The 127,358-nt window shown below is 33.2% G+C and overlaps 2 protein-coding genes across 2 annotated transcripts; both read left to right on the forward strand.

Annotated features, from left to right (window-relative positions):
* Positions 1–9,245: 9,245 nt before the first annotated feature.
* LOC111045056 (glucose dehydrogenase [FAD, quinone]) lies at positions 9,246–34,314 on the forward strand. Its single transcript, XM_022330362.2, has 4 exons — positions 9,246–9,391; positions 24,072–24,296; positions 29,415–29,648; positions 30,966–34,314. Exons 1-4 carry the CDS (start codon positions 9,286–9,288, stop codon positions 32,405–32,407), a joined length of 2,007 nt encoding a protein of 668 aa, XP_022186054.2. The 5' UTR covers positions 9,246–9,285; the 3' UTR covers positions 32,408–34,314.
* Positions 34,315–36,932: 2,618 nt separating this feature from the next.
* LOC111045053 (glucose dehydrogenase [FAD, quinone]-like) lies at positions 36,933–116,557 on the forward strand. Its single transcript, XM_022330356.2, has 9 exons — positions 36,933–37,064; positions 61,930–62,619; positions 69,483–69,738; positions 71,906–71,995; positions 101,660–101,787; positions 104,968–105,288; positions 106,392–106,570; positions 107,662–107,927; positions 115,823–116,557. Exons 2-9 carry the CDS (start codon positions 62,050–62,052, stop codon positions 116,221–116,223), a joined length of 2,211 nt encoding a protein of 736 aa, XP_022186048.2. The 5' UTR covers positions 36,933–37,064; positions 61,930–62,049; the 3' UTR covers positions 116,224–116,557.
* Positions 116,558–127,358: the final 10,801 nt, after the last annotated feature.

Below are 127,358 nucleotides of genomic sequence, written 5' to 3' on the forward strand. Positions count from 1 at the left end.
CTATCTTTTAGTAAATAACAATGATCATCCATCCATCTATCATCTTCTATCTATATATATAAAAGCAAAATGGCACTCTCACTGACTGACTGACTGACTGACTGACTCACTCACTCACTCACTCAGTCGCAGAACTAAAAATCTACCAGACCAAAATCGTTCAAATTTGGTGGGTATGTTCAGTTGGCCCTTTAGAGGCGCACTAAGAACGGATTTGGAAAAATTTCCAAAGATGCGTCAAAAATCTGCGTTTTTCCAGCGTTTTTAGCGTTTTCTTAGCTTTATCGAGAACAAATAAACAGAAAATGTTCAAATTTAGTACAGAAGCTCAGCTGGGGTGTAATAATGTTGTGTTAGAAGGAATTTGAAATAACGCCAAAGATACGCCCAAAATTAACGATTTTTTGCGTTTTCTCAGTTCTTTCATCAAGTAATAGACAGAAAATGTTTACATTATGCAGGCGAGCGAAACGAGCCCGCTGATCTCATTTTTGGACGATCCAGTCGGGGGTCCAGGGGGCGGAGCCCCCTGGCCAGACGGATATGGCGAGCGATACGAGCCTGACGGCTAGTACTATAATAAAGGAAAGAACTGGATTATACACGTATACAGGTGTAAAGTATAGGAAAAATTATATTTGACGCATCATCACGTCTGAACTACTGGACTGAGTAACTTGAAATTTTGCATATATATTCTTGCTTATCCGAGGATAGTTATAGACCTACTTCAAATTCTTCAAGATTTGATTACATACAGTTTTCAGACTGTCAAGTTTTCAATTATTTGTCATGCTTCCAGTTGTTGTATGGAAGCAGCAGAACATTCCTCTTGAAAGGGAAATTAGAAGATAGGTATGATTGGGTATCCTTTTCGAATGATAAAAACAGATTTTCCGTCGCACCCAAATTTTTTCCGCCATTTTGGAACCTCCATTTTGAATCCAACTTTTTTTTTTTTTATTGGAATGCGGTCATATTCCGATACAGGATTTCCAGAGAAAAGGTATGGTCAAAACCGTACATCGATATCTCAAACCTTTCAAAATTAATTCTCATTCATTTCCTTTATTATAGTATAAAAGATGATAGATAGATGAAAAATGAAAAAATTCTTTATTAGGCCGAGTTAGGACTTTTAAGTCCTCTCTACCACTCAACCTCAAAATATATATAAAATGATATATCATCCATCTATCTATAATCTTCTATACTATAATAAAGGAAATAGCTGGCTTAAACACGTATACACGTGTAAAGGATAGAAAAATTATGTTTGACGCATCATCACGTCTGAACTACTGGACTGATTTACTTGAAATGCTGCATATAAATTCTTAATTAACCGAGGTTCCTTTAAGCCTTTTTTCAATTCTTCTAGATTTCATTGCGTCAAGTTTTTAAATAGACCCTTGCGAAGCACGGGTTACCTGCTAGTGCAATAATATAATAGTTTATTCATAGAATTGTGTTGTAACGCAACCTTGATATCACATAATAAAAATAAAATTATTATTCAATTCAAAATTTATTTATTTTGCACATCAATACAGAAATAATGCCAAAAAATAATTGTTTGTTTACACTTTTTTATAATATTATATAATATCGTAATTATTACCACATCAAAACATCAATTTACAGCCAGAGCTGTCTAATCAATGAACGTACAAAAATCAGTGTTAGTGAATTATTTTTGTATCCTCAGCCAAAAATGATCATAATTCCGATATAGGAAAATGTACCAATTTTGGATGCAAGTGAAATATTATCTACTGTGATGTTTTGCAACCTAAAAGTATTAGCCAAGGAAAAAGTGAGGACTCCAACGGATTTGCTTGGGTGTGCTGCTGATTTCGACCAAACATGAAATTCGGCAAAAATGTCCTTTGAATTACGCAACGACATATAAGTGTTATTTCCCATTTTGATGACAGCACAAAAGGAGAGAGAAAAATATTAATCCATTATCATTTTGAGGTTTATTTGGCCCAGCAATAAATACACGTGTCTATAGATTTTATGAAACAGGACTTCATAAATTGAAAAGCAAAAGGACCTGTGGAGTTTGAACAATGTAAATGCTTTCTCTTTCATTTTACTAATGCAAGTGTGATCATGAAAAATGAAAAGGTAAACGACCCTCTGCTAGGATCAAGGCTGGAATTAATTAAGCGCTGGAAGAACAATACTAAGTTCTACTTATTACTCACTATAATCTCAAAATCATGTTACAACGTTTATGACTCACGTAACTGTAGTTGAACTTCTTATTCTATACTCACTTTTCATTCAAGTGAAATACATTGTAATTTATTAAGTATCCTTTCAGTTTATTTCACTTCATTCATTTTATTTAGTGATGTGATAAAATGAAAGGGAACTTGATAACTTTTATCGTATTTCAATACTCACTAACTTGTAGATAATCAAATATATTTTGTGATAAGTGACAATGTCAAGACAAATCATTTCAAGTTACTAGTTAATGAAAGGGCAAGTAAAAGAAGGAGTTCTCAAATTAATATCCTATTAAATACATTTTTCTATCCACTAAATGAAAAATATAGTTAAAATAATAATTAATCTCAAGTAAATAAGTAAGTGTAGAATTCATAGGACTCAATATTCATAGGAGCCTGAAGAACTGATATCCTCCATTATTTTATATCAGAGTTTCCCAAACTCAAGAATACGGCGGACCACAAACCTAAGTTTAATAGCTTTCTATTTACAGTACTTTAGATAATCATTCATAAAAATTTAAATCTTTGACGATTTATGAATTGTAGTGACATTGTAAAAATGTAACATGATGCTTAATCTATGAAAGTGCCAAACCATTTTAGAAATGCTGTAATTTTTTAGATTTTCCGGAAAATACGTACAGGTCCAGCTCAAAATGTATGGATGAAATCCAAATCATGAAATATTTCCATTATTGGAAGGATTTATAGTATCTCTAGAAATAACATTCCTCTCCTATATTGGTGGATGGAATTTCTCTTTTTTCATCGTTTCAAATGTTTCCACAATAGTTTATGTTATTTCGTCTACATTTTCAGACAAAAGATGACACCTGAAGTTTGAAGGTCACCAGCATGACAAGGCCTGATTCATTTTAGTATGTTTGTGTAATTGGGACATTCAATACATGTTAATCGAATTCATCTTGCACTTGAATGATGTCACATTATCTGGGTCAAATGCTAATCGTTTTCGACTTTATTGATGAAAACAAAGACTGCACAATGAAGTGGTAGCCCTCTTTTACCGTTTGCTAATGGGAACATGCAGGTAGTCCCACTTTATCCTAGCACTATGTGTTGTTAGATTTTTAGAAGGCTACGTGATTGAAATCACATGACTTATGCAGATACATTGTTACATACGTGCTCTCTAAGCACTAGCACTATCCGAACGAAATATGGTTCTAGAGCGTTTACAAACTTGAATTAATGAGATTTTATTTATTATTATATGTTAGTCGGGATGATAAGGATCCATCATGTCTACTTTCCTAAATCTATATTTCTACTGAATCTTTATACTTTCTACTGCACGAAAAATATTATACACTAATTTCAGTAACAATATAGTATTACAATTCAAGCGTAAAATAATGTATTGTGAACTACTAAACAATAGACAATTTGTAGAGTATTCATCTCCAAAACCATTCATTCATTTGTAATAATGTTAAAATAATCTGAAGCTATTCCAATTCCATTTTGAATCCTCCGTCTCTCCGCCGTCGCTCCCGACTACCTAAAAAGTAGTCTTCATCTCTCATCATCATCCCTCTCACTCATTACCCACGCACAAGCCTGAGAGCTTATGTGGGCATCACCCTCAGTATTATTATTATTTTTGAACTCTGCGTTTTTTCTATGAGTTTCATTATTTTCAAGAGCTTTCAACATTCAGCATTCAACCTCGAATTGATTCGCTATTATCAAAGTTCATGGGCATTTTGAACAATTCCTTCGCAACTTAATGTGCATTTCCTAGTCTCTTCTGTTCTCTATGAGTTTGACTATAAATACGGGATTCATACGATACCATACGATAGTCTCATCTTCAACGAACATTGAAAAGATGATCAATTCAAAAAACAATAAAAATTTAGGATTCAGGATGAAGGATTTAGGATTTAGTTATCATCTTCAAAGAACATTGGAATAATTGGATAGATGACCAATAAAAAAAATTTCAACTCTTCTCTTGTTATCCTACAGAGTAATTAAATAACACAAGCCTTCTTTTGGTTAATTTCAACAATACTATAAATTCAGTCTCATGAAAGATGATAGATATCGGCATCAATATTGAGGATTACTCGAGAATTAGATTAGAAAATAAACATAAATTTGATGATTGAACGATTGATTGTTTCGAAAATGATAATCATGACTCTCAGTGCCGGTTGGACAAAATCTGGTTAAATTTGAACCGTGATTAATTCACGATAACCAATCAGAGAAGCCTTCTTTTCAAAAACTCCTTCTCTGATTGGTTCTCTTAATGTTAATCACGGTTAAAACTCAACCGGCTTTAGTGCAACCTGTGTGCGCCTCAGATATTGTGCGGGCCTCAGACTGTCAGACTCTCATAGTCTTAGGCTATCGTGGCTCTCAAGACAATAATTATTAGACAATCATATTCATGTTCTCTTGATATTGAGTTTTTTACTATTCTACAATAGTGACAATCAACCTAAAATCAGAATCAATCTAAGTCTATTCCAATACTGCAAATCATCAATAACTAGTGCGATAGTTTTGTGGTTCTTTTGCATTTTATTTTTCCTTTCCTGAATTTGATTCTGAGATTTGTAAGGATTCTGAGAGTTTTTCCTACGGAATAAATTCACATGTGTAAAGGCCAAATATAATTTATTGATCTGACAAAGCTCTATTGAAAGCAGCATTGTATCAACAGAGAAAGATAGTCTGAATAGGTGCTTACATACTAGGTATCAACACTCAGGCTATATCGATCACGAAATTTTTTTTTATCTATTTATCAGGTTAAATGGAATTGGCGAATAGGCCATAATATATTGTATACGTTCATATATTCTTTAGACATTCTTCAAACGGTATAGATAGAAAGTGAGTCAGCCAGTTCAAGGTTCTCCAATCAATTCAATATTGATTTCAATCATGAGTAAAATGAGAATGACACAAATGGATTACAAATAATCGTAGATAGATTTCATTACATGAATGTAATTTCATTACATGTATGTTCAGAATAATTATGCATAATCGATTAGAGCATTAATCTACAGACCTTGTTTTCGAAGAAAGTATATCCACCGACCTTATTCTTATTAAATGTCAACTGAGAGTATTCTGTTGAAAATGTTACTTTATTGTCTTCAGTCTACATTCTTTTCCTGAGAACATTGTTACGAATGAAATATATAGGGCGTGTTACCGACTGTCATTCAAAATTAGATATGGTCTATTGGTTTGATCTTGGATTTATCACCATCAATGATTCTTGAGCAATAGTTGCCGAATTTAATCAGGATGCAGTACACAACTTCTCCAATGGACAAAGAAATTTATGTCCGAACATGATAGTTTTCATTTTTGGAATGTTATGCAATTATTTTGCCAATCTTGTAATATTCTGGTTATCTTCTCAGCAACATTTTTATAACTGAAGCCTATAGACAACAAAGTCCATATTCAGTTCTTGAAAAGTTGAACAATATGTAGTTTATAGTTCAAGCAATAGATAAAATCATATTTATGCATAGCTTATTACAATATTTCTAGCATTGTCGTACTTTACCTTTTGTGCAATTCTCTCAACAAGACAAGATAATAATTTATTAGAAATATGAAGGAAGGTTGTCAACACAAACAATAGGCTACTAATAAGAGCCTCGTCGACCTCAAAATTACGGAAATGAGAAGATTTTTGTCGAAGGTAGTGAATATATGCAATTTTATTGATAAACCTTCTTCTTTATTCAAATCAGAGTTGTATTTCTACATGATTTGGCTAAAGCGCTCGAGCTGGGAGCTTCAGTACAGTGTTCAATAGATGTTTCTTATACTTGATTATTCTTGTTATTATTTATTGACTTATACGTGTCATGTTTTCTATTGTAGGTTAATTTACCGAAAAATTTATCATAAATCTCACTCTTTCTCTCCCGGTCGTGTGTTGATGGGAAAGGATATTATTTCATATCCTTTTCAGAGAATCGACAATTATTTGTTGAAACACCGCCGAATTATGGAGTTACACAATATTACTATTACAGTATCGTTATTCTAATTGCATTCAATCTTTATTCTCATTGATTAATTTTTCATAATTTGTAATTTTTTTTAATAAATTAGCAATACTGTCATTTAATGTGAATCAGTGTATAAGCCAGTACATATTGTAGCATTCATAAATAGAGAACTCTGATCTAATCTTACACTCTCTCTCTCTCTCTCTCTCTCTCTCTCTCTCTCTCTACTATCATTCCAACTCCATTCCAATTTTCATTCCAACTACCATCTCTTTGCTGATAATTCAAATATATATTCCCATTTTCCTGTGCAACACTTCCATCAAACCATAGATCACATGAATTCGGATATTGCTAGACTGGTAGCGTAGTCTGGTGCACACAGGTTGAGATTGAATCCAATGAGAACCAAATGTATGATTGTTGTTCATCCCAATGAGTAGAGTTCTTCCCAATGATAGTTCTCTAGCCAATGGTAGAGTAGTCTGGTGCACACTTGTTGAGATTAAATCCAATGAAAACCAAATGTATGATTGTTGTTCATCCCAATGAGTAGAGTTCTTCCCAATGATAGTTCTCTAGCCAATGGTAGAGTGAGTAGTCTGGTGCACACGTGTTGAGATTAAATCCAATGAAAACAAAATGTATGATTGTTGGTAATCCCAGATTTACGAATAACTTGGATCTAGTCAACTCTCCAGCTGTGATCATCAGTGGTATAGATATGCCATATTCTCAGTGTCTTAAAGTTTTGGTCATCTTGATCGATGGTTCTCTGAGTTGGCATGAGCAAATCACGCATGTTTGCAATAGAGTCTTTAGTGAAATACATCAGCTTAAAAGAAACTATATTACCCTGTAAGCGATCTTTTAATGAATTCATAGTACTAACTGTTCGACAAAAACTAAACTAAGTACTAACTGTACGAAAAAACCTGATAATATATATTAAAGAGAATAAAAATAAATTCCTTCTTCGTGAAAGCAACTTGAATTTAAATTTACGTCCCACTAGAGAAACATTCCATCAAGACAAGATGGATTTGAATGTATGTAGAAGACAATTCACTTACTTATCACAGAGGCTGATAAATCTTGTTCCTACTTATTTTGTTGCCAATATGAGCTGGAGCAAACAGCTAAATTGCGAGATTAAGGAATGAATAAGATCAAATAAAAGTGAAGAAAAAATCTTCTAGGCACCTACTGTTTCTTGTTTTAAGTTCTATTTTTATCATAGAATATTGTGTGTTACTTACTTTGTCTAATTTCATCATTATTTACTAATCTACAAATTTATATTTTGTGTGTAAATTCCATTAATCCTTGTTCTTGATTTGGTTGTAATTTCTTAGTTTATATTCAATAAATATATTACTGCAACTTAGGTCTACGCACAGGTTTTACCTTATAGGCTACTCCAACATACATGGACATAAAAAAATATACTGCAGTTTCGGGAGTATTTTAATAGTATTTTTCTTGTATTATTTTTAGATGTTATAATATTATATTATTATAATTGTGTATGTTTTTGAGAAATAAATTTTTATTTGAATTTGAATTTACCGAAATCTGTGAGAGTCACATTGGTGAACGCTTTGATCCTTGCATTTCGTTTCTATTGTCCAATTGTCTACGGTGTACGATGATCTATCCGATGAACTGAAAGATCGATTGCAGAGGTCCATGAATTTTGCTGTGAGGGTTCATATCTATGATGCCAAAAGGAATGCACATATTACTCCTTTCTTCATCGATCTTAACTGGCTCAAATTGAAGGAACGCAGAAAATTCTTCATTCAATGTTTAACACATAAATCATTGGTTCTAAATGAGGTTCCAGAGTATCTTCGGGAGGCTTTTATTTTCATGACTGATGTGAATTCACAACGTCGAACAAGAGCTCATCGCTATAAGTTACAGATACCTCTGCATCGTACAGTATTTTTTAATAACTCTTTTGTTGTTGAAGCCTCAAGAGAGTGGAATGATCTGCCTGATCATATCATTCTTTGTAGTTCGTTTTATCTTTTTAAAAACAAGTTGTATAAGCATCTTGGTAAATTATACAGTTTGAGGGGGAATAATTTGAATTGTAGGTGTGAGCTTTTCAATAATTTAATCATAAATTATTGAAAAGTACATATTAATACCGGTAGCATAAATTGATCAGTTTGGTAAAATATTTGTTATTCCCAGTTTTATTTTTTCTCTATTTTCTATTTCATCTATATCTGTCTTTGCTTGGGAAATCAAATCATGTTTTTGTAATGCATTAATAAATTTTCATTCATTCAACCACATTTTAATAATCATATTTATTAAATTGGCACAGAAGCTGGTGTAAACAAGAGTTGAATTGATTCACATTTACATCATTTCTTCAATTCTTCAGAAAGAGATTATAATAATTGAAAATTCATACACTATTTGAGAACTTCGAACACCATACAACATGGCGAATCGTGCGTCACGCCTAAAAAGATGATCAATTATTATATACTTTTTAAAGCTCAATCATCAATCAATTGATGTTATTATTTATTAGGTTTTATATTATATTATATCAATTGATGTTATTATTTATTAGGTTTTATATTATATTATTAAGGTTTATTGATGTTATTCGGATTGAGACTTCTTGTATATGGATTAATTTTAATTAATTATCAGCACCATTAATCATCATTAATTAAAGTTAATTTATTAACTTTAATTATCAGCACCAAAATCAACAATCAACAGAAGTTCATCATGAATTTTACTCTCCTCTACTTGTTCAAACTATTTTCAGTTCTTTCGCACTATTGCCTTTGAACCTACTCACGTTTTGCGCCAACCGCCAACTTATTGATTATGAATCACTTTCATCAATTACCACCTCCATAACAGCACAGTAGTTGATCATGGATATTTTGAATGGACCAAATTCGTGTGACTGGAGGGGGAACATGAAGAAGAAGAGCTGCAAAAAGAGATGATCGGCTAGACAAGGATGAAGAAGAGGCAGCTGGTTATTAGTAATGAGCCGAGCATCTAAGCCAGTGTACTCTACATCTCTGCTTAAGTGTGCATCAAAGACTCAGGAGGCTCTTCATTCAAGCAACTTGGTAGCCTCTGACTGGGAAGGTAACTCATTAACTCTTCAGAACTTATTAACTCTTGAAAACTCATCCCAAACCCTGTTTTCTCTATTCAACTTTTCAAATTTTTTCCAACTATCTTCCCCTTTTTATTTTCTTGACCATATTTTTTACAACTTTTGAAACTTGTATCCTTGATCTATCTCAAGCCAATTTCCTCTACACATCCATTATTTTTTTTAATTCTTCACTTTTGCATCTTCATTATTTTTTCACGTCTTTATTCCACTACTATTCTCAATTCTAAATAATTTTATCCTTGTTCCTCAAGATTTTCAATCTCTTGTGTTTTCTATTCCTTGTCCTTTCTATATTCGATTCAAAACATGAACTTTGTGTTTAATTCTTATCATCACTATCAACCCTTAACTCTGTGGGTCAACCCTTAACCTTAGGTTTACGTAATCTTTCGCAAAATACTAATTTATTTTCTAGCTTGCAATTTGTAACAATTTTCAATGTGTGTTGAGGAAAATAAAAATGCTTGATTCTAGATTTTTATTGCCTCGAATTCACTCACAACACATGAGTTGTAATTTCATGTAATGTGTGTGAATGGAGAAATTTCATCTTTCTATCTAACTCGCACTTTTATTTACGTTATTTTATTATCTGTCTTCAATCAACTTCTCTGGCATACCTCTATATTCTTTCAACATTAAATTTTTTGTTTTACTTATTTTACTCTTTTAAGAGTATGTTTCACATTTGATTCAAATCGTTTTACTCTTCGCATCTTTCTTCAACATCTTCATCTTTCGTCAAGACCCAACAGTTTTCAACATCTTCCTAGGTTTGTCCTCAATGAAAAACCCTATATTTTTAATTCTCCTTCTTTTTAACGGCTTCAGTCATTACTATCGTTTCTGCTTTATTCTTTATTCTTTTCACTATTATGCTGCAATAGAAGTAATGAGATTAATTTAGTATTCACCAAAGTTCTAATTTTTGTAACAATGTTATTCCTTTCAAATAAGTTTCCTTGAGTGAATAAATAAATACGTCGACGAAATTGTCTTCCTCTCATGTTGGTAACTCAGGAATTCTTCAACTAATGTCCATTGAATTGACAATTAAACACTTTTGATTTTTTTATTCTCCAGAGTTTCAAAATTATGTTTTTGTTTTATGATACCCTAGAAAGTGTTCAGGTGATTCTTGAAACTTCCCCCACCAAACGGGTTCGCTGATTCTACTCATTTATTCCTATCAAATATCTGTCCACTCTTCTTTACCGTCATACCTACTTCCAATCATTCAAATTTTGCTTTCTATCTATAATTATTCTTTACTCTCTATCCCTATGATATTCCTTATTGATTTAACATTCATTCAATCTTCAATACTTAACTCTTAATTTTCATGATCATAATTTCTTTACATTCAATTTCTCTGCTCATTATCGATTTCAGGGTTGTTGTAGAGCTGATGTGGAAGATATCCGTATCAAATTAAAAATATTTGGAATGGTCAAAACTACTAATTAATTAGACAAGTTCATTTTTGGATACTAGGCTCGGTTACTGAACAAGCATCAATTTCTAGGAAAAAATTGCTCATTGGGCTTTGACTAGATTGCAATAAAAATTCTTGTAAACTATACTAGAAATTGCTAGGGTGTCTACTTAAGACAAAAATCATTGACTTCAGAATAGCTCCCATTGTGGGGTGAACACTTAAAGACCCAAATATCATTCATGAGTTCAAAAATCACTTCCCAGTGGTTCGTAAGTTCGTAACCCACCTTAAGCTGTAGGTGTACTCATCTCACATCAACATCAACATCCTTTTCATTGTCAATACAATTTATGAGCCTGGAGCTCATGTGGACATATCATACTCAGCAAACAAAACAAAACATTGATATTTCCCTGTGGCTTGGATCCCACACTAGAATGTAGTAAATTCACCTCTAATCATAATATTATCACCTATTATCCACACAAAATGTTGAAGATTATTTGAGTAGTAGCATGCTCAGCAAGACAACTCGACTTAATTATTTACAACTGAAATTTCAATTAGGAATGGCAATAGAGAAATTCTATCACAGTAATCAATTACAGAAAGAAAACTCCATAGAAGCCAGCATTATCTACTTGAAACCATGTTCACTTCAAAATCTCAATTGCAAAATAGTAACTATTAGAAATTGAAATTTGAAATAAAAAAATCTTGCAATGATGTTGGAATGCCCATCTATCAGGATGCTATATTCTCAAGAACTTTATGTAAAAGTTTTTCACATTCATTACAAAGATCCAAAAGCCGAAATACAAGATCCATTAATTCCAATCTATCATTTTTTATTCTCAATATTCAATAACGTCCTGTCAATAGTAGATTAATTTTATGATATTAGACTGGCCACAAACGGTAGAACATGCATGATACATAGTCGTCATAGATTGTTATGTCATCACAGTGAAACGCTCATAGCAAAAGTTTTCGAAGTTAGGTTTTTGTTTCTCCGTTTTTTCTTCTCTGCTTTGTTTGAGGTTGAATTATTCTTCTATAATTGTGACTTGTAATTTTCCAGTGGCTTATTTATTGTTATTGGTTGTTTATTTTATGTTACGAGCCTCTCGCCGATGATGAACATGCATGATGAACATTTGTATGTGCATGATAAACATGCATGATGAAAATGTGTATGTGCATTATAAACATGCATGATAATATGTTCTACCGTCAGTGGCCAGCCTACGGAGACATGAATTTTTAAGATGCTTTGTTGAAATAAATCATACGGATAAAGGGACAGGGATAAGCGTTCCATACGTGTTACAACATAGAATAGAGAGTTTAAGTCTAAATTGTGGTACAGTATAAATTCATGTCCTAGTATCTTGTAGGAGATTGGATATAGAGAATATGTACGAGAATTGGGTGACAAGCTCATGAGCTTTAAACAGAAGAGAATCTTTTCAATTGATTCTCTTCTTTGCTTCGCATATCATTGATTTCCAATTGATGTAAAACCATAACCACTCAAAGCCATATTTATTATTATATTATTCCATTATTAGACATTTAAAAATGAATACTGTGATTTCATCGCGACACATCCACTCTAGATCAGTCTCCAGACTCGAATTTGACTGATCGAAACATCATCGATCGTGTATGATCTTGAAGATCGCATCAGATTCTTCCGCATCTGTAAAAAAGTAGCTTACCATATGCAACAAGAAAACCTTTTTCATTCTTATTCAGGAAGAGGAAGAAGCAAATTTACCTCAAGTCCAAGTTCTTCATCTTCGATCTTGTCTCACTCTTCCTATGTTTTAATACTTCTGCCATCTTTCCAACCTTCAATTTGATATCTGGCTAGTGTTGGAAATTTGTAGTAGCCTAGTGTATCACGATATGAGTAACTTGAGTAAATTGAACTATTTCAAACCAAAAATCCTAAAAAAACAGGAAGAACCAAGAAGAGAGGAACAATAATTTCTTTTTTACACTCTCTTAAGTGTACTCAACTACTAAGATATGATCCAGTCGCTGACCTTATTTCTTCTTCAGTTTCTTGTTTCCCCTTTTCTTCATTACTTCCTCTCTCTCTCTCTCTCTCTCTCTCTCTCTCTCTCTCTCTCTCTCTCTCTCTCTCTCTCTCTCTCTCTATCTCTCTCTCTCTCTCTCTCTCTCTCTCTCTCTCACACACACACACACACACTCTCTCTCACTCTTTCTCTCTCTCTCCAATATTGTTTCCAATTGTATTAATAATTAAATTTAAAATTCTCTTTTATTATATGTAATTGTATTGTGATTAAGAGTTTTTATTACTTATATTAATCTTATGTAATCTTATTACATAATATGTAATCTATTTTTTCTGTTTTCTTATGTGAATTCTTCTTCTATTGTAAAGGGTTTTGTGGTAGAGAGGACCAGGAGTCCTAACTCCGCCCTAATAAAGGCATATAATCAATCAATCAATCTCTCTCTCTCTTTCTTTATCTCTCTCTTAGCCTAATAAAGCCAAATAATCAATCAATCAATCTCTCTCTTTCTCTCTTTTTTTTCTCTCTCTCTCTCTCTCTCTCTCTCTCTCTCTCTCTCTCTCTCTCTCTCTCTTTCAAAGGTAGAGAGTTAGTGGGGAGGATATTTTTAATATTCTTTCCGAAGAATGGACATTGATACGTCCAAAGCTCCGCCAATTTATGTAGATGCATAACAATATAATTATCTATAGTTATTATATTACAAATTGCTTTTTCATATCATATACAGTTCAATAATTATTTTCTTAGTCTATATTATGTAAATTCATCTATAATTTTGCTGTATTGTAAGCTATTGTATATAAGTGTATAAGCCAATATATATTGTAATCTACATAAATGAAGTACTCAATCAATCAATCAATCACTCTCTCTCTCTCTTATTTTTGTAAAGAGTTATTGGGAAGGATATTCTGAGTATTTTATCCAAAGAATGGACATTATATTCAAAGCTCCGCTAATTTATCTGGATGAAACACAATATTATCTATCAATAGTAATTCAAATTACTTTTTCTCATAAATCATAGACAGTTCAATAATATTATTTTAGTTTATGTAAATTTATCGAGAACTTTGCTTTATTAGAAGCTAGTATATTAATATATAAGCCAGTATATATTGTAATCTACATAAATAAATCAATCAATCAATCAATCTCTATCTCACAAGAGATTACAAAGAAAGAGTTCTTTTCATTTTCACATATTTCCTCCGTTTCTTAATAAATCGCTATGACTTCATCACTAAATCAGCATCTACTTTTCCCCACACATGGATTAATAAGTCTAAGTGGGGATTATATTTCCATGATTTGTTCTTGTTTAACTATTATTGAATATGTATATGATTTTTTGTGGAAATAAATAAATTGAATTGAATTTAATATTATTGAAATTGATAGAAGGTGGATAATATCTATCTAATTACTCAATTACCCCACAAAAATCAAAAACTGGATACTTCATTAAACATCATTTAGCCCAGTTTTTTAATCATAATTAATTAGAGTAAAGTTGAACAAAAAAATTTCATAAATTTGGATATCTTCAGTCTTACTCAACAGTGTTTATGGTGAACAAGGAGGATTAACTAAAAAATACCATTTCGTATTCCGATTTCTCAAAAAGGATGCTTCTGAAAAAGCTTCAACGTTTCCATGTTTAAAAAGACAAAGTTTTGTCGTTATGATAACTAATTAGTTGAAAAATCAACCTCTAACACATAAGAGCCTCTTGATAAAACCTATATTACATCCTGTTAATAAACGTAAAATAGCACGAATTACCTTGGAAACATTGTATCACAATATTTGCCGCATTAAAACATTTTAGAATTTCATGAATATAAGTTGTTGATACGGTTATAACAAGGACACTTCATTATTTATGACTTAGAAGAAACCTCTTATACACTTCTAGCTTGATGATTTGATTTTTCGATACTGAGAAGACTGAGAGCTGGGCACTCCAAACTTGTGAGCATTATGAATATCCAGATTTCAAACATTCAACTATGAAATTCATTCATTGGGAAATGAGTTGTTGCATTCATAGCTTAGATGGTGGATTCATAAATTATCACACATCATCTATGTTGGAGACAAGATATGTTTCAATTTCAAATTTTTTCATGTAAAATGTAATAATTATTTTGTTAAAAATCAAATATTGTTATGTTATGCCAAGTGGAAATAAACGAATTGAAATTGAATTAACTGAAATCTTATCCAGTAAACTTGTGAAAATAAGATACATACTGTAAGTGATCATTATATTATTAATTTCCCATCCATCTATTCTAATAAAAGTTTCTCCTACAGTAATAAATTATTCGAAGAAGGGAATGTAGGTTATATTTAATATACAGCGTATCTGATTCAATGCAGGACTAGACTACTTGAATAATCCCATGGCACTGTAAGTTACCATCCATAGAACTCTATTATCTATCATGAATAAAATTCATCTACTCCACCTGAATAACTTCTATGTTCTCTTAATAGAGTTAACCTCACACATGATCATCAATGAAATTTTGTAATGTGCTTCCAGTACATTTTATGTTGTGTGATGGGAAAGTGCTGAAGAGTGATGGTAATTTAATGGACGCTCTAGACATTTTCAGACTCCAAACACTTATAAGGTTTTTATAGAAATATACAGACTTGGACCATTGACTGAATATAAACTCAGAATAGATTATTCAGTGGAGAGATAATTCTTTTTTCTCATTCTCAGTAACAAAAGATAATCATCATTGGGCATTGTAATTATATTATGTGCAAAATTAAATTTAAATTTCATGGTCATTCCATTGCATTGGTAATTCCCCGCACTCTTTTTCCCGTCAAGATTGTCCGAGCTATTTCAGAAGTACATTAAACGTTTCATTTTATTGTTTCTATTGACGATGTTTCGAAAAGATGAAGTATACTGTACTTTAGGAATAAGAGATGGTTGATTTGAACCTAGCAATAACATCGTTAATAATTCCACGGCCGCGTGGATTTTAAGGTAATGAGGTAATAGTGGTATCTATTGTCTTCTTGTTCATTGTAATATCTGAAATCCCAATGTTCTAGCAACGGTAATTCGATTTTCATTCTAAAACTTCCATATAATAGAACTATGAAAATCTGATGAAAATCATCACGGTTGTCAATAGCGTCATTCTCGAGTGAAATCATTGAAACATAAGTGAATGAATTTATGATTCTTCTTGGAAAAAGGTATTAAAATCGGTTCCACTGATTCTTTACATCAGGATCATGAATCACTCTTGTTTATTTACCGTTCTAATAGCAGAGGATGATTAATTCGTTCAAAAACCCAATCTGAACTTTTTTCATTGCCTTATGACAACTAATAATAAGTATGTAGTGGAGTAAGCAGTTGAAAAACAACGCTTATGAAAATTTAGCATTTACATTAATTATATATTTACTAATAAGTGGATAATTTGAATAATTATATATATATATATATATATATATATATATAATATATATATATATATATATATATGAACTTTGAATGTATTTGAATGAATTATCAGTATCATTCAAATTTTTAGTGAATAAGTACGTTTTCTGCAAGTATATGCTCTCAATTCTGAGTGTTAGACCTTCCAAAGTTGAGCTCCAGTTCATCAATGATCAATCAATTTCATAAAAACAGCATGAATTATTGAATGCCAGTTTGCACCCTGAATGAGGTTGTCACTCATATGCAGAATATGCTCATCTTAAATCAATATTGCGAATTCTTGAAGCTTCCATGAACGAGAAAAAATTGTAATATCAATCAACTAACTACACTGAACTAAGCTTCAAAGCAAACTAAAAATGTATAGAATCTGAGGATAAGAGGATAGGAGGATAAGAGATATATCCTTATAAGAGAGATCAATCAATACTTACCTCTATACTAGTGTTGACTATTGTTTGTAACTTGTCATAGGTGGTAATGTAGCGACTCACAGAATTTGAAAGTTCAAAAAAAAATCAAGAACCAGTTACATCAATTAAATCAGTGCTAGCGTCAACAAGATATCACATAAAAAGTTTTTCAATAAAAATTATAGTGTGTGGCTCAAGCAACATTAAGGCTGTCTTAAGACTAAAAAACTTTCGACTGGTGATATTTTTCAAAGTTTATGACAAATTCACACTCAGGTTAGCAGATAACTGAGAAAAACAGAGAGAGAGTAAAAATGTTCTCCCTCTAGTCACATGAATTTGGTCCATTTAAAATATGCATAATCAACTACTGTGCTAAGCTGTGAATTGTTATGGAGGTGGTAATTAATAGAAGTAATTCATCTATATAATAAGAGAGAGTGAGGTTGTGTTTGTTCGTTTGTTCGTGTGTTCGTGTGTTCGTTTGTTCGCATCAAAACATGTCAACTTGTGGATTTCATACCGGAAAAACGGGAATGATTTAGATCTCCAAATTTTGCACATAGATTCTAAAAATATCAATCTCGTGCACCTGGAAGCCCAAATTTCAATTTTTCTTCTAGATTTTTCAGAATTAATGTTCAAATTTCATTATGGTACATACGATTTCATAAAAAGATAAATAAATCACCAAATCATGTGGTCAAAATTAAAAATGGAACATCTGTTTCTATTATTGCTTTCTACCTGATATCACTTAAACTCAATAATATTATTGTTTTGATAATTGATAAATATTTTAATAATATTTTTATTATAAATATAATAATAGTATTGTTTTGATAATTAATGAATATTCCCATTTTCACAAACTCTGTATAATAATATGGTGAATGTGAAACAGCTGCATCAAAGAAATTATTTCAAAAACATCTGTTTAGAAAAAACATAGTTTTGAAACTTCGTTTTCCTGATGCAATGTTTAGGCCTACACGTGGCATGAATTATTAATTTTTCAGCTAGAACAGTTTTTTGAGACAAAGTGCTAAATAAACGTCTACAGTTTTTATCAATGCTGTATCGGCAATATGAATAAACTTGCAGTTAATATGGCTTTGAATAAAGGTGTTGATATTTTTACATAAATAAATTATTCTCTTCCATTTTTATTCAATTACAATCCCAAAATTATTCGATCCCTGATAGAAACTCACTGTACAGTCAGTCGGAAATTTTAATATTGAAATGAGGGATATTTTGGCAAGCTGAACAAAAAATAAGGTCCTATGCACCTTTTCGATATTTCTTCTAATGAAGAATGAGTTTTGTGGGTTGTCAAAACTCCCCCTGAAAGGGAAACTATTCAACTTATCCTATCTTTTATTAAAATAACAATGATTTTTTTCGTTGAATAACATGTTTCTTGCCAAAAACAATTGAACTCTTTGTGAATTTATGTCCTACACTGTAGATTTATATAATTCTATCAATTAAATACATGGGAATTGAAGTATTTATTTCAGTCAGTTCATGGTTAGTTGATGGAATTGATTATCAATAAAAAAAATTATTATAATTTTATTAGTTGTACAGAATCAGTTGAATGAATTGTCGTTGTACTGAGTTCTTGGTGATCAATATTTTAATATTGGTATTTATCCATTCATTATTTTTTCAGAAGTTATTTTATTTGAATTAGAAAATATTTATCAGGTCCTATCAATTTATCATTCGTAACAATGAATTGTTCAAAACATGAATTCAATCAAATAAAAAACGGCCCATATATTTCTGTATTCATGTCCGCAAACATGTTCGCATGTTTACACTTGTGATGGATAGCCAAAATTGTAGAGCAAACTGCACGGCGAATTGTAATGGAGGACTCTGATTGGCTGAAAAATTCAGCGTTCGGAGTACGGTACGGCGAACAGTTGAAACAGAGGCGAGCAGCACGGCGAAAGGTTCTAAGTAAGTTGAACAGCTGAAGTATGTTGAACAGAAAGAACTGGCTTATACACGTATACACGTGTAAAGGATAGGAAAACTGTTTGACGCATCATCACGTCTGAACTACTGGACTGATTTACTTGAAATGTTGCATATAAATTCTTAATTAACCGAGGATTCTTATAGGCCTATTTTCAATTCTTCTAGATTTTATTACGTCAAGTTTTCAGGTTGTTAAGTTTTAAAATAGACCCTTGCGAAGCACGGGTTACCTGCTAGTGATCAATAAGTTGGCGGTTGGCGCAAAACGTGAGAAGAGTGTGAGAGAGCTGAAAAGAGTTAACCTAGTAGAAGAGAGTAATTCAATTCAGTTGAATAATTCAATTGCTATTTATACAATAGAAAGATAGAAAAGTATCACATAGATGAATGAATATACTTGAAATTATTCAATAATTCATCAACAATTCTATTGATTCAATGAATGTATGAATCGCTAATAGTTTTAGGGAGTTTCACAAAATCGAAAAGTTGTGTAGGGAAAGTTATGTAGTTGAATATATATCTCCCAACAGATAGCGCTACGGCATTTATAGCAAATAAAGGAACTTCATTCAAAACTTGGAGTTCACTATTCTAGTATGTATGTAGTCATTTTGAACTCATTCACCCACACTCGAGTTCTCAAATGGTCAGTGCCTAGAGGTGTCACGTCCAAAAGGCGACAAAAAAGCAGGGGTGGATTAATATTGGAAAGACTTGACCATAGAGAAAAACCTGTCAAACCATAGAGAAACATTGCTATTGTTTCTCTATAGGCTATGGTTAAACTCAGCAAAAATTGGACACGTCCCGAGAGAACGTGTAAGATTTAATCATTCATAAGTAATTTTCATTGAACAAGAGGCATAGAAATGATTCTTTTTCTTCACTGTTGGGGACATAAAACTGCTTATCTATTCATGTGCATGTATGTAGGGGATCTCAAACAGCTCTCATATTTTTTGAATTTATATGGATTTGGGAGCAAAATATCGTGTGATCCTGAGTGCTAAAGTGAGATCCTCTTTGTAATGGCAGTTAAAAATATGAGAGAAGAGCGTAGCCGATTCTCTACCTTGCCACTGCCTTCTATAGAAGATAGCTGATGCCAGTAGTTCTGATGAAACATTAACTTTTCATTCTTGCTTTAAATGATAAATTATATTCTATTCGTAAAGAACATATATGATCATAAATTTTCATAATTGAGATTGAATATTTTGTTAATTTATAATATTTTTTCATTATTAATAATCTGGCAGCGTTGCGCAGTTAGAAAAGGATAGCGTTATCTGATTTGTCGAATGATAGACAAGGATAGCAACAACAATGTTAATCGAATTCTTTCATTATAACGTCGACCTCACTATGGATGACATACAAACGTCAGTAAAAATAAAAATTTGGGAAAGTAAAAGTCGAAATCAGCTTCATTGGAATCTTCGGTAAAGATTCTTCACGGAACTCCATCGAAATCTTTCGAAGTGCGTGATCAGTGGAGGGGTATATAAAACATATTATTGTTGATGCTTGTAACTACGTTCTTGACAATCAATAGAAATTGAGTAAGAGATCATTAAATCACTCACAAGCTCACCAAAAAGAGAGCAGTAATTCAGTTCCAAAAAGCTTTACAACACTTTTTTTGAGGGTTTGAAAAAGTTTTCTCGGGGGTTGACTCCCCTCTAAATCATCCTATGAAGTAGCCCCCCCCCCCTTTAACACAGAATATCGCGTACCGGAACCTATGTTTTCATAGAAATAGCACTGCATATAGGGATGATGTGGGCAAGATTTTACTGTACTTGTACAACGCCTGAGGGATGTTAAAGTTCAATACTCCTTGGGATTGAAAATTCATAAAAAAATGGAAACATGGTCAGGATTATAGGACAAACCATAGAATCGAATAGTCTGACGTGATGGTCTGCATACTTCTATAGTCCTATACATCTCCAATGACGTTCTCTAATAGTATTGTCTTTGCTATCCTATTCGTTAATCGTTCCTATTACTCTTATAGAGTATAGCAAGTATTATGTTGTCAAGTGCAGATCATTTAGAAATCAGTTTTGGAGAGTGAAAGTTAAATACTTTGATTGAAAGTAAGTTTGTGTTGTCAATATTGATAAGTCATACAAATCATCTCGTCCTCTGTCCTTTGCTTATTCATTATCTTTCCTACACTATGCTATACTATATGATACAATGTCCAGTGGAAAGGTCAAGTAAAGCTCAAAAATGTTATCCATTATTTGGAAGCATTCTGAATTTATAAGTTCCATAAAGAAGTTATATTCCATGTTTACTATATAACAGCTGTTATAATCTTTTTTACTCACTCACACTCTCTGTAAGCAAAACACCTTAATAGCAGCAACCGCTAATGAGGAAATACACCACGGAGGACGCGTACACAAACTACATCTGTCTCGTTTTCAACATACTATGGAAAAATCTCTTTCGATCAGCAGCTATATAAGAGACGAATAAATCTTTTCACGGACTCCAGCGAGTTTTTCCAGAGTTGAGAACTGTTCCAAAAGAATTTTGGTATCACGAACTCATTATATTCCCAATTTCATAAAAGCCGTTTCCGAGGGAAGCGAATTATACGAACATTTGCTTGCTTGATAAAATAGATTATCATAAACTGTGGTAACTTGAATCTTTGAGGATCTAAAATTTTAGAAACACCTATCATTCCTACTGACTTAGAAACGTGTATCTCACTATAGATTCGATAACTCGGTCGAGTTGGAAATTCATTTATGAAATCTGAGTAATTGAGTTGCCAAAATATCAATGAGGATATTAATTATTTCCAGCAGAGCAATTTGTGCGTCAAACGAGGTATCACAGAATAGCCAATAGCGAGCCATGCTGCTTAGTGAACCAGCGATGATGTCGATTCAATGCACCGTGCTGCTATAAGCATGGCGCTCATCCAGAAACGAAAAGGCCCGTTTTCGCAATAGGTGACGGAGACAGCTTCTGAACGAAATTGGTGAAATAATGGCATACTAGGAGTTTGTTTGTTCCAGTTTTGATTGGCGGATGTAGAAACTGAAACTGGAATAGTTGTCGCGCCGAGCAAGCAGCAAAGAAGCCGTTGTTTTGACAATGACCGTGGTAAACGCGAGGTATCCAGTCTAGCCACCATCCGTTCGATTGATTGCCAAACAAAGGCTGTCATTTGTCTATGGTGATACTGGTGGCTATCATAGAAAAATCATCTTAGTGTCATCTGACATGTAATCTTTCATTGTCATGTTCATAATAATTCATATTCAGAGCTCAAATAATTTCTAATATTCAGATAAGATATTGAATACTAACCATGAAAATAAAGTGTTACTGCTATTATTCGAAGCCAATGTCCAACTGGGTACCTCTCTATGCATTCCGAAAAATAAGTTGGAAAACCGGGAAAACTATATTTTCTCTGTAAGTTGAAGTATAACAGAGACGTACAAACAATATTCTTATCATTATCAAACGTCCTTGATCTTGATCAAGAATCATTGATACAGATATTTCATATGTGGGCGTACAAAAGATATTAATGATTTCTGCTTGATTATTGTGTATGTAGATAGCAATCCAGTGATCCCTCTTTCTGCTACATGAAACGCATTGGATTAGAAGCAAAACATTTTCATAAACACTGCAAAGTATATTGTCTACCTCTTCTATGAAGATAATTTCACAACTAACAAAAACGTTTACAATCTTAGAGGCAAATTAGAGACAATTATTGAGCTGCTGAGTCTGACGTGCTCCCAAATTTAATCAGCCTTAGTTTTAGACACAGTTTTTGGAATCAGTTTTCTGAGGTCTAACACTTTACAGGGAAACAAGATCAGCATACTTAAACATACTAAGGCTTTACAGGGAAACAAAATCAGCATACTTAAACATACTCAAACTAAGGCTTTACAGGGAAACAAGATCAGCATACTTAAACATACTTAAACCAAGGCTTTACAGGGTAACAAGATCAGCATACTTAAATATTAACAGTTTTAGACTCGTTATCACATCTATCCAAAATTCAATTATGAAAAAAAAGATTTTAAGCATCACCTTTTCTATAATCTATACAATGAGTAACTTAAAATTTGTAGATAGATTCGCAGATACGCAGTAGAGAGTATAGATTCATAGAAAAATCTAATAAAACATTTATAATAATAGCATGATGGCTCTTTAGACATTAAGCCTCTTTGATAGGATGTACATACTCTCTGATTTGCCGCCTGTAGTTCTTTGTAGCCTGCAAAATTCTTCCAATAGGAGGAGTCTGGAAGCCTCGATGCATTTCGCATCCACTTGGCTGGAATGTTAAAAACGAGCCGGTAAAAAGGATGCAGTCGATTATGAAACGCTATGTCATCGAGATGCTCATTCTTGTGAGACTGCTTCGGTTTTTACAAGATTCACTTTCAGTAACCACACTGAGATTCACTTGAATCAGTCAGCATTCTTTATCCAGTCTTTTCTTTCCATCCAATGCTGATATTTCAAAGTAAATCTCACTATAGTTCGTAATTCCCTTGTCCTCGATTTCACCTTCACGTACGATTTTCTTTATCTATCCAATGTGCCAAAACAATTTAATCCTATTTCATTTTGTTCTTATGTTCTCCCACCTCATGAGTCGGTTAACCAGCCCTCTTATGGCAACAATGCAGTAACAATAATTGTTTCTACATCTTGTAATCCATCTAATAATACCATCATCCTTACTAAAACATTTTTCTTCCATTTTCCCAATTGTTCAATACATACAATAATACAAAGTTTAATAAAACTTCTGCAGAAACAAGTACTATGAACAGGTTTTAGTTAAAGTTTTAGCATACAGTAAAGATACCATTAAATTTAATTAATACTTGTCTTATTAAATGGTTTTAGTCAGTAGTCACTAGAAACAAAATACTGATAAAAACAATTGTTTCTAAAATTTTTGAATCTACAGATGATTCTGACCACTACTAGAAAATTGGGATCACTTTTCGGAGTAAGATGAAATTCTATCAATTATCATGTCTACTTAGTTTCATTATTCACACCAATAGATAAAAATTTACTAAAAAGCAATTCCACATATCTATTCTACACATCTACTCATCAATTATACGTATCCATTCTACATCAATTATAAATATTAATTCTTCAGTAATTCCACATTATATAATTCTGCATATATAACAGTGCTCAGAAAGTCATCAGAATTAAGGTAATAAGTGATTTGTTCTATTATAGGTGAATCTTGGGAGATGGAGTCCAGCTGCCAATGTCAGTTCGACGACTCATCACACCTGGCCAATTCTTGCGGCATTGCCAGCAATGTGACACTGATCATGTCACTTGTCGATCTCCTTATTAGATCCAACTGCAAAATGGCCGATCCTTGCCGGAGGGCTTCACGCAACCTGGAAATGAATGAAAATAAATTTGACTTCATTGTGGTTGGAGCAGGTGTAGCAGGTAGGCTATCATCAAATGTCAGCATTCCTTAAAAATAATATCAATGCCAACAGTTTCAATTGATTATAATTATTTAACGAAAATCCGAATTAAATGCTGTAATTCACCCCGAAGAGTTCTGCTACTGCAAATATTGACAACAGGGTTAACAGCTAGATGGAAATTCGATGAGCGCTACTATTCCCGGGAAAATAATAATAGTAATAGCCCGGTAAATAATCTTTCAATAGTAGCGCTCATCGAGTTTCCATCTAGCTGTTTACCCCTCTTGTCGATATTTGCAATAGCAGAAGTCTTCGGGGTGAATTACAGCATTTAATTTAGATTTTCGTTTAATAATAATAATTAATTCATTAGCATTTGAATAATTACAATATATCAGTAATTTCCAACTGCAGTTTCAATTGAATCTTGCAAGAAGGCTTGATAACTGAAAAATTTGGAAAAACTTGGACAATTTTCTAGTTTTTAGCGTAAACTAGTGATCTGGATTTTTAGCAGTATTTCATTGTTGCACCGGTCATCATTGCTACGATTTCGTTTGACATTGTAACATCTTATTAGGAAGCTCACGCACAATTCATACATGTTTGTGGGCATCATCAGCAAATGGAAAAACACTTCCATTATCTAAAAGCCTGTCTCTATCAGTTTATAATTTTATTGTTGAATTATCATTTAAAAAGATTCTGTCCCATCCCATTTTTTGTTCAATGTAATTGCATCAGACTGAAACTCAACTTATGCATTTGTGCTTTATTCTTAACTATTCTATATTTATTGTAATAGAAAATCTGTTCTCCTATTTCCGCTGAACGCATGGTAGTCTAGATGCTCTTGTTTTATTCGGAAAATAGCAATAAATTTCCTAAATAGATTATCTCCGGATCTCTAATCCAGTCAAATCTAAGACTTATTTCTAGTCTCTAGCAGACAAAATTATAGTTTCGACAAAAGTAAGATCAAAGCTCATATAAAATTGCAAATTGTATTATTCTCTTTATCTTATAATATATAGTATATTAAGATTTATTCTAGGTAAATAATTAATAGCATTATTGTTCATTATTCTACTATGCATTCCTGTATTAGTTTAAAGGGTGAATATAGGCGCTCTCTTATTATGAGAAACGTAAGGAGACATTGTACTCATATTATAAAATCAAGTACTTGATCACCACAGCTGGTGGTGATTTCCATTTTCTTTTTTTATTCAGTTTTGTTAAAATATCACTATGTTGTATTTGTTCGAAAATGGAATGATAAATTTGATTCGAATTATATCGTTCATAAAAATTATAATCATAAACAATATTGTTAGTTGACTATCACTTGTTATAGCTATCATTATTGAACTATGATAACATCAAATATTATGTGGTTGGTTTCCTGAAAATTCATTTCACAATGATTTACTATTCAAATTCAGCTGGTAAATCTTCTGACTAGAAACTAGTCCACCTGCACACTCTCCTCATTTAAATTTCAAATGAAAAACAGCACAATTTCAACTTTCAAAACCTTTCACGCTTCTAATTTAAGCATTCGATTTGAAGTGATCACTCATGGTGGCCTCCAATTATTTAAAGTCTACGTAAACTTTATCCTCTAATAACTTGAACTCTAAAACTTCATTCACTGGTGAAAAATTATGTGTAAATCCTTTTTCATGAACATTCAGTTCTTTATTGGTTTACATGAAATATCTCTAAAACAGGCGTAAAAATAGGAATGTTTGAACAACTGTTTAAACTCGAGTTGTCAATCTACTCATTTACGAGTTAGATCGAGTTATGAAATTGTATGTTATTTATTATTTTATGTATCAGGATGGGTTAGCGGAATATATGGATTAGCCCTACATATTTTTTCTATTTTAAACTTGGCAATAATTGAATTAGTCAATACATTTAATGTCTAGAAAAGTATAAGTGGAAGGGAACTATCCGTTGAAAAAACTGAGTAGCCCTAGAAGATACCGTACATTAAGAAAAATATAGAACAATGTATTCCAAATACGTAGTTTGAGCTTGAAATAACTTATTCAGAGCCCTCACCCCACACCTTGTCTTAAAATAAGGTCTTTGTCCGTATCCTCTATGATACATCGCAAACGATGTATTCCATTATCATCAAAACCATTCACCATATACATTACCTTACAGAGTAACTCTGTAGCTGATTTTAAGTATTTTGTATGTGTGTTCGTGTGCATGTGTGTATTGGTGTGCACAAAACTGCCATATTTGATCTATTATATATTCATTAATTATGTTCATTATTATATGGTATTGAATTTATATAACAATGTTATTTAACTATGTTATGTTATTCAAGTGCCCCCACACAGGATAGCCTTAGTAGCATAGGAACATAAATATTAGAAATTGGAAAACAATATTATAATAATTGCTTTTTTGAAATGTATTTGTTTGTTAGCTTATTTATTCAAATGAAGAATAAAGAACTCATTGATCCATCATGCTTTCATACTTAACTGAGATATCATAAGTTACGAGGACTTGGAGGATATGTCCTCTTATTTCCAGTTGAGTGATTTGAAAAACTTATTTGGAATCCTAGTGGAAATGTATCCTCAGATATATCCCTACACTATATCTTCCACTAAATTATCCACGCTCAAGGCTTTGATGTGTGGGAAGTGCGAATCCTCACAATCAACCAACTGGAATCGAATTAAATCTTCACCTATGATTCAGCTTCCTCCTCAGATTTGATCGATTCCGACTCAATTTTCTGAGGAAATCCGTGTGCGAAACGATGATACTGGATGCGTTGCCATCGATTTTTCTTCAGCTATTTTTGTCGATGTAACGCGCGGATCTCGTGGAGATATATAAAGTGAGCGTATAAAATGTGAATGCCATGATCGCCCAAACTGTAATAGCCGAGTAAAGCTTTCGTATTGTGTTAACACGCGCGAGATCCGATAGAGCACGTAACTGAAGGAGTTACAACAGTTGAGCGCAAACTGACTTGCACAGGCGGTTTTTATTGTTGTATTGAAGGAAATGACAGTCGTGTGAACGTACGTATTTCCGCGGAATGGCTTAAAATTACTCCTGAAATTGCCGCTCTTTGTACTCCTCTCGGTTCTGTTATGAATTCGTCCACAAATGTCCGACTTGAAACGTTTTCGACAGGTTCATAACAAGGTGCTCATTCAAAGAATTTCAGAGCTCTTTTATTATGGTTGTCCCTCATAATTTATGTATAAATACAACTATGAGAATACTGTAGTGAAGCATACAACAAACACTGAGAAATATGTAAAGATGAAGGTGACACAACAGACACTGAGATACATATAGAATAATATTCACACTCTAAAATGGAGTAAGCCTATTAAAATAATACAGTCTGACACAGCAGTCACTGAGGTAGACTCAGTGACTCAGCAGTCTCTGGGTCAAATATCCATATGTGAGTATATGAACTGTGACTGTAACCAAATCAACAAGAAATGTATAGTCTGTTTAGTTCTATGTGTATGGAGAGTTTAAAAGGTTGATAAAACACTTATCATCACATGAATAGAGTGGAAATTTATTGTAAAAAATCGACTATAACAATGTGCCTCAACCTACATTACTCCATCCCACTCTTAGCATGAGCGTTTTGTATCTGTTCTATCCTAAGAGAATGTTGGATCTGCATGGATTTACTCTTAACCTGACTGCATCTCTAAACAATTAAAACCAGTTAAGCTTCGTTTACACTATGTAGCTGGAGAGCTATATAGCAGAGCTACATAAAATTTGAGCTACATTTAGCTCTGTCAGCTACATATAGCTCTGCTATACATAGCTATATAGAGCTCTACATATAGCTCTGCTAGATGTAGCTCTTCTATAAGTAGATTTTGACGCTAATTTTATCTAGCAGAGCTATATGTAGCTCTGCAAGATATTTGGAATAAATTTCACTGTTCAGTTCCCAGCCAGATGGCGAAGAAGAAGGTAGTTCTTGCAGCAGTCGCTGCTTTCGCTGCAGCTACTGTGATATTTTCAGCACAGAGAGGAGAAAGAAGATTTTGAATAAGACCCTCCCTTCAGGCTAGAAAACTATACAGTAGTAGTGACCTTTTGAAAGACCGAAATGAGAATGATAGAGACGATTTGACTCATGAAATTCGTTGTGATGGTAATTTCAAGAACTTTCTTCTAATATTGTCTTTATTCCAGTCAAATTCACTCTCCATTTTTGCACAATAATATAATTACAAATCAGAAAGAAATGCTTGTAATGCGCAGTAGCCTACTATCACTCTGACAACAAATGATATCAGGTGATCAGGTGTAAATCCAGGAGGCACTAAACAGTTGCAAACAGCAGTAAACAGTTGCGGCAGCCTTCCTTCAAGGACAGAGCAGCTACATCTAGCTCTGCTATAAACAAAAACTGGCATATAGCAGAGCCACATGTAACTCTGATTCTCTTTGATGTTACCGAAAACTTTGGCTAGCTCAATTTCTGCTATATAGCTGAGAAAATAGGATTCAAACTGTTATAAAACTGCTATATAGCCGGGCTAGACTATATAGCAGATTTCCAGTGTCACTTTTTGAGCATGTAGCAGAGCTATATAGCTCTGCTACATAGTGTAAACCTAGCTTTACACACACATCGATTTTTGGGCGCACGATTATTTTCCGTCCTTATGAATTCTATTACATTGAACAGATGATGTCAAACAGATGATTTTTGTCAAGTTCCGTTCAATCTGGTAGAATTCATGAGGTCAGCAAAATACCGAACGTCCAAAAATCGATATGAGTGTAACTGGCATGATTGTCCAAGACACTCTTAATAGAATAATTATTTTTGTTTTGTATTAGATACAATTGGGATAATATTCAAGTTAGCCCTTAATTTTTTTATTTCTGGACTGAAAAGTGGACTCAAATCGATTCAAGTGGAAGACATAACCCATCATCTTTATTCATTCATAACTCTACCTTCATTGTATTATCATTCATCCCATCATCATCACCTAGGCTTAAAATACTTCTAGGAAGCCGCCTTTGTAAAATAATGAATGAATGAATGAATGTCGAAATGATAATACAATTCAAACAATTCTGTGTGATTTTTCAGGATCAGTTGTAGCTTCGAGACTCAGTGAAATGGGCAAATGGAGAGTACTTTTACTGGAGGCAGGACCTGAGGAACCAACCACCACATCCGTTCCGGCCTTCGCAGTTTCTGCCATTGGCACGCAGCTCGACTGGAAGTACAGGACTCAGCCTCAGTCATCAGCATGCCAAGCCAATGGTGGAGTTTGCAAATGGCCCAGGGGGAAAATGGTTGCTGGTACTGGTGCTATGACAGGTGTGTTCTCAGAATACTTCCCTATAACATCATAAATAATATAAATGCATATAAAATCAATTTTAAGTACAGATACGAACAAATTGGTTGTCTGTGGTTTGAATTGGATCAAACTCAATACAATTGATAGTTCATACATTCTTTAAAATGATAATTTTTTCATAAATACATATTATCTTATAACAATAACGAATATTTTTACATAGAATAGAAGAATATCAGTTCTTTCGTTATTAGATAATTTTTATGATTGGAATGTTTAAATTTAATAATGTAGGAAGATGAATTCAGACAAGTCATTTGCAAATTACTCAGAGAATGCATACCATTAATTTGCATGGAATAAAATTGAATTATGAACCCAAGTTGCAATAATAATTTGATACTTATATTGAAGTTCTTAAAAATGTGATCTTCATTTACTCAGATTCTTCTGAAATACGTTTTAATGGTTTTGGTTGGGACATCGATTTCCATAAACTCCTAGCAATACTTGAATATGAAATAGACCTACATTAAATTCGAATTCCAGTTGATTTATAAACATAATCTTAAGTGATGCTCTATCGAGGCAGTTCACTCGAGATTTATTCAATTTTAAATGAGAATTGAATTACTTTTTGTGTAGTTGAGAAGTTGATATTGTGGTAATTATTCATATTGAATGAAAAAGACTAAGAAATTGTCAAAAAACCACTGATTTATTGATAATTAGAAAGACCGGTTTCGGTTATTACACCATTGTCAATCTCTGATTCTCTGATGACAATGGTGTAATAACCGAAACCGGTCTTTCTAATTATCAATAAATCAGTGGTTTTTTGACAATTTCTTAGTCTTTTTCATTCAATAAGAATTGAATTACAAATCAATTGGCCAAGGAACATATTTAAAAGTTCAGATCATTTATCAAACTATTGAACAAGAGTATAGAGTTTATTCATTTACATCATTCATTGACAATCACAAGTTATAATATAGAATAATATGATTAAGACAAAACAACAGGCATAGCTCAAAACTGTCTCCCTCCCGAATTTAAAAAAAAGTTTCGAAAAAAATTGATTTTTTTAATCATATTATTGAGAATTCTAATTCTACACAGAATGAAACAAGATCAGTTAGTTGGATTGATTAATAAAATATACTCTAGTTTTGAGAATAGAGTTTCAATATTTAGAGAATTCTTACTATTAGTTTCTTGTAAAACAGTTTTTCAAAATAAGTAAACTGAAATAAATATTTGTTTCACTCTAAACACTCTAGGAAGCAAGAAAACATTTATTTATTTCAAAACTGTATTATTATTGTTTGCAGGAATGATGTACACTAGAGGACATAAAGACGTATTTGACAACTGGGCTAGTGACGGAAATACTGGCTGGAGCTATGAAGAATGTCTACCCTACTTCAAAAAATCCGAAACAAATTTGAACCCTGACAGTATTGACAAAGATTTCCATGGAAAATCGGGTCCAATGACAGTGCAGCGGTTTCCCTACCAGCCACCATTGATACGTGACATGATCAAAGCTGGTGATAGTATGGGATATGGGGAGAAGGATCTCAATGGAAGAAATCAGACAGGATTTGCCATAGCTCAAGTGATGGTCAAGGATGGTATGAGAGCAAGCTCTGCCAGAATGTATTTGCGTCCTGCTATGAAAAGAAACAATCTATTCGTGAAAATCAACTCTCATGTTACGAGGGTTATCATTGACAGATGGACTCGCAGAGCTACAGGGGTGGAGTACCGTGATGCTGAAGGAAACACCCATAAGGCTACAGCACTGAAGGAGGTCATTCTATCAGGAGGAGCAATTGGCTCACCTCATGTTCTGTTACTTTCTGGAGTAGGTCCAAGGAGTGACTTGAAGAAGCTTGGGATTCCAGTGGTCAAGGACTTGAAAGTTGGACACAACCTTCATAACCATGTTTCCATAGGTTTCAGCTTCTTCATCAACGATCCCAATAAACGAATGCTAACAATGGATGCTGTCCATCAATATATCAACTCCAGAAGTGGTCCTCTTTCAAGCACGGGTCTTACACAGATGACAGCATTCTTGAAATCCAAGTATGTCAAGGACAACATTCCTGATCTTCAGTTGTTTTTTGATGGCTATTCTGCAAGCTGTTCACACAGTGGGAGATCAGATGAATGTGGGGATGGGAAAATTGGATCGTGTGGAAGGAGAGCAATTAATGCTCGTCCTACAAACATCATGACGAAAAGCAAAGGTCATCTGTCATTGAAGAGCACAGATCCACTTGAACACCCAGCTATCTACCCCAACTACCTCACAGAACAAGATGATGTCAATGTTTTGATTGATGGTATCAAGTTTATGATACAAATGACAAAATCTGAGAGTCTCAAGAAATGGGGGTTTGAACTTAATGAGAAACCAGCAAAAGGATGTGAACATATCAAGTTTGCATCGAATAAATATTGGGAGTGTCTGATTCGTAATCATACCAGCCCTGAAAACCATCAAGCTGGAACTTGTAAAATGGGACCAGTAGGAGATCCAACGGCTGTTGTTGATCCTGAGCTTCGTGTTCATGGGATAACTAACCTACGAGTCATAGATGCTTCTATTTTCCCACTTGTACCAAATGCTAATCCAATAGCAAGTATAATTATGGTGGCTGAAAAGGGATCCGATATGATTAAAGCAGCCTGGGCTCTCAACCCAAAAGATAATAACTTTGATCAGAATGAAACAGAAGAAGACAATCCTACACCAGAATCTTGACTTCCATGATGAGAACCCTTAAAACAATTCAATCGTATTAATTACTGAGGATATTCATTGTATCAATGAGTCATCCATAGATAGTCGTCATAATTAATCATCGGTTTCCCCTCACAATAAATTGATTAAATCCATCAAACATGTCACTTTTTAAAATAAATTAACCTCCCAGATCCATGAAAGCACAGTGCATTCATTGATCCATTAATAGGAACTGATGAAGTCTTTTATGACGTGTAATATGAATAAAGAAGAGAAAAATATGAAAATGCGAAGTTTTTAAAAATTGCTAATAATACAACGGATAATGCAGAGCTACAGTGAAATAGAGGAGAATTAAAAACATTTCAAATTGATGTATGTATTCGACAATTATTTATTTTAATGAGAGAACTATTCATTTTCACGAAAGTCATTTTAGTCTATTTATATTTAAAATCAGTATTTATCTCCAATCCGATCCTTGATCATTTATTCTCATCCTTTTATTTCACTTTCATTAGTCATCATTCAATAAAAAGATCAAACTGGAATTAATAAAAATTGAGGAGTTTCATAAAGAAGCTGTAAGAAAATGGAAACTAAACTCAATTATCTTAGAGGAACATTAAGCTATTAACCCTTTTAAACGTTATCTATGTCTTATTAGCTCTTTGAATGCAACTATGATACATATGTACATACATATATGATAACGTAAGACCTACTCACATTTATAACGTCTATTCACTTCACTTCACATTTATGAAGCCTATTCACTTCACTTTCCACTAAATATTTTTTATAAGCTTCCAATGCATGTTCTACACTGCATGAAGTATTACAACATAGAACCAATACATTCACTTCACACTCCATTTGATATATGGCTTTAATGAGAAGTGAAATAAAAGAACATTTTTGTAGAACAAGTAGAATTTCACGCTTCATTGCAACAGATAAATTTGAAATGTATTTCTATAAATCCATATCACCATTAATGTCAACTTGTCTATGATAGGTACTTAGCAAGTGATCAATAAGGATGGAGGTTATCAACGCAAATCAATTTGATCATTAACTGTCATCGAACACCAAGAGTTTGTTTTTTATGTATTTGTACCAAACACCATTCATAGATTCTAGCTTATTGGTGAATTGGACTAGAGCTTCATTATTTTTTATATCAACTAAAATAGTTTTCTAATCTTGGATAAATATTTTAATTTATTGTATTAGAATAAAACTCATTGTGAAAACATATACGTGCGTACAAGTTTATTATTAGTGAAGTTAGTACCAGCGTCCAGCTTATGTAGCGTAGTCTACTGTTCATAGTGTACTGACTGATTTTCATAGTGGTTCTAACTTGATAGGAATCTAACACATTTCATTGAATTTGAATTTCAAATACAATTTACTCCGAAAAGCATAACTTACAATGATTCAAGCTAGGTCTGATGTTGATCATTCAAATTATTTGAAATCTTTATTGAATTTATGCAACCTCGATTTTCATGAATGAACCTTGATTGATGATTTAACAGGAAAATGTTAATGGATTTTTTCATATTGAACTCATCAAGTGAATCATGGAGTGAGTATATTTCTATGCTAGATCTAGAGGCTTCTGACAACCTATCGAGGAAGAAAAGAGGAAGATGAATATTTTCAAGAAAATTTGAATTGTTAACGATAGAATCTAATTGAAGAACACATTAGAAGGTAAAAAAGATAGAAACATTCTATAAACCATGATATCAAAAATATATAGTTTCATTGAAAGTATATTCATTCAAAATCAGTAGCTTTTGATATGATGTAATCAAGTATATAATTCAACATTACTTTACTATTGTAGCTCTGATCCAAAATTATTGTAAAGTTATTGAAAATTGAATCTGTACAGAATTAAATAATTATTTAGGTATCTATGCTTGTCACTCACAATAATTCCCTCAATACAGGAATCTGCTTTTCCAATTATTCAATTGCTTCTACCTTTCCAGTGTTATGAAACCGTTCCATAATTGATTAAACTGGGTCTCGTCAATTCTTCTCAATTCATTAGAGTTACAAAACCATGACCTCTTGACATTATTCTGTCTGTCTGTACCGATGTCTGCATAACAAGATACAATGAACATGTTTTTTGCAATAATTCATTAATATTTGTGAAAAATTTATCGCCGCTTCAAATCTATTCGCTTGCTGGTGAAAAGCGATTATCAGATTGCTTCTATTTTTTTTTATCATTTTAGAAATTTCGTCAAGGGTGCAAAGGAAATACTAAGTATAGCAATTCTTAGCGTACTTTTTTACGTATTTTAGAATGTGATCTTCAATCAATTATACAAAGAAATGAGGATAACCCCTATTTCTCATATCATATTTCTCAATTATTTGACAAAAACAATATCCAATTTCATTATACAAAAGCATTGTTACAATGGGTCGATTGAAGAAAATCTTGAATATAGTGACTACCAACTATTCATCAGTTCTAACTGTTCTGATAAGATTATACAGCTGACTTGAATCCCAGCATTTGCTTGAGAAGGAAATTAATTATATTACCTTTTTACAGCATTTGCTTGAGAAGGAAATTAATTATATTACCTTTTTACATTAAAAGGAAATATTATACGTTTACTTCCTATTACAATAAAGTATTAGAAAATATTTTATTATTAAAAGCATTGAAAGTCACATCTTAACACGCAGATTACGGATATTATGTGAAGAATTCTTATTATTCTAATGTCATTATTGAGTTTATAGTTTACAGAGAAAACTTTCTCAATATAAGATCAAGATGTAGGGAAATTTCAATAGGAAGCTGAGTATTCTTTACACTCAATTGCATTCTGCGGTAAGGTGGAAAGGTGCATGCTATTATTTTTCTAAGTAAAATCAATAGAACTTCCGTCGATTGAATATTGTCAGTCCACGGAACAATACTAGTGGTTCGGAAATCAGTAAATGAGACTAAAAGACATTAGAGATTTCAGAATAAAGAAGACTGCAATATTGTATTTTGATGAACACATCATAGATTTGCCTTGATTCAGAGTTTTTGCTGAAATTATAAGATTCAATTTAAAGACTTGTCAATTGATGATAATTAATAATTCTATTGATATCGATTCAAAATTGCACTATATGCAAGGCTGGGTCTCTTCCCTGCCCACAATAATTTATTCTATAATCACTTAATTCTTCATTCGTTCCTTCAAATTGTCACCATTGTTTGAATAGATATCATTGATCTTATTCATGAGGATTGCTGATAGATTGGAGTAAATCTCGCTATGAATGCTTCAAAACTATCTGTCCTCAGAAAATTACTAACTTACCACTGTAAAAATGAAGATTTATACCAATTTTGAGAAAATAAAAGCAAAAGTGAAAAGAAGACACATCTGAAAAAGAACATTGTATTTGGATATTTTATCAGTATCAATGTGAAGAAATTGAAACTGGAGCTAGCAAAGATTGAGCTTTAGAGTGAAAAAGTAGTTACCGTATGTAAGTAGGGCCTAGTCCATATCCATAGGTATAGGCCTAACTATAAGATACAAAGGATGGGCTATGAATCTGATATAATTTCACATTATTTCTCAACACTGAATGCCCTGATTGGATGTAAAACATGTCTTACATTGTAATGTAAGACATGGAGTAAAATTTATCGCCTTTATTGTTTGAATAAGGTCATCGCCTTTATTGTTTGGTTTCTCTTATTTCTGCTGAACTGAAACAGAGTGACAGAGCAGCAGATATAAGTGAGTGAACGATCTAATTGGTAGATGAATTACCTATCAAGCTGATCGTCTGTCATTGGTCTAGACAAGCCACTCCCACAATTAGCGATCAGCGATCAATTCTAACATTAAAATTCAATTTTCACAGCAATGGTGATTCATACGGTAAATATTGACCTACTTATAGAAATGGATAGAAATTTACGAGTGAAAAATTGATGGATTTAAATGCCACTGTGGAGAACAGGGGAACAATAAAATTCATCAAGGTAACCGGTGTTAAAACTAGTTTGTTGGTATGCTAATATCATTTTTTTGTAATTGCATCACCTATTTGGCTCTGGAACTCACTTTGAAGAGAATTTTTAGGGGATTATGGTTCTACCATCAAATTTTTAATTAATTTCAGTCCAATCAATTCTTCTAGTAACGTGACATTTTTCCTAATGACAAAAGTATGTACCTAATATTTTTATTGCAATTTGAATTTAAACTGAACTATTATAGTTTCTGAATCATTCAATCACATCTGAACTATTCAACTTACTTCGTTTCACAGTCACTGTCATTTGTTTCTCAAAATGTATTAGATTTGTACCTTCTTTTATTCCTTTTACACATGGATGTATCTGCGATATGGAGGTTCTTTAAAAACTATTTTACTTTTCAATTGTGAACAGGGAGGTGGAGCTGAACTGTAATAATGCAGTGTTCCCCTCTACAAGAATAGGAGAAAGGTGTTGGTGGCTGGAAGAAAAGTATACGGAGTGCAATGGATCGCATCAGTTGTCCGCGCTATTCTATTCGGTTAACTGCAAATCGATTTCTGCCGTCATCTAGTCAAGTCAGTGTAATTGATATCAGTTTTACCACTAGTTCGTTGGGACATAGACTATTTCTCAGGATAATAAGAGGTAAAGAGCATTTTACAAGATTTTAATAGTTGTTTTTAATAATTGAAAATCAACTACCCATGTTGGTTTTCTTTATGTTTTTTTTAATTTCTCAAATAGTTTTTCAAAGTTCCGTTTTCCAATTCATATTCAGTCAAGCTAGAAAAGCATTTATTGTGTTTTAATCTTGAAATGTTTGTCCCAAACATATCTTATGGTTTTTTATATTTTCTCATTTTTCATTCACTTTTATTTTAGAGTGTTTATAATTATTACGTATCATATTACTCTGTAATTGCACAATAATTCCGAGTTTTTATGACTAAAAATTACAATAATAATAATTTTCCGAATATATGCATTGATTATTCCAATTTCATATGTTGAAAGATAGAGATTGATAAGACATTATTGGAATTTTTAATCAAAAATGTTAAAATTAGGATGAAAAATACTCGAGAATAATCTATTTCTTTTTTATTCACAGCCTACAATCACAAAAAAATCATAGCAATAACAATAACAATAATTAGAAGTGAAACAATAGGCTCAGCTCATCAGATCGGTTATTTTATTTATTGTCCCGACGTTTTGATGGAATAATAGTGGGCTATTGTTGGAAATTAGGGTTTCTTCATAATCACAATATTTTCCAGTTACTAACCTTTTATAATGTAGGCCTCTAAAAATCATTAATTTAGAGGTTCCAGATTATAAATATAAATATATAAAATTCACATTTTAATTTATTTGACAAATTTCAAGTATCGAATAAACTTGGACTAGTTTCAAATAATATTGGGAAATAGATGAACACAGATTGTATGAATGAATCCAGTTTGATTGAAATAGGCTTTTCTTACGAAAATTCCTTCACACTATCAAATATTTATAAATGTCATACCTATCATTATACTCGTACTTATAATCGAACCTATTACTTGGATCTTGGATACTTGTATTATCTCCTTGAATTTGCACTTGAAAGAGATTCCATTTCTAAAGCTAGAAATTCCATTGATGAATCGTGACAATTCATATGTTTTATATCTTCTGGGATTATTTATCATAATTCAAAGTGATGGTCAATTTTATAGTAATAAATAAAATGAAAAACGGAAATCTGAACATTTAATACTAACATAAGCTACTTAAGTAACCATTGACATACCAGAAACCAATTGTCGAAAATTATAAAAGTATATCAATGATTGTGATGAACAATACTAGGTAGCCTAATTATTATGGAATTATTCATAACATCATCATATTATAGCGATGTAATTGAAACGTGAGAGCAGTATCAGGACGTGATAACAGTAATTCAAACGTAAGAGAGTCTTAAATTAATTTCCAATTACTCGTATTTTCAAAACTGAATAGGTCTAAACTGAATCCCATTAAATGAAGCAGGTTTGAACATGGTTTTCAAACAATAATATAAAATCATAATATTGAATTACTTTCTGGCTAAGAGAGCATTGATTGGTACACGAGTGTTAACCGCTAACCCTTGTAAAGGTATACATTGTAATTTCTCTGCATGAGATTAGCTCTTTGTTCTACAGGGATGAATATTCCCCAGACCGCACTTGAGCCAACATTTACAACTTGAAGTCAATGTTGTTGCACAGGTTTTACTGCCTGGTTGACAATCAGTTGTTGAGTTATGACCACTGTTGCAGATCTTTTACAAATGTAATGTATACTCTTTGCGTAACTTATTTGCGTGGTGTATTATTTCACTTTTCTATCTCTTACAAGGCATACATTATCATTTGGCTCGTGATTATAACGTATTATTATCTTATCCAGGACAGTGCTTACCTGAGATTTTTCGAATTCAACAAAATGCTGCTCACTCTAAAATTTACATATTTCTAAATGAAGGATTCACATCATTCCTGCAGTATTGTAGATACAACTCAGGAGAGTTGAATTTATGATACTACTCTATGATGATATTATCATATATACCGGTGTATCATATACGGTAATACTAGTATCTGTATCACATATTAATCTCTCATGGACATTATTTATCTGAAAGTCAAGAAACAGGAGTTAATTAAATACAATTTCCAATTGGCTATTAATTAAGAGCCATCTGAATATTGCCAATAAATTAATGTTGACTTGTTCAATCGAGCGGATCATGGAGTCAAATTCAATTTAATGTACTCGTTCTCTCTCAACCTTGCATATCTCCACATCATCACTTCCTTTTCATAGCTACCTTTCTTAATAGTTTATTCTTTATATCCTATTCGGATATCAATACGGATATTTTTCAAACTTCATTTAAACTGTATTGTATGATTTAATGATTAGATTCATCTCCTTTACATTCTTAATATTCCTTGACAAGATTAGTTCTTTGTATAATTATTACTTGAAACATTCAAATTTAATTACAGAATCAAATTGTGTGCTACATTATGAGATATTATATCAATTTGACGCAAATTCTTCATAGGGTATTATTTCCCTGATTATGCCTCAATACTCAATATTGTTGAGCCAATGAATAGTTCATATTATTTTTCAAGCAAAATATTGATTAATAATTATACTTATGATATTTTTTGTGGATTGGAAATCATCAATTCCTCAACTTTTTTCCATCATAGTCGAATGATCTATGTGAGATAATACCATCTTTGTATCATTTCCAATTCAATCAAATACATAATTTTGCGTAGTATTGTTAATCTGGAGCATAGCATTTTATAATAACTGACGGCTCAATTTGGTGCTGAATTGTAATTGATATTACATCACAAAATATTATATTATATATGAAATCATGAACAATCAAATTTTTAGTTACTGAAAATGTATTATATTAAGTTTATTCAGAACTGTTCTTCATTAAATTCAAATCTATTCGAACATTCCACTTATTATTCAATTAATTTTAAACTTCTCAAACATTCATTTGTCGTGAACATTTAACTATCTCAGAACTACAAGATCTTCAAGTCTAGAACAATGCAGGTAATCTTTGCTATTCAACGGATCAACGCATCTGAAAAGCATCAGAGAAATTGATTGAATAGTTCCTGATTATCTCGTGCTTTATTCTACAGTTCAATGAGCCTATCACAAATAATGTAACGATCATCTCTCCACTGTTAATCAGCTACTTCTCTGTCTGTATCTCTCTCTTTCTCTCACTGTTTTTCTCTCTCACACCCTTTCACTCTCTCATCCTCTCTCCCACACTCTCTCTCTCGCTCTCTCACACACTCTCTCTCGTTCTCTCTTGCGCGCGCTCTCTCTCTCTCTCTCTCTATCGTTCTCTCTGTCACGGTCTCTCTGACTCTCTGTCCGTCACTCTCTCTCTCTCTCTCTCTCTCTCTATTTTACTCTCTTAGTGTTCAGGGGAAGGATTACCCTTTCTGAGAATGTACAACTAAAGCCAGTTACACACACATTGATTTTTGTTCGTACGATATTTTGCCGTCCTTATGAATTCTATCAGATTAAACGGAACTTGACAAACATCATCTGTTCGAAATCATCTGTTTAATCTAAAAGGAATAAGGGCGACAAAAAATCGTACGAACAAAAATCAATGTGTGTGTAACTAACTGACTTAAAGGTCCAAAGATCACAATTATTTCATGTGAAAACATTACTGTAAGTTATACCTCAATTTTCACGTACTTCATCACCTATCTTTCCTCTACATTACTATTAAACTCTCCAGTGTATGGGTTAATATGATTCATTATTTCACTCTCACTCTTAATTATTGTTAACGCTAGAACGCAAGTTTATTTTGTTTTGTTGACCACTTGAATAAGTAATCCGAATATGAATCTTTCTCACCCTCTATAAGGTATCTCTTCTCTATAAGCTATCAAACAGAATTTGAACAAGATTACATTTCAACTTGAATTCGAAAATATCCTTTTAGTTTAAGATAAGATCAATTTGCCATAAACAATATACAATCAGTGATTATATGAGTAATCTGATTACTCAATTATTATAAATAATACATGAATAATATTAAATGATAGTTAATACATGATAATATAGAAAATTCACTACTGACATAAGTGAAACCACTTGTTTACCACCAGTGAGTGCAATTCAAATACACAAAAATATTCTAAGATTAAGCAAAACCAAAAGATTTTATCAAATACATGAAACGAATCGTAACATAATATCAAGTAAGGAATGTATGACAACGTGCAGACAGATCTTAGACTATGTACTAAATGTTATTAGGCTACAATCATGAATTTCTTACACTAAAATATTTTGGATAAATTCTAGCTCTTACACATTCATCTATTACATTACTGAGTTTCATTGACATCCTATTGTTCATACTTTGATACTGTAACTGAAAAATTATGCGATATGACACAAGTAGTGCGATATTTTGATAGAAGAGCACATTATAATATAACTTATCTGATTAAATCTAGTTGAATGATCTTAAAATGGTTCTTAGCTATTATGAATGAAGAAATACTTTTTAAGAAATACACATTCCTTACTTAGGCTTTTTCTGAGTTCTCTTCACTATATTGACTCCAAGTAGGGGGAAAAAGTATTACTTTCAACCATCTTGTGAAGAACAGTAGCACGTTCGTTCTGTTAGAACAATATATAATAGGTTTTGGAGAAAAGTGACAGAATAGATTTATTCAAGTTTTTAATCGAAGCGATTTTGTAATTATTCACGCTAATATTTCAAATTTGGAAGTTATTTCAAAAATTAGTTGGTTGAGAATCGTTTAAGTGTGTGGTTGTCATTCCAAGGCTTGCATAGATCCTAGAGTATGTGGAAATATAATTTACGTACTTATTATATAAATGTATATTAGACAGAAATGAAGCCCCAAGTGAATCCTGAAAACGTATCCAAATTGGATGCTAATTGAAATTCGTAAAATAGGCCTACCTCTATGATCTATGAGAGTCTTTATCCAACCTTGTATGAGCTTGAAAGAGAGGAAATGAATTTTAGACTTCTCTAAACTGGCTCCTACGTTACAGAAAACAAGAAAATTTAATTTTCTATATGGACTTCCCCTCTTGATTTGTTTAGGAAATATAAAATGCTATGACTAAATTATTTATTTCATATGAAATCTAGGCCTATACAACTGTTACATTTGAGAGCGAAGAAAGATGGTTTGTACTGCAGTAACTGAAAGTCCAGAGAGTGAAAGTGAAATGTTGTGAAGGAAAATGAACAAGAGAAACAAGATAAAATATATATATCCCAGAGATAAAGGTGATTACGGAAACGTAATGAGAAGATAAATCTGTAATGGGATTGTAAGGTAACTACTGTACGGTATAAGAACAGCAGAAAAAATTAATGGTGTTGATGGAGGAGGAAGTTAACAAGATATAAGGAGAGTGAGAAGCAGCAGCTGCATTAGATCAAAATATTTATTCGAATTATCAAATTTTATTTGTAATATTTATATTCAAAATGAAAATGAGGGAGAACCGAATTAGTAAAATGAAAATCGGGAAAAAGAAAGGTGAACATATATGAAAAAAAATAAAACATAGGAAGAGAAACCACAAAAAAAGGAATAGAAATCATCAGGAGAGGAAGTAGAAGAAGAAGAAAAAGATGAAGAAGAAAAATATGAAAATGATGAGGAAAAAGAAGGAGAAGAATAACAACAACAAGAAAAAGAGGAAGAAAATAACAAAAAAAAGAAAAAAGAAGAGAATAGACTTGTTGCTAGAGGATGAGAATAGATGATGCTAGTGGAGGAACAGAATAAGTGGCTAAGAAACTGGTGAGCATGATAAACGTAGGATCGTTCATTTCAAATTGTAATCTTCCACAGTGTTATGTGAATATATTGACATGGTTGAGTGACATATAAAACACTCTGCTGTCTTGTCATCGAGCATCGATAATAAATCAATCTCCTCAAGCCCCCCCCCCCACCCACACGGGGCCTCGGCTCAATTGTGTCACACATTTTACGCTTTATAGTTGTGAATTCTATTTTTTGTTTATTCCAATAACATACGCATTCTCCGCTTATTGCATACTGATCGACCAATACAATTACAATTTTGGAAGTCACTGCAAGTGATTTCAAAATTGTATCAGAGCTACAGTGATAATATTTTCAAAGTGAATCAATGTTTCTCTTTTTTACATTCTAGGATCAAAACCTTCATCATTGATAATTATTTATGAGATTTTTCAACCTACGCCCACACAGCACAAAACCTCCCTGGGACATTCTATTTTGGTTCCCTACATTCTGTAAACGTCCCAGGTCATATGGGACGTTCAGAAGACCTACATAGAATATTCTCAGAAATACATTTCAACAGACAAATTTTTTTCTGATATGAGATATTATATTAGATGAATGTTAAACATATTTATATAGCACTATATAAGTCAAATTTTACAAGAAATCTCACATAAGTTCCTCATGCTCTGTAAACATCACAGTATACCTAAGGAATGTGCAGATCATGTTCTCGGGAGGTACCACAGAAAGTCATTGTCAAAGTTGATTCGAGATATTTGCACATATGCTGAGAATGTTCGAGGGACATATCATGAGCATGTCTTAGGATATGTGGGATGTTCTGAGGAACTACAATGGATATTCACATAGAAGAATTTCAACACAAAATTTAAGTTTTTATTATTATATTGCATGTTTATGTAAAACAAAATAAGAAACACTGTGAAATTTTACAAAAAACTCATATAAATTTCTCATTTTCTGTAAACATCCCAGAACTTGTAGAATGTGCAGATCATGTTCTCAGAAGGTACCACAGAATTTCATTGCCAAAATAAATTTAAGATATTTGCATATTTATGCTAGGGACGTGTCATGGACCTTCTCTGTTGTGGTGAAGTTGATTGACTTATTTAAAAACTGAGATAGGTACCAGTTTTGGTTATTTACCATTATCAGTTGAGCTATTTGCATGAATATGCTGAGAACGTTCCAGGGACATACTGTAGATACAAAATAAAAATTTTCTGAGTTGAGTCAAGGGATCAAGCTAGAAATATGAAATTCACATCATTCATACAATTTCTATTGTAAAACACAATGGCATTCACAGAATTGATCAATTTGACATTGTTGTTGAGAGATGAATAGAAGTGGAATTATCCATATTTATATTGTAATAGTTTGTGAAGTTCTTGACAACTTTAAAAAGTTATCCACGTATATTTCCGTCAAACATAATAATTTCATTGCTGAAATAGATTTGAGATATTTGCATATTTGCTGAGAATGTTCTGGGGACGTATCATGGACATATATATATATAGGAACCTTCTCTGTATAGTATAGTGATGTTGATGTTATTGTGGTAGATATCTAGCCTATTAGATAAAAAGACTATAGAGGTCATCATTACAACATAAATGTTTATTAGAAAAAATAAGATACCAGGAGATTTCTGCTTGACACAGAGAGATGAACAGATATTCTTCCAATAATATTCTTCATTATTTCGTTGGGCGCTCGTAACTCTTCAACCCCTCAACTGATCAAAGCGAAACTTGGCACACATATAAACCTATATGACATCTAATATGTCTGTAAAGCACGCTCTTATATTCCACCCCTGGTCGTCACTACGGTCCTTCAAAATTTAGCGAAAATATACTTCCAACTTGTGATATAAGCTGGGGTTTGGGCTGAAATTGACATATATGAACTATATTTGAGTGTTATTCTATTTTTAGGACGAGGGGAAGCTAGATTCTAAATATTTGAGGAGTAATGAATTTTTAAATCTCTTATCACTAACAACTTGGAAAATTTAGCCATCACAATTTTTAAATAAGAAAAAATCAAGGCGAAATTATGTGTACTAGATGTAGAATTGCATTGCAAACATTTTTTAATCAGTACATATTTTTGATTAGAGCCATAGTTTTTGAGTAAAAAGCATTTTTGCCTTTTTTGTACATTATTCAATCGAATCAAACAAAAACCATTAAAATTCCATATAGCTTACTTGACTTTCGGTGTACAAAATTGTACTTCTCACTTTTCTACTTAATTCTCTCAATTTGGAAACTTGCCATCCAATATTTTCGAAGTATTCGTCATCAATCAACTGTACAGAGTGATCAAATACCGGTATTTCACTTTTCAAGAAAAAAAAGTTGTATAAATTGAAAACATTGGTTTTGAAAGTCGCGCTACTCGTCTGCGTATGACATCCGACATCAAGTACCAACTGATAAAAATGTTTGTAATTACATTCTTCTAATGTAACTTGATAATAGATAAAACTCAAATTTGGTCAATATTCTTGATTAATGTTCAGATGCTGATCTATTATTTATCTAATCAGTGTTTTTATAATATGAAACGAGTTTGAGTTAGACTTCTGGTTCTGATTTTAATTTTCAATCCTGCTAAATCATGCTACTCTACTGCCATCTACTGCCAGCCACACCAAACACGAACAAATGATCAAACACTACGTGTATTGTGTTTACGGTTGTGTTTTCAAGGTAAGTTTATAATAATTATAATAATATCTATGTTGAATAGTCATTATATTCGAGTAAATAGGCCTATAGGTATTCTATTAAAGCTGATACAATTATATTAAAACGTAATTAAGTACTTTAATCTAAGTACATAGGTAATTTAATTTATTGGTCTTGTACGTTTGAACATAAGATCTTTCTAAGAAAGGATTATTATTTAGAACCTTTTCTAAATTGTTGCCTCATTTTTTTATTACTTTAATAATAGGCTACCATACTCAAATAGTTTAGTTATTCAACAGTTGATTGGCCTCAGCTTCAATATCTTTTATTATAAAGAAATGTGTCAGGTTAGGCATAATAATTATGGTTAAATAGAATCAATTTCAGTGTTAGGAAGTGATATTTATCTTAGTAATCAGAATTTGAATAAGTTTTATCCTCCGGTGAAGTTGGGCTAAAAGTTACTTGAATAGTCACTTCAGAAAAACCTTTAATTATCAATATTATTGGGGAAAAGCATAAGGTTATGTTGTTAGAAAAAGCCAAGGTAAGCTAAAGGTTAAGTTTAGTATTAGTTGGGTACCGTATTTTGAATATTAGTTGAGTCGAATTAATTCTCAACTCATCCTTCAGCTTAACATAACCTTACGCATTTTTGCAATAATTTATTGTTGATTTAAGGTTAATATCACTTTTTGACACTCAAATTGATCAACAAGTGAATCAACAATTATTGTAAAAATGTGCAATGTTATGTTATTAGGATAAGCTGAAGGATGAGTTTAGAATTAATTCGACTCAACTAATATTCAAAATACGGTATACCCCTATAAATCTGTTCTTTATTAGGCGTTAGTTTATTTGACAGGGTGACTTACTTCAGTCCGGGAATTGTTCGGGATTTTTATACTGGCGTGAAATCAATTGGAAATTCAGAAGTAGTGTCGAACATTTTAGGGTATTGTTCCTGGATGATAGGATACTACAAATGTTGTATTTGAAGTGGCCATTTGAAGATGAAAGTGTATTTGAAGATGAAATGTTGTATTGATCTGAAATTGGGCATGAATATTTATGCTATGAAGATTAAGGGTTATGAAGACTATGCTATGAACAGGCAGTTTTGGACACTTCAAATACGACATTTGTAGTCTCCTATCATCCAGGAACAATACCCTAAAATGTTTGACACTACTTCTGAAACACTCTGTATAGTGAGGTTTTTGAGAGAGAAATGTTACTGTACTTATTACACCAACAATTGGAAGTCAAAAATTTTCTGGGCTTGTATACTTATTCTCTTTTTTTTTTGATTATTATAAAATATCCTGGGCTTGAATACTTATTCTGATTTGTCCATTATATATTATGTACTTTTCTAAGCAATGAACAGTAGACTGCTGAGAAGTGGGCTCTGTTTCTAGGCTCCCAATAGGTGGTCCCAACAGCCAAGCCGAAGGGGCCCGCAATATTTTAGAATAAAGATTTATTTTACAGTTGTTACTCTTATTTTGACTTTTGGGCTCTTGGCATTATGATTATGGTAAAGTACCAATCATATATTTGTATCACATCAGCTTAGGATTCTTAACTTATTAGGGGCAAGCTAACAAGAAAATGTTCAAGTTCAGGTCTAGGAATAAGTGGGGGTTTCAGTTGGGCTGAAAGAACTGAAGAAGGTAGGGGGACATGATATGAAATCGATAATATATCATATGCTACCAGTTCTCCTAAAAAACAATATCGCTTTCCGGATGGGAAAAGAAAAAGAGAATTTTCGAAATTGCACCAAGTTATCTTTGCTAAGAAAAACTTTCTATCTAAAAGGTAAATTAACCTTGATAAGGTGTCATAATTTAATGTTCACTTTATAAGATGCCTAAAACGGTCTTCATTACCTCACAGTGATCGAAGCAGAAAAATATTATGCTATTATAGTGAGGTCCATGTTATAGTGGCAATAGATAAAGATAGGACAGCGTTGCTGTTTGTCTGCCTTGATTAATTATATTTCTACATTGTTAAAAACGGATTTGTCAACGTTGCGGAACTAGGAAAGGATAGTTTTATCTGTTTTGTCGAATAATAGACAAGGATAGCAGCACCTTTGCTAATCAAACACTGCCATTATAACGTGGACCTCACTATAGCAAAACAAACATTTCTTGAGTTCTGTATAGAAAGCCATTTTGTATTCTGTCCTGCATTATTAGGGCATTGTGCCAATTAGGAAAATGAAGAGATGAACTTTTGGTTTATTATACAATTATACAACTATTGTATAATGTATATTATAAAACTGGTTTATAATAAATTCAATATGGAATAACTGTTGAAAAACAACATAGATTTGTATTGATTTTATGAATATTGTATCAATTCATCTGTGTTTCAACACTTTCAAGAAACATTGAAGTATTTCAAACTGTATTGATGCTGAAATATGGAAATAATGACTCACTTATGGTACAATATCATTTCACTCTCTAGTCAAAAGCATCCCTTTGATGGACTGGTGCTTTTGACAACATAGTGAAATGGCCATCATGCCAAAACATGTCATTATTTTTCCATATTCAGGTCTCAATAAAGTGTGAAATAGTTCAATATTATATACTTGTGGAAACAAGGATTCCATTAGTTTCAATTTTTTCAGATTCAGCAAGAATTTTAAAAAACGAATAAATAAAAAAAAATAAAACTTCAATCAGCTGCAATTTTGGATACAAGTATCATAGAACGTTTTTATTGATGTCATCTTTCTTGTTTTAGAAAGGCCTTTAAAATTATGTACCACACAATGGGTGTTTACATTTAAATATTCGAGCTACAACCCCTTATGAGGGGTTGAAGTTCATTTGTATGTCAAAAGGAAGAGTATTCGACCAATAACTTATCCTGAAAGTTACAGTATTATATCTACAACAGTCTCCAACTTATTGAAGGGTTCCCGTACATATGACTCACTCTGTATAGTTTATATATGTTAATATTTGTATGTAGGATTTTTCTATGTGTAGTCGGCAAACCTGGTGACTGGCAACCAGCTTTTGTTCTAAATGAATCCTATCGGTTTATATTGATACCAAACTTGACATAAAACTAGTAGCAAACCACTAGCGAGGATGAGTGCAGACTTTGAGTGACTTCGCTTCAGCTCCTGAGAATAATGTTTTTCATACTAGGCCTATTTCAAGTTTGTTGCATTTTTTAGAGCTCTTGCAAAATCTCACCACTTTGGAAAAATACAATTTCCAGCTATTAATGTCCTGGTTTATTTTAGGTCAACCGTGTTTCTTCTGCAAAAATCTGCATTTGCTATAGTTATATTTGCTGATTCAAGGTTTTTTTTCAGGAAGAAGAGCTCAACAACTGAAGAAAATGAATCAGATCATTGGGATATGTAAATACAGCAATAATTGAGGAGCTCCATTCCAAAACATATCATCAAAAACATAGATTGTTGGCAAATTGGAAAAACTGTGATTCAAGAGACTGCTTTCAACTACAAGAAACAAAATTATGTCTACTTGAATTTGAATCATATTGCACTTAAATTTCAATCATACTGCACTTATAATAATGAAATTATATTTTATTTGAAAATCTATTTCTAATAGGTACTGTACATTTTACAATGTTTTGTAAATAAAGTTTTTTGTAATCATTATAAATGATCTTTGATTTCATTCAAATCTCAAATATTCCATCTATTATAAAGTTTTGAATTAATTAATATTATTACAATTTTTAATAATGACTATTAAACTCATATAATTTCAATCCAAAATTGGAATATATTCAATATATAAAGCCAATTACTCCAATAATAACTATATATTACATAACATTCATTATCTTATTCATTTTCATACAGTACACAATTCCAATTGAATGCAGTAATTTTTTAATACAGTATTTATGTTTTCAGTCAGTACAGAATAAGGAAATATTGTTGAATCCTCAATTTCAAATATAACACTAACAAAAGTCTCAAACATTAAAAAATCACTGCATTCAATTGCAATTGTGTAATGTATCCTATCCTATACGGTACTATTAAACGAGCAATTCATGTTTATATGTTTTTATTATACCGGATCTCAAAAATGGCTCTAATGATACTCAAGAAATTTGTAACATTATTATTAACATAGGTTAATAATATAAAAATTATATCACACTAGGTCTCATCCCTGGGACAACTCGCTGAAGGACATGAAAAGGATAATAATTATCCATCATTGGAAAAACAGCTGATAATTTCGTAGTCTGTGGATAATGGAAGTGAGCGAGTGAGTGTGTCTGTGGAAAATCAAAATATCTCATCCCCGAAATTCACAAGCTGACATTTAGGCAGCTGTAAAATATAAGCTTGACCTAAAAGATAAGGAAACCTTAAGGGTTTGAAAGATAAAATTAATCATTATTAATAAGAAAAAACAATAATCATATTCAAAATAAAAACATATCTTTGCAATGTTTTTGAATTCATCAAAAAAGTTAAATTCTCATTTAGCCCATCAAATCTAATTTTTTTTAAAAGATGCACTCAGCTGCTGGGGTGGGCTCTTTGCATGTTTATTATTTTGTTTAAAAAGTGGTGAGACCATTTTCAGTGTTCATAGTTTATAAATAACTGTGTTCCAGGGACATTTCAAGGCACATATAGAATGTTCTCAGGATGCCCGCCAACTTCTAGAGAGCATCCCTTGAAGACTTACTGAGAATGTCTTAAGAATGTTCCACAACACCCCTGGGATGTGCTCTGAGAATGTTCCAGGAACCTGCTATTCTTGGACATTCGCTCCTTCCAGGGACATCCCCAGGACATTCCTAGGTACATACAGAACGTTCTGGGGATGTCCCCTAACTTCTTAGAGAACGTTCCTAGAAAATGCTCAGAACATACTTGTGCTGTGTGGGGCGCATCCCTTGAAGATCCTCTGAACATACTGAGAATGTCTTAAGAATGTTCCACAACACCCCTGGGATGTGCTCTGAGAATGTCCCTGGAACCTGCTAATTTTGGACATTCGCTCCTTCCAGGGACATCCCCAGGACATTCCAAGGTACATACAGAACGTTCTGGGGATGTCCCTAAACTTCTTAGAGAACGTTCCTAGAAAATACTCAGAACATACTTGTGCTGTGTGGGCGGTGGTACTTTCTTAAAAAGTTATAGGTACTAATAAATAATAATTTATACGTATGACTTTCTAATAATGTGCGGTAGGTGTTCTTACGGGAGCTCTACGTAACATAAGAGTGGTGTACGCAGATCTACTCGTTGTGGGGTAATTGTGGGGGGTCTTGGATATGGAATACTCACTAGTGTGGGAGGAAGAATTCAGGGTTCGTCATCCTAAAAATCCTGTGATCCAAGGGCCTGAATAGGCAGTAGGCAGTAGAAAAGACCCTAGACCTTAACTGAATATAAGTATCAAATTCAAATTCAAACGTTGTCTTTCAATTTTCTCTCGAAAAAGTTGCGAAAAAAGCAGAAAACGCTAGAATCCCTACAAATTTATATATATCTTCGACGTTTATTCCTAAGCCCCCTTGTCAATAAATGTGTACCTTACATGGATCTTTGTAGCAAATTTGAACATTTTCTGTGTATTACTTCTTAAAAAATCTGAAACTATGCAAAAACACTGATTTCGAGAGTATTTTTGGCGTAATTTTAAAGCTCGTTTGAACACCTTAACTGAACAGTTATTCATATTAGAAACGTAAGTTTGTGTTAATTCTGTGTAATGTATGAGGAAGTTATCAGTTTATAGTTGTATCTAGTTTACCTCCGTGTGTTATAGTGTTGTAAGCAATAAAGATCTAATCAGTATAGATCGCCTCAAGTGTTTTATTAGTGTAGAAACCCGCAACAATATTATTATTTAATGTTTATGCAGCGCAATCTGAATTGAAGTAAGCAATTTAAGTAGCAAGATAAATGTGAGGCACGTTTTTGTGAAACAATGCGTAAAGTGACCTATATAGAGGGGGAGGTCCTGATGGAATGCAAAATAAACATTACTAAACTACATTCTGCTATATACGTAATACATGCACGTTTCCCTAATTTTGATTTAGAATAACCCTCAAACGTCCACCTTCCACTATTTTCCGAAATTCTGCCACCTTTTATCGAATCTTGGTTGAGTACGTGCCCCCTATGAACCCCCCCCCCTGCGTACGCTACTGTCACCTGATGTATATCGACGATATACTGTATAACCTGGTATTAAAGATTCACATTAAAATGCTGAAAAGTAAATTCGTTTGGCTTTTGTTGGTGGGGAGTGCCTGAGCTCTGAATATATATTTTATTATTTCATAATACCAAATCAGTGGAGCAAGGTTTCTGGTTTCAGTGTGAGTGAATGAATTCACTAACGAGGCATTGTTGACCTCATCCCCAATATTCCATATCTTTCTGGAATTCCCTATCTTTCCAACAGTATAATATACATCATAACTATTGTATAATTTAAGCCGTCAATGGGCCTTACATTATATTTGACTAATAAATGATCCAACGGTCATACTTCAGCAGGGACCGACAATTTATCATGGCCATCTGATCAAACGGGAGTGATCTAGTTAGAAACTCTTGATCATTGAATATACTTATAGTAGTTTGTTTTCAAAATCATTCTGCTATCAAAAAACTCAACTTCAAAGAATTTCTGCCTCGTAATAGATTCCTATCCCATCCTAATCTCCTAATCCCCATCAACTTTACATAGACTATCGGCAAGCGTTTGATAGCATAAAGAGAGCTAGTCTTTTTCATACTATGTTAGAATTTGGAATTTCACTGAAACTCATACGTCTTACTAAAATGACACTCCACCAAACAAATTTTAAAGTGAAGGTTCAAGGAAAGCTCACCAGCAGTTTCTCAGCAAACATAGGCCCTAGACAGGGAGACATATTATCTGTTATGTTGTTCAATCTAAGTCTTGAAAAAGTCATTAGAGAAATAAATGTAAACCCAAGAGGTTTAATAATGAACAGAACGCTTCAATATATGGCATACGCAGATGACGTGGTCCAAATTGCAAGAAATAGATAGACACACATTAGAGGAAGCATTCAGGCAACTCAACGGAGGATCGGCACATCTCGGGCTCTCAATAAATGAAGGTGCTAATATGATGCTATTATGCTCTGACCCAGCATTTGAGATCCAAAACCCTGTGCAGGAAAGTAAAAATACAAATATATGAAACAGTCATAAAGCCAATTGTTTTGTATGGAGCAGAGACATGGGTTTGACAATGAAGGATGAGGATCTATTAAATATTTGGGAGCGAAAGATTTTGAGAAAGATATTTGGCCCAGTATATGTTAATGGTGAATGGCGAATACGATCAAATCAAGAGCTACGTGATCTGTACCAGAAATGTCAAATTGTTGACGAGATAAAGCTGAGGCGTTTGAGTTGGCTGGGACACGTTGAGTGGATTCAAGAATTGTAAAAAAGGTCTTCAGGAACAACCCAGGAGGGAGAAGGCTGAGAGGACGTCCGAGAAAGCGTTGGCTGGAGGATGTGGAGGACGAAATTAGGAAGCTGGGTGTCAGGGGGTGGAGACGTAAGGCTGCCGATAAAGACGAATGGAGAGGCTTTTTGAAGGAGGTCAAGGAGTAAGTAAGTAAGTAACAGATTCCTAATCTACAGGTTAAAATTGTATCCAACTCTAACCTGTTACTTGTATTGTACTGTAGATATAGGTTTCTCATTTCTTTATGACCATCCACATTCACTCCATAACTAGAGAACTCGAATTGAACACCAATTGTACAAAACGAGGATAGAAGTAACTCTGAATCAGATGTATAAATACGTAGACTGAAACTTCTAAACAAACCTCAGTTCAACACAAAAGTGACTGATGGTAGGCTAGTGGAAGTTCTGTATTGCAGTAACTGCTTTTGAATAGTATTTCGTTACTTTTATTTACAGATACTGAAGGTATTCCGCTGAAAGCCATCACACTGTAATATCATGGAGAAAATAAAATGTAACTGTCCCTCTCTCTCTCTTTGGTAATATTAAACGGTTCGTTAGCGGTCAATGTTTGTCTAGCTGTTTTTCTATAGTACAATAAACAAACAGTTAACGAGTTAACATTTTCACACGATCTGTTCAGTATTGACAAAAATACTTGCCAATAACATTGAATTTAGTCGAGCATAACAAATGAGACAACGAGAAACACTTACTGGGTGGATGGACATAGTTATTTTCATATCTACAGATTCTTGTAGCGGCACGACTCGTGGATGATGTCATATTTTATTCCAGTTTATCAATAATTTCAAAACGTGAAATATGTTTCGTCCACTTACCAAACAATAAAACTCATTGCTCAAGTATTTTTTCGGCGATTTTTTTCCGTGACTTAATTGGAATGGATTAATGCAACCATGGAGGACAAGTGCGTTGGCTTTTGTTGATTACACTCCACTGTCGTCTTTATCTTGTAACAATTGGGTTGTTAATTGTAAAGATTTTCTAGGATCAGATCATATTTTTCAAGTATCAACACAAGTACCTACTTACGTTCATAGAGGACTGAAAAGGCCTCAAAAATCAATACCTTATTATAATTATTTTTTATTCAACAGAGATAAGAACACTCTATCACTTTTGAAAATGCAATATCATTATGCTAATTGAAAATCACAATAGATGAAGAAGTTACATAATGGTTTTGGATTACAGCTTAAAAGTTGTAACAACTGAATTCTCCGAGTCTTTAATATAACTATAGTGAATCTCACATGGTAAACAGGCGTGCCCAGAGATACAGAGGGGGGGGAGCGAGGAAACTCATTGCTTCCTCGAAACTCTTGTGGGGAAGAATTGTTGCTAGGGTGCCTATTTTCTATTTTGTGGGGGGATGGTACTAAATTTGGGATAACTAGGAGGTTCGTCATTGGGAATGGGGGGGATGGTCACTCCTGCTATGAATGATAAAGGTTTTAATTACAACATAGTGTGTTTTTCTCAATAAGCTGACACATCCATTCCCGATTTCCATCTCAAAAAGAGTTTTGAGGAGTTGAGATTACAATTTTTTGCCACCCCTTTTTGGCTGGAGGACAAGCCCCCTACACTCCTTCTAGGATCCCTCCTCCGTACAGGAACCTTTGACTTATGCTGCACGGAATATGGAATACACGATTGACGCATTATCACTTACGAACTAATTAACTAATCAATTTGTAATTTTACATGGAGATTCTAAATCTACCGAAGTTGGATAATACCTTATTATCATTTCTAGTAATCAATTAATTTTAATTTCATAATTAAAAAATATATATATATTCAATTTGTGTGTAACAGTGCTTTCTCCAAGTGAAACGAACATGATTCACGTAATTTTGACAAAATAATGGATGAATTTATTATTATATTTTGTTATGCTTCCTGGACATGAGGAGATTGCATTCGAAAACACAAAATTTCCCCCGATGCAAAGCACGGATTACCTACTAGTGATGCATAAAGATAAATGATGATCATTGCTAACGTTCCATCATATGAAGTAATATAATTATGATAAATAAGTGATGATCAGTGCTCTCATGAGATTCGCTCAACTCTAAGAAAATGACAGTTGGAGTAATTTGGCCAAATGGAAGAAAACATTCAGCTATTCGTTCCGCACGGTAGAGACCGTCTTTCCGTTATAGTTTTGTAATCCACAGGTTTCGGCTTTGAACAATTTAACAGTTTGACTTTGTTCTTTCATAAAGGCGTTCGATCCCACTAGTTCTGGTTTCATAATCTATGAGGCACAACTTAAGCTTGCTGAAATTTGACAATATAAAACATGATACTGAGTGAATGTTCGGTGTACTTTGTAAATGCTGATTATCGACTCATCAAACTACTCTACAATTATTACGAGTACACCCAGTAATAATAGAAACATTTATAGTATTACATACAGTACGACACAGTAAAGCATGCACATAAACTTCCAAGATTTGCGATTTTGGAAAAGCCGGACAGATTTTCATAGGAGGGGTTATTTCAGAGGAGATATCTTTGAAACTTGTATTATCAAACTGATCTAAAGTTCTTCCTGAAACTCCATCCATTTCAATATGATATCAGATTAGAAGTTGTACATTATTTTGATGATTTTGATGATAAATAAACCTTAGTTTGTGTAATTTCCTTGTCAAGCTTACTTGGAGAACTATTACTATATCATTACCGTATAAGTTACATAAGTAGTGTGATTACTATTGCAATGCCAAAACAGTCTGTTTTTATCAACAAGCACCTTTTTTACATTCGATTGGAATGTAGAATCCTGCTCTAAAACTGCCATTTTGGATATAAGCATCATAGAACTTTTTTTATTAATGCCATCTTTTATGTTTTAAAAAGGCTTCTGAAATGATGTACCACACAATGGGTGTTTACATTTGAAATATTCGAGTTACAACACCTAAGTCACCCCCTTATGAGGGGTTGATATTCAGTTGTACGTCAAAATGTAGGGTATTCGACCAATAACTTATCCTGAAAGTTACAGTATTATAATTATCTACAACAGTCTCCAACTCATTAAAAGGTTCCAATACATATGTATCACTCTGTATATTGAAAGTCGTGGTGAGATTTGCACAGTACCTTCGAGACTTTTCGTTCAACCAATTCTCAGAGTTTGAATTTAGAAGAATTTTAAATTCATGCTATATGAATAATGACAACAGATTATTATTGACTTTATTCTAGGGAGGAAGTTATTATGTGGTATATATAAACTACATGGACATGGACAATGGAGTGAATACATATTGAGAACCAAACGTGCATATCTGATTACCTATCAAAAGGCAGCATCATATGGGAAATTATCGGGAAACTATTTGGTTTGGGAATAAAAACGGCAATATAATAGGCCAATGATCAATTTTTTGGCGCAATATCATTATGCTACCCTAAAAGGAGCTGTTTTCGCATGTTCACATTCTATCAAGTGTTAGATAAGAATATTTTGTAATACATGCTATTGAAACTGCATTACAGTATTGTTTGAATAGCTGCTCACGAGGGAAAGCCTGGAATTATCAAACAATTAGACAGAATGAAAATGTCACTCAAATTTTCGAGTAACAATGATATCTGGGTACAGTACACAGACAATTATTCGCGGATTATATCGGTTGGAGACCGTGAATAAATGGTTTTTTGGAAATAATTCGCAAAATGGCTGGAAAAATACTCTAATCATCGCGGAAACTTGAGAAAAAATTAGAGTAAATTGTTGGTGCCTAAACATTGAATGGATGAAGAGTATATCAATAGATGAATAGAATAGCTCTTACATAAAATTATATTACTAATGAAATTTTTTCCATCAATTTTCCGCCAGTCACCTTATTTCAAATCTTACGCCAGCTTACTCCTTCATACAATAGTTTCTTTGAGAAATTTGTTAACGCATCATATTAGGTATTGATATCATATTATGAGGAATAAATACGAATTTATTTTTAACAGTAATTGTAGGAATTATCTATTATAGACCAAATTAAATTGATGTAATTCATGATCGGTCTGGGAACTCTAAAGCTCCTTCAAGCTGGATATACAAGAACAGTAGAATATTTAATTTTTTTCTTAATACTTTATAGAATTATTTGATAGAACACTTATCATGAATTTTCATTTCAATAGTTGAAATCTAAAGATATCAAGAAAAGTTGGACGGCTTCCAGTTTGCTATATATTGCTTGAAAAGTCATAAATAGAACTTGAGTTTGACAAATTTACGATAGAACTTAAGTTTGTGGCCTGGGCCCGACTTAACATTAAACACTGGTGTGCCTTTTCAATGCTTGCTACCATCGGACTCCATAAAATAAAATAAAATAGTGTAGCCTATTCAACAGTTTTATCCTCTATCTTCTTATTCTTCTTCAATATACATCTTCTATATCCACACCATAATACTATTTATTATATTATATAAAAGGAGTAATAGGTCTATACATGTACGGATCACAAAATATAGTTCAATCTGTGATACTAAGTTTACGTAAGATAAAAGCCCAATCAAATCGTTTTTGTAAATTATTATAATTGTTAATAACTTTCAATAACAGCATGCTTTAAATATCAACATTATTACTTTCAATATCAGCATGGATATATAAAACTAAATTCAATGCTTCAAACAGACCCTTGACGAACACGAGACCGTGCTTGATATAGATAGCTGGAGCCGCTGGAACTTCTTTGAGACCTGCAATAACACCTTGCATTAATTTCATTATTCTCTCAAATTTCTTATGCATTATGAATATTTTATTGTTCTCAAATGTCTTTTCCCAAAAAATGACTCCATATCTCATGACTGACTCATGAAAATAAGCATGTTGCAGCACCATAAGAACAGTTTTTTCTCTGCCTACTCTGGCCAATACTTTCAATGCAAACAAGACTTTATTCAACTTACTAGCCTAAACAGAACTGCAGGGTCAAAAATTGTTTTCCAAACTTTTCCCTCTATAATCTTTCCCTGACTGGACTAGGCTATAATAAATATACAAATAATCATATTATCAAAACATTTCATTTTACAAATGAGTTTTAGTTGAACAAGTATTTTGTAGTAAATTGACACTATAAAGAACAACCTAGTTGTTGATATTCTACCATACTAGTAGTTCTGTGAAGAGTAGACCTCACGCAGTTACAAACCGCAGCCTCCTCTTATATACTGTCCATCAGAGTAAATCCTGTCTGTATGTCGTGTCGGCGAGATATCGGTGTGAAAACGGCTAATGGCTGTTGAAGTTGATGTATCAAAAATGCTAACATCAAAAGTTAATCTCCTTCAAGACATACTGGCAACAGGACATCCCGAGTTCAAAGCAGAGAAAGTTAGAGAGACAATACTATATTATTTTAGTTATTAATCGCATGCGTTATTGCACGCAATCAATAGTTCATAAAAATTACATTTAATGATGCATGCAATGAGGCATGCAATTAATAGTCTACACAGCTGCTGATTTTTACCAAATTACATTGAGATATTGGCATGCGTCATGGCATGCAATTTATAATCCACTCAACAGCTGATTTATGATGAATAATTCTATAGTCTGATTTTTACTCTAATATTGGTGTATGAAGGAGGCTCCTTTTTCCTTTTATATTATCCTTGAAATGCAAAATTTCCAAAAAAACTTGTATATACGTCGACGCGCAATTTAAAAAGGAACATACCTGTCAAATTTCATGAAAATCTATTACCGCGTTTCGCCGTAAATGCGCAACATATAAACATTTAAACATAAAGAGAAATGCCAAACCGTCGACTTGAATCTTAGACCTCACTTTGCTCGGTCAACTAACCTATATTGTCATCTCTCTGTGGGTACCCTCTGATATAGGTTTCTATTGAGGAAATGTAGCAATTATTTGCTTGCCTTCATCTGCGGCCATTAGGCCTAATGTCAGAGTTGGACGGTCTCAGACAGGAAAGAATGCCAGAAAATAAAGCGGATAATCCGTGAAGCAGATAATCATCGAGCGGATAATTCAGAATTTACTGCATTGCTCTTGTGTTAGTATTTATTAGTATATCGTATATACATTATTTTATTGCTATTCATCATTCAAAATCATTCTTCTTGAGCATAGTGTTCAATTTTGTTATAACAGAGGGATAATTTGACGACTAATGTCCAATGAAAAAGACTAGAAGGACCTTGAAAAATCAAATTTATTATAGAAATAACAGTAAATTTAATGTGGTTCAATAGAGAGCTTCAATACAGAACTAGTTAACAGCTCCTATTTTTAATTATAATGACATATTAATCATTCCTATTCCATATTTCCAAGTACTTGCATACACTCATTTATTTTTAATTAATGATGGGTAGCCTACCTACCTACATTGAATTGAATGAGTAGTATTTTTATAATATACTTGATTGAAAATAGATCTGAAAGTATTAGGGATTAATGGAACTCGTTATATGTTTATAGCATTTTCCCTCATCATAAATTTACAACCTAATCATTCTCCACCAACTTTCGATATCTGTGATGTTCAACTTCAACTAAATTGGAATTTATCATCCAGACTGAATAACTGCTTTGATCAGAAATATTTCAAATATCAAAATATTGATAGTAAATAAATTCATCAGTCATTAATTAGAACTCGTATCCATGCTTCTACTACCTACTCAAACTATTTTATCAAAACTATTTTATTCTCTTGAAACTAATTTGTTATTCAATGATTGTAATAAATTCGAATATCATTATCTTATTAAATTTGATGTCATTTAAATTGTAAAATATAATTTTCTGTGAAATAAAAGTATGTGAGTTTTGATTAATTAACAAATTATTCCAATTTCCTCTTCATAATAGAACTCATGAATAATGATTCATTTATGAATTATAATATACATTTTAAACTATTTTTAGTACAGCGCCAGAAGATCTTCCATCATGGAAAATGTACAGAACATGTTTTCTTGTTTGATATTATTTTATCTAACAGAAGAAAATATATTCTTTGTATCAAAAAATCATAGATCACATTCCTTTTGTTACCGATCATATGATCATTAGAATTCGACGATTTTGACGCACAAAATTCTAAATCTGAATTATCTACTGACTATTGTATAACATTAAGTAGGAAGAGAGAAGATCAGCTATCCGGCCGAAGTGCGGTTGTAGCCCAACGCTAATCTCTTTTATTGAGCGTTTCCACGTTTTTCCTGCAATCGGAAATAATCTTTTGACTCTAGCGCGGTCCACTGGACAATTGCCTTGACAAATCGCGCGGTATCTGATGAAGTAATATCGTACAGTTGTAGTCACAGCTGATCTTTAAAGAATTCCCAATAAAAGATTTTCCCACAATTCTGCGGTATGCTTATGCATATGAGATGGACTTTATAGCCACTTTTAGAAGTTTTCGTGCAATAAAAACATTTTTTGAAATGTGAACCGCATTAATTGTAGACTATAACTCAAAACTCATGCCACTACAAATACTTATCATATATAGCACACCCTCTGTATGGAAATCTGCTTGAAAATCTACGTAATGTCGAAGGTAAATCCAAATATATTTATAAAAAAATTGTTAATGATTGGTTAAAAAAGATTGGGAGAACGAATATAAAAGAGATAATTCATTCATTGTATAGATAAAGCAAATGTCGTGTAATGATGGTCCAAGTTTAACTCCAAAGGCCAGTTTCCCAGCACGGGATTTAGCTAAGTTCTAGACTTTAAACAGCTGGAGTTAGAAAATTGGCTTATTAATATAGTTATTTTGAATTATTTAAGAATGTTCTATTTCAAATGTTTTATTATAGCAATGAGAAAATAAAGATTATCATAAAAACTGCGACTACGCCCCGTTTCGGAAAGCCAATTTTGTGACTTCAGCTAAGTCTCGATTTAGCTAAATCGCGAGCTCGGAAACCGGCCCTAAATCTTTTCCGATATTAATATCTGGTTTACCCAAGATTTGATTGATGCAAGTACGAGAACAATCCAACGTTAGCCAATCATCGTCAAGGCCCTCTTCTACACACAGGCTTTGCCTTTGTGGAGAGCTTTCTCGTGTTTCGGATGGACACTTAAAGCCGTCGGTCCCGGCTGATTTAAAAATTTAAAAGCATTCGTTAGGTGATGTCAGAGGCCCTGAAATTGATCAGTTGCGAACTGAAAACTCTGACACCAGATCTGAGCAAGCCAGGTCACTCGATATTATTATTATAAATATAATATAACATATACATAGCATAGTATATTTTATATATATATATATATATTATATATATATATATATATATATATATATATATATATATATATATATACATAATAATTTTTAACGCGGAGTCCACTTAATAAAAACATAATATAGGTTTACTATGTAATATAGAGCCTATTCAATAACTGGAGCATGCAAATTCATTTCAGTTCAATAACGGTTCTTCATTATTTGGAGTTTTCAGAACTCGATTCTGTGAGATTTAGGTGTAACTGGAAAAATGTTCCAAGATACATTGTACTGTATTTCAAATACTGTCTGCACAGAAAGCAAACTCACATTAAATTAACTCATTACAAATTTTCCCAATTTGTTATTATTATATAGAAACAATTCTAGTGTATGAGTACTCTACAGAAATTACAATAACATAAATATAATTAATACAATCTCATAATAAACATTGAATGCCTCAAAGTTTCCTATGTAAATGAATTTTATCTTCATCAATTATTATAATCACTCTCATTCTTATTTTTATAATTCACTGTACAACAATCATCATTTTTATTTGCTTATTGTGCTACAATTTTGTTTTTTACAGATGAAATCAATACAATGTGAATGGAACGCCTGATATCACCTTCGCTGACCACTATGACGATTCGATAAAGCTAGATACCGTAGATCTCAATCTGTTATCACTGAAAAAATGAGCTAAGAAATGGTGACAAGGCAGCTGCTACCGTTACAACGGGTCCCCGTCCCAGCCGCTTCCAACTTGATTTACATCGATAAATCACAATCAACCGCCATGATGAACACATTTATACCTCAAGATTTGAGCGGGTACTGCAAGACCCATAAAAAGGCTACCAGCTGCATGTCACCAGCAATGATGTTTCTGCAATTGTTGGTGCATTTGTTTGGTACCGCTCGAGAGACAGAAGACGGTAAGGGGGGGTTTGATTACTACGACCCCACCCCCCACCATCAACCTCAAAGCCATAATCATTTTCCTCATTACTTCAACAATTTCTTCGATGACAGCTGGCATGATGATCATCAACATCTGCAGGTGCAACCGCCATATCAATTGCATTTTGGGCAGTTTTTTGATCACAATTTCGCCGGCCCGTTTTTGGCCGAGGAAGATGCCAGAGACTTTTCGTGGAACTTTAATTTGGGTGAACTGCGTGTGAATGAGCCACCCGCTTATGACTTTATAGTGGTTGGTGCCGGCTCTTCAGGCTGTGTCGTCGCTAATCGCTTGTCCGAGGTCAAGGATTGGCAGGTCAGTTATTGCTTATATTATATCTATCCAATATCATAATATTATTATCAAATTAATTAAGGGCTAAGCCTGTTCTTCATTTCGACTTTCTATGAACGTGTGATGCACATTGCCTACTTAGCGCCCTTTTATTCCGAATCATTCCATGATTATGTGGTTTTATCATTGATGAATAAATAAATATAAGATAATGTCATAATTTTGGACAATTTCTATCTAAATTTGGGAAAGGAACAGTTTTGGGCTTTAAGCCTGTTGTTTCTTTTCCAATCATTCATATTTGAGAATAATATTGTAACCTATGTATCAATGTATATGAAATGTAAAAAAAAAATCAATAAAAAATCATTATTTCAATCTATCATTGATGAAATGAAAAAATGTACAAAATATGCTGATGAAATTGATCATTCCAGTTGAAAGGGTTTAAATTGAGAAGGGGCGAAGGCAGATGAATCAATATCCACAATTGTAATTAATATATTATATAATATTGCTGTATTATAGATAATATTATTTCATAGAAAACATTTTCAGTGACTCCGAAATACATCGACGCATCGAATATCAATTTCTTATATACGTTTTTAATTCATTCAAACATCTGATTCATCAGTTGAGAAATTGAATTTATTGTTAGTAAACAATAAATTTGATAATTTATCTTTTTCAAATAAGGAAACTAGTATTGTACTGTAATCAGAGAGTATATTGGAATGAAATGTATTACCTATATTACTTCTACTCAAAATAGGGTACTACTAATATACTATCTAATATCCTAATACTTTTTGCTTCTTTCTAATTCAATGTATACTACATCCTTTACTCCATAGAAGATTAACGATTCATTTAAAAACAATACAAATCTTATCACACAAAACTCACTCTCATGGAAAAGTATGCCCAAAATACTCACAAAATGTCACAAAGAAGTAAGTTATTGGGAGTTGTTTATTAGGGTCTTTCCAGTGTATCAGTCTGATAAATTTTACTATCGTTGTGAGGCCTAAGGCCGAACTGCCAAAGAGATTTAGATCAATGAGATGAAGTATGTCACGTTGAATGTAATTGGTGTTCTACAAACAAAAACAATGGGCAAATATTGAAACTTGACCATTGAAGTTTTATGCCTACATATACTTTCACTTAAATTTGTCATAAATTATCAATGCACATAAATTCAGCATAGTTACAGTTCAAGGCCTTGTATTCGTCAGAATGCTCTGTATTAGTTGAAATAACTTCAAAGGCGTGGTTGACTTTCACTTCAACTTCAAGTTAATTCAAGGAAAATGGTGAATGGTTCAAAACCTTCAAGGTTTATCCACTCATCATCTATTCCTTCAATATATCTGATTGTACTGAATAGAATAGAATAGAATAGAATAGAATAGAATATGAAAGTCTTCATTCGTCAACTCTTTCCTTTATTCACCTTTTCACTCAAATCACACATTAAAACCCAACTTTACTCAATGATCTTATGAAATATTGTTTAGAATTGTTTATTTGTCATCATCTGAGTCCAAAGCGTTGTAACGACTTCTTCTTTTTCTTATGTATTCAAGCTGATATTTCATCATTTATTTGTTAGTGATCTGTATTATTCAGCAATGTTACACAATACAACTTGATATTGAATAAAATTTTTCGTGTTCTACAACAAACCAGCTCATACAGTTGAATGAACCACTCTAATAAAAGAATTATAACACCAATAGATTATGATATAACAGAATTAATAAAGTTTTTAAGAATTGAGGATGAAATTTTCCAGGAATTTTCATGATTGAATGGAATGATCACTTCCAGAATATGGAATTAGAAAAATAGGAAGAAAGTGAAATTCATCTAGTAGTATAGGCTATTCATGAAATATTCATAGATTTTTATAAAATAGAATTATAGTACCCTTTAAAATTGGAAAAATATTTAAAAACAAGAATACAAATTGTAACGTAACTACTAGTTTTGGTGATCACACCATCGTCAAGTTATAAAAATGAAAGTTTACTAATAGTTTTGTTATTTTAAATAAAATCTTCAAGTAAATTATTTTAGCAGCTGCCCCTATCTATCAACTGATTTATTTGAGATCTTTTAGTTTTAATTTTTTTTCGAAAATTGGGCTATGATTCTCCATGTGGGTGATGTTTAGTATATTATTTTTATTAATTTTAGAATGTAAATATATTTGGAATTCCTCTTTCACAGTCAATTTTTCACTATCATGTCCAAATTATAATATTGATTATGTCATCATAATATTATTATGTCCAATGCTTGTGTATTTATAGTTTGAATTTAGAAGGTGTTCAGCAAATGCTGATTTTTGTGTTGTATAATTCTTGGATTTTAGTGCCCCTATATGTTCATTAAATCTATGTTTTTATGTTAATTTGAAACTAAAAGATCTCAAATAAATCAGTTGCTAGATAGGGGCAGCTGCTAAAATAATTTACTTAAAGATTTTATTTAAAATAACAAAACTATTAGTAAACATTTATTTTTCTAACCTGACGATGGTGTGATCACCGAAATTATTAGTTACATTACAATTTGTATTCTTGTTTTTCAATATTTTTTCAATTTTAAAGGGTAATTACTATAATTCTATTCTATAAATACAAGTGAGTATCCCTGAATTCATACATCATAGATTTTTATAAAATAGTTCACATATAATAATTGATAATAAAATGAATATGAGCACTGTATAAAAAATTGACCTTCGAATAGATGAGAATTTCTTCAAGATCGTTGAATATGAGACTCATATAAAAAAAAAAACATCTCAAAATGTTTCCAAATAATTTTCTTCAAAGATTCTTAACTTATGTACATATAACGTTACATGATTTTATTAATATATCGATATAATTTTGTTATAATCATCAAGTCACTCAATTAATAAGTGTGTGTGTGTGTGTGTGTGTGTGTGTGTGTGTGTGTGTGTGTGTGTGGTGTGTGTGTGTGTGTGTGTGTGGTGTGTGTGTGTGTGTGTGTGTGTGTGTCTGTGAACATGATAACTCAATTCCTAAATAACCGATTGACTTAACTAATTAACTTAAGGTCCTTATACCATGAGGATCCGACAACAAGAAATTAAATAAAATTAAATTCAAGATGGCGGAAAATGACTAAAAAACCATGTTTTTCACGCTTTTCTCGAAAACGGCTCTAACGATTTTCTTCAAATTTATACCCTGGATAGCTATTTATAAGCACTATCAACTGACATGAGTCTCATTTCTGGGAAAATTGCAGGAGCTCCGTAATATTCTTGAGAAGAAGAATTTTGTTTAATTTCTATCATGATTTTCTCAAAAATGACTAGACCGATTTTTTCAAATTAATACCCTGTATGGTTATTTATCAGCTCTATTAACTGGCATGAGTCTCCTTCCTGAGAAACTAACAGGGGGTCCACCCCATCCTTGTGAAATTAACTTTGTAACCTCCTTCTCATGCATGAGGTAGGTAGATAGAGCAGTTCATTCAAAAGAACACATAGTCGATATTTTATTTGTTGAACAGTTGTTTTGACAACTTTTAAAAAATGATCGAATTTCATAATTCAAACAAAGGAAAATTCACTTTGAACACAATAACAAAAATATAATCGTAGTTTTAATTATTTAGCCGCCAATCGGCATAATGTTATTCCCCTAAATTATCCTCGTTTAAGAATGAGGGTAATAGATCAATGAGCAAGGAAAGTTGTGTGAGTGTACCACACTCGATTTTTATGAATGGGATATTATCAAAGCTACAGCTGAATTAGAAGTGGGCACACAATGAAAATGTTACCAGTAGATTGCAACATCCTTGGAATGACAAGTTAATTTGCAGTAACTTTTAAAAACTATATATAGTGTGAATCATTTGCAGTAAGTATGAAAAACTGAATATAAGTTGAATCACTTGTGGGACCTAGATTACACCAATGTTCAGCATGACTTGAGAATGGTGAGCAGAGAATGTAATTGCTACTTTTGCGAACTAGTTCTGTACCATTCACCTAGTAGGAAGTCGAGGTTTTACGGGGCTGGACAAAATGGAAAAAATGCACTCGGCTCGGCTCTCAACAAATAATGCCACGAATGAATGAGTCCACTTTTTCTCATCAAGTGAGAGGTGCCAGTAACACGGACGGATTACGTGTTTGCTGGCAGATAAATGACTATTTGCAGTTAGAGCTCTCTAATTTGCTATTTGCCCAGAAACAAATTCCAGACTCACTAATTCCAGGTCTATTGTGAAAAATGAGACTATTTCTACAGCTGTAGACTCGATTTAAGCTTTAGACTCTTTGATTGATATGAAATTTACCTAAAAATTATATTCAGTTGTATTATTTATTATGGTACCCTGAAAATTATTTTTCTCATGAACATTTATTATTTAGATCACATTCGGTACCTAGTATACGAAGTTTGTCTAGATCTGGAACCGACACAAAAGCAACAATCAGGTTCATATTAGTGGGTAACTAAACCAGTATTCAAAAAATCAGAGAGGATTTCCATTGAAAAAGCTAAGACATAAACATAGTTTTGTTAACAGTTTTAAGTTATATTGATAAGTTAGGTACTAATCACCTTTCGACTACACTGTCCTAAAATGAATACGGTGTGGGGTACAGTATACGCTACTAAAGGAAAAATAGCTCAGTAAGAATCGAATAGTATGTTTTAAATATAGATACAGTTTTATATAAACATGTTGAAATCCCGTCATTCAATTTGAAACACCAGTTATTATTCCCATAAGTTCAAATGGTACTATTCATATACTTGCTAGGCCGTGCTGAGTGGGAGCAGTTCAATTAGATCTCATAGGATTTTTTTTCACTGGGTCGGTCACTTTTACTGTCACTGATATGTGGGAATGCAGTGAGAACCAAAATAAATGAGGAACCCGTGACGTCATCACACTATCATAAAAATATATATGAAGAGCTGATGTTCGTTCATCTATTCGTCAATTCATCTTTCCAATCCAACTTGACTATACATCAGAATTTTTCTAAGATATTAATCACATTTATAAAATTAATTTCCAATTTTTCTCTCCCAATGCAATTGGGAGAGAAAAATCTATTGTAAACAACAATCACTGATAGCCAAATTCTTCGATAATATTAATTTCTTCAATGTTGTTTTCCATAACGTACTGCTTATTATTAAATCACTTTTTGCTATTAAAAAGAAAGACTAGCAATCAGAATTTATTACAATATACATGAATTAATCACTCACTGTGACAACGAGATCTTTCGGCAGGTCCGCCATCTCTCATCTAGCAGAATGACTGCTAGTCGCTCTTTTTAATAGCAAAAAGTGATTTAATATTGATTTATTCTAATAAACTCATATTGTTTGAGTTTACTTTATGAGTACGGTAGTCATCATTGCTGAACTTTTGAGGAGATGAATTTTTTTTAATGAGTGTACCGTATACATAAAAGTTCATTCTTATTTCATGTGATTAGATAAATTGAATTGAATCCTCAGCCCTCAGGACACAGACACACAAGGCGTTTTTATCAGATGAGTCAGCACGGCACCACTGGACAGGAATCTCTCCAATTGGCTGATTCTCGTCACGTCAACCCAATCAGCCAATCGGAGAGCTTTCTGTTCAGTCGTTTCGTACCGGCTCTTCTGAAAAAGCGCCTTTGGTGTCTCTGCCCATATTATTGAATTGAATCCTCTATGATTGCATTGGATGAAACCATATAGTATTATTGAATGCTTACCACTCAATTAATGCTTGAATCAATAGTTTGAAGTGATTCTTTCCTCGGCCATTGGTCAAAGTAGTTCATCGCATTTTGCTTGGATGACATTTTAACAGTAGGTACTTTAATAAAAGTATTGGATTTTGTGCGACTACCAATAGATAAGCGTAATTATGTCCGAATTAGGTGATCCAATAGAACATCATCAGCTGGTGAATTTGTTTGGTGGTGAAATTAATCAATAATTAACTGAAATCAATGAATGCTACGTTTTTGAAATATTTGCAAGTTGTCACCAATAAAAGGTTGAAAAAACTGATGGGGTCGTTGCAATTGAATATTAGAGCAATTTATCATTTATATAATTATTATTGAACTAAAATCCAAATTAATTAATTTCCATCTGTAATTTATCATTGTATTGACTTATAGTGAGATCCACGTTATTATTCAAGTGACACTTCTTTGGAGACCCTAAGCCTTTATATGCGAAGGGGTCATAATATAATTAACAAAGTATAGATAACATTGCGGTAGATGAGTAGGCCTACATCAGTTGTGCGTCAAAAGCAAATTCTGACAAATATTCAGGCAGATAAAACACAAGGGACAACACTTCACATGCGGCAAAGAGAGAAAAATAGATTAGAGAAATGCAAAATTGGGAAAATTATACAATAATTGCAAAAATACTATGGTAAATAGTTATGAAGTTACAGTATATTGAATGATAATTGAACCAATTCTGGAGTAGGTCTAAATCATGCAACTTGGAAGAAGTGCAATTAGATTAGATTGGAGTTCTTTATTTATGTATGTTACAATACATATATAGGAATTTAATTTGATTTGATGATTCCTATGTTTAAATTGAATAAATGAAACTAAATGAATGGTGAATTGATTTTAATGTTGAATGACAAATTGAACTATTGATAAATATTGAAATAAACTGTTACAAGTTATAAACAAACTTTGCCAGTTGACAACATCACAGGTGGCGGTGGCAATCATATGATTCGCCACACATACGATGTGATGTGAGAATAATAAATTTATTCATACAAATTAATCATAAATGATACTTTATGATACATAAATAAATGTATCTATTTAGGTGCTTCTATTGGAGGCGGGCATTGAAGAGCCAGAAATCGCAGATATTCCTGCCGCTGCGCCACTACTTCAAAGAAGCAACATTGATTGGGGCTACACGACCCAGCCTGAGAAGCACAGCTGTCGGTCGCGGCCCATGGGGGGGTGTGGTTGGGCCCGAGGCAAAGTCATGGGGGGATCATCCACCATCAACTACATGATTTACACCAGGGGAAACCCCAGGGACTATGACGAGTGGGCTGAGATGGGCAACAAAGGTATGTCACAAATTCATTATTTATGTATTTACTCTGGCTTGATAATATTGTTTGCCAAACTTAGTACAAAGTACCGTATGTATTTTAGCTTACTGATTTTTTATGTTCTATTCTTGTTGGATGTATTATGTATAGATAGTGTATCACCGTATTTTGCTGCTCGCACCATACGCATATATACAGGCTGTTTCAGAAGTAGTGTCGAACATTTTAGGGACTTGTTCCTGGATGATAGGAGTCTACAAATGTCGTATTTCAAGTGTCCAAAACTCAGCTGTCATTTTGGTTTTTTCACTTATTTTCATCTCAAGAACGAAACGTATTGATCAGAAATTTGGCATGAATATTTATGCTATAAAAACTAAACTTTAAAAAATGAAATAAAAAATTTTCTATGTAAATTTTCAAAATGACGGTCATTTTAAATTTTTGATTGCAAATTTCACGAAAACCGTTCACTTTACAGAAAATTTACAACAGTCAAAAATTTAGCAAATTTCATCAAGATTTCAAGGATACCTCATTTATTAAGATTGATCAGAGAATAACAGAGAAATTAATTATTTTCGTACTGCATGCATGATCATGAACAAACAAGATCATCTGAAAAACATTGTAAAATCAGCTGGATGGCCATATGGAGCCATACTTAGTTTCGGAGCTTCATCTTAAATACAATTGGAATTAAAAATGTAATATTGATGTTTAAATTATGAAAAGTGGTCATGCATGCAATACGAAAATAATTAATTTCTCTGTTATTCTCCGACCAATCTTAATAAATGAGGTATATTGAAATCTAGATAAAATTTACTAACTTTTGTAAATGTTCTGTAAAGTGAACGGTTTTCGTGAAATTTGCAATCAACAATCTAAAATGGCCGCCATTTTGAAAATTTACATCAAAAATTTTTCATTCATTTTTTTAAGTTGAGTCTTTTTAGCATAATTATTCATGCCAAATTTCAGATCAATACATCATTTCGTTCTTGAGATATAAATTCTTAAGTCAAAAAACAAAATGGCAGTTATAATGATAACCGCTGAGTTTTGGACACTTAAAATACGACATTTGTAGTCTTCTATCATCCAGGATGTATGTATGTATTTGATTATATTCTGTTGATGAAGTAGAAGGTAATACAGCATATTGTGCTAATGCTATTGAATATATGCATTATAGTTATTTAACTATATAGTGCAACCCACCGAGCTGGAGAACTAGTGGCACTCAAATGCCACTGTTATTCTATTGATGGATCGCAAAATGTAATACGTTGTAATAATGCTATTGAATACGTTTAATAGTAAAAAGTAAATTCGTATGGCTTTTGTTGGAGGGGAATCCCTTGCGGGAAGGTCCCACCGCCTGAATATATAATTTAAGCAGTCAATGGGCCTTACGACTGTCATACTTCATCCGGGACCGACAAATAACGTGCCCATCCGATAACACGGGAGTGATCTGGTTAAAACACTTTTGGCTATAAGAGAGTTTGAACCCGGGATCTCTATGCTGCTAAGCAAACATTCTATCCACTAGACCACTGATCACTTCTACGTTTAATAATTATTATCAAACTAACTCAACTAAAAATATACGTGAAGATAAGGCTTTCGGAATTCTAAAAACGAATAGGTACCGAGTAAATAGCCTACAGAGTAAAATCTTTAAAAAAAAATACCTATTATCCAGCTTGATATATTACTGTATAGGCCAAAGTGAAGTTGAAAGAGGAATCTAGTATTAATATAATTTCAATATATTCAAAGAACAGATATTATTGTAAAAATTTGTCTATTAATTGAAAATATACCTTTTTGAATTGGATTTCTACTAATGGCAGTCTATTTTATGTTATGAATATACACCTACTATTCTATATTATAAAAGAGAAGATGAACTAGAGACAAAAAAATATTACCGCATAATATCCGCACTGTTGTAGAAATTTCAACACTATACATTACTTAGAATTGGAAACACTTGAAATGAATGCTCGTATTCACTAATTGTAATTTATTCAAAGAAAATTAGATCTAATAATAATTAGTACTCACTGACGGTGAGATCTTCACGATTGTCTAATGGTTGGTAGTAACATAATTTATTGATAAAATAATTAATATTCGTCATGAACATAGTATTTTTTATAATTTTTTCCAGGTTGGGACTATGAGAGTGTACTATATTACTTCAAGAAGTCAGAGGACAACGAAGACAAGGAAATACTTCATCATAACAAGAAATACCACGGTAAGAAATTATCAATTTCATCTAACAAAACTGTGATCAAGCACTGCCTAAATATTTAATGCTCTTTGCAGAATGAATCATTGATATTATATCAATTTGCACCGTTTATTGTATTCCATGTGTTTTACTATTCATACATATATATTTAATATGCACCTTTTATATTAATGTCACTTTATAACTGTCATAGAAATAGAAATGAATCCACACTACCAGTTTTGCTAGATTTGTGTGAGAGCTTAATAATTTGAATGGTAGCAGCTGTTTCTGAATGAATATACTGGGTCCAATACCTCATAATATACAGGGTGATTCATAATTATGGTAAAATAATGTAATACGTGATACTAGAGGTAAAAATAAGAAAAAAAGTTCATATAAACATATATCCATAAACGCTTCATTAGCGAGCTATACAGAGTGAAAGATTTCGCCCAGAATTCAGTTCCTCTGGTGAAATACACCGATGCTGAATTGTTTGGCGACTAGTTTTTGAGAAACTTATGCTGGATTCATATGGAAAAATATCTGAAAAATTGAATAAAACTAGTCTGGAAGCTGTAGTGTGAGTAGTTTTTGAGAAAAAAGTTGAAATACCTATGCAAAAAATCTAAGTAGAAAAACACAGACTTCTACGTTTGATGCCCAATAACTTTCTTTATTAACCAGTAAACAAGTAATTCCTCGCAATAAAAATTGTAGAGAATTTAATTCTGAAAAGAATGATGTAAGCTGTGTGAACTAAATTTAAATAAAAGTTGGATAAAATGTATTCTTATGTAGTACATTACACCACAAAAATTTGCTGTTTTGTGAGGTGAGAACTAATAACTCATAGGTTGTAGCTGATTGCAAATAAAACATGGATTTTAATAACAGCTGTTCCAAAACAGCTGATTTATTATGTTTTAAATAGGAAAATATTTAAAAGAAATTATCAGCTGAAAATTATTTTCAGAAATATTTTAGCTCACTGTTGAACAAAAAAAAAAGAAACTGTAAGTTAGGCCTACTGTAACCGCGCTGTGTTTTTTGTTTAATCTATTAACCAGTTATTTGTAACCATTCCACTTTGCCTTTGTGTTAAGTGTTAACTTTTTAAAAAATGGCAGGTAATTTTAGACATTATAAATATTTCGAATTAGCTGGCATGCATTTAATGTATGGAATGGGACACTACTGTAATAGTACTGAAGCAAGACGTTTGTATCAAGAGAACTTTCCTAACCGAGTATGTCCAAGTTCAAGGTTTTTTGCCACTATTCATCAACGTCTGTCTGAAACAGATTCTTTTATATCCAAAGAGCATATTTATGCAGGCAGACCCCGATCTACTATGACTGTTGAGTTAGAAGAACAAGTTCTTAATGAAATTTATGAACATCCAGAGAAGAGCACAAGAGAATTGTCAGTGCAGTTAAATGTCAATCAATCTATCATTTGGAGGATACTAAAATAGCAACAATTACATCCATACCACCTCCAGAAAGTTCAAACTCTATTGCCACGAGACTGTATTCCCTGTGCTGGTATTTGCCGATGGTATTTAGTAAAACTTGTTTACCCAAACTTTTTAACAACCGTTTTATTTACCGACGAGGCACACTTTACAAGAACAGCTATCGTTAACGTCCACAACCAACATATTTGGGCAGCTGAGAATCCTCATGCCATTAATCCTAATCTTCCACAACATCAGTTTTCAGTAAACATTTGGGCAGGAATCGTAGGAGATCATCTACTTCTGTTCGAGCTTCCTCCCAGGCTCAATGGCATGATCTACTAGTCCCCTTGGTATAAGTTAAATGTTATTTAGATATGCTACTTTTCATATAAAAAATACTTTTCATAAAAAACCGAATATTTTATTTGCAATCAGCTACAACTTATGAGTTATTAGTTCTCTCCTCATAAAACAGCAAATTTTTGTGGTGTAATGTACTACATAAGAATACATTTTATCCAACTTTTATTTAAATTTAGTTCACACAGCTTACATCATTCTTTTCAGAATTAAATTCTCTACAATTTTTATTGCGAGGAATTATTTGTTTACTGGTTATTAAAGAAAGTTATTGGGCATCAAACGTAGAAGTCTGTGTTTTTCTACTTAGATTTTTTGCATAGGTATTTCAACTTTTTTCTCAAAAACTACTCACACTACAGCTTCCAGACTAGTTTTATTCAATTTTTCAGATATTTTTCCATATGAATCCAGCATAAGTTTCTCAAAAACTAGTCGCCAAACAATTCAGCATCGGTGTATTTCACCAGAGGAACTGAATTCTGGGCGAAATCTTTCACTCTGTATAGCTCGCTAATGAAGCGTTTATGGATATATGTTTATATGAACTTTTTTTCTTATTTTTACCTCTACTATCACGTATTGAAATATTTTACCATAATTATGAATCACCCTGTATATAGGGCTCACTTTTTTTGAAATTGAAATTATCTTTATTCTTCTTCTTAGAAAGTACAAACAATATACAATATACACATACAAAACTTGAAGAAGGTTCCTAACATGGGCAAAGCCTGTATGCGAGGAAAATTGAACGTTGAATCTATATTTTTTATAAATTTAAATTTGAATGAAATAGAATGAGGATGTGAGTAAATTCAATATATTCGTCGCAATCTAAATATAACACATCATGTTCTTACGCTGAATAGCCAGCTTGCTGTAGTGAGATTCACTTCGAAATGTCAGGATTGTTTATAATGCAAGTATTGACATTATTCATATGGGATTCTGACAGTTAGAATGGAATCCTACATGTCTCCATGTGACAGCAACTCAATGTAGCTTTAATCATATGCAACTAAAACTAAGAAAAAGCAAGATACAGAAGTAGAGATTATTTGATTTGAAAAATCAAATTATTGAGTGGAAATAAATGTATAAACTTATCTGACTTTGTCAACAGTTAGAGATGTCAACTCTTTTGAAACCAAACCAAATGGCCACATTACAAGCAAGTGCACTTCTGAAACGCTAATATTATTCTGCCGGCAAAATACCCCATGGATTAAATCCGTCCGGGGGACAAATACCCACTGCACTTAATAAGTTTCCTACCTATTGCCAACTATAATGCAATATTTTTCACAAAATACTGCAGTATACCAACTTAATGCCGACTACATCTCAAAATACTACAGTATACCAACTTGATGCCAACTACAACATCTTATGTTAGCTAATGATTGCATTAGCTAGACAGAGCTAATGTTAATCAATCTACCGGAGTAGCATAGCCGGTTGACAGCATAGACAGATTGATTTGCATTAGGAGATACGTCGGCTACTTCTTTCAAAAGACGTATTTAAGGCTACGCTATGGTGGTGTGAAAAGACCTTTAAACTTCATCTTGTAGGGTCCTTAAGCACGGTTACACAAGAGCCTGTGAAATTTTAAACTTGATTAAATTCCTCGAGAACCAATCAGAGAAGGCTCTTTTGAAAAGAGGACTTCTCCCATTGGTTCTCGTTACATTTAATCACAGTGGAAATTTAACAGTTCTTTGTACAACCGGGACTTAGTCTATAAAAATCAAATAAGAGAAATTAACTTGATTCATTCAATGTTTTACAACATTGTGTGATAATGGGTTCAATAATGACTATTTCATTTATAAACAAAATTCAACTTCCTACAAATTTATTGAAAACACTTCATTTATATGGGCTGCTTTTGTTCAAATTAATAAAAACAATATAAAAACTTGTACCCTTTATAGCAGTACCCTTTATTAAAAACTTTAAAATATTTTAACGACTACTTTCGACCATAGGTCATTTCAAGTTAAAATTAAAAATAAAAAATAAGTTGAATTTTAACCCTTAGGTTGAAAATGACCTATGGTCAAAACTAGTCTTTAATTGAGTTTTTAATAAAGGGTACTACAAGTTTTTATTAATTTGAATTAAATGAAATATTTATATTCCATGCTATTCTTAATAGCTTTTAAATGTGATTAACTCATGCGTGACTGTAATACAAAAATGAATAATAGTGAGTTTGATCAAGTCCTTAGGTTGTTAGCTTCAAAACTGAAAGAATTCCATTTACAAATAATAATGGAGCGTCCAACATTACAGTCTCTGCTCGTCTTCAGTTTACAATTCATATTCATAGAAGATAAATTAATGAAAATTTTAATGATTACTTTGATTCAACGTTAAACTAACGTTCAATTTCTAGAGAATTAAAATAATAAATCAATATGGGAATGAAAAAAATTGAAAGCTCATTTATGACAAATTCCATTTATTATAGGAAGAATACTGAACACTTACGATATCACAAATGAATACTGATGCCTTTTTTTTTAGCGAGAATAATATAAAGTAGGAAATTATCATGAGAATTTAGCGAGAATAATATAAAGTAGGAAAATTATCATGAATGAATATTAACTGTAATTCCTTAACAATGGAATGGTTCAAGCATGGTAGTACAAAAACTTACGCACACATTGTTCTAAAGGCATCTCTCTTGACAGAAAGTAGGTCAAACAACAAGTATTTCTTATAATAATAGGGTTAATAAATTGATATAAATGGACATTCCTTAACACTGGAATGATCTGAGCATGGTAGTAAAACACAATTCATACAAGTAGTATAAGAAATCCTTTAGCTCTAGATCAAACAATATTCTGATATCAAATGATATCAAGATATGATATTATTTTTAGGAGAATCATACTCCTAGGAGTGTGAATGAATATGAATTTCAGTTTGGAGGAGATTCTTTCACACTGGAATCTGATGTACAAATACAAAAGTAGTACAAAAAGTCCTTTTTACCAGGTTTTAGGCAAAATATAACATTGTTATAGTAACAATATTATAGAGACAATTATATATAGAGACTAAGTATTAACTTTGAATGGATAAATGGAAATTTCTTCACACTGAAATGATGTGAGCATGGTAGCCTATACTTTGATTTGAAGTGGTTATTGAGACTGTGGTGGCCCGATGTAGGCCGGCCCTAAAGCTGTATTCAATCAAAGTATAATACAAAAACAAAAACCAGGAATTGAACATGATCACGACCAAGCATTTCAATAATTATTGTAGAATATGGAATAATTTTACAATAATTTTTCTTATAATATTGTAGAAACTCCATAAAGGAAAAGTGAATATGGAATACGTATATAAATGAACCCGCATTGCTTTGCAGGTGTTTTTCTTGTTGTATAGGCCTACTATTAACTAACTCTTGTAATACACTAAGAAATAATGACTAATAACACTCAAATAGGTTATTTTCATAAAACTAATAGGAATAAAAACATTTATTCATTATAAATGGATAGAAATGGTGATTCCTTCACACTGGAATGGTTCAACATGGTAGCACCAAAAACAAAAACCTGATTAGAAACACATATTGTTTCTAAGGAGTCATTCAAGACTATGGTGACTCTAAGTAACAAAACCCCTATTAATAACACACAATATTTTCAAGGAGTCATTCTAGACTATGCTGACTCAAAGTAACAAAACTCCTATCAATAACACACACTATTTTCAAAGAGTCATTCTGGTGAACTGTGGTGACTCCAAGTATAAAAACCACATCAATAACACACAAAATTTTAAGGAGTCATACTGCACTGTGGTGACTCCAAGTAAAAAAACACATCAAAATCACACATTATTTTAAGGAGTCATACTGCACTGTAGTGACTCAGAGTACTAAAAGCTATCAATAACATACACTATTTTCAAGGAGCCATACTAGGTTGTAGTGACTCCTTCTGAAGCAGTACTCCTTAGTACTCGTTTGTTCTGGCTTAGAGTATTAAAAACTCTATCAATAACATACTTTACTTTCAAGGAGTCATTCTAGACTATGCTTACTCAAAGTAACAAGACCCCTATCAATAACACACAATATTTTCAAGGAGTCATACAGGACTGTGGTGACTCCAAGTAAAAAACCCACATCAATAGCACACATTATTTTAAGGAGTCATACTGCTCTGTGGTGACTCAAAATAAAAAAAACACATCAATAGCACACATTACTTTAAGGAGTCATTCTAGACTATGGTGACTCGAAATAAAAACACATCAATAACACGCATTATTTTCAAGGAGTCATACTAGGGTGTGGTGACTCAACTTACAAAAGGCCTATGAATAACACGCATTTTTTATGCTTGACTTTGGTCGAACAAGTTATTTTTTTGATGTCGAAGGAGCTGCTAATGTTATTGAAGTTGATGTAGCAGTTGATCTTTTTGGAGTTGATGTACCTGTTGATTTCTTTGAAGTTGACGGACCTGCTGATGCTTTTGAAGTTGATGCAGCCGTCTTCATTTGTAAAGTTTTCGGGTCGAGTTTGATCCGGTTGAGTCTGGGTTCCTTGTTCTGTTGCCTCCAATCTAGCCAAGCGGCTATCTCTGGATTGCTCCTGTCTCCTTTGGCTTCCAGTTGCTGATAGTAGGCTTCCCTCAGAACACGAAACGCATGCATGTTTGCGTACGGCAATTGCGTCACAGGATCCAAATACTTGGCTGGTTGTCTGTAAAAAAAATATTGAACATTATCAAGCATTTCAATAGTAATTGTATAATATTGAAGTATAATTTTTTTAGTAATAATAATATCGAGTGACCTGGCTGGCTCAGGTCTGGTGTCAGAGTTTTCAGGTCGCAGCTGATCAATTTCAGGGCCTCTGACATGACCTAACGACTGCTTTTTTAGTGAAAGCTACTCGTATTTATGTGAAAATTAAAAAAAACCAAGTACCCTTTACTTTTATTTAGTATTAGTCTATACTACTCGCGACATATTTCGACATATATAACATCATTTTCAAGTGAGTGAGTGAATGTCGAAGCATGTCATGAGTATTTAAATAGTAAATAAAAATAAATGATACTTCGATTTTTAAAATATCACATGAATTTTGAATAATTATACGAATTAATACAATAACACCTGAAAAGTTATGAGCAATAATTATTTTGCCTTTTTCAGCATTGGTTTTATTCGAATAGAACTACCCAAAAACTTGACGTAAAGAAAATATTGCGTTTTAATTTCATTATTGATTAACTCTAAAAAAGCAGCCTATTGAATTCATAAACAATAAAGAAATGCAGATCACAAGAGACTACGAAAATTAATTACAATAGACAGTAGACAATGTTATCAGAGATCTTGTAGAACTGTTCCATAATGAGAAAAAAAACAGGATGTCACCTCTGAAACCGGTTCTTGGAGGTGACCGGTTAACGCCGAAAAACTTGCCTCCTCACCAAGGAGGTGACATGTGACATGCTGACTGTGGGACTAGTTGACGCGAGCGAGCAGGTGATAGATACTCTGTCGTACACGGCATGTCACCTAAGATTCCAGTGGGAGCCGGGCAAAAGAGTTGCCAAGACTCATGTTTTCATTCAGTCTCGAAGTTTGAAAGAGGTACGCAACTTGGCACTACTTGGGACTAATGGGTCTACTTGGCACCCACAAACAGGGCATTAATACAAGAAAAAAACATCCTATATTAGACTAGGATTGTAGGGAATTTGATTATCTTAAAGCTTCTTTGTCTGAAATTCAAATTCAACCATTCCGTTTGATTGAAAAGTGGAATGAACTATGTAAAGAAGATGGATTTCTTGAAATCTTCAGCTTCTCAAAACCCATGTAACTTACTACAAGACAAATCATTACAAAAGAAAGCAATAAACTATACAATATACAATGCAATAATGAAATTATTTTACAAAATGAAGCATTAGGATTACTTCCCCAAAAGAGCAAGCTCAAGCTTGGGAAACGAGATTAGCTGGACAATTAAGATTATAGTACATTGAGAAAGTATGACTTGAAATAAACCATTATGAATGTCTTAAATTGAGCTACAACTTTTATAGGGAACTTTTTTCGAAAAACGGAAACAAGATATAAAACTATGAGGCGAAAATTCTCTGGCTTTTTATGGAAATGACTTCCTAATCGATGGATATATGATGGAATGTGATAGGACATTAATTTAATAGGATATAACCTGCTATTTAAGAAGGTGATATGCTGACGGGGTGACCACTTGAAGCAAGCGAGCAAGGTGATACTCTGTCGTGTACGGTCCCGACAGGATGGAACTTGCCATTCCAGTAGGTGACATGCTGACGGAGGGACAAGTTAACGGTAGCGATATTTTTTCGCTAGGGGATAAGCTATCACCTGTGCTCAAAATGTCGAGGTGACACAAGTAGATGGGGTGACACCCTGTCGCGTAGCCTTCTGAATACACTCGTATGAAAATGTGACATTTTAAAGATTACTTGCCAAAATGTCAAGAGTTTGATAGACCATGTTTACGGTTTACTTCACTTGATTTAAAAACAGCCCCTTGAAAATCATTTCAGTTCAGTAGTTTTTAAACGTTACTTATAGAAATTCATGTTAAGGCAAATCATCTGCTATTTTCCACATGTGTAGAACATGTGTATTAGTTTGTTTATTAGTCATTATCAATATTTTCAGTTCAATATTTGTATCACAGCATTAAAGTTCACTTATTCATTAAATCGTATTTGAAGTATTTTATATCATAGAAAATTACTTATCAATTAAATTTCCTATATTGGTGACCCCGACGTGATCAACAGCAAGCATTTTTACAGATATTTCTCGTGAGTAAAGTTACCTAGATACATTACTCAAGTATCCACCACGATGGATGAAGAACAAATTTCTGCTCGACGTGAACAGTTAACAATTCATATTTACAGTGAACATAATAAAAAGAGAACATTTTTTGAATACTGCCAAACATCTGGAATGGAAGAGAGCAATATTTCTTGATGAAGCATGCTAAATGACAGTACTATGTAATTCAGGAATAGGAAAGAAGAGTAAACATTCAAGGATGGAACACTTGGTTTATTTACTGATGCTTCTGTAACCGCCCCAGATGGGGGTAGAAGAGAGATCTCTAAATTCTAAAGGTTGAGTCATGGGACTGGACAAGCAACAAACTTTCGCGTTCTATTATACTTGTAAAATTTGTATTTAATGAACTAATCTAATTCAAATTTGGACAACAAATAATCTGTATTGTTTAATTGCACATTCTATAAAGCTGCCTGTAGATTTTGCCAACTGTTCGTCTGGAATTGTTTACGATGGTAGCGTGAACTTTATTCATTTTACTAAACTAAAATGAATTATTGGAGACTCGGTCATTCAAGGGGTTTTAGCATGAGCTAGAAAATATAATGGCACTAACAATCGTTCAATTTATAAACCCATCACTATTGAAATTTTCAGTACACTATTTTTGACTCACTAATATTATACAACAAACATTCACACAATCACTTTCCTAATTATTAATAAACATGTTTCCAACATGATGCACGGCTAAAAATAATACATTCTAACAATTTGCACAACAAACAAACACCTTAAGTTTGGGCCCTCGAGGCCCGAGGCTACCTCTGGATTTAATTGTGACTTCGGCCGCGGCTTGAATCGAACTTAACTTTTCCACGCAAATTATGTTGCCTTTCCACCAACGACACGACGGTCCACGTGGAGACAGAGCACAATTACTTGGGAAAGGAAAATGCAAGTTTGAAATATTCCCAAATACTCGTGTATTTTCCATCGCTAATGTAAATAGAGTTCCGTGAGAATACTTCAAACCTGCATAAAATTTGAGTCTTCCAGGACGCAAGCTAGCAGAATCTCAATGTGAAAAATTATTTTTCAACAGAAAAATAAATTTCTCAGGATAAAAATTCACACGGAAAATTCAACTACAAGATTACAAAATTCTCATCATTGTTAAAGTCCTAATTCTATATGAATGAACCCAATCAATAAACTTGTTTCAATATTATAACTTGGGTTATATAACCCAACAATTGCATAACTTCAATATCACATCCTTGGGGAGTCCGGTCTCACAAGGTGTCAAACTATCAAACGATAAACCGAAAACTTCAATAAATAACCATTACACTTGTAATCATTCAGTTGGAGCATGCTTACAACTGGTTGAAGGCATATGGCAACCTCTTGCTTTCTTTTCAAAAAATCTTTGAAAGAAAGTTGCTGGCCAGTATACACCGTGATTCAAAAAGAATATCATAACTTTGAAAATTGATAACTCTGCAAAGAATAAACGGAGAGTGGAGCACTATCTGTCATCGATTCGAGGAAGCTCTTAAGTTTTTTTTAGTTCCTTATTTGGAACACCACCCCATTGGCACCCATCTGTCCGTGCCTATTTGAATGAAAACTATCCGAGGCAATGGATCGGCCGCCAAGCAGCTCGAGACAGAGCACTTCATCACTGGCCTCTAAGAAGCCCTGACCTCACCCCCTGCGATTTTTTCTATGGGGGTACGTTAAAGATAAGGTATATCGACCGCCTCTACCAGCTAACATTGAGGAGCTCAAACAAGAAATAACAGCAGCAATACAAACTGTTACGCCCGATATGTTACTGAGGGTGTGGAACGAGTTCTAGTATCGTATTGATAACACTCGAGTGTCTGGAGGGGGTCACATTGAGCATTTGTGAACTTGTTTTCTAGTGGGGAAAAACTTATTTTAATAGGCCTACTCTTCATTTTGATTTATGACCCAAGTTTCTATTATGTTTTCTTGATTAAGTTGTGGTATTCTTTTTGAATCACGGTGAACTATGGCAACCTCTAGCTTTCTTTAGAAAAAAAATATCTTTGAAAGAAAGTTGCTGGCTGGCCAGTATACTATTGCAAGCTCACTAGTTGCAATCAAGATACTGTTAGTTCAGAGTATTAGGCCTACTCACCGTGTGATCGTACAAACGCTCCGAACAGGAGGCTTTGGTGGCGGTTTCTGTGGAAAGTATTTTTTGAATAAGGCCGGTGTACTGAAAGTGATAAACGTCCTCTCACACTTGGCTTCGGTGTCTTTGGAAGTGTCCTCCTCTTCAGTCTCACACTTGGCTTCAGTGTCTTTGGAAGTGTTCTCATCTTCAGTTTCACACTTGGCTTCAGTGTCTTTGGAAGTGTTCTCATCTTCAATCTCACACTTGGCTTCAGTGTCTTTGGAAGTGTTCTCTTCAGTTTCACAGTTGGCTTCAGTGTCTTTGGAAGTGTTCTCATCTTCACCATTAGCTTCAGGTGCATCGCTGAAAAATATTATTAAACATCAATTATTAGACAAATCACCAGAATGTTAAACAAATTTAGATAGTGATTCAACTCAAAAACTCCAAAGTTATTCAAATCCAACAACTCAATCCATTTCTGACACAATGTTTCGTGGAATGTGGTGATATTTATTCATAAGGACAAGACTACATCTTTGTGTTTTCATAAATAATATCATGTTAATACTATTCTAAAACATCAAGAAAAAGAAGTTATCTTTATGAGAAGATATAAAATCATGCATAGTCCAGTCACTTTATACATTGGTGCTTGCAATTTATATTGTAGGTCTGATTTTTCAATATATTATTTGGATACATGTGAGAACCAAATTCTTCATGCAGAATTTCTTCGTGCTATATACAGGAAACCTCGTATTTTCGGTTCATTTTCCAGTTTTCAGCTATTTCCGCCAAATCCAGTGACCGGACACAAAAATTTGCTCTCACCTTTTTTTAAGATTATAAAATTATAAGTGAAATGAGATCATTCAGAACTCTTTGAATACCAAATGAGAATTTGGTTCTGGACTTCTCTCATGTATCCAAATAATATATTAAAAAATCAGAACTACAATATAAATTGCAAGCACACCCACTTTTTATGTCTATATTGACTGGGCTAGTAAGCTTTCAGGGTTTAAAGGAATGTCATGAATAGTTCAGGATACTCAGGTTGAATGACATGTAAATTAAAATGAGTGTCATCATTTATCAGTTCATGAATTGAATATTCATAAACTGACATATAAAGGCAGCATTTAAAAAAGCGTTAGGTAAAGCACACTATGTAATACACTTGAAATCAGAATCATCGGCGATTTCTCATTCTTCAACATCTAATTTCTAGTAAAGCATCTACCACTAACGAACAATTGAAGCTGAATTGCCAATGATAAGAATGACTTTTTTATATTTGAAATAATTGCTCAGATTGATTAGCAATTTTTTTAACTCAATGCTGAAATGCACACACAAAATTAAATGAACAAAAATATACATTAGGCTACTAAATACTGATAATATTCTTCATTTGAATAACCTTTTTTACTTCATCTTTCTCAGATAATTAATTAATTATCCCTATTAAAGATGCAAAGTTCCTAGTCTCTTTCTCCGACTATATATTTCATTGAAATACCCAGGGATATTACAGGTTGTACAGATTACAAAAGTTTAGAAGATTACAGGTTGTAAAGATTACAAGAAAGTTAGTTGGATTACATGTTGTAAAGATTAAAAGTTCCTAGTCTCTTTCTCCGAGTATATATTTCATTGAAATACCCAGGAATATTACAAGTTTTAAAGACAGAATCTATTTGATGAATTTGTAATCAAGCAAACTGATACATAGAATTATGGCTTAGGCAACACCTAACAGCCACTACACTACAGTTATAAATAATACTGATCTTTCAATATTCTTTCTTCTTAAAATCTTGAATCTATTTTAGAAGAGCCGACAAAAAATTGAACTCACTCTTCTTTATCGCTAGGTATTTCCTCTACGAGGGGCATAGCAACTGAATGGTAACGGATGTATGAAACTCCTGCATTAGCTTTCTTCACAGGTCTAATCTTCCTCTTCTCAAGTTCCATTTTCTGATATTTTTCTGCAAAAAAATAAAAAATGATCAATTGTTCTTCAATTATGGAAAAATATATGATAAAATACACAAAATCTGGCATATATTATAATAGTTTTTTATGATCCATTTAAAAAGCAAACAATTTGAGTTGAAGTTGATATTTTGTTTCCCTAACTGAACGACCAACATTTATGTTATACAAACATTTTCAACTTCCATTTATTACCTTTTTATTATTAGGATATATTTCTTATTAAACCACTCCATAGTATATTAGAAAATAAAAATCAACCGCCAAAAAATATAAAATTCTATGAAAGTGAGGGAATGATGAAACTCGAATAAACTTCAACAATAATAGAGGAATACATACAGTATTGTAATAAGGACAATAATACACACTAAGCGGTGAAGAAGGAGTTCTAGTAATGAACTAATCAATAATGTCAATAACGCATTCTGACCAATAGAGAAAGTGTTGGGGATTTTGATGTCACTGGTGGTTTAATTATTGAGACAAAATAATAAAATTTAATAGAATAGAGCTACTAAAAATGCTAAAAATGATCGAATATGAATGAAATGGTTATTCAACACAGTTACTAGCGAATACTAAAATTATTGATTTACCTAAAGATTTCAAGTTCTCTAGCTCAGTGAATTTGGCTTCTTCCAGTAATTCTTCCTGCGTTAATTCTCTCTCTTCTTTCAGTTTCCTTGTCCTTCTTTTACCACGCTCAGATCTCTCTTTCAAACGTCGGGCTGTTTCCGCTGATTTTACCAAAGTGGACTTTCTCGCTGATTTCCTTTCTAAACAGAATAACATAAAAACATATTTTTGAAATATTTAATCGGTTAATTTTGTAAAAATATTGAAATCTTAATTGAGATTTCAACAGTATGCATAAAAGTAAAAATAGCACTAGGAACTAGTTTAATTGTACTGAAGACATTTTTCAAAATATTGGAAAAGTAATAATCAATTATCTGGATTATGAACAATCAATTACCCAGGGTTAACTATCAACTAATACACTCTCATCAAGGGTTACCTGTGAGATCAGCCTGTGGGACGAGTTCAAGTGGACCAGCGTTCTCTTTCTTTTCGGTATTCAATTGCAGTGCTTTTGGCTTTCTTCCAACTTTCTTTCTTTCAACTGGCATTGGTACCTGGGAAACAAATCAAATCATATTGTTTCATTTCCATACAAAGATAAAATATACGACATGATATTATACAATAAAGATGAATATTTACTATATTTGATATGAAAATCACCACCAGCAAAAAAGCAACTTGCTCGTTGGTGGAAGTATATCCTAAATACTAATTACTGAATACTGTATTGAGGAAAAAAGAAACCACGAGTTAAAAAATAAAATACACAACAAAATATTAATAAAAAACAACCCAAAATATTATTCACATTGAACTAATAAACCTAATACCAGCTGAATACTGTTCATTGTTCATTTTTCAAATTGTTTATTATCGAATGATGATACAATGTCTCAACAATCTTTGGAAAAATATTCCAATTTGAATTGGAAAAATATTCCTTTAGAATACAGAAATTCAAAACTTTATCGTTAAAAACTATAAACGTTTACTAAACGTATAAACGTTTACTAATTAGCAAATCCTTCAAATACGTTCTAGGATTAGAATTAAACAGCTTGACAGACATGTACTGCCAGTTCTCTGTGAACCTGTATACTGGCAGTGCGTCTAACTGCCCAATCATGCAAACTGATTCTCACTCAAACTGCGTCTCACTTTTACTCCATACATTACAATATATTCTTATAAATTTCAATTTCTATACATTACATTAAATTCAAATGGAGGAATTTCCTCTATCTTTTCGGCAAAAACTGGGACTGCTTTTGGCTTTCTTCCAACTTTCTTAATTGGTCTTGGTTCCTGAAACACACAAACAAATTACGAACAATCCAAAATATTATTCATATTGAACTAATTAACATAATAACAGCAGAAAACTATTCATTTATCAAATTGTGTACTGGCAGTGCGTTTAGCTGTCCAACTTACACTTTTACTCTATACAGTACATCTATTCCTATTCTCATTACTACATCAGAATTTATCTCTAAATCATTATCATTATTATTTATGAAAGTCAAGCATTTCAATAAAATTAAGGTAATGATAATACCTTACATAATAGAAAAACGTCATTCCATATGAGTGACAGATTATGGCCTATGGTGTGGAATGTTTTTTTGTAACCTGAAGAAAATGATCGATAGTGAACACTATAGACGCATGCCAATCATGATTACGGAACCGGAATTGCTCTGTTATGAGTCTGCCTTTTTTAGTAAGAAATTAAGCCGCTAAGGTGCTGCCCCATGCAACCTACTCATCTGATTTAGCTCCGTTTTTGTTCCCATGTATGGAAGAAGGCATGAAAGGACAACGATTTGACAACATCAAAGGGATCAAGATAAAAACGAGGAAGGAGCTAGCTAGCAGCCATACCTAAAAATGTCTTGGAAAATGTTTTGAACAGTAGAAGAACCGTTGGTTTAGTTTTTATAGAGAGGATTTTAAAGGAGATAAATATATAGCTTTTAAAGAATAACTCCGGTTATTTTTGAGACAAATTATTATGTTATTGAATAGATGTGTTTTGATGTGGCCAAAACCTTATGTATATTTTACCATCTGGCTAAATAAAATTGATTGATTTTGATTACTATGACTATACTACTTTTACTATTACTATTACTATTTTGATTTTGATGACTATGGATGTTAGTTCACTAAAGATTTATGATGGCGTAAAAATCTAAAATGATTGCACACATTGTTTTAATAAATGAGTGGTTGTGACAATTAGAAGTTTTTCTATTCACTATGGATATCTAACACAGCATTACCTTCGCTATGAAAATAGACGAAAAATAATTTACGGCTATTAATAGAGATGATTCTTTATGCACGAAATACATGATTGAGTGTTCCTAAAATTGAAATAATAATAATTGTTCTCCCATCCTTATTCATTCACTTTCTGCTATGAACTTGAGCGAAATAAGATCAGTAATTCCAACATTCAAAAAAAATTATATCTTTGCTGATTAACCCTAAACTGGTGAAGTGAGAATTAAGCAGCTTGACAGACATGCACTGCCAGTCCTCTGTGAATCTGTATATACTGGCAGTGCGTCTAACTGCCCAACTCACACTTTTACTATATACATTACAATCTATTCCTATATATATATACATGTCACTAGTAACATATATGGTGATGTTGAATCTGGTAGACCCCTTTTAATAATTTCAATAATAAGATAAAAGGGGTTTTGTAAAGAAATCAGCATAGTACATTAGTTTAATTTATCATTTTCACAAATCGTTCAATTATAGGCCTATAATGAATGAATAAAAAATTGGAAAAAACATGGGCAATATAAACTCATGGAAATTTTCTGTGCAGGTTTGAACTTCGATGTTTTCTGGAAATATCTTCTGCGTTTTTGTACAGTGTTGTGGGGCCCTCTTTGACCATTTAAATTCGCTTCTTCCTCGGCCATACCAAGAATTTGTAATCGTTTGTTGTTCTTCAGGTGATTGGGAATGTTATTTCTTACTGTTCAACATCTTCATTCAAAACTGAATCACGATTGTCATCTTCACTGATGGAGTTTGTATGACAGTCACCGAGTAAATAAATCGGGTCATCACAACTGTCATCAAACAAATCAGTCACTGTCATTTCCTGTAGAATAACTCTAAAAGTATCAGAGAAATCTGGATCATTTGTTGCTAATCCTTGTCAAAAGATGCCATATTGATGAATTCAGATTTAAAAAAAAAATAACGCAATTGGTGACCATGGGTCTGTGAGACCCAAACAAAACTTTGACTGATAATAAATGAAATCTTGAGAGAGGTAATACATTGACAGCTAATCAAGACTTTTCAGGATGCAATAACTTGAAGGTATTGAGGGGTGGAGAGGATTCGGAGGAAGCAGGTTGCCACTACAAGAAAACAAAAATTTCCATGGGTCTCACAAACTCATGGTCACTAGTTGAGGGTTAAACAGTAATATCTGAATTCAGATATAAATAGAAAAGCTCCAAATAGCAGATATGTTCATGTATAAAACTATACGTATTAAAAAAGACAGATTTAAAATGGGAGAGATAAGATTTATTTTGGATAGAAAATAACTGACCTTGTAAGCTTTAGTGACCAACTTTTTTGGCCTTGATTTTTTTTCGTCTTCTTCAACATCAGATTTTGGCTCGTCATTTTCTTCTATACTGAAATCAGAATCGACCACATCCTCCCCCTCTTCTTCTGACCTGCGTGAGGAAATTGCAACTAATAAATCATCAATTTACACAATCATTGAATTTGCACAACCATTACAGAAAATAAAGAAAGGTGAATTATTAACAACTAGCTAGCCCGTCGAACTTCGTACCGCCAAATAGTTAATGCATCTCATGACAAAATTTAGCTGGATGCACACCTGAGGAGGCGCGATGCGGAACTTTTCATCCAGGTGCTTCTTGCTTATTGGTTTGAATGGAAGCACTCACACACGCACACTGAATCGGGCATTGCGTGGAACGGTGTAATAAGGCCATCTCCATAAGATCAACACTTTGGTCCATATGAATAAAACCAGAGCAAATGCTCATGAGCAAGAGCATGGAGCATAAGGTTTTGCTCATGAGCAAAAGGTAGAAGCAAAAGCATTTGCTCATTTTTATATGAATAAGCATTACCTTATACTCTTACCTTATGCTCCTGAACTCTGGAGCAAATGCTCACGTATTTTAGAGATTTTTCATCAGCTGATTCGCTTTTGTAGCCTTAGTTTGTTTTTATAGCTCACGGAAGTGCTAAATATGCAAGTATGGTGCACCGCTTGTGTTTGCGTCGTCTGCTCTGTTTTCTATTTATGAATTGAGTTTTAGGTTAGTTGAGTTTAGAATTTTGAAATAATAGCGTGAAATAATGGTGATATATATCATGCTTGAATCTAAAAAGAGTTTTATAATTCTCAACTATTGGTTGTGATCGTATCTGGTAATAGTTTCCTCTTCCTCATACAAATTAGTTGAGCCATTTTACTATGAGCAGAAGTTGATAAGCTGCTCTAGACTAGACTCACCTTTTTTGAAGCATTTGCTTCAAAAGTTCAGCAAATGCTCTAGTTTATTCATAAAATTTTGAGCAAAAGCTTTTACTTTTGAGCAAATGCTCATACTATTTTTTGATGAGCATGAGTAAAAGGTTTTGCTCACGTTTATTCATAGAAAATGAAGCAAATGCTCCATATTTTAGAAGTATAAGCAAATGCTCAACTTTATTCATATGGCCCATTGTATCACCAAGCCGCGCCTCCTCAGGTGTGCTTCTTAGCCTTAGCTCAAACTGATATGCATCACCATATTTTTATGAAAATTATCCAACAATCAGTATTTACATTCATATCTGAATATGGACTTCCTATGTGGTTAGTTAGTTGTGCAGAAGTTTGTATTTTTTAATTACTTATTATTTGGAAAATGATTTTATTCTCCTCGAACATCTAGTATTAAAATTTTAGTATATTAATTTTATATCAGTAAAGTATCGAATAAAAATTGGATGGAAAAGATCTATGTAACTTATCAAAGATGATTGTAATGTGCTCATAGTTTCTGACTCAAGTGCTGACTGAACAGACGTTGTTGTATCTTATTATATTATTAATAGTTTATTTAACTCTGAAATAAATTTGAAAAAACCGGCATTTCAAAATAAAGCTTTTCTATACACAAAAGTAATTTTGTTTTTAGTCGAGGCGTTTAGAATAAAATACATGGGCGGTTATGGAGCAGCACACACTCTTGTCTACTATCTACCGATGGCTGTTGGATGACGCAATGATTATAACAGCTGATTTTTATTTCTGTGTGAGGCCAGCTCTCAAATCTTCTCCCATAAGGATTACATGCAAACTTTGAAGGACCTTAGGAAAGAGTCCTGAAGTCGGATTATAAATTTTATAGGCCATAAACCTGGTCCTGAACATAACGAACAAAACTAAAAAAATCATCAAATTCGGTGCATACATAAAAAGTTATTGAAGGTCAAAATTTACATAGATATTCGGCAAGATAGGTCTACAATATACCGAATGAATGAACTCAATTTTTAATGATGGAATTATTTTTAAAATAGACAAATATTCATTAAAATATCTTTAAAAGGAATTGCTTGTATTTCATAGATTAGGAAACCTCATAAGTTGTTCGTTGAACGTCTTATATCAAACTGTAAATTTGTCTTTTAATACTAGAAGTTGCAACCTTAAAAACTGTACAAATAAGATAATTATCAAGAGTCTAACACAGAGGGTTTCAATATTTTCTACAGTTCATATACACCTAACCCGCCTAAGAGTTGAAATCTATCTTTAGAATGAAATTATTCTGTCATCAATAGCTTGGGCTAACAAGTAAAAAAGAACTCTAATTTTAGTCTATAGGCGATTCAGTATATTTTAACTTGAGTTGATCAACTTACTTATAGTCATCATCATTTTCTATTTCTTCGAAGCCCCCATAAGTATTTTTGTAGAATTCATCTTTAACATAATAATAAATTTGTAAGTAGAACACTAGAAAATCATGATTTACATATAATAATTATATTTGATTATAATGTAGTTGGAAATTATACTTGAAAATTGTGCTTAAAAATTGCACATGGAAATTATTCTTGAAAATAAAGTGAAATGGGAATTTTACTTCAAAATTATAATAGAAAAAACAATTGAAAATTGTAATAAGAAACATAACATTAAACATGATGAACAGGTCAAACACGACAAAATAACAAAACGAAAGACAAAAACTGATAAAATACAATTTTACAAATTTAACAGATATGTTTCTTAGCCTTAGTGCCTTTTTCACGATGATAGAAATAGCTGAAAGAAAAACAAAAAATTGAAATAAGAGGTTCTATTAGTCTATGAAAAGTTTTATGAAGAGATTGGGAGCAAACTAAGTAGTTAAGTTGGGAAAACAATTTCTGCAAAAATATGACTTTGGGTAGGTAAAGTTTTTGCAAGGGTTCACTTGAAGTAGGCTATAGATTGTTGAAAGTTTTTGAATCCTTTGAAATTTCCTTTTGAAGGTTCAAGATAATTATGTGAATTTATTCACAATTTAAAACACATACATAAAATTTAAAAAATGTCTCTTATTCCCCCACTCTCTCCTACAAAATTATGATTCCTGCTTTGGTAGTGAGGTGACAGTTGATCTATCACGATCATACAATGAATCATCAAAAAGGATGTAAATTACCAGACGCCCAGACATGATGTAAATTCAATCATTCGCCTTGTCTCACAAGTGACAACGGCATTCAAGTTCTGATGGATTGAACCATGAACTTAGCCCCAGAGCGATCAGAGCATTCTAAGGTATAAATCTTAATTATTTATACCTACACCTTGGATACCTATATTATTTACATACTCCTAGAGGTGCAATTCCTTAGATTCTAGACCTTATGATTCCTAGATTCCTTAGACCCTACGATTCTAGCCGCGCGTATCTAGTGAAACGGCTTGAGCCACTCGATAGTCTGCTAACGCCGCGTCGTAACAGACGTGACGGCTTCAAGCTTGAACTATTTTCTATCTGAGGTTTAAAATATTTTTAGTGGCCAACAATCTTCTCATAAAAACAATATTTTTGCTGAGAATGGTGTTCACATAATCTCTAGGCATTTGCGTGGGTGACGGATGATGCTTAGAGATGAGTGGACCTACACCTCAAGTGGGTTCCGAACCACCATTACTTCCAAGTCATATGCCGACATAACGTTTATACAACATAGAAAACAACTGTTTCTATCCCATTTTCAGATTGGATTGTGATTTCAAGATTCAAGTTGTCAAGTTGAGTGCAAAAGTCGCACATGGTCAACATCTACTTGATTCAAGAAGACTACTTGAAGATTTGAATCATCAAAACTTGAAGAATTGTCTACATTGATAACTTACAGTGGATTCGAGTTTCTGCCTTCGAAGATTACATTGGTGCAGTAAATTAAAGTTTCTGTTCTTGAATGCAGGGAAATATGACTAATATGAATGCCCAGTAAAGAAACTTTATCTCTATACCGTTAAAATGCTCTGATTGCTCTCTACATGTACAGGCCCCAAGAGACAAGAGTATACAGCACCAAGTTTTGGAAGGTTAGGTTAAAGAAACCAAGACTAAGGCACACTCATGGCAAAAATGAAAAGACAAATTATGGTAAGGAGTTATTTCACTAGTACAGAATAAGTAGAGGAATTTAGTACCTTAGTGTGAACTAGGCTTAGCTTGCACTAACTATTTGGTTGGTTCTAATCGAACAAGTTGGCAAAAATTTAAGTTCATTACTACTTGGAAAATTATTATAAACACAGGTATGTTCGTTGCAGGTATAAAGTATCAACAAAACAGAGCTAGAAATGCTGTAGCCCACCGGTAGCTTACCGCAACTTACTATGGATCGGTTAGAGCTTCACCAAAATTACTTTACTTTGTAAATTACCTGTGTATATGTATCACACGTCAAGTAAATTGATTATCTATTGATTCAGGCGGTCATTTCTTCAAAACCGAGAATAAAGACACTAGGAGTCAGTAGCGAGCATTGAGCAACAAAGCGCAACAACCAAACAAAAACTAACCTCAATCTTTGCGTTTACTCAACTTTTGTAATAATTTTGGGCGGTAAGCACCGCCCAAAAACATGTAGATAGCGAGGCCAGTTTTACACCAAATGAGATGTTATTTCATATTATCTAGGTGACGTGAATAATTAAATAATAATTACTATTTATAATAATATGATATTGAATAGCATAATATCATATATTAGCGAATTTTGAGTGTTGGCAGCTATGCGCATTGCGGCGGTAATTTTAAATATCTTCATAGGGAGTGTTGAAAGGGCGAGTATTTCAACTTTTCATTTTTTGTTTATTATATAAAATTATCAACACAATTCAAATAAAATTGACATGAATTGCTAATTGAAACACAAAACGTAACCTCTCTAAACCTTTCACATTTAAAACCTTCAAATTCAAATTATTTATTTGCAATTTCATTCGTTTACAATATTATTTAAACTTACAGCATGTAAATAATTTCTGCATTGTCACAATTCTACAAATTATATAAATCAATTATATAAATCACAAATTTATAAAATACAAAATAAGACACTAGAGAAGTTAAGTAACTATTATAAAGGTTACAAGTTTTTTATTTGAATGGAATCAAGCCTTGTGTCTAGATAGGTTGGAGTTGGATCCGAGGGAGGAAAACGGTAAAAAAATTAAAATCATCAGTCATTCATCTAAAAACTCGCGAACCGAGTAATAAGCTCTATTTTTGTCAAATACTCTTGGATATTCTTCTTGGATTGAAATTTGGAATTAAAAACTTTAGTTTCGCTTGGAAGTTTGTTGAAAAATTTTACTGCTCTATATAGTGCTCTTTTTTCAAATTTAGTTGTCCTATGCATTGGGTAGTATAATAAGTTATGTGCTCTTGTTTCTCTTGCTGTTTCATTCCTTTTGTTCAGTATATTGAGGTTTCTGAATGCTAACATGAGTATTGAGTAAACTGACCCTAGTGGAAGAGATCCATAGAAATCGATAGAAAAACTATTGATATCAATATATGCTCATGGATATCAATACGTGCTCATGGATATCGATAGAAATCCATGGATACCAATAGAAATCACATTCGATGAACTTATATTGATATCACTACAAGTTTAATGATATCAATAGAAGTTCATGGATACCAATAGAAATCACGGTAAATACAGTCAATGAACTTCTATTGATATCACTGTACGTTCAGTGTAGAAGGGGATTTCCAGCACTTTTTGTCTCTTGCAAAAATCGTCTACAACGCACCGTTAACAATATATAGACCTTTTGCGGTAATTTTAAATGCAGTTGAAAACTTAGTAGCTAATAATTTTGCAGATTTTCAATTTTCTCGAAACAAGGTATTTTTGATGACTTATTCGGGTGTATAAGTGAATTTCTAGTACATTTTGTCCTCTGCAAAAATCCTGTCAGACGTGTCGTTAACGTGCTACTGACGTTTAAATTTTCTTAATATTGTATTTTATTATCATTAAAAATTCTGAAAATAATCATGAACGTTTCTGTTCTTATTTTCAATCTTATCCTAGAATTTCAAATGATTCTATCCAAAATTGGAAAAGTTATACCACTTTTTAAAATTATATCACAGTTTATGGGGAAAATCGTGCAGTATCTGAACTATACACACTTGAACTTTGAATGATTTCAATTCAAATAATAACTACTTCTACTATTTATCGATTCCAACATTATTTCAGTGTCTAGCACAAATGTCCCCCCATAAAAATCATTAACCCGCACCTGAAATATCAAATTTTTTAATAAGACTGTCTATATCATTAATTTTGAAATTCCCACCATCCATAGGCCTACTATGGTATCGAATTAAAATATCAATATATTAATACTATGAGATGAACGTATCAAAGTTTCAACAATCGATATATAAAACAAACAAATTCCAAACTTTTTTCTGGGCCAAACTGGTTTTATTGCATTGAACAATGTAGAAATTAGGACAGTAGGCCTATTTCACTTTTACTTATTTAAAATATGTAATTTGAATAATGCATTCCCAAACAAGTTTAAAAATGTATAATCATAAATAATCGAATATTGATGATATATCGATATTTTCATAGTAGGTCTTTTGATCATGGGAAGGCGGTTGTTGGTCAATGGCGGGAAACCGGGAATGACTTCCGCAATGCAACACTTGGATTGTAACGGATTTTTTGGTGTCTGTTGTTTTGTGATTTTTGTGAAAGATCCAGTTTAAGGTAAGTCAAGTGATTTTGTTTTTATTGATGTACTGTATAATGAAAGAATACATTTATTATAGTCTTAGATACTCAGACTATATTTATTTAAATGATAAACTTATTCAAAGCCTAGACACATAACCTCAAAGCCTCATAAAATAGCCTAAATGTATTATTTATGGCATAGTTAATTATAATAGAAGTAAGCCTCTTAAATTTATCAGTGCTGGAAATGAACGTTTATTATTCTAGGCAGACACATTCCAGGGGAATGCTAGCACATAAATAAATTGAAATGTGTAACAAAAATGTCTAACTTTGTTGTAGTTCAGTCACTGAATCATTGTATATATTTGAAAAAAACACTTACTTTTCTTGGAGTATTGAGGAATGCATTTTACTCCTGAGGAGCAAAATATCAGCCTGATGAAGCTCTTCCTCAGGAGTGAAATGCATTCCTCAATACTCCAAGAAAAGTAAGTGTTTTTTTCAATTATTATAAGTACGGTAACACAGTGTCTGAACTACAACAAAGTTATTGTATAGAATATAGTGTTTCGTCATGGAAAGCAACATCAATTTCAAAAATATCTTTCTAGCCTGAATAATTCATGTCACCACATAGGTAGGCTACTAGCCTAATCTACACTCATCTTAATATAATGAACTTAATAGCAATATATGACTTTGGATAGATAGATTAGACTAATGGCTATAGTGAGGTCCACGTTATAATGACAGTATTTGATCAACTTTGGTGTTGCAATCCTTGTCTATTATTCGACAAGGCAGGTAGTACTATCCTTTTCTTGCTCAACAACGATGCCAAATCTGTTTTTAACAATGTAGAAAGATAACTAGTCAAGGCAGAGAATTGGCAATGCTGTTCTCCCATCTTAATTCACTGTCATTATAACGTGGATCTCACTATAGATAAATTTTAATGGAATAGTGAGCATTATTAACATATCTTTATTTTATACTTCGAATAATTTTGAATAGTTTATTTGAATTGAAGTACCTAGCCTAGTAGATATCATTTACTTGCTTCCAATTTAGAAAAACTATAGTTGTAGTCCTCTCATTTTAGCAATATATATTTTATATAATAAGAGAGAGTGAGACTGTGTGTTTTGCAACATGTGTGTTTTTTCAATTATCCAGTCAAGAAATATTGTTTGAAATATGTTTAATTATAAGTAAACTTTTGTTCCATTTCTGATAGGAGCTGTGGTGATAAAATTTTCCAACACAAAAGAAAAAGACATGGAAGCAATAATCAAAGACCGCCTGAAGTCTTCAAAAATTCGGTTTACCAGCAAAGAGACAAAATCTAAGTAAGTCTCAATTTTGATTATTTTAAAACAGAATATAAAGTCAAACAATTTTTTTCTATGGGTGATGCCCACATGAGCTCTAGGCTTGTGCTAATCATTAATAGTTAGTAATTATACAGCGTGAGTCATATGTATGGGAACCTTTCAATAAATTAGAGACTGTTGTAGATATAATACTGTAACTCTCAGGATATGTTACTGGTCAAATACTCTAACTTCTGACGTATAACTGAATTTCAACCCCTTCATAAGGGGTTGACTAGGTTCAGAATGTATAATATGGTGACTTAAGAGTTGTAACTCGAATATTTTTAATGTAAACGCCTATTGTGTGGTACATTATTTCAAACGGCTTTTCAAAACAAGAAAGATAACATCAATTAAAATGTAGGCTACTATGAAACTTGAATCCAAAACGGTGGCTGATTGAAGTTACAGTTTGTAAAGAAATGAGGGGTTGTAATTCGAATATTTTTAATGTAAACACCCATTGTGTTATACATCATTATAAAGGCCGTTTTAAAACTAGAAAGATGACATCAATAAAAATCTTCTATGATACTTTTATCCAAAATGGCGGCTAATTGAATTTCATCAATTATTTCTTTAAAAACTAAAACTTCAATCAGCCGCCATTTTGGATAAAAGTATCATAGACGATTTTTATTGATGTCATCTTTCTCGTTTTGAAGGCTTTCAAGATATGATGTATCACACAATGGGTATTTACATTCAAAATCTTTGAGTTACAACCCCCAAGTCACCCCCTTATGAGAGGTTGAAATTCAGTTGTATGTCAAAAGGTGGAGTATTCGACCATTAACTTATCCTGAAAGTTACAGTATTATATCTACAACAGTCTCCAACTTATTGAAGGGTTGAAGACTGTAATGTTTTGAAAATAAATTCAATTTTAATATAAATTATTGTTGTTCCTTCATTTTATTAAAGCAAAAATCTCCCTTTTGGCCATCCAGACATTTATGTTTTTTCCCAATGGGTGATGCAAAGCTATAGTGAGGTCCACGTTATAATGGCAGTGTAGGAAGATAGGAAAAAAGGGTTGCCAGATCTCAGCCTTGCCACCCAAACAGCTGATACTGGTATATCTGATGAATTTAACTGTTCATTATTGTTGAAAATAGTTAATCATATTTTATTTGTCAAGAAAATATATTTTTTAAAGATGTGATAATAAATTTTCATGATTGAGATTAAATATTTTGTCAATTAGTTGAATTTCTACGTTGTTGATAAACGATGTGGCAGCATCTCAATGCGTGAAAGAGATCGCGCCATCACAATGCGCCATCTGCTTTGTTGAACGATAGACAAGGATAACAACACCATTGCAAATCACACACTGCCATTATAACGTGGACCTCACTATTATACAAGCAAATGGCTGATACAAAGTCCAAAAGCTGAAAAAAGAAGCTAACATGAAAAATATTTGAAATTTGTAAGTTGTTGAATGATTACAAATCAAAATGAGCTTTCTTTTTGTAATTATAGTGTCCAGCTGTTAGATTGCATATATCACCTACTAGGAAAAATCCATTTGTCTGAATAGGACTTGATGGTTCAATTTAATTTTTATTCAGTTTTTTGTAAAATTATTGTAAAGTTAGGGTAGAGAATTTACTTCACATTATATTGTGGTTATTCAAAAGTTTTATAAAATTTATAGTTTTTTAATGTAAAAATAAATAATTGAAAAGGTTATTTTTTAGAATATTATAAAGGTAATCCTTCTCTATCTTTTCACAATAAAATATTGTAAAAATGTATTTTAAAAAACGTTATTTCCATGTGAATTTTTGGAAATTTTCATGCGAAAGAAATAACCAAATGTGGGACAAGAAATGAAGAAAAAAACGTTTTATTCATGTTCTTTTCTGAGAGTTTTTACATGTTCAGTAAAACGTGAAAATGTAAAAACAAAAAAAAACGTTATTTTCAAGTTTCAGTTTCACGTACTTTTCACGTGAAAAGTTGGAACATTTCCACCTTTTTTTTCACGTGAAATAATGGCGTTTTCTCGACTTATCCACTAGAATATGACGTTGTAATGTAAAACTGTGAGGACATGATTTTCACGTGAAAAAAAACACTCTTGTGTTATCTTGGACTTTCTTTTCACGAGAGGGAGAGTCATGCATATATGAATACATTTTTAGGTTATTAAATAAATTTGCTAGCAGATTAATTCAGGAAATAAAATCCTTATTTTCTAATTTTTCAAGATTTTATACTTTGAACTGTTATTTGTTCTAGAAATGTTCAAACACTGGATCCTGGAGGAAAATCTGAATGCTTCAAAAATTAAGATTGAATTGAGGTGCAGTAACATAAACCTGTATGTAGCTCAAAAAATTGCTACTTTTAACAGGAAGAGAATGAAGTAATCTGGAGCACCACAATAAGGACCTTTCTTCATAGATAAATTAATAACATGCGTATGAGTTATTTTAATAAACAACTTTTCACATTATTTATGTCTCAACTATTTACATTCCTTATATGTCAATAGACATCTATTCACTGAATCCAATTTACTTATATTGATTATAGGTAATTAAACAGGTATACTCCCTTGTCTGATGCTAGTCGCAGCTGGGTTAGAATATTATAATCCTTGCAAATTTTATCTTCATCCTAAGCTGCTCTCCTAGATTTAAAAGAGGATTTTTTCTATAAAGGGGACAGGCTGCTTATAGATGGCTATTGATCTGTATTGATATCAATACAGCTGATTATGTATTGATATCCATGGCTACCTATTGATGTGTATTGATATCATTAGGTATTTGGGCCAATACACATCAATACAAATCCATGGAAATGTATTGATATCAATACAGCTGGTTATGTATTGATATCCATGGATATGTATTGATTTGTATTGATATCAATAGGTATTTGGGCCAATACACATCAATACATATCCATGGAAGTGTATTGATATCAATACAGCTGGTTATGTATTGGTATCCATGGATATGTATTGATTTGTATTGATATCAATAGGTATTTGGGCCAATACACATCAATACATATCCATGGATACCTATTGATGTGTATTGGCCCAAATACCTATTGATATCAATACATTTTTTTTATTGATCTCTATTGATCACTTCCACTAGGGGAGGGAACGGTGAGAATTTTTTTATTCTTGAAGATGTCTCTATACATGGGTGTCTCAATCTCAAATTAAAAATTCGCCAAATAATATTTTTTGGGCTTTAAATATTTTATCTAATTGAGACGATGCACCCCAAAATACAATCCCGTACTTTACTAAACTCCCAAAGTAGCCTCTGTAGACGTCCAGTAAGACACCCAGACTGCATTTATCCTTCAAAACATTTATTGCATACAATGCAGAACTGAGCCTTTTCATAAGTTGCTCGGCAAGTGTTCCATGTTAAGGATTCGTCTATAATAACACCAAGGAATCTTGTACCAGAGTTGAATGAGATACTGGAATTCGTAGCATTCAGTTGAGAATTTCTCAATGGTCTTATATTCCGTGAGGATAGTAGGAAATTAACCTAATATGAAACAGAACCTTTTAGCTTATGTTAGCATAGGATTAGACTGAAACTCACAGTTCTGAGGCACTCCCTTCATAAAAATTACCGTACAATATGCTGCCCTTGACAGAAGTTTCTTGGGAATCTCATTGACTTATATGATTAATGTGCACATGATGAGATTACTTTTCTTGCTGAGGGTGATGCCCACATGAGCTCTAGGCTTGTGTATATGGGTAACGAGGTGAATGATAATGAGAGATGAATGGACTTACCGTTCCAGGTGAGTTCCGAACTACCGTAACGGAAAGCGATTTTACAACTCATGAATCACATTCAGAGAGGAGTTGGCTCAAGCGGTCACCCTTCCAACGGGAGTACCAGGCGTATGATTCTTAACTTATCTAAGCGATAGCTTATCAGTGCGACGACTAAATCAAATCTCGCTCATCAGGCACTGAAGGTTGGATATAGAATTAATGGCTAGTGAAGTTTGTATGTTGGAAAGTGGGAGTCCCTTATAAGAAATTTATATATAATGATAAATAGGAAATGGAAAATAATTTATAGGAAATAGGTAAGAGGTAAGAGCTATACCTATACCGAAATAGTTTTTGATTGTGTCAGTGGAAGTATGAGTTGTTGAAGAGGGTATAAAGTTGTAAGTTTTGCTATAGTACCAAGTTCTGCTATAGATTATTTTTATACACAAATATGTTTTTCATTTTTTGAGATTCAACCTATCCACCATTGGAAACATAATCTCAACATAGTTTTTATTTTCGTCTAGAACAGGTATAAAAATTTCGTTCTGATAATATTAGTAGTTAATCCGAGTTTATTTTTATTAGTTATATATTGATAATGTTTCGATATGAAGCAAGTGTTCCCTCAAATTTGAAGTGTTTGACTACTTTTTTGTACTGAATAAAATAATGGTCAAATATAATATAGTATTTTAAAAGTAATCCAGCAGTAGAACTATGAAGAAGTGGAAGCTCTACCCCATAGATGAGCCTATATATAGGTCACATTCTATTTTAACCAAATTTTCATTCACAACGCTTTGTTATTCAATTACAGGAAAAGGAGGTTATCAAACGGTGGAATGGTTCCCATACGTTGATCCCACGGCCCCCTGGTTGATAAAGGCTTGGCGAGAATTGGGATATGAAGAGCATGACCTTAACAATGGAGAAGATCAGCTTGGAGTAAGAATTTCCCATTCAACAGTTTTTTTCAAAGAATTATTATTGTTTGATATTGGAATAATATTGAAATTGAAAATTATTATAGTATAATATAATATTACAGTATCATAGTGTAACCGCCCCAGATGGGGGTATAGAAGGATATCTTAATATTTGATAAACACCTTTTGCTTTCTATCTAACTTTTAAGTGAATTAATCCACTCTCAATTTTCAACAGAACAAAAATCAACTATATAATCATGGGAAAATTTCAGATAAGCAATTAAATTTAGCGTTTCAGAGAGATTTTTCTAACTGATTCAGAATATCACATTTTCACGAATATTGCGTGGATTTTTTTAGAGTGGATTAATGGGGACTCGGTCAGTTTTGGTTTGAAACATTAGCTAGCACTATATGAGTACATGGAATACCATCGTTAAAACTATCAATCCATCACGATGAGTAAAATATTTCACTAAATTTAACACGGTGAATCTGTGCCTTGTAGGCCCGAGGCTATCTCTGGATTTTAATCTTATTCCGGCCGCGGCTTGATTGGGACTGGCTTTTCCACGCAAATTATGTTCCCCCTCCAACAACAAGACGACCGTTTGGAATAGAATAGAATGACTTGTTTGTTTTGACGAAGTTTGGACAATAATGTCCACTCAACCACGTCGTTAGCAAACAATACAATACAAAATAATATGTAGACATAAAAAAAAATGAAGCAAGAAATGACAATAGAATGTAATACATATGAGAGATCAATATTGAATAATAAAAGTCTTTAAAAAATACGTGTTTTTCAATAAACTCAATCACTTCACTGCTGAATGAAAAAGCATAAAATAAATTAAAACAGAATAATAGACAAGCTACTGAAGAAAATTAATACAGCAAGAATTGAAATCAAAGATAAGAAAGGAATCAAAGTTTACGTGGAGACAGAGCATAATTCCGTGGACTTTGCAATTATCATCATGATAAAAGGAAATGCGAGTTTAAAATATTTAAAATAGTACCTAGTGTATTTTCCATCGCTAACGGAAATACTGTTCCGTGATAATACATCAACCTGTGGCGAATCATATGATTGCCACCGCCACCTGTGATGTTTTCAACTACCTAGCATAGTTTGTTTATCACTTGTAACAGTTTTATTTTCATATTCATCAAAAATTCAATTTTGTCATTCAAACATTAAAATTAATTCATCATTCATCTAGTTCCATTCAATCAATTTGAACATAGGAATCATCAAATTAAATTCCTATATTGGTGACCCCGACGTGATTTTAACCCGACGTGATCAACAGCAAGCAATTTTTCCAGTACCTATTTCATGTGAGTAAAAGTTACCTAGTTACTCAAGTTATCCACCACGATGGAATTGAACAAATTTCTGTTCAACGTGAACAGTTCACAATATTACAGCATCAATTGGATAACTTTTGCTGAGAATTTAAAATTCTAGAAGGAATTTTAAACTCTTATCAACCTATAAAAACAATAGAGTCAAGTAGTGAACAACATAAAAAAGAAGACATTTTTTGAATACCGCCAAACATCTGGACTGAGAGAGAGAGAGAGCAATATTTCTTGATGAAGCATCCATGAATGACAGTACTTACTATGTAATTCAGGAATGTGGAAGAAGAGTAAACATTCAAGGATGAAACACTTGGTTCCAAACACTCAGTTGGAGAATGCTTATTATAACTGGTTGAAGGCGTATGGCAACCTCTTGCTTCCTTTTCAAAAAAATTACCTTTGAAAGAAAGTTACTGGCCAGTATACTATGGCAACCTCTTGCTTTCTTTTCAAAAAAATTATCTTTGAAAGAAAGTTGCTGGCCAGTATACTATCTCAAGCTACTTGCTGTTTATGAAGCGGTACAGCATTTTCGCCACCGCTTAGAAGGACATCTCTTCACTATCTGCACAGACCACAAGCCTCTAGTCTATGCTTCCCATCCAATCCACTCCACAAACTCAACCCATCAACCAATCAACTTCTACCAATTCAACTCAACCAATTATCATTCGACACTGAGTTCTCCAGCATACATCCTTCAAGACGACTCACCTCAGCATTCCCACCCTGTTCCAGAAAAAAAGTAAGATTCAAAATTTCGGATGGCCAGATCGTCTACCCGGGGGGGGGGGGGGAATGTGGCGAATCATATGATTGCCACCGCCACCTGTGATGTTTTCAACTAGCATAGTTTGTTTATCACTTGTAACAGTTTTATTTTCATATTCATCAAAAATTCAATTTTGTCATTCAAACATTAAAATTAATTCATCATTCATCTAGTTCCATTCAATCAATTTGAACATAGGAATCATCAAATTAAATTCCTATAAACCCTGCATAAAACTGGAAGCAAATAAATTTCTCACGATAAAAATTCAACTACATGATCACCAGACGAGTATCATTAGAAAATTCCTAATTCTACTCTTTTCAAAAAACCAATCAATAAATAAATCTCGAAAACCACAAACCCATGATTTATTTTTATCAATATTATCACCATAACAATAGTATTAAAAATGATATGTTTTTATTTCATGTAATTTATCAAATAAAATGTGTATTTGAAAATAAAAAGTATATTATTATACTATACTTTCTACTATAAATTACCCAATTATAATATTTATAAATATATATTTATTATTATAAATATTCTATTTTAATTTTTTTTACTCTTTTAAACTATTCTAAATTATTATTTCTATTATAAATCACCCAAACTAATTTATAGAACGGAATTTAATTTAGTTCTATAAATTTGTACAGATTAAAATCTGTACAAAAACCAAGCGATGATAAATTCCACATGATACCTAAGGAAATATTTTATAAATTCAATAATGATAGAAATGAGAAATCTTGGTTTTAGCCCACCAACTCCTTGTTTTGGAAACTTCCAATACTTGTGGAAAATACTGTATAATATCCTGTTATCAGGATACTGTTACCAATAGTGAAATATATTAATGTATGCTAGAAATTACCTTATCAATATAATATTCTAAGCGAAAATTCATCAGCTCCAATACTAAGATTATTTGATTCAGGCGTTTGTAATAATATTTTCGAAAGTGGGTATTGTGAATGTGATGAATGAATAATTTCTTTATGAATTCAATTGAAGAACGTTAATGGAACTCGTTTTATTTTGCAGGTAATGCATCTTCAAAGCACCTCAAGGCATGGAGAAAGACTAAGCACAAACGGTGCTTTCATACGACCGATCAGGAAGAAGAGAAAGAACCTCACAGTTATGACTGAAGCACATGTCACAAGAGTTATCATAGACCCTATCAAGAAAAAGGCTACAGGAGTGGAATATGTGAAAGATGGCATCACAACTGTCATAAATGCCAGGAAAGAAGTTATTCTGTGTGCCGGGGCACTCAATTCCCCCAAGATCCTTATGCTGTCAGGGGTAGGTCCCCGGGACCACCTACGTTACCACCATATACCCGTCATAAAGGATTTAGCGGTAAGTTCAAATGTATAGGCTATAATGTATTCATTGAATGTTAATTTATTATGCAAGTTGATACTTGCAAATTTATTCTGCTCATATATTTATACATTTCTTTATCAATTCACAATTTATACGTAATTGGATGCAAAATCTTCTAGGTGTAAATTATATTAATTCTATTTTGGAAACATTTCCGAGATTTACTAAAATAAATGTTCAGTAACATACTGGGTGTCACTAAAAAAACGGCCGCAGTTAACTTCTGTGTAGGTACACACTGTAAGCTTCAAGATGAGAGCCCCAATATTGTTTTTTTTTTTTTTTAAATATTGACAAATTTTGAAACTTAAAAAATACCGTAGTTTTGATAAATAGTGATAATTATTTATTAATTCAATGGGTATTCTCTAAAAAATTATAAGGGAGAATGCGGGTCATATTTGTTATCATATAATCTTCAATCGACCATTTCATGTTTACTATAAAATTCATCATTATCTCTCATGAATAAGGATTGTTTGGTCTAAATTCCTAGATTCCAAGAGGAATGATCAAGTCAAACCCATAAAAATTAAAGATTAGGCCTATAATGTTTATGAACAAAATCAATTCATTTCTCACTATCAAACGATCTATTGTTTTAATTAAAAATTTCACCATTTTTCATCATTCCAATTGGATAAATATTGTTGTAAGTAGGATGTGACGAGAAGTATTAACACAGTGCACAGTTCTGAACACTTTTAGAAGCATTCCTAGATGTCTTGTAGAAGCATTGCTAGATGTATTCTAGAGGCATTCCTATCCAAAAATAATAAGAATATTGTTAGCGATTTGGTTTTTAATTTTAACTTCAAACTCGATTGTTAATCAGATTAACAGACGTTTTTCCAACTATCTGATTTTCATATTCGAATAAAGTATTTTTGTTTAATCTATAAGTTTCTATATTTTGTCTTCTCATTCATTTGTTTCCCTCTCATATCAAGTCAATTTGTGCTGCAGATCTGTGCTGGAGTTACTTGAAAAATTAATGTGCATAATCATGTCATAATGTAATCCTTTAATTCAACACCTTGTTTGAACTAGATTATTGATTTTTATATTGATTGAAGGTTGGGAGGAACCTTCAAGACCATGTAACAACTGATGGTGTTGTTATAGCAGTTAATAAGACAGCCACCACGAAACCCTACAAAAAAATGGTTCAAGATGTATTCCTCTATAAAGAGAAAAGAAAAGGTCCACTTGCTTCAACAGGGCCTTTGCAGTGTGGAGTCTTTGCGCAAACTTGGTAAAAATTTGTGAATTTTGTGTACACATTTACTGAATTTTATTATCATTAAACTAATACTCAGTATATCATTGCAATCTATTTTTATTGATTGTCTCGGTCAACCAATATCTACACGTCTGAAATATTAACGATTTTCTTATTAGAACACACTACTAGACTTATACTAGAAGAAATACAATAATATGAAGCTTATTATTTATTTATAGTTATAGTTATTATTTTATCTGTTGCTAGACCAATTTAAAATAGAATTGGTTGTATATTACATTAGATAAGAAATTAATAAATAATCCTGGGACATGCTTCCACAAGTTATAAGTTACTTAATAATATTAATAATATATTATATTCATAAAACATTTTTTAATTCATCATTATTTATTTCCCTACTCTTTAATTTAGTAACCACTCGTTGCTGGCTTTTTAATTATCCAGACACAAGTAATTGAATTTATCATATCATATAATTATCACATTTCATCAACACCATCACATTCAACATTCATCCATCATTTCATCACATTTCAACATTTAGTCTTAATCATATTTGAAATCTTTTCTTTTGTCTTATCCTATCACATATAGGTACCGTGGGCTATTTCTGTATAGAGTTAAATAACAAAATTTGGTACAATCAAAGACAAAGACAATTAAACTCTTCAATCAAAGACAGATAGGTACCCAGGTATAAAGAGAAAGTAAATAGGTCAGATTATTCTAGCCATTTGTTTAAGAAACTTAGCGCCAGTTACACATAAGCCGGTTAAATTTTAATCGTGATAAATTTTACAAGAACCAATCAGAGAAGGCTTTTTCAAAAAGAAAGCTTCTTTGACTGGTTCGAGTGAAATTATTCAGGATTAAAATTTGACCGGCTTTTGTGCAAACGGGTCTTAGCCTTACAACGTTTCAATTCTATTTAAATATGTGAATACAACTGGTGTAAAACAAAATATTTATTAGTGATTGAAGCACTTCGCACTAGTCATTTTATCTAAATATAATTCATTTCTTGAACTAAAGGCTATTATAATAACATTACAGTACCAACTATAAGTCTTATAATGTGACTTTCTTTCTCTATACAGGTTGGAAAAATCATTTGAATTACCTGATATTCAATATGCTTTCGACGCCTCTTCAGTTCACGACTTTCTGTATGATCCAGAGAACTTCACATCGCAGAGCAATCAGCTGCTGGCTTATTACGATGCCTTCAATATAAGACCGATTGTGTTGAAGCCAAAAAGCAGAGGCTACCTACTGCTAAATAACACCGACCCGCTATGGGGTCAACCGCTCATCTATCCTCGATATTTCTCTAATATCTACGACCTTAAAGTACTTGTAGCTGGTAAGTAATCACATTTTTTACTCTAGTTCAGCTCTACTTGAATTAATACTCTAATTGTGTTACACGAATAGCATTGTAATCTTTATTATACTTACGTACCTAGGTATTCGTTTTTAATTGATTTATTGTAAAAATATTATATTATTACATACTATTTTTTATCCATGAAATATGCACTAAGATCTAAGAAACCATATTCCTTCATTGATAAATCAATTTATTTATTTATTCATTCATCATGATCTATCAACTATGCACTGAGAACTAGGAAACAGGATTCATTAATTTATTAGCAAATTGGCACTGAATAACAACAGTTTCAATTTCATTTATTTTTTTCATAGAATTTGCACTAAAAGAAAAAGACAGGGCCAAAACTTTCTGTTCTCCTGGTTCATAAAAATCTAAACGGGTGTTAGGTGACCATTCTCAATTTCTAAACTGATATAACTTAAATATAAGAAGCTCAAGATTGCCAATAATTATCAGAATTGAAGTATGATGAAAAATTTCAGAGAGCACCAAGTACCAAGCAGATAACATACAAAATTTGAAAATATTGAACAGCACTTGTTTTTATGAAATTAAAATTAAATCAAAATGCTATATTAGATTATCATTGATCAAAAGTTCATAGTATGTGGGATAAAATGTTTATAGAGCATTGACGTAGTAAAATTATGATCAAATGATGTGAATGTTTATGAATATCAGTACATCCAGTTGTTGAGAATATTTTTTCATTCATTAATTTCTTCTTCTTTTCCTTCTTCTTATTCTGGCATTACAGCTCGATGTGAGCTCTAGCCTCTCGCTGGGTAGCCGTCTAGTTGTCACCCCGACTACTTGACACCTGGTCATTTTGGCCATAGGCGACTACTTGTACCCGCGTAAAAATATGCCATTGCCGTCTAGTTGTCACCCCGACTACTTGACACCTACTTGACCAAAGGTGCCAACTAGTCATGACCGTAAACGACAACATGACACCTCGCACTCTTGCGTCAGGGTGTCCCCTCGACTAGTTGACACCTTCTTAGAAAGGAGACAAGTAGACGGGGATGGCTCACGTCTACATGACACCTTGCACGCTGGCGTCAAGTTGTCACCCCGACTACTTGTCACCTACAGAGCACCAGTTGTTGGCACGACTTACACCCCCGCGGCGTAGGTAGAAGGGATCAAGCAATTTTTATTGCTGGTTATGATGTAGAATTGAATTTCAAACACTTTTGGTTCAGTAACATTTTCCCGTCAAACGCACGGTTCGGGAGATATTCGCCCTCTTTGCTATTTTTATGACAAATTTTATCGAGTTGGTTGAAAACAGAAAAAAATGAATAATAAGCCCTTTTGATGACTGAACCAGATGTAGAACACAATATTCTAAATACATTTTGTTCAGTTATATTTTCCCGTCAAACGCACCGTTTACAAGTAAATTGGGCATAATGCTAGGACAGTCAAATTTTCATTCATCAATGATATGGCAGATGAAGCTATCAGTCTGGTTATCAACTGAGGTATTACATGAAGTCTGGTAATTAATATGAGGATGAATAAATATTTATACACACTTGCGCTCAGATTGCAATCAGTATAAGTTTATAAATAAGTTTATTAATAATATAAAGTTAATAAATAAGTTTATAATGTATATGATAATATAAGTTTAAAGATGTTTCATATAAAAATGAGACCGGTTTAAATTTTATTGATTACTCAAGATTACAAATAGCTTGTAACTAATGCTAGACAAATATTTTGAAGCTCTTTCAACATCCAGTCTGTTTCTATACTTATTCTTTATTGCACCATTGTTGAAAAGGCTCACTCACAAAGACATGATGTTGGAAATACAAAATTAGGAATCTTAATCCCTTTTCATATAGAACTTGATAGTTTGGCTTCATTTTCTAACTTTCAAACGAAGAGCCAGCCGGAATGGTGATTTCTTGTGGAGTGGAGTCCAGGGGATAGGTTGTCGTGACCATAGACGACTACTTGTACCCTCGTAAAAATATGCCACTGCCGTCAAGTTGTCCCCCCGACTAGTTGTCACCTCCTCAGGAAGGATACAACTAGACGGGTATGGCTCACGTCTACTTGTCCCCTAAAAACCAGTTTTAAAAGGGTACAAGTAGTCGGGGTGGCACCTAGTCGCGTACCCCTCTCGCTCAAGAGCCCTCCACACATGACGGTCACATGCCTTTGACTCCATGCCATATCTCCCATCCTCCGCAGATCATCCTCAACTTCCTCTCTTCGTCGGTTGCGTGGCCATCCCTGCCGCTGCCGTTTTCTGGTCTTATAAGTCGCCTTTGACATCTGATGATCGGTCATTATCCCAAAATAATAACCAGCCCAGAGTAGAATTTGTGACTTGATGTTTCATATAAAATCATCACCTTTTGAAATTTAATTTTTTTTTCATCATTTGGCCGTCTTCTCTATACTTTCATATATACGTCCCTTTAATCTCCCTTTCGAAAACTCTAAATTTAGAGTCATTAAGTGCAGTCAAATTCCATGTTTCTAAGCCCTATTTGATATCGGGCTAATCAGTGTCTTGAGCTTGGTTGCTCTAGATAGTGACCGAAAGGTAATAAATTTAAAATTGGCAAAGTAGGCAAGATTTTCAACTGTCACTCTTTATTTTCTTCCATCAGTCACTTTATTGGCACTATTCACATCAACACCTAGGTATGAGAAATCTTGTATGCTTCCCAACTTTGAAATCATTCATCACTCGAGCATCATTTCTGATCATAATATTGTTACGGGGTTTCACTCTACAAAACCTAGTTTTTGTGGGTCCTACAACTATAGAAAGAGTTGACAATACTTTAGTTAACCTCAAGTACTTTATTATACTAAATCGAACTAGTACTTCGAAATAGTACTTTATTGTATACTAAATCGAATAGATAAAACAAATGACTCACTAAAACAAAAGATAATCAACTCTACTATAGGCAATATTCCAATCAACTATCAAGTATTTAGATGGCTGTAATAAATAGAGACCATTGAAGAGCTAGAATAATGGCTTTTATTGACTAAAATAAACTGAGATAAAATAACAAACTTTCTGATGATTTAGAATAATTCAAACAACTGATTCATGACATATGATTATCATATCATTCTTCCCTCCCAGTAGTGGAACCTACCGGGGCCAATCTACGAATGTTGACAGAAACTTCTCTTCCATCAGAAAGTCTTACTTGAGCAACATGAGGGTTCAAATGAATAATTTCTACCTTTTCAACTTCAGGATCATGCTTACTGCGTCTTACAAAGGTCTTCATCCATGCCTCCTTGGCGTTGATCAGCCAGGATGGCAAGTTTGTCATAGACGTGGAATTACGAGGATGAATGAACATTCGCTCGTGAGGTGTGCAATTGATGGTCGTGCAGAGAAGCGAGCGAATGCTGCTTAGTGACTCTAAGAGTACCTTTTCCCAGTGAGAAGTATCCATGTTCCTGGACCGTAGGGCTAAACGGATTGTCTTCCAAATTATTCCATTTTAACGTTCCACCTGTCCATTACCTTGAGGGTTGTAAGGTGTTGTGGAACTGGTAGCTACACCCTTGGACATTAAGTAATCTTTGAAATGATATTTTATCAAGTCTTGTTTTGATGTGATACATCCCATTATCATACATGCTCGAGAAAGAGCGTCAGCAGTTATGTTCTCTTTACCAGGTCGGTAAATGATCTCATAGGTGTATTGAGATAGCTCAAGGCGTCACCTCATGATTTTTTCGTTCTTCACCTTGCCTCTTGCCGCGCTACTGAACATGAATGAAACAGATTTTTGATCAGTAATAAGTTGAAAGAAACGACCAGATAAGTAATGACGCCATTTCCTAATAGATTCTACAATGGCATATGCCTCTTTTTCAACTGATGAGTGTCGTTTTTCACTTTCGTTTAGCATTCGTGAAAAGTATGCAACAGGACGTTCATTGTAAGATAGTGTTGCTGCTATGCAGAAATCTGAGGCATCAGTCTCTACAGTGAGAATGCCTCCTTCATCAAAAACATGTATTACAGCTGCAGCTACCTCTTTTTTAAGATCTTCAAAAGCTGCAAGGGCCTTTCCTTGAAGAGGGAAGAGCGTACAGTGTGCCAAGGCATGAATTTTACTTGAAAAATTTTGTATCCATCGAGAGTAATGTGCGAAGAGGCCCACAGTTCTCTGAAGAGTTTTGAGATTAGGAGGTGGGGGCATATTAAGTAGAGGCTCAAGGCGTTCGGGATCTGGACGTAATGATTTGTTTCCAACTAAAAATCCTAGGAAACGTATCTCCTTTTGACAGAATTTACTCTTCTCCTTGTTTATAGTAAGTGAGTTATTTGAAGCTGCTGCAAGAAACCGTTCAAGATTAGTGTCATGCTCTTCTTTTGAATTTCCACAAATTATGACGTCATCTAAATAAGCATAGGTATCAAATAATTTCTCTTTTTGTATGAGTGAATCAATTACTCTTTGAAAAGCTGAAACACCATTAGTGACACCAAAAGGAATACAACAGAACTGATAAAGTTCCCCACATGCTTCAAATCCTGTGTATTGCCTTTCTTCAAGTAAGATTGGTACTTGGTGATATGCGGATTTCAGATCTACAGTACTATACCAGGAATACTGAGCTACTTTGCGAACTAAATCTTCCATATTTGGAATGGGATAGGCGTCCAATTCAGTGAATTTGTTTATAGTTCTAGAATAATCTATAACCATCCTTTTTTTTCGGTTATCGGGTTTAACAACAAATGCTTGGGCACGCCAAGGTGTGTGGCTTTCTTCTATGATGCCATCTTCCAGTAATTGTTGAATTTCATTGGAAATAAAATCTTCATCATCTTTTGATAATTTGCGAGATTTGGTTGTAATTGGTTGACAATTGGGTTTTAGATGTTGAAAAAGGGAGCAAGGAGGAATTTTTGCTTGAGTTATTCCGCAAATAGTAAGAGGTGGCTTATTACCTCCAAATGGTATTTCTATACTGGAGAAATTGTTCATAAATTCGTGCCCAAGAATAATATTCTCACAGAGGTCTTGCATAAGCATTAAGGCTGTGTTTGTATAACTTTCTCCCTGAACTGTTAAATCCACATTAACTTTGCCTCGGATTTGTGGTGTGAAGCGTTTTGAGCCTAAAGTTACTTTTCCTATCTCTGGTATAACTTCTAAATTCAGTTTTTTTGCATAGGTATCGTCAATAAAGTTGCCAGTTGCTCCAGTATCGATCAGTGCTTGACTTTCAGTTCCGTTTATGGTAATAGGAATAATAACCTTTGAAAGACATTTTTCGGCTTGCACTGAAGGTGTTAGTAATATCGAATTACTAAACTCTCTTTTTTTCTCTAATACGGAAGATTTTGAGTTACATACCCGAGCAAAGTGTCCCTTCTTACCACACTTCTTGCAGAATTCGTTTTTAGCTGGGCAAAATAGTCGAGAATGTTTTTTGTTGCCACAAAAAAAGCATGCTTGTCCACTAATACTAACAGCTGATAATGAGGAGTCTGAAGTGTTTTTTTGATTAGGAATTAGATTTGATGCATTTTCTGTATCTTTGCAAGCATTAAGCTCAAATGGAGTATTAGATTTATTGTAGTATTGTGATTGATCTTTTGCAGACTCAAAAGCTCTTGCACTATTAAGAATTTCATGCAAATACATATCTGGGCTTTCTAAAATTCGTTGGCGGATTTCGGATGAATATAAACCTGCAATCAATGCTTCTTTTATGTGCTCTTCTCGATTCTCTGTAGCAGAGATCGCTGTAAAATTACATTCTAGGCTGAGTTCTTTCAGTTTTAGGAAAAAATTATCGATGGACTCACCTTGTTTTTGTTTTCTTATAGAGAGAAGGTACCTTGTAAAGATTTCGCTTTTCTTCTTGATAAATATGCCTTCAAGGATGGAGATACTTTCCTCGAATGTAGTACAATCTATTATCAATTTGTAATTTTCAGCTGACAGCAAGGTAACTAAGATATCCAATTTCGTACCTTCAGTGTAATAGTTTCCTTTCAAGTAGGCATCCAGCATTCTTTTCCAGTGTCTCCATTCCATTGGTGCACTAGGAGAATCTGGATCCACACTTAGACATTTTGGTTTGAGAATTTTCCCAATTGATTCCGAGTTGAAAGATGTATCAACGGGTTCATTTCGAGATAATTCGGTAGGCTTATCCTGATTCCGTGATGGAGATTCAACATTATTTCGATCCCGGGTTTTTCTCTTTGGCATTTTGATTACCGGTACTTATTTTAGTCAATAAAATTGTAATAAATAGAGACCATTGAAGAGCTAGAATAATGGCTTTTATTGACTAAAATAAACTGAGAAAAAATAACAAACTTTCTGATGATTTAGAATAATTCAAACAACTGATTCATGACATATGATTATCATATCAATGGCCAATATGAAGATTAATCACCTATAAACACAGTTATGTATTCATAGTTCATCAACACAGTATGCAACACAATCACTGTCTGTATCTTATACCAGGACTCTGTATCACAGTTTGCGTATCACATATCTTTATCACCGTTCCGTATCACGTGCTCGCATTATCCGTATCCGTATCACCGTCCTGTATCTCGTATCTTGATAAAACTGTCACGACAATGATAATTTATTGTTAATAATAATTATTATTATTATCATCACTTACTACACTAGATAACTATTACAATTATCACTTTACTGTCACTATATAATTATCGCATTTATCACTATACAATTATCACTAGGAACTGCCAGGCTTTGAGTACGGCTGACACTGTTTCTTATCACTGCAAGTCTTACCACTCACTTGTTTATCACTGACTGACTGACTAGGCGAGCGATCCCTCTATAATATACCCTAACGTTTTTATTCGAGAGCAATGCAGAAGGGTGGAGGCTTCTCCCCTATTATCCACACAATAAAAAAACTAGAAGTAGCCAGTACTTTCTAGAAGACCCTAGAGATGTAAACAAAAAAAGGTGACTCAGTCCCATAGACAATAGGGACCTGTCAATCATCAGCCACCCTGCTGCCGCATTCTGGCTCTGTAGGACGCGCTCACATCACTCTGTCTCTTCCTATTTGTTTCCGTCTCTGTTCCTCCTTCATACCACTCACGAACATGTGTGAATTCCGTAACAATAGGCTTTGTTTTTTCTGCATTCACATCCAGGCCCATCATCTACCATGCTGTTAAGTACATGCCTTTATGGTAATGGGTACATCATCAGCATATGCACAGATTTGTCTTGATTTGTGAACAAACCTGTGTTGTTAACACTCTCTATTACCTGCTGAATAGCAATATTAAACAGATTTTAATATTGACTGCCTCCTCTTGACTGCCTGAACTACTACCCCCACAAGTACTCTAGCTTCAGCAACATTCATAATTTCTTTTTGACTCTTAAATACAATACGGGAAAATTCAACAGGCATTTTCCAAAAACTGCTACAATCCCTTTTCTATAAGAAACAACTCCCAATTAAAATAATCATGAAAAATGTTAACCTTGGAATAACCTCAAATTGCAATCAAAAATTTCTCAAATTAATATTATAACACTTGATACTGTATCAAGCACAAAACCGAAAAATACAACATAATTTCTGTTATTAATCTATTTTAAAATCTCTGTTATATGTAATAAAGAGTAAAAAAATCTGTAAGAGTTTAGTATTATATGTATTAGATTAACTTCTGGAGCTATTAGAATTTCACTGTAATGAAATAACATTCCAATACTGTAGATGAATTCAGACAACTACTCAACATTTTTATGTGTGTAACCAATAACTTGAGTTTAAGTTTCCTGTCAATTAGTTGAACGTGAAATAATTTTGGAATTTCTGGTTTGCAGGCATTCAACTAGCGCTGTTTATCCTACATACTAGCGCCATGGAGCATATCGGTGCCAGGATAGTGGACTGGCCCGTGCCAGCTTGCAAGCACCTAGAATTCGGCACAGACGCCTACTGGGCATGTGTAGTGATGGAATACACAGCCACCATCTACCACCCTGTGGGCACCTGCAAGATGGGACCTTACGATGATCCCGAGTCAGTGGTTGATGACAGACTCAGGGTTCACGGTGTTTCTAGGCTAAGAGTTGTAGACGCTTCTATAATGCCAACTATAGTTCGTGGTAACACCAATGCCCCGTGTATTATGATTGGGGAAAAGGCGTCTGATATGATAAAGGAGGACTGGCATATCAAGACCCATGGACCGCATAAGCATCATTATGATTATGATTCATAGTGAACGTAGTGAAACAAGGTCAACTACAATTGCAATTTCGGACACATCAAATCATTTACCATTCTCATAGCAATTATGATGGGACATGTGGTTGTGAACTACAAGAATAAGGAGGAAAATTGATTCATTTGTTTGTAGTGTGATTTATATAGTTCATGAAATCCTCCTCTATAGCCTACTGTATATCAAAATTCATTACATGCAGAATCATATCACTATGTTATAAAGAATAACATTACTTTGATCTTGATCAGGCTTTTACAGTCTTTCAAAATAAGACTTGGGAGAGAATAGCATGTAAATAAGGTCTAATAGCATAAGGTGAATAGCATGTTGTGAAGATAAAAGTAATGAAATCATATTAGCCAAGCCAACTGAATGATTCCATTACATAATTATGGTGAAAAAAGTGGGAACGTCTTTGGGAATTCATGAACTGTATTGAATCTATCAATGAATCAATGAATCCATTAAATCTATTCATGTGTGACTTGATCAGAAAATTCTAATGATGTTTTTTTAATCTCGGCAAGTTTAATGAATTAACCACATCATTTGTGCATATTTCAATTGAAATGCAGTGTCCTACGACAGACGACTCCCAGGTGCCGATACATTGAAGCGACTTGCTACATTGACAAACATTAGTTGCAACAAGTTTCAAGTAAATTACAAGTACATTTGATGGAGAGTAGATGAAATTTGATGCAAGAGTAATTATTAGTCTAAAGATTTTTTTTTATGATGCAATCTTTGATTGTTGCCCTTCAATGCGCTAAGTTCATAGTGATTTTTCACAAGTAGTTTCGAAAAAAAATGTTCTACATATCTACACGATGTCTCCAAGCAATTGACTTTAATTTCTCCAACTAGAATGTGATTATGTAGGTAGTGAAGAACAACATTTTTTGCAAGAGTTACCGTAGTCTTTGGATTCGTAGTATTATAAAGAGAGATCGAACAAACCCTTTCTTAAAATAGCAGTCCTTGTATTAGTTACTTTGCTACCGCAAGCATTACCGCCACAAAGCATTTCGTTTATTCTGAAGCTTTTAATAATACTGAAATGATGAATTATGAAAGGTAGTATTGTCAAGAACACTATAGCTTGGAAATGAATAAGTAAAATACTTATATAATTAATCGAATTGGTTTAATAGGTCACTTTCCTGCCGGCGTTTATGATTGTAATTTTGGTAGAGTCTGATTATTGACACTGAAGTTCCATCATAAAACAGGAAATTTATTCCCGCCATATAAATTAAAATAGAATATATCCCTGACAGCTGGATTCGATTGCAAACTAAGTTTCAGAATATTTCTTGTATCTCTTGTGAATAAGATTTGAATAGCTCACTATTTATTGTACATTTTTTGTTAATATAATTAATCTCATTGCTTAAATTATTATAAGGACCTTATGAAGCAAAACATTTTCCACTAACCAATTCAAATTATAATCATAATGTTAATCATTATTCCATAATTTTATGACTTACATCAAGCATCAACTTTTATTGGAAAAATAAGTTACCATCAAAATAACCAATAATACTTTTTGCAAGTTTAATAGTAGAATTAGAACTTGCAAGTTGAAAATTGCGTGAAAGTTACCAATTTTTATTAAAAGAATTACATTTTTGCTCAATATTTATTAATTTTTCATCTGCAAAGTATTTTCCTGTATTATAGTTGCTTCGTTGAATGGTTGAATTACTGCTCTTCATCATTTATGATATTAACGAAATGTACTGTACCTATTTTTTGTATGAATAAATTTGATTGATTTGTTATTTACTTTCTCATCCTCAATATTCTTTTCAAAAGTCTTAATCTTTGTGTGTGTGTACTTACACATAGCCTGGACCACAATAGCTACAGAGACGCTCATCTACTCTCGAGCAAAAACAGGTTTTGGCGCGCGCTATCTAGACTTTCACACGATAGGAGACGTGACTTGAACACTGACCGGTTAGTTTCATACGTCTCCTGAAGATCATATTACGGAAGACCATATTGCATATTTCGCTGCTCTCCTATGCTTTCACATGGGGATCTTACAATTAAGCCGACGTTTGCTCAAAGTATGACTCATCACTTTTTCTCAAAGTCTAACTCCCTTTAAAATATAGATAGAAGACTTCTGATTTCAGATTTGGATTCAGCGACCCCAAATCCTTCTAAACATGAGTCCCATTTTCGAAAATACCCAAAAAAAGGAAGTTATAGCTGCTTTCAATATAGCTTTCCATTATCATATGATTATATAGTAAAAACGTACTAATATTATAATTCTTCTACCTCACAAAGGGACAGGGAAAGGTTTAAGAAGTTTTTAAACACTTGAAAAGTTTAAACATGAAAATTTAAAATTTTTGAAAGTTCTAGTTCTCAAAAAAAATTAACTTTGAAAAGATTAAACTAAATATGAAATCATAAATCATCTCCACTAATCGCCCAATAAAATACGAGGAAAAGGAATCTTGTACAGTAAACTTCACTGAATTTCAATTGTCATTCAACAATCTAATTTATCAGATTCAAATTGTTGAATATCACTTCATATTCCCAGTAATTATTGACTCTATTTCTTTGCAACAATCAGAATAATCTATTATGAACATACAGTGTAAACAGTGTGCTGATATGAGTCCATCTATGGTAATAATAGGAATTGAAAGAATAAAAAATGTTATTCTATTCCAAGTAAAACGGAACTAATGTTTGTGTTTGTATAAGAATTTCTGAGTGGATAATTCATACTGAAAAAGTCATGAATAGTCCAGACCAGCCTGGCAACTTTGATGCTTTTGACACCGGGATCTCGTTTTATTTTTATTAAAGAATGATATGGATATAAAATATTTACTAATGAAACGATAGTGTTGCCATTATGCAAAAAGCTAACTATCGTACCAACTATCCTCAATTATCTTACTGTATTCCGTGAAGCCATGTTTTGTTAAAGCCAGTTACTCAGAAAGCTATTTTTTGTCGTTTGGTTTTTTCCGTCCTTATAAATTCTGTTGAATCAAACATAATGATATTTAACAAGTATCGCTGAACCTGGTAGAATTCATAGGAGCAGTGAAAAATCAATTTTACGAAAATCGATGTGCATGTGACTGGATTTAGAAGATCAATACGATAATGTGTTCTATCACAATTTAATGATTATTACAGAAATGTTTATGTGGAAACGTTGGGCGCAAACCTACTGCCATGGGGAGACAAAGAAATTAATGAAAAGCTTGATAGTTTGAATAGTGATCTGGATATCTGTTAAAAGTTTTTAGTCTTAGACTAATTTTCAATCTGTTTTGTCAATCGGCAGGAAAACCTTGGTTTTCCAAAGTTATCTTACTCCCTTATTTTTGGGTATTTTCAGAAATCAAGATAAATATCACACCAAATTCCACATGGATAGTTGTATTATAATAGCTACAGTACATACGTACTGTATAGTACCTACCTGTTCGTTTTTACTGTAGGCCTATAATTTTTATTCGTATACATTCTTATTCTTATAATTATATGATAATAGAAACCTATATTAAATACAGCCATAACTTCATTGTTTCCGGGTATTTTCGAAAATGGGTCTTGTGCTTAAGATAATTTGGGGTGGCTGAATCCAAATCCGAAATAAGAATCTTTCTATCTACATTTTCAAGAAAGATAGATTTTGTGAAAAAGTGATGCCTGGAGAGACATAGGATCCTCATGTGAGAGCAGTGATTTGTCCGCTAGTATTTCCATAAAGACCGGCTTTTCCTGCCTCGAGGGGATATGTGACAAAAGTCGGTTCCTGAATCCCCATATGAGAGACATGATTGGAACTCAATGTACTTCCACAAAAAAAGGTGAACACTGTTCAGTGTTTAAGTTGCACATCTCCTATCATGTGAAGGAGGCCTTCAAGCGTCACATAGATGCAAGGGGTGCGTATCACAGAGACAAGTTCTCACAGAGACAAGTAGTGTTTTTGAACGATATTAGTGTCACAGAGACAAGTTTCAAAGGAACAAGTACTTCTATAAATGGCAGTCTCACAGGAACAAGTTCCCACAGAGACAAGCTGAATCTCACAGAGACAAGTAGAGTCTCACTGGAACAAGGAGAGAAGACGAGTCTCATTCGAACAAGTAGTGTCACTGGAACAAGTAGAGTGATAGAGTCCCATTCGAACAAGTGGAGTCTCACAGGAACAAGTTTGTGTGGTGTGTTGCCTACAATTGAAGATGAAGGCATTCCATTTGTTCTGAAAAATTGGATGTCATCTGTTTTTAATATGTTCTTTATGCATATATATAGTGTATATATAATATATATATATATATATATATATATATATATATATATTATGGTGACATGAATAGAATAGAATGACTGCCTTTATTTTTCCTAGAGAGTGAAGTTAGGGTGCAGTCGACCCTCTCTTACACTCAACTCTCTATCAAGTATTATAACAATACAAAAAAAAATACATAAAAATGCTGAATAATAGTATTTTTTGATACTTCATCACTTTAGTAAAAAATAAGATTAACTAACATACTTAAAATACAATACAGAAGGCCTACATAGCAACTGAAGTGTTTGCTATACATTTCATTTCCTACTTATTATCACTATTTAAATCTCGAAGTGGATAAGTAAATTACGTTATGATTTATTTAAATAGTAAAACAGAATCTTCCTTCAATCAACAAACAATGAATATTCTTTTCTATTCTAAATGAATATTCTTTTACAATATTTCAAGTATTAATAACAATATATTAAGAAAAAATCTGGTGTGGTACACTCACACAACTTTCCTTGCTCATATTCGAAACTACGATCAGACTTTTGTATATGTGTATATATAATTGTTTTCAGAGTACTTTTTCCTTTGTGTAAATTGTGAAATTCAATGATTTTTTTAGTCGTCATTTTTTTAAAGTCGTCAAAACAGCTGTTCTACAGATGAAATATCTCGACTATGTGTTCTTTTTATGAACTGCTCTACCTACCTACCTTATGCACGAGAAGGAGGTTACAAAGTCCATTTCTCAAGGATGGGGTGGACCCCCCATTAGTTTCCCAGAAAGGAGACTCATGCCAGTTAATAGAGCTGATAAATAACTATACAGAGTATGAATTTGAAAAAAATCGGTCAAGTTATTTTGCAAAAATCGTGAAAAACATTGTTTTTTAGTAATTATCCGCCATTTTTCTCAAGAATATTACGGAGCTCCTGCAATTTTCCAAGGAAAAAACTCATGTCAGTTGATAGGGCTTATGAATAGCTATCTAGGGTATAAATTTGAAGAAAATTGTTATAGCCGTTTTCGAGAAAACCGTGAAAAACCTGGTTTTTGGTCATTATCCGCCATTTTTCTCAAGAATATTACGGAGCTCATGGAATTTTCCCAGAAATGAGACTCATGCCAGTTGATAGTGCTTATGAATATCTATCCATGGTATGAATTTGAAGTAAATCGTTAGAGCCGTTTTCGAGAAAACGGTGAAAAACATGGATTTTTAGTCATTATCCGCCATTTTTCTCAAGAATATTACGGAGCTCCTGAAATTTTCCCAGAAATGAAACTTATGCCAGTTGATAGGGCTTGAAAATAGCTATCCATGGTATAAATTTGAAGAAAATCGTTGGAGCCGTTTTCGAGAAAACCGTGAAAAACATGGTTTTTTAGTCATTTTCCGACATTTTTCTCAAGAATATTACGGAGCTCCTGAAATTTTCCCAGAAATGAGACTCATGCTAGTTGATAGGGCTTATAAATAGCTATCCATGATATAAATTTGAAGAAAATCGTTAGAGCCATTTTCGAGAAAAACGTGAAAAACATGGTTTTTTAGTAATTATCCGCCATTTTTTCCGCCATCTGGAATTGGATTTTATTGAATTTCTTCTTGTCGGGTCCTCATGGTATAGGGACCTTAAGTTTAAAATTTCAAGTCGATCGGTTAATTAGGAATGGAGTTATCGTGTTCACAGACATACACACACACACATACACACATACACACACACAGACCAATACCCAAAAATCATGTTTTTGGACTCAGGGGACCTTGAAACGTATAGAAAACTTGAAATTGGGGTACCTTAATTTTTTTTGGAAAGCAATACTTTCCTTACCTATGGTAGTAGGGCAAGGAAAGTAAAAATGATGGGTTACTTGATGGGGATACGATTATGGTGATTATAACAACTGTAAGGTCTCACCTTATAAGAATACTTGATTACTTGTTTGTATTGTAGTACTTGATATTGATAGTCTCCAAATATTTTTGGACTTTATGTTACAGTGTCCCAATTGTTAATACGAAAATTATCAGATGAAAATATGCCAAGTTTTTCTCAATACTGTACATCACGTATCATCAATGTCTAGTGAATCAATAATGTAATACGATAGGTTCATTCACATTGATTTTATTCACTGATAGACAGAGCAGAATATTGCGCTATTTATCAATAGATTAATATTTGAACATTGCTTCAGGCCCGGCCCCAGGGGTTTTTGGGGGCAGATTTTGGGGGTAGCAAATTTTAAGGAACGGCAAATTTGAACCACACACACACCACACACACACACACACACACACACACACACACTCACACACACACACACACACACACAACACACCACACACACACCACACACAACACACACACACACACACCACACCACACACACACACACACACAACCACACACACACACACACACCACACACACACACACCACACACCACACACAACACACACACACACACACACACACCACACACACACACACACACACACCACACACCACCACACCACACACACACACACCACACACACACACACACACACACACACACACACACACACACACACACACCACACACACACACACACACAACACACACACAACACACACACACACACACACACACACACACACACACACACACACACACACACACACAACACACACAACACACACCACACACACACCACACACCACACACACACACACACACACACCACACACACACCACACACACACCACACACACACACACACACACACCACACACACACACACACACACACACACACACACACCACACACACACACACACACACCACACACACACACACACACAACACACACACACACACACACACACACACACACACACCAACACACACACACACACACACACACACACACACACACACACACCACACACACACACACACACACACCACACCACACACACACACACCACACCACCACACACACACACACACAACACCACACACACACACACACACAACACACACCACACACACCACACACACACACACACACACACACACAACCACACACACACACACACACACACCACACACACACACACACCACAACACACACACCACACACACACCACACACACACACACACACACCACACACACACACACACACAACACACACACACACACCACACACCACACACACACACACACACACACACACACACACACACACACACACACACACACACACACACAGACCAACACCCAAAAATCATGTTTTCCTCCACCTACTGGCTAAAGTACTTACTTTACTCCCTGAAACATAATACTAAAGTGTCACTTTTTCGCCCTCGGTAGTAAAAAACAGAAAAACTCCCTAGGGAGTAAAAGTGACTCCATTTAAATAACATGGGAAGCATCTCTATTTTAAAAACTTACATTATAATAGGTTAGAAGGTCTAAGCTCAGATGAGAAAGCATAAAGAGGTGTCTGTCATTGAGTCAACTGAATTCAATACCACAACCAGAAATTTGATCAACGCATGAAATATATGTTTGTATGATATTATATTCTTAATATAAGTAGCCAATAAAAATTTATACAATTTTAAAAATATCTTATTCTATTCAAAATACCAGCCAACAAATATTTTTGATCTGCAATTCAAATCTGAACGCGTGATCTGGAGTCAGCCATTTTTGGTAAACACCCAGCTGATTGTTACAACTTTAGCCGATAGATAGCGCAATCGGCAGTGCCAATCAGACGGCCGGTTTTAAAGTTTTAGATTTTAGGTTATGTTGTTAGGAAACATTGTCACCAATACGTAAGTTATTAAAATGATTTTATTTGCAGTTTCTATAAAAAAATGTAGATGGAGGAAAAATGTTGTGTACATCACGAGTGAAAAATACTTTTTCTCCCTCAGGAAAATTGTTGCCCTCGGCTTCGCCTCGGGCTTCAAACTTTTCCCTCAGGGAGAAAAAGTCGTACTTTTCACTCTAGATATACAAATAACTATTTTGGACTCAGGGGACCTTGAAACGTATAGAAAACTTGAAATTAGGGCACCTTAATTTTTTTGGAAAGCAATACTTTCCCTACCTATGGTAATAGGGCAAGGAAAGTAAAAATGATATTTTCAGAAAATTTTTGTTTTATTCAATCAACAACACCGTGAAGAATTTATCCTTTGAATTTCATGGATTTTTCTCGTACCGAATTTTAATTGTCTGTCCCAAAAATTTAAACTTTAGGCGCTCATGTCTCAAAAAGTAATGATTAGAAAAAATGTTTTCCTAAGAAAACGTTTTCATTTTGATAGCTTGATAATAAACAACTCGAAAAACTTTGAAAAATAACACCAGTAGAAAGTTTATTTTTAGCCTTTGCACGCAGTCTGTTTTCCTATTCCGTACCTGTTTCGAACATGAAAATAGTTTAATCAGATATTTTGTGTTACTAGTCCATTCACTAATTATACATTGGTGCTTGCAATTTACATTGTAGTTCTGATTTTTCAATTTATCATCTGGATACATGAGAAAAGTCCAGAACCAGATTCTTTATGCAAAATTCCCTTGAGCTATATACAGAGTGGCCCAAAATCCTCATATTTTCGGTTAATTTTCCAGTTTTCAGCTATTTCCGCCAAAATCAGTGATCGGACAGAAAAATTTGCTCCTGACTTTTTTTAAGATTATAAAATTCTGAATGAAATGAGATCATTCAGAACTCTCTATCTCCAATGAGTAGAGTTATGATTTTTCAAAAGTGAGTGAAATTTTTAGAAAAAAATCAATTTTGATCATATTTAGTATTTGATCAACAATATATCCCGATTGTTACAATCTATATGTAAAATTCAAAATCCCTTTGGGCGTAATTCAGTGCTCTACAATCTGAGACTAGGTAGAGCGCTCTATCTCATATAGATTTCCAGGTACACCTGACAACAATGCTCCTTGTATTGTGAAAAACACCTAATTTTTAGCTTCAACCATCATCACCATCCATATTGTCCTCAAAGTGATATTTTGCACAATGATATAAGTTCATGAAATTATGTTCTATGAGAATCACCCGTTAAATGCACTTCATTTCATAATGAAGAGGTGCGCTTAAGGACACCTCAAGGATAGAAATTTCTAACACTTATAGCTTTTGACAAAAAGCTCGGATCTCATCGTACTACACTTCATTCATTGGAGATAGAGAGTTCTGAATGATCTCATTTCATTCAGAATTTTAAAATCTTAAAAAAAGGCGAGAGCAAATTTTTCTGTCCGATCACTTACACAGGCGGAAATAGCTGAAAACTGGAAAATGAACCGAAAATACGAGGATTTTGGGCCACTCTGAATATAGCTCAAAGGAATTTTGGATAAAGAATTTGGTTCTTGACTTTTCTCATGTATACAAATAATATATTAAAAAAGCAGAACTACAATATAAATTGCAAGCACACTCCCTTTTTTATGTCTATATTGACTGTTCCCCAATAAGAATTTACCAAATATTTGTTTAAACGTCAATAATATATTGTAACTTAAACAGCTTATAACCTTCGTGTAAATTTTAAGTCGGCTTATAAAAAGTATATCTGTAACCGGAAACATAAAACAGTTTATGAAACAAAAATAATTTTTAAATGTGCAATTTACACTTGGGACTCCTAGTACATAATTATTTAGAGTTTTCTGAGACTCTGTGGTGCGAATGGTGCGATCGCATCACAGCGGAGACTCAATAGTTAGGCTCAAGGAAGGGGTGGAACCCGGGATTAACAATTAGACGGATTACTTGTGAGGGGGGGGGGTGGCGGTGGCCGCCGATCTCGCCCTGGGCGGCAAAGTCCCTGGGGCCGTGCCTGCATTGCTTTCACAGCTTTTCACTAGTTTATTTGAAAATATTACATTAAAACCAAAATAGAGATTCCGCCTTATTCACACTGATAAGCTATATTTTGCCACAGTACATACAGTCACCTGTTCGTTTTTACTAAATAATTTTACGATAATGGAAAACTATATTCAAACCAGTCCTAACTCCCTTGTTTTTGAGTATTTTTAATAATGGTAGCCTACATACGCTTTTAAGATTTTGGGGATGCTGAATCCGAATCTGAAATCAGAATCTTTCTAAAATTTATTTTTATGAGAGTTAAAAATTTTGAAATTACGATGAGTCATAGGCTGACACTCGCTACTCAGAAAAAAATAGCCCCAGCGCTGCAACAAACGCGACATAAGCGACATACGCGTAGACAAAACTCGTCTCTAGCTTCAACGCGTTCCTACCAGTCGAGCGCGTTTAGCATGCTAATGAGGCGCTTCATCAAAGATTTGTTGCCTCCTTGTAATAGATGTTTGCAGTTGTAGCGAGTAGCGAGTAGCCACCATGCTTACCGGGGCTGCTGTCCGTGCAAACTTGGAAAACGCCATTTTCTAGGCCTTTGACGCTTGACGCTCAGACGCTCCATGTGTGTATCATGGACGCTCTGACCACGCCACCCGCCACGCCACGCCCCGAACTAGAACGCCCCGCTCCGCTCCGCCATCAGTGTGTTTCTACCATAGAGAAACAATAGCGTAAGTAGATATCCCATTGTATAGGACGTTTATGTCGCAACTTTTACTGTTATCTCAAGCCGATAGTCCACGTAGTTCTTTCTTGTGAAGCTGTGTGACGCTCGTAGTCTCTCATACTGTGCCGTTCATACACTCTCACCCCAACAAAACAGTAAAAATCGACAATAATCGACAGTAATCGGCTTGAGATAACAGTAGAAGATAACATAAATGCCCTATACCATGG

The sequence above is a fragment of the Nilaparvata lugens genome, chromosome X (genome assembly GCF_014356525.2).
Source record: "Nilaparvata lugens isolate BPH chromosome X, ASM1435652v1, whole genome shotgun sequence".
Taxonomy (NCBI): domain Eukaryota; kingdom Metazoa; phylum Arthropoda; class Insecta; order Hemiptera; family Delphacidae; genus Nilaparvata; species Nilaparvata lugens.

Excerpts from the sequence above, each read along its gene's own strand:
- LOC111045056 (XM_022330362.2), top strand. The coding sequence starts at position 9,286 with ATGAGCCGAGCATCTAAGCCAGTGTACTCTACATCTCTGCTTAAGTGT. Across the intron at positions 9,392-24,071 it reads GGTAGCCTCTGACTGGGAAG|GTGAATCTTGGGAGATGGAG; the intron begins GTAACTCATTAA and ends GTTCTATTATAG. Across the intron at positions 24,297-29,414 it reads GGTTGGAGCAGGTGTAGCAG|GATCAGTTGTAGCTTCGAGA; the intron begins GTAGGCTATCAT and ends GTGATTTTTCAG.
- LOC111045053 (XM_022330356.2), top strand. The coding sequence starts at position 62,050 with ATGGTGACAAGGCAGCTGCTACCGTTACAACGGGTCCCCGTCCCAGCC. Across the intron at positions 71,996-101,659 it reads TCATAACAAGAAATACCACG|GAAAAGGAGGTTATCAAACG; the intron begins GTAAGAAATTAT and ends ATTCAATTACAG. Across the intron at positions 107,928-115,822 it reads CCTTAAAGTACTTGTAGCTG|GCATTCAACTAGCGCTGTTT; the intron begins GTAAGTAATCAC and ends TCTGGTTTGCAG.